General features: G+C 34.1%; 14 protein-coding genes and 2 long non-coding RNA genes across 21 annotated transcripts; 7 read left to right on the plus strand and 9 right to left on the minus strand.

The window, feature by feature from the left end:
- Positions 1-479: 479 nt before the first annotated feature.
- Positions 480-2,797, minus strand: LOC108201775 (uncharacterized). Its single transcript, XR_010287498.1, has 3 exons — positions 1,570-2,797; positions 1,236-1,480; positions 480-997 (listed from the first exon to the last, which is right to left on the minus strand). It is a non-coding gene; the product is annotated as an uncharacterized LOC108201775 (long non-coding RNA).
- Positions 2,798-3,107: 310 nt separating this feature from the next.
- Positions 3,108-3,464, minus strand: LOC108201731 (TMV resistance protein N-like). Its single transcript, XM_017370016.1, has one exon. The coding sequence runs from the start codon at positions 3,462-3,464 to the stop codon at positions 3,108-3,110; it is 357 nt and encodes a 118-aa protein (XP_017225505.1).
- A 1,569-nt stretch (positions 3,465-5,033) lies between these two features.
- LOC108201732 (disease resistance protein RUN1-like) lies at positions 5,034-10,435 on the minus strand. The gene is made up of 5 exons (XM_017370017.2): positions 10,060-10,435; positions 9,901-9,997; positions 7,899-9,048; positions 7,321-7,602; positions 5,034-6,214 (listed from the first exon to the last, which is right to left on the minus strand). The coding sequence occupies exons 1-5, from the start codon at positions 10,433-10,435 to the stop codon at positions 5,186-5,188; spliced, it is 2,934 nt and encodes a 977-aa protein (XP_017225506.1). The 3' UTR covers positions 5,034-5,185.
- Positions 10,436-16,279: 5,844 nt separating this feature from the next.
- On the minus strand, positions 16,280-22,056 carry LOC108201733 (disease resistance protein RPV1-like; the record flags this gene model as incomplete). The annotated part of the gene is made up of 3 exons (XM_064085512.1): positions 16,280-17,431; positions 19,845-20,949; positions 21,530-22,056. Coding segments are annotated over 3 exons (2,646 nt in total), but the record flags the coding sequence as incomplete, so codon positions are not given.
- A 1,664-nt stretch (positions 22,057-23,720) lies between these two features.
- LOC108201734 (putative F-box protein At3g52320) lies at positions 23,721-26,109 on the minus strand. The gene is made up of 3 exons (XM_017370020.2): positions 24,585-26,109; positions 24,256-24,500; positions 23,721-24,010 (listed from the first exon to the last, which is right to left on the minus strand). The coding sequence occupies exons 1-3, from the start codon at positions 25,909-25,911 to the stop codon at positions 23,996-23,998; spliced, it is 1,587 nt and encodes a 528-aa protein (XP_017225509.1). The 5' UTR covers positions 25,912-26,109; the 3' UTR covers positions 23,721-23,995.
- A 2,757-nt stretch (positions 26,110-28,866) lies between these two features.
- Positions 28,867-33,764, plus strand: LOC108201764 (protein NSP-INTERACTING KINASE 3). 2 transcript variants are annotated; one of them, XM_017370053.2, is made up of 12 exons: positions 28,867-29,006; positions 29,141-29,474; positions 30,208-30,340; positions 30,477-30,548; positions 30,694-30,837; positions 30,944-31,015; positions 31,147-31,206; positions 31,301-31,389; positions 31,473-31,622; positions 31,887-32,228; positions 32,650-33,041; positions 33,229-33,764. In XM_017370053.2, exons 2-12 carry the CDS (start codon positions 29,351-29,353, stop codon positions 33,544-33,546), a joined length of 1,896 nt encoding a protein of 631 aa, XP_017225542.1. In that variant the 5' UTR covers positions 28,867-29,006; positions 29,141-29,350; the 3' UTR covers positions 33,547-33,764. The 2 variants fall into 2 exon arrangements, with proteins under 2 accessions (XP_017225542.1, XP_063940838.1); XM_064084768.1 differs by lacking the exon at positions 28,867-29,006 and having other exon boundaries at positions 29,205-29,474; positions 31,902-32,228.
- Positions 33,765-34,616: 852 nt separating this feature from the next.
- Positions 34,617-35,688, plus strand: LOC108202294 (agamous-like MADS-box protein AGL62). The gene has a single exon (XM_017370683.2). The coding sequence runs from the start codon at positions 34,621-34,623 to the stop codon at positions 35,455-35,457; it is 837 nt and encodes a 278-aa protein (XP_017226172.2). The 5' UTR covers positions 34,617-34,620; the 3' UTR covers positions 35,458-35,688.
- Positions 35,689-36,501: 813 nt separating this feature from the next.
- On the plus strand, positions 36,502-40,660 carry LOC108203142 (protein trichome birefringence-like 2). Its single transcript, XM_064084054.1, has 5 exons — positions 36,502-37,448; positions 38,043-38,250; positions 38,330-38,520; positions 38,741-38,899; positions 39,525-40,660. The coding sequence occupies exons 1-5, from the start codon at positions 36,634-36,636 to the stop codon at positions 39,856-39,858; spliced, it is 1,707 nt and encodes a 568-aa protein (XP_063940124.1). The 5' UTR covers positions 36,502-36,633; the 3' UTR covers positions 39,859-40,660.
- Positions 36,934-39,527, minus strand: LOC135149143 (uncharacterized). Its single transcript, XR_010287283.1, has 2 exons — positions 39,070-39,527; positions 36,934-38,966 (listed from the first exon to the last, which is right to left on the minus strand). It is a non-coding gene; the product is annotated as an uncharacterized LOC135149143 (long non-coding RNA).
- Positions 40,661-47,783: 7,123 nt separating the features above from the next.
- On the plus strand, positions 47,784-55,938 carry LOC108200407 (homeobox protein knotted-1-like 6). Its single transcript, XM_017368539.2, has 5 exons — positions 47,784-48,255; positions 48,342-48,464; positions 48,552-48,663; positions 55,197-55,435; positions 55,523-55,938. The coding sequence occupies exons 1-5, from the start codon at positions 47,968-47,970 to the stop codon at positions 55,682-55,684; spliced, it is 924 nt and encodes a 307-aa protein (XP_017224028.1). The 5' UTR covers positions 47,784-47,967; the 3' UTR covers positions 55,685-55,938.
- Positions 55,939-55,996: 58 nt separating this feature from the next.
- Positions 55,997-58,324, minus strand: LOC108200406 (high affinity nitrate transporter 2.5). The gene is made up of 2 exons (XM_017368537.2): positions 56,876-58,324; positions 55,997-56,614 (listed from the first exon to the last, which is right to left on the minus strand). The coding sequence occupies exons 1-2, from the start codon at positions 58,024-58,026 to the stop codon at positions 56,236-56,238; spliced, it is 1,530 nt and encodes a 509-aa protein (XP_017224026.1). The 5' UTR covers positions 58,027-58,324; the 3' UTR covers positions 55,997-56,235.
- Positions 58,325-60,503: 2,179 nt separating this feature from the next.
- Positions 60,504-64,380, minus strand: LOC108200519 (uncharacterized). Of its 4 annotated transcripts, none has more exons than XM_017368696.2 (6): positions 64,179-64,380; positions 63,145-63,285; positions 62,634-62,958; positions 62,371-62,537; positions 61,819-62,095; positions 60,504-61,305 (listed from the first exon to the last, which is right to left on the minus strand). In XM_017368696.2, the coding sequence occupies exons 2-6, from the start codon at positions 63,247-63,249 to the stop codon at positions 61,274-61,276; spliced, it is 906 nt and encodes a 301-aa protein (XP_017224185.1). In that variant the 5' UTR covers positions 63,250-63,285; positions 64,179-64,380; the 3' UTR covers positions 60,504-61,273. The 4 variants fall into 4 exon arrangements, with proteins under 4 accessions (XP_017224185.1, XP_017224186.1, XP_063941018.1 ...); XM_017368697.2 differs by having other exon boundaries at positions 60,504-61,235; positions 64,179-64,379; XM_064084948.1 differs by lacking the exon at positions 60,504-61,305 and adding an exon at positions 61,327-61,471.
- A 5,673-nt stretch (positions 64,381-70,053) lies between these two features.
- LOC108202487 (alpha-glucan water dikinase, chloroplastic) lies at positions 70,054-83,238 on the plus strand. 2 transcript variants are annotated; one of them, XM_017370896.2, is made up of 34 exons: positions 70,089-70,229; positions 70,349-70,656; positions 71,481-71,522; positions 71,603-71,712; positions 71,802-71,880; positions 72,038-72,129; positions 72,204-72,357; positions 72,777-73,001; positions 73,143-73,481; positions 73,567-73,674; positions 73,757-73,855; positions 73,984-74,121; positions 74,264-74,352; positions 75,723-75,857; positions 76,157-76,319; positions 76,414-76,503; positions 76,581-76,766; positions 77,084-77,146; positions 77,235-77,297; positions 77,377-77,436; positions 77,537-77,689; positions 78,042-78,125; positions 78,730-78,906; positions 78,999-79,105; positions 79,200-79,413; positions 79,522-79,625; positions 79,838-79,970; positions 80,091-80,216; positions 80,475-80,585; positions 80,900-80,998; positions 81,419-81,592; positions 81,952-82,044; positions 82,186-82,301; positions 82,636-83,238. In XM_017370896.2, exons 2-34 carry the CDS (start codon positions 70,411-70,413, stop codon positions 82,838-82,840), a joined length of 4,377 nt encoding a protein of 1,458 aa, XP_017226385.1. In that variant the 5' UTR covers positions 70,089-70,229; positions 70,349-70,410; the 3' UTR covers positions 82,841-83,238. The 2 variants fall into 2 exon arrangements, with proteins under 2 accessions (XP_017226386.1, XP_017226385.1); XM_017370897.2 differs by lacking the exon at positions 72,777-73,001 and having other exon boundaries at positions 70,054-70,229.
- On the minus strand, positions 83,126-84,113 carry LOC108202489 (uncharacterized). The gene is made up of 2 exons (XM_017370899.2): positions 83,789-84,113; positions 83,126-83,693 (listed from the first exon to the last, which is right to left on the minus strand). Exons 1-2 carry the CDS (start codon positions 83,995-83,997, stop codon positions 83,261-83,263), a joined length of 642 nt encoding a protein of 213 aa, XP_017226388.1. The 5' UTR covers positions 83,998-84,113; the 3' UTR covers positions 83,126-83,260.
- Positions 84,114-89,994: 5,881 nt separating this feature from the next.
- On the plus strand, positions 89,995-92,875 carry LOC108202030 (protein neprosin). Its single transcript, XM_017370394.2, has 7 exons — positions 89,995-90,410; positions 90,501-90,587; positions 90,660-90,872; positions 91,091-91,255; positions 91,432-91,485; positions 91,577-91,723; positions 92,328-92,875. The coding sequence occupies exons 1-7, from the start codon at positions 90,114-90,116 to the stop codon at positions 92,703-92,705; spliced, it is 1,341 nt and encodes a 446-aa protein (XP_017225883.1). The 5' UTR covers positions 89,995-90,113; the 3' UTR covers positions 92,706-92,875.
- A 7,993-nt stretch (positions 92,876-100,868) lies between these two features.
- On the plus strand, positions 100,869-102,500 carry LOC108202242 (uncharacterized). The gene is made up of 4 exons (XM_017370634.2): positions 100,869-101,160; positions 101,241-101,453; positions 101,553-101,600; positions 102,204-102,500. Exons 1-4 carry the CDS (start codon positions 100,969-100,971, stop codon positions 102,312-102,314), a joined length of 564 nt encoding a protein of 187 aa, XP_017226123.1. The 5' UTR covers positions 100,869-100,968; the 3' UTR covers positions 102,315-102,500.
- Positions 102,501-112,529: the final 10,029 nt, after the last annotated feature.

The following is a 112,529-nucleotide window of genomic DNA, read 5'->3' on the forward strand; positions in this document are numbered from 1 at the left end:
TGCTTATAACTTTTATTTCACTTTTTAACTTTAAAACTTGCTTATAATTTCTACTTCACTTTTTTTATCTTAAGCAAGAAGCATTTATTTTAAACTCAATTAAACGGCCCCAATGACCAAGAAATGTAAAGATAGTTGTGAAATCTATTAATATTTCATACAATATATAAATAAGTATATCGGTATGGCGAAGAAAAATAGTTGGCTTAGTTTATTTTTATATTATAAATTTCATTATTTTTGACAAGTTTGGAATATAAATGATTTGATTGGATATCTCAAATAATAAAATTTAAATAAATGATTGGTACAAAGAAGTAGTATATTTTAGCTATTTGCAAGTATTAATGATACAGGAGTTAATAAAAATTTACCATGTAACCAAAAATTGATAGTCAGTGTTACTCTGGATTCGAGATTCGAGAATGCAAAATGTAAAAGCCAAAGACAGGATTGCAAGACTGTGTGAAAATGGAGAGAAACATGATTACATGCAACGAAATACACAATTTATAAATGTTATTCATACAATCACACAAAATTTCAATGAATATACAAACGAAGAACATAAAAAGAATGGATGATGTTGCTTACAGGAGTGATAAGGGTTGTAATAAGGATGATGATGATCAGGCTATGTCAAAGATAATCAAAAGACCACCAGCAGAGTTCAGGATTTGGTCATGTATCTCCTCGCTCGGGATGTGAAAGTCCGAACATGTTCCAATATCGCTAATAATGATAGTCCCATGCACAAAAATCGTCGCTAATCAAAATTTTCCACGTAAGTAAAAATTAGTTGTTGGGCTGACACTGATAATAAAACACACAATGTCGTTAGAAATAGGACTACTAAACTCCACTTAATCATACACAACAGAGACAACATTGTCATTAATTCATCTTCAGGCTCTTCCTTCTTTGCTGCCTACTTCGCAGGAACCTGATCACCAAATGAAGCAACCGAAACCACAGAACAAGCATGCTTGGACGGATCCTAGAAAGCGAGATCAGAGTTAGTAATTATTCCCAGCTAGGAAAAACAGAGCAAAATATTGACAAACCGCAATATGAAAGGTGATAGAATACTTTGATGCAGTTTTGAGGAAGACAGGTCTAGTTCGTGTAATTGCATAGCCATTCTGGCAAAAAGAGAGTCCGCGGAGCAATACATTGGAGACATTTTAAATAAGTAGTGTTCATGTACTAGTACTTTCTATTCGACTATTACTGACCTTCAAAAACTCCTTAACTTTCTCAGCCTGCTTGTAGGTGTAGTCTGTTGCCAGAGACAAAGCCAAGACATTTTTATAGGCGTTGCTGAACATGCACGGTGCTGCAGCGATACTAGGGTATGAAATGGAAAGGGACAAAGAAGCAAGATTTGATAATCCACTAGAAAATTTCACTGCCATATTGTCTTCAGTGAGCTCAAGCATCTCTTGACCGTGGACAGAGCCATTGTCGTATAATGACTTCACTGTCAGAGCAGAGCCATTTACAAGTTCAGTGAGGATGAATTCTCAGAAGTGCTAAATGAATTCTTAGAAGTGCTAAATGAAGACTTACTTTTTTTCTCTCGACTCTTTTGCTTCCTTCCATAATGCACATTAAGGGGGATTGGGAACCTCTTAGCAATGGCATCTGCAATGTAAAAATTAATTATAGCATATGATTTATATCAACCGAACATAAAAATTTCAGTGAAAACATATCCTTTTCCAGCTTCTTTCACAAATATAATGTAAACCGTCAAGTTACAGGGCTCCACATGATAAACTCGCATCTCTCTCCTGTTGCTCTTCAGATACTTCTCTTTCCTCCCCGCAAATTACTCATTACTTAGTTTTAAGTGCTTGTTAGCATATTTTCACATCCCATCCCATCTCCCCGTACTTCACTCTCGCATTTTTCAATTTACTTAAAGTCGAGTCGAACAAACTAATACATCTGACCTTTATCATCTAACATCAGTGGCCTCCCTCCTCTCCTCCTCTCATCTAGGGTTTGTGCATTTTCAAGTAAATCAAGGGGCTTCCACTGGTTTTCTCCGGTGGAAAGCCCCAACCCCTTCATTTTTTCTTTATTCTCGTTAATTTCCTTTCAATAAAACCCAATCTTTTGGGTGTTTGTGTGTCTCTCCTCTTGGAGTGTGTGTCTTGTCTCTCCTTTTGGAGTGTTTTGTTATGTTTTTGTCTGGTTGTGATTGGGTTCATTTGGTGTTGGATCTATTGAAAACGAGTTTATTGATATTTTTGGTGATCTGCAAAGACTGTATTGATTCTGAGACGGTGGTGATTATTGCAAGAGCTCACCTTTCACAATCAAAGATTGTTCATTCTTCACGGGGTTACACTTTCGGCATGTCTATAGCTGGTATCCGGCATGTAGATAGCTGGGGTGCCTTCGGCATGTCTATAGCTGGTGTCCGGCATGTAGATAGCTGTGGTGCCGTTTCTCCAATCTCAATTCATACGATTGTTGTTTTTGAACATTGGGCTAACAATGGGTTTTACGTGATACGGTCAATTGCGATGGTACTATTTCCAGAGATGTTGGTGCAGTTTGGATCATTTGGGATGTCTTTGATTTCGTTTTTAGTTTCAAGAATTTTTAAATTCTATGTGTTAAACGATCAGGAAACAAATCATCTAATTGTTTTTAGTATGTTATTTGTTTTACCACCTGGTTGTATCGGCAGTTGGGGATTTGTCTCGGCTGTATTATATTCAAGTTAATGAAATCTTCTTGCATTTGTCAAAAAAAAAAAAAAGTGCTTGTTAGCATGATCATGAATTTCAACAAAGTAATTGGCAACTCTAAAGGTACTTGTGGCTATACTTCAATGAAAAACCAGATATCTAAAATACCCTACAAGAAGTACAATAAGTACTGTGACTACAACCCCTATGTTATGTAAAATATAATAGGTTGATTTAAGACCGTAAAACAAATTTTATATTTCAAATCTTTGTAAAAAAAAACATGAAATAGACTCTTAAATCATGTAAACAGGAGTCAAAATGATTTGATGGACTTTAATGTAATAGCTTTGACATTACATAAACAAAAATTCAGTATCCATAACTAAATCTGATACACAAAAATTACCTGTTCCTTTCACAAACATGCTCTCCGGAAACATTAGTGGCTTCTTTCAGTGCAGCACGCCAGTTGTCCACTTGCTGCATTTGATCCTTGTAGTACCCTTCTTGATGAACTTCAAAAGCTTTTTTTAAACCATTGGTTACATGACGCACAACAGATGGATCAATTTTGTAGAACACAGGAAGAATCAACCTGTGTTCTGTTTTTTTGAATCTGACGATATCTACCAGCTCATTAAGGCACCAGGGAGAAGAAGCATAATTTTTGGAGAAGACGACAATGTAAATCTTGGATTGTTCTATAGCCTCTCTCAAATGCATCTGAGATATCATCTCCCATCCGTAGCTTATAATCATCTTTAAATGTTTGAATATAATGATTAATGATGATGTAGTGCAGCGTACAAATGACCAGTAAAATCAGGCCCTGTATGCGGACCAGAATAGCTTAAGAAAACGTCCCAGGTAAGACCTTAATCCGGAGCAGACCTGGACACTGGAGTTGGAGAACCTATGGAAGCCATTGTAAGAAAATAAGAAGGTGAAGATCGGAGATATCAGGTAAGAAAATAAGAAAGGATTTTTTTAAAAATACCCAATTATAAAGATTAAATTGGGTAAGATACTCTACTTATTTCTACAAAAAAGTATAGGATAATTATATTATAATATTTACTGCTGTTTTCTTGTGCTCAGTACACAATGTCCTAACTTTTGACATGCCAACAACCAACTCTGTAAATGTTGAAAATTTTATGCTGGAACTGCATAAAATTTTATGCTGGAACTGCGTAAAATTTTATGCTGGAACCAACTCTGTAAATGACAGAATGGATATCATCGAGGGCTTTGGTACAAGTGGAAAGGTTAATGAAGCAATGAAAATCTTTCATTCAATTGCATTATGCTTTCATTGTTGATCTCTTGGGTTGATTTGGAATGCTCAAAGAGGTATTGACTATTATTCTTAAACTGGTCAGTTTTGCATATAGCAGACAACAGTGGGTACTGCTTTCAGCTTCTCGAGTTCATAGAATCCATTTTTACTGTTCAGGATGGTTATGTTACAAGGCTGGCCACTCGCCAGGCTGTTTATCTCTCCCCTTCTGCTCTTCTGGTACTTCACTTTCCTTCACGCAAATTACTCATAACTTCGTTTTAAGTGCTTGTTTGCATGATCATGAATCCCAACAAAGTAATTTGTAGCTCTAAGGTACTTGTGGCCATACTGAAACGAAAAACCAGATATCTAAAATACCCTACGGGAAGTACCGTGATTAGCACAAGTTAATATAGCCATGACAAGCTCACGTCTTCAAACCTGACATTCCCGCCGGCGATGATGACGAACCGGCCGACGACCGCCACGATCGGATCGTCACTAACGTAAAATAAGATTTTAACCTTAAAAATCAGATTACATTCTTTTTTCTTGCTATTTTTATGTTTTTAAATTAATGAAATTCATAAGAATATTCATAAATTTTATATACTTTTATGAAATAAGTATCCAAAAAATTTCACCCCCTCAATATCCTCGGAAACCTGGCTCCATCCCCGGTGGTCATGGCCCCCTTTGACCTCTACTGTGCTACGCCTCTGAGAATGTCACTCCATATTAAACCACTTGTGATGCTGTGAATCAAATAAGTGGCTTCAATTGAAATGATAGATGTTGCTTTGTATAAGCAGAGGATCGTACCTCAGAATTTGTTTGACGTAAACAAGCTTTTCTTCTTGATTCAAAATTATATAATGTAGCTCATCCAACTTGTCAAATACATTTCCATCCCAAGATGAATTTTGATAACATTCTCGAATCCAGAACAAGCCTGTTGGTAGAATTTATCATAAAAAACAGTTAAAACAACAAAAAACATATTCAAGGTTACGCTGGCCAAAGAAAAATATTTAAGCTCCACTATATTTAAAAATTAAATGAACTAAATCAACTGCTTTAACAGAAATTGATTTACAAATTAAATTCAAGGATAAATCAAGTAATTGATTTAGTGCACAATGTACAGAGTGCAGAAGTCTTCTGCACTCTGTAAATCAATTGCTTTAACAGAAGTGCATTAATATAAATTTTGAATCACTTCTAGACCACTAAAACTTGTAAGCTTCAGTATCTCCAATTGTTTAAGAGTCATAGATGGCCAACCATATGCACCTAGCCTTTTCAGATTAGGAGGAAGTTCTTCAATGGACAAGAGTTGCGTACATCCGTCAACCTCAAGACGTTCCAGGTTTGTTAGCTGACTGATACCGAGTGGCAGCGCGGTGAAATCATTACAAGAAAGATCCAGCGTCTTTAATGATATTGGAATTTGGTTTGATTCCAATTTTAACATTGTAGTACCGCATAAATCTAGCTCTCTTAAGCTTGTAATCTTCCGCATCTGACCTGGCAGTTCTTGAAGCTTTTCACAAAAGCGAAGAGTCAAGATTTCCAGTGATCTCAGATTGCATATTGCGTCTGGAAGAATTTCGAGGTTGGGGTTTGTATTTAATATCAGTTCAACAAGGTTACCAAGATTTCCTATCGAACCCGGTAAATCAGAAACACTTGTTTCCCTCATACGTAGCACTCTCAGGGATGTAATATCACCCAAATCTTCAGGCAATGCTTTCAGATTGTTGCATTCAGAAACATCCAGAACTTTCAATGATCTTAGCTTGCAAATGTTGTCCGGAAGAGTTATAAGTTCTGAGTTACGTGATGCCTTCAACTCAACAAGGTTACGGAGCAAATGGATCGAATGTGGTAAGTTTTTAAGACCTGCATTACGTATGTAGAGGTTTTCCAAGGATTCAATGTTCACCAATTCTTCAGGCAATTTTTCCAAACTTGTACAGTCCCAAAGAAAAAGATGCTTCAGTGCTTTCAGGTTGCCAATAGTTTCGGGAAGACTTGCTAGCTTCGAGCAACTCCCTAAATCTAGGGAAACAAGCCCTGCCAAACTTCCAATTGATCTGTGTATCTGCTTCAAGTTTTTGCAATTTGCAAAATTTAAATCTACCAAAGATGGCAACATGTTGAAATCTGGAGTCGTCTCTAAATAGTAAGAATATTTCATATTCAGAATCTTTAACTTCTGGAAAACCTGTAAAGTCGATGAATGAAGGTTTCAACTGTAACCATAAACATGAAACTCGAGCGTGCTGAATGGATCAAGTAACCCATATAATTTACTTTTAAATTTTTTTACCAAAAAAAATAAAAAATTTGGTATGAAAATTTTGTTTATAAAAAGCTTTAAAAAGTAAATTAGAGAATAGACGGTGTAGAAAGTTAACTAACTCATCTAATTTAATTTTAAGATGGAGGAAGCATTTTTAAACTATTCATGAAATTATAATTTATAAATTTTATCTCCAAAGAAGACAAAACATTAGCTTTCCAAAATTGTAATGCCAAGAATTTTTAATTTCCAGTCAAATTTTAGTGAAATGAAAATTCAATTTATATGATTAAATTTTTACTCTTTCAATACCCTTAATAAAAATTTTGTTAACCGAAATGAGAAATATATTTGTAATTTATATTTTATATTATTGTTGTTATTATCAGATTATTTTAGATAATCTAATGTCGTACCGAAAATCATCTAGTTTTTGTCATTTACTCATTAATGTATAGAATATTAGTTAAAATTTAACAAAATCATATAGAGTTTATAATAAGATATTAATTTATAATATTAAAACTTTAAGTAGATCCACCGTTGAGTTTTCTTCTTATTATTATTTATGGCGGAACACTATCTAAACTGTTATATCTAATCTCCTTTGATATGCATAATATTAGTTTTTAAAACGATAAAAAAGAAGTTTTAATCATCAATTAGAATTTATTTTATTTGTTAAGAAAAGATTGCATGACACAATAAATTTAAGACACAAGAGTAAAAGTTAGTAAAATGCAATCTCCAATTTAATATAAACTAATGTTATCAAAGAAATGAGGATTTTTTGGGTTCCAGAAATGCTATTAAGGAGGACTACTACTTAATCCCAACTGTATAAAATGATTTACAATAAAAACTTGATATATTAATAATTAATAAATTAATAAGTTGCAATTATTTTTGCCAGTCAAAAAATATTATAATAAATTTGTATTTATATAAATTATTAATCTATAAATATTTTAGTGTATAACACTCGAAGATTATATGAAAACTAAAATAAATATCATTGCATCACGTACCATAGGGAGCTTCATAGTTATCAACATGTTGTGTGTCAGTTCAAGTATTCCAAGATTTGTGGGTTTGAAATCATGCGGAAAATGTCGTAAAGGACACAGCTCCCAAGATAGCCACCTTAGATCTTTAATTGTCTTGTCAAAGCTGACGGTTGGATTTTTGGAACCAGATAGATGAAGAAATCTTATATTTTTCATCTTTTTGAATGTTTCCGTTGTTAGTTGGATTCCTTTGTGGCAAACCCGATCATCATAAATACCTTCAAGTGCCTCCATTTCTACACACTATGTTAATGTCGGGAAAACAAATGTTAATATAATCCATTTTCAAATATATGCGATTTTTATTTTTGACACACATGTCTATGTGTTTTGATGTATTGTTAAAATTATTAATTTTAAATTTTCTTTTTTTCCAAAATTATAATATTAATTATATATTTTCATTTAAAAAAGAAAATTTTAAAAATAATAATTTTAACTATACCTGTAAAAGAACTATGTGACTTATATATAATTAAATCTAAAATACTAAGAAAGAGTAGGGTAATGAACCACATGCATGCATATATTAAAATTACCTCGGTCAACACGCGCTCTATATCTCTATCCCGCCAGAGCCTGCTATGTTTTGCTGGATTACCTGGAGACTTGTTCTGTGCAACTTTCCTTCCCATCTCCCTAAGAAGATCATGCATATGCAACACATTTTTATCATCAATTGTTAGTAAACATCTTCCTTTCAAATTGTTGATTTTCACATATACCCTGGGATAATAAGTCTCCAATATTTCAAAGACCCTTTCTATCTGCCACCCAATGAAAAAACAAGCAATGTCAAGGAACATTTTCTTCAACTGAGTGCCATCAATAGCATCATAGCTAATTACAAGTCTATCCTGAATTTCTTCATTGGGAGTTTCTTTCAGATCTTCAATGTATTCTATCCACTCGTCAGCCTCGTATTTTGTACGCACAACCGAGCCATAAATCTGCAGAGCCAATGGAAGCCCGTCAGCTAGTGACAGGATGTCGTTGGACAATTTCTTTAGAGTGTCAGAATCAAATTGAAATGGAAGACCATCATCGAAAATGTCGTTAGACAATTCCATAAGAGTGTCGTCTGGCTCAGAACGAAATCCAAATGCATGTTGTTGAAAAAGTTTGAGCGACTCAATTGGATCCAACTTATTTACCATGTGTTGATGTTCAGGTTTTACCTCAAAATATTTCAGTATATCTTTCTGCCTTGTAGTTATGATGACAACACTCCCATGAGCAAACGACTTTACTCCCAAAAATTTAAGCGGATCAGAGTGGTTTAAATCATCGATAACAACTAGAATCTTTAGGTCTTTTAATCTAGTTTCTATTAACTTTTTTCCATCGGCAACATCATTAACATCCTTTTCATTTTGAACAAGAACATCATTAAGAAGTTGCTGCTGTAAACACTTCTTGCCTTCATTTGTCCTTGAATTTTCCATTACATCCGCCAGGAAGCAACTGCCTTTGAAACCTAGGTGTATTTTATCAAACACAGCTTTGGCAAGAGTTGTTTTGCCAACTCCACCAATACCATATATACCAATTTTAGTGGCACCACTGTTCAACAATTCTTCTATGCTCTTAATACTACCATCCAAGCCTACAGTTTCCTCATTAAAACTCTTGGGTTTTGTCCTTGGTAATATTTCAGCAACAATTTTTTCGATAACATCAGGTTCCTCTCTGCAATGAATTCTTTCTTATATCAAATGGAATCTCCTAAATAAATATTTTTTTTATTATTAATTAATACTATTTGCTGAAGTTGATGAAAATCTAGAACTTGGACATGTTTATAACAAAATAAAATAAAATCTGAACTATGGGGCCGTTTGGGCAAGCTTAAAAGAAGTGACTTCTTAATTAAACTAGAGAAGTGGAGCAGAAGTGAGAAGTAAATAAGTTAATAAAGTGTTTGGAAAAGAAGCAGAAGCTGTGAGAAAGAAGCTAGCATTCTCAGCTTCTTAAAAGTGCTTCTACTTTTTTACACAAACGGGTCAAGAGAAGCAGAAGCCAAAAGCAGCTTCTGCTTCCCTTAAACAAACAGCCCCTATATTTGTCGTATAAAGGATGTTCACAAAATATTTATATATAGTTAAATATTTATAAGAATTATTTATATTACAATTAATAATACAGAATATAAAATCATTAGTCTCAGTAATGAAGATAAATAGTGTACTAATTACAGAATTTTAATAGTAATCCGGTAGAGACAACTATTTTTAAATCAATTTAAAGATTATTAGAAATTATTTTGAGATGATCTCTTGTGAAAACAAAACTTAAGTTTTTATCTATAATATAATTGATGATGTACAATAATATACATTACAGACAAAGATACAGGGTAAAAGAAAATGGGACCGAACTTGTTTCTTATAAAAACTTTCATTTGGAGTCATATTTACTACATTGATCAAGTATAATATGGGGAAAAATAGTTGATTCTTGAAAATTTAAACTAGAAATATTTGGTATAAAGTTGATCTTGAAACATTTTTCTCTAAATGTAAATTAAAACAGAGCTGGTACCTGTTTTTTTCGCATATATGATTTCCTGAAACGTTAGCTGCTGCATTCAGTGCATCGAGCCAGCTTTTCACTCTCTGCTCTTCATTCTTGTAATACCCTTCAGCATGACATTGAAGAGCTTTATCATATATACTCCTTTTTTTTCTTCTTTTCCTAAACCAACATGTCGCACAATAGATGGATCAATATGGTAAAACACAGGAATAATCAACCTCTCCTCTTTTTCATGAAAACTGACAATATCTACCAGCTCGTCCAGGCACCAGGGAGAAGAAGCATAATCTTCGGAGAAGACAACAATGTAAATCTTGGATGCTTTTATTGCTTTTCTCAATGCCTCTGGGATAACTTCTCCCTGGCGTAGCTTATAATCATCCTTATATGTTTTAATTCGGTGACGATCTAGTGCAGCGTATAAATGAGCCGTAAATTTTGGCCCGGTTTCAGGACCGCGGTAGCTCAAGAAAACGTCCCAAGTAAGAGCTGAATTCAGAGCAGAAGAGGATACTGGAGTTGGAGAACTTTGTGAAGCCATTTTTTCAGACTGCAGATCGAAGATATCAGATTAGAAAATTAAAAATGATTGTAAACATTATTAGGGAGGAAGATGGTTAGATACTTAGATAGGCTTAAAGTTTTAATAAACTAATCGCTTGAATGGATCCAAAAAAGTCCACTAATACTGACAATCTGGACAGTTCAACAACTCTATTAATATATTAACAATGATTTATCTAGGTGGGCTTTGGTATGTTTGTATGCTCTGGGTTCTGTCAATCGTTTAATATATAGCTCTGTTTAGAGAGAGCTCAGATGTTGCTTATTCTATGTTTGGATTTTACAAACTAGAGATTAAAAGGGATACAAGAGAACATAAAATAGCATTAATTTTGTTCTGGATAATCCTGAAGTATTAATTTTGTCAAAGGCTACACTCGTTTTGATTGATTGATCGATTGGTTAGTTTTGATATTTTGTACTGATATTATTATGGGTAGTCATGGACTCATGGTTTCAGGATCGAAGAGCCAAAAGCTTCAAATCCAAATTCCACGAAAGTACATGCCTACGAAAAGCATAAAAAATTGATATATGATGTCACTCTTGAGATTATTTCTGATAGGTTCGGTAAATTTGTTATCAGTACTGTCATTTCGTGTACTCTGTCTTCTTCAATTTAGTTCTCTCTTTGTTCAGCGATCTCTAATTCGAATACAATTTATATATACCAACTATGTTACCCGGACTCTTCATTTTGTATCGAGTACCCGTGTCGGACATGGGTATGGAGTCTATGGACACTCCGACACTTATTTTAAGCCATAAACATGTAAGATTTTCAAATTATTGCCGAGTCTGACACTCCGACATGTATCCATGTTGGACACTTTTACCCGAGTCCGGGTAACTTAGTATACCAAAATACCCCCAATATCAATTGTAGTCTCTCTCTCTCTCTCTTCTTCAATGTATCGAATCCCCAATTGGCCAGTTCCCCCAATTTTTATCAAACCAAAATTGACACACAAACAACTAGTTACATAGATATACACAGTGACATAGATACACGCATAGATACAAACATATAGCTACAAACACACAGTCGATACAAAACTGAATGGAGTTTTGTTTACCTCGAACGTTTGATTCGCTTAGGAGTTGAGAATGGAGTGATCGGCTGATGGAGCTAAGAGAATGAGAGTTGACTCAGCTGAGAGTCTTCATAGTTGAATGTGAATCACTGCTTAGAGCATCAAATTTGCTCAACCTGGAATACATTTTGCTTCAATGGTAGTATGTTATTAATATTTTAAATTATTAAAATAGAATATATCATCTGTAGAGGTTCGACAAATTTAGTCATCCATAGGAGGTTGGCTAAATTTATAGACAATAACTGAGTATGGTTGGAGCTATTAAGTATGTTAACTCAACTTTTAGCAGGGTTATTGATGGTTGGAGATGCTCTTAGTGTCTCTCGGCGTGCGGGTCAGTAAAAAAAACGCGTCCCTCCCGAGTAAAATAAGAATGATAAAGTAAGAAATGTAAAGATAGTACTAATAATATTTTATACGATATATAAATAAGTATAGTGACACGGTTGTTTAAAAAAAAGTATAATGGTACGATGAAAGAAAACAACGGGTTAGTTGATTTTTATATTATAAAGTTTTATTATTTTTGAAAAGTTTTGAAATGTAAATGATTTGATGGGACATTTCAAATAATAAAATGTAAATAAATGATCGGTAGAAAAAAGTATATTACTTTTGACTGGGATAAATTTTTATGTATGCTTGGATCCGTCATTATTAATGATATTGGAGTTAATAAAATTCACATCTAATCAGACATTGATTGTTTTTACGTGATAAATCATAAAACAACAGACTTATATAGATTCGAGAATGCAAAATGTAAAAGCCAAAAACAGGATTGCAAGACTGTGTGAATATGAAGAGAAACATGAATACATGCAACGAAATACACAATTTAATAAATTTATTCATCTTTTTTCAAGCTAGTTGAGGGGCTTCCATCGGTTCCGGTGGAAAGCCCCAATCCCTTTATTTTCTTTCATCTTCGTTGATTTTTCTTTCAATAAAACCATACTTTTTGGGTGTTTGTGTGTCTCTCCTCTTGGAGTGTGTTTGGTTTGTCTCTCCTTTTGGAGTGTTTGTTATGTTTATGTTTAGTTATGTTTGGATTCGTCCGATGTTGGATTTATGGAGAATGATTTTATTGATGTTTTTTGGGATCTGAAAAGCCCGCGTCAAATATTAGCCGGCGGTAAATATGGCAAGAGCTCACCTTTCACAACCACTGATTGTTCGTCTGTTTGGGGTTTATACTTTCGGCATGTCTATAGTTGGTATCTGGCATGTAAATAGCTGGGGTGCTACTTGTTGCTGCTTTCTTTCTGTGATGTTGGTGCAATTTGGATCGTTTGGAGGATCTTTGATTTCATTTTTAGCTTTAAGAATTTTTAAATTCTATGTGTCAAACGATCAGGAAACAAATCAGCTAATTCTTTTTAGCATGATATTTGTTTTCCAACCTGGTTGTGTGGTCAGTTGGGGGTTTGTCCCGATTGTATTATGTTCTGATTAATGAAATTGTTTTTCTTTGTGTCAAAAAAAATAAAATTATTCATGCAATGACACAACGTTTCAATGAATATACAGACAAAGAACAGAAGAAGTATAGATGATGTTGCTTTCAGGAGTGATAAAGGTTGTAATAAGGACGATGAATTTCCACATAAGTAAAAATTAGTTGTTGGGCGGACACCGATAATAAAACACACAATGTCGTTAGAAATAGGACTACTAAACTCCACTTAATCATAGATACCACACCATCTTGTTAAGTTAATTACTGGTATAAAAATCACCATCTTGTAAATGATTTAATAAGACATTTCAAATAATAAAATGAAAATAAATGATTGGTACACAGGTGTATATTTCGTTTGATTGGGATAAATTTTTATGTATGTTTGGATCCGTCATGATTAATGATATTGGAGTTAATAAAATTCATCATCTAACCAAAAATTGATTTTTTTCCATGATAAATCATAAAAAAAATACTTACTATACATTCGAGAATGCAAAATGTAAAAGCTAAAAACAGGATTGCAAGACTGTGTGAATATGAAGAGAAACATGAATACATGCGACGAAATACACAATTTAATAAATTTATTCATGCAATCACACAACGTTTCAATGAATATACAAACAAAGAACAGAAGAAGAATATATGATGTTGCTTTCAGGAGTGATAAAGGTTGTAATAAGGACGATGAATTTTCCACATAAGTAAAAATTAGTTGTTGGGCGGACACTGATAATAAAACACACAATGTCGTTGGAAATAGGACTACTAAACTCCACTTAATCATACACAACAGAGACAACATTGTCATTAATTCATCTTCAGGCTCTTCCTTCTTTGCTGCCTACTTCGCAAGAGGCTGATCACCAAATGAAGAAACCGAAACCACAGAGCAAGCATACTGAGACGGATCCTAGAAAGCGAGATCACAGTTAATAATTATTCCCAGCTAGGATAAACAGAGCAAAATATTGACAAACCGCAATATTAAAGGTTGTAGAATATCTTGATGCAGTTTCAAGGAAGACAGGTCTAATTTGTGTAATTGCATAGCCATTCTGGCAAAAAGAGTCCGCGGAGCAATATATTGGAGACATTTTAAATGAGTAGTGTTCATGTTATTACTGACCTTCAAAAACTCCTTAACTTTCTCAGCCTGCTTGTAGGTGTAGTCTGTTGCCAGAGACAAAGCCAGGACATTTTTATAGGCGTTGTTGAACATGCACGGTGCTGCAGCAATACTCGGGTATGAAATGGAAAGGGAGAAAGAAGCAAGATTTGATAATCCACTCGCAAATTTCACTGCAATATCGTCTTCAGTGAGCTCAAGCATCTCTGGACCGTGGACAGAGCCATTGTCGTCTAACGACTTCACTGTCAGAGCCATTACAAGGTCAGTGAGAATGAATTGTCAGAAGTGCTAAATGAATTCTTAGAAGTGCTAAATGAAGACTTACTTTTTTTCTTTGTACTCTTCTGCTTCTTTCCATAATGCACATTAACAGGGATTGGGAACGTCTTGGCAATAGCATTCGGCAATGTAAACACGATGATGGCTCTCCACACAATCAGAATTTATGATGCAAAGAAAGTCCGGATAATCTTCAGGAGATCTATATCGCGTGACCTCCAGAGACTTTAAGTCATACAAAAAGAAATTGGTTACCTGCTCTCGGTATTCCAGAAAGACAGTCGTCCGTACCAAATATTTACCATTATTCAAGAAACCTACAGGAATTGAAAAACCAACTTCCTGCAATTTTATGACAAGCCTCTTCTCCCAGCGCAATTCAGATGAGAACTCGTCTTTAACTAAATTCCACATGTCAAGAAATCCAGAACCATCTTCACATCCGAGAACAGCTACTGATTCTCCAAATGCTTCCATAGCAAATTGAGTACGATACCTAATGAATTCTTCCGGACACCTGAACTGCTGAATAGTCTCATTATTGACATCAAAACAGACTGCCAGTGGCGCGATTGATTGAGGTCCGTACCTACACGTATCTGTTATCATATATGCAATACCATCTACAAACTTGGTAGGTTCAGGCACAACACAAAAATCAACAATTTCATCTTCATAGTGAGAATTAGTATGAATGATGTTCCAAGAATTAGTACTCAAGCTGTAAACAAAAACGTCGAAAATAATACCAATTGTCGAAACGACTATCACCTTATAGTCATGATCATAATGTCCAAAGCTCACACCACCCGTCCTCATTAGCCAATCGTACTCGGCCCTAAACAGAAATGCATTAATCTCCAAGCACTTCTAGACCACTAAAACTTGTAAGCTTCAGTATCTCCAATTGTTTAAGAGTCTTTTAGATGGACAACGATATGCATATAGCGTTTCCAGATTAGGAGGAAGTTCTTCAATGGACAGGAGTTGACTACATCCGTCAACCTCAAGACATTCCAGGTTTGTTAGCCGACTGATACTGAGTGGCAGCGCGGTGAAAGCATTTTTAGAAAGATCCAGCGTCTTTAATGATATTGAAATTTGGGTTGATTCCACTTTTAACATTGTAGTCTCGCTTAAATTTAGCTCTCTTAAGCTTGTAATCTTCCACATCTGGCCTGGCAATTCTTTAAGCTGTTCACAACCGCCAAGACTTAAGATTTCCAATGATATCAGATTGCATATTGTGTCTGGAAGAGTTTCGAGGTTGGGGTTACCATCTAATAACAGTTCAACAAGGTAAAATCTAAACAAGCTATCAATAAAGATGCAAATGTTATATGAAGTAACATAATATGAAATCTGAGATCATTGGAAATCTTAAGTCTTGGCGCTATATTTAAAAATTATATGAAGTAAAATAACTTTTCATGTATAATTTAACTTAAGATCTAATCCTAATCTAACAGAAATGCATGAATCTAAACCTCGAATCTCTTCTAGATCACTACAACTTGTAAGATTCAGTATCCCCAATTGTTTCGAAGTGGCTCGGAAATTTTACATAGATGAAAAAATATGTGCATACGGCTCTTTCAGATTTGGAGGAAGTTCAGACAAGAGTTCACTATATTCTTAAGAAATTCCACTGATAATAAGTGGCAGCACAGTTAAAACATTGTAAGAAAGATCCACCGTCTTTGATGATAATGAAATTGGCTTGATTTCACTTTAAGCTTCGACAATTTAGGATTATAAAAATTTTAAATGATCTCAGATTGTATGTAGTGTCCGAAAGAGTTTCAAGATTGGTGTCATCACTTAATATCAGCATTTCAAGATTTCAAATTTTATCGAAATGATAGATGTTGATTTGTATAAGCAGAGGACTGAACCCAAAAAATTGTAAATCAATTGCTTTACAATTGATTTAGTGCACAAGTCTTCTGCACTGTAAATCAATTGCTTTAACAGAAGTGCAGTAATCTAAACAATCACTTCTAGACCACTAAAAGTTTTAAGCTTCAGTAGCTCCAATTGTTCAAGAGTCATAGATGGACAACCACTTGCATATAGCCTTTTCAGATTAGGAGGAAGCTCTTCAATGGACAAGAGTTGACTACATCCTTCAACCTGAAGACATTCCAGGTTCGTTAGCCGACTGATACCGAGTGGCAGCGTGGTGAAAGCTTTATAAGAAAGATCCAGCTTCTTTAATGATATTGGAATTTGGTTTGCCTCCACTTTCAACATTGTAGTATTTCTTATACATAACTCTCTTAAGCTTGTAATCTTCCACATCTGACCTGGCAATTCTTTAAGCTTTTCACAACTGCCAATAGTTAAGATTTCCAGTGATCTCAGATTGCATATTGTGTCTGCAAGAGTTTCGAGGTTGGGGTTCCTACCTAATATCAGTTCAACAAGGTTACTAAGATTTCCTATCGAACCCGGTAAATCAGAAACACTTGTTTCCTTCATACGTAGCACTCTTAGGGATGTAATATCACCCAAATCTTCGGGCAATGCTTTCAGATTTTTGCATGCAGAAACAATCAGATATTGCAATGATCTTAGCTTGCAAATGTTGTCCGGAAGAGTTATAAGTTCCGAGTTATATGGTACATCCAACTCAATAAGGTTACCGAGCAAATGGATTGAATGTGGTAAGCTTTTAAGACCTGACATACCTATGTTGAGGTTTTCTAAGGATTCAGGCAGATTTTCAGGCAATTTTCCCAAACTTGCAGACCCAAAAAGATTAAGATGCTTCAGTGCTTTCAAGTTGCCTATAGTTTTGGGAAGACTTGCTAGCATCCAACAACCCCCTAAATTTAGGGAAACAAGCCCTGCCAACCTTCCAATTGATCTGTGTATCTTCTTCAAGCTTCTGCAATATGCAAAATTTAAATCTACCAAAGATGGGAACATGTTGAAATCTGGAGTCGTCATTAAATCTGAAGAATATTCCATATTCAGAATCTTTAACTTCTGGAAAACCTGTAAATGTCAGTGAATGAAAGCTTCAACTTTAACCAAAAACTTGAATATACTCGAGCTTGCTGAACTGATCTAGTAACTATATAATTTATTTTTGATTTCTTTTTACAAATAAAAAATTAGTATGAAATTTTTATTTATTAAAATAATTAAAAAGTAAATTACGGAAATATGCGGTGTACAAAGTAACTAACTCATCTAATTTAGGACGGAGGTATTCAGAAGGGAGGAAGTAATCTCTAAACTATCCATCAGAATTATATTTTATTAACCTTATCCCTAAAATAAGACAAAATATTAGCTTTCCAAAATTGTAAGAAGAAGAATTTTTAATTTCCAGTCAAAAGTTTAGTGAAAAGAAAATTCAATTTATATGAACAAATTTTTGCTCCTACAATTCCCATGGAAGAATTAATGATTATAAATTAAAGATATTATTTTTTTTGTATGATTAAAAGATTATATCATACATAACAAGTAAAAATCCTAGATGCTGCGTATAAGTTAGAACTAACTTAACTCGGAATCTGAAATCTTTGAGAAATTGAAAATACTAATTTTGTTTTTTTTACTTTTAAAACTTGGATTTACAAAAAAGTACATAATCATTTTAGAAAATAATTTATAATAATTTTCTTATTATATTAGTAGTTTTTATATCAAATTAGTTATAAATATCAACAAATCTATCTAAAGTCTAAACATAAATTAAAAGTTACTTTCATATAATGTATTTTTTGAGAGAACTTTCATGTAATGTATTAATTATTAGTCGTCACACCTCTTTTAAATTAAACCAAGGTAACTCTTGTAAAAATTATATAAATTATATAACTATAAACATAAAAAATATATCTAATCTACTTCTATATGTATAATATTAGTTTTTTTTAATAATAAAAAAGAAGTTTTAATTATCAATTAAAATCTATTTTATTTGTTAAGAAAAGATTGCATGACATAAGACACAAGAGTAGTCAAAAATCAGTAAAATATAATCTCCAATCAAATGTGGAGTAACAAATGCTATCAAGGGAAATGAGGAAATTTTGTGTATCGGGAATGCAATTAAAGAGGATTATTACTTGATCACAAGTCTATAAAATGATCTACAATAAGTTAATAATTTGTAATTATGCTGTCAGTCAAAAGATATTGTAACTAATTTTGTCCGTCAATAAATTATTAATTTATAGAAATTTTAATGCATAACACTCGAATATTATATGAAAAGTAAAATAAATATCATCACGTACCATGTTGAGCTCCATAGTTCTCATCCTGCTGTATCTAAGTTCAAGTATTCCAAGATTTGTGGGTTTGAAATCAGGCGGAAAATATTCTAAAGGACACCGCTTCCCAGATAGCCACCTTAGATCTTTGAATGTATTGTCAAAGCTTCCGATTGGATTTTGGAAATCAATTAGGTGAAGAAATCTTAAATTTTTCATCTTTTTGAATATTTCCGTCGTTAATTGGAGTCCCTCTGGTTCACGATATATTCCTCGGTGTAATTCCAAGTCTATTTCTGATTCCTTATTGTAGTAAATACCTTCAACTGCCTCCATTTCTACACACTATATGTAACTATGCCTTAGAATAAGTGTTAATATACTCCATTAAAATACATGCGATTTTTGTTTTTGACACACATTTTAAGTGCTTTGATTATATAGTTAAAATCATTATTTAAAAAATAAAATCAAATTATAATACTAATCATATATTTTCAATAAAAAAAGGAAAATTTTAAAAATAATGATTTTAACTATACGTTAAAAAGAACTATGTGACTTATTCTTCAAATGGGAGGAAGTATTTTATTAGAAAATCTAAAATAAAAGAAAAAGGAGAGTAATGAACCATATATATATATATATATATATATATATATATATATATATATATATAGGCCATTGCTCAAAACAGAACACTGTTAAAAAAAGAACAACACAGAACACTTTAGAATCAAATATGGAATCTTATCTAAAACTTGAATTAAATTCAAATTTTAAGCTGAACAACGTTTTATTATGAATGATAATAGTATCAACCATGTTTAATAATAAATATTTATTAAAAATAACATGATTCTATGTAAAATAATCGTGCAAAAAATATATTTATATGATTCTATTCTGGATTCTGTTCTAGATTCTGTTCTAGATTCTATAATATTTCATATCAGTAATATGGATGAGTTTGGATTTAAGATTTCATATATTAAGTTTAATTAGTGTTTAGCTATGTAGTTATAACCTTAACAAATAATTATTTGTGAAAAATGAAATGTTATGACAGTGTTCTGTGTTGTTCTTTTTTTAAAGTGTTCTGTGTGGAGTGCAACCCTATATATATATATATATATATATGTATGTATGTATGTATGTATGTATGTATACATTGAAATTACCTTGTTCTCCTCTGTCAACACACGATCTATATCTCTAGACAGCCAAAGCCTGCTATACTTTTCAGGATTACCCGGAGAGTTGTTACGTGCAACTTGCATTCCCATATCCCGAAGAAGATCATGCATATGCAACACATTTTTATCATCGATTGTTAGTAAACATTTTCCCTTCAAATTGTTGATCTTCACCTTTACATAGGAATAGTAAGTCTCCAATATTTGAAACACCTTTTCTATGCCCCACCCAATGAAAAAACAAGCAATGTCAAGAAACATTTTCTGAAGATCACCATTTATAGCTTGAAAGCTAATTAGAAGGCTGTCCTCAATTTCTCTGTTAGGAGTTTCTTTCAATCTTTCAATGAATTCTTCCCATTCTTCAACCTCGTACTTCGTATGCAAAAGCGAGCCAAAAACCTTCAGAGCCAATGGAAGCCCATCAGCTAATAACGTAATGTCTTTAGACAATTTCATCAAAGCGCCATCTGGATTAGAACCAAATCGAAATGCATGTTGTTGAAAAAGTATGAGCGACTCTTCACAGCCCAACTTATCTACCATGTATCGATGTTCAGTTTTTACCTCAAAATATTTCAGCATATCTTCCTCCCTTGTAGTTATGATGACAACACTCCCATGACCAAACGACTTTACTCCAAATGATTCAAGCTGATCAGAGTGGTTTAAATCATCGATAACAACCAGAATTTTTTGGTCTGCTAATTTAGTTTCTATCAACTTTATTCCGCTGGCAACATCTTTAACATCCTTTTCATTTTGAAAAAGAACATCATTAAGAAGTTGCTGCTGTAAAGATTTCATTCCTTCATCTGTGCCTGAATTTGCCGTTACGTTGGCTAGGAAGCAACTGCCTTTGAAGTCGAAATATATTTTGTCAAACACAGCTCGGGCAAGAGTTGTTTTCCCAACTCCACCCATACCATGTATACCAATTTTAGTGACACCTGTTGAGCGTCCGCTGCTCAACATTGCTACTATGCTCTCAATACGAAGCTCTAAGCCCACAGTTTTCTCATCAAAACTCTTGGGATTTATCCTCGGTGAAATTTCAGCAACAATTATTTCTATAACATCAGGTTCCTCTCTGCAATACAATTTCCTTTAGTATCAATATAATCTCCTAAAAAAATCTATGGCGCTTTCATGCTTTTATTTTTGTCAATAGTGTTTGTTGAAGGTGAAGAAAATTTGAGACTTGGACAAAATATTTGTTTTATTAAAGGATGTTTATAATTTTTCTTATTTAATGTTAAATATACTAATAAAAATTATTTTGTGGCTTGTCAAACAAAAGAATTTGGACTCTCATTTCGTTTGATTTCTTAAACATTAAAATGCTAATATTAACTTGAGAATATGAAATGATAAATCATGTATTTATAATTCATAATTTAAAATGAATTATCTGTTTCCAAACACAATCTCATATTATCAAATTTTAGTAATAATCCCAGAGAGACAGCAATTTTTGAAATTATTATATTTCCTTTATTAGTTTAGAGATCACCAGAAATTACTTTTGAGGTCTTCTAATGTAACAGTAGCTTTGACATTAGAGAGCTATTTATAATTATATTTGATATACAATAAGATATGTTTTAAACAGATGAAAGAGATAAAGGGTACAAAAAAGGATCAAACTTGTTTAGTTTGTAAAAAATTACCTGTTTTTTTCGCATATATGATTTCCTGATATGTTTGCTGCTACTTTCAGTGCATAGAGCCAGCTTTTCACTCTCAGCTCTTCATTCTTGTAATACCCTTTAGCATGACGTTGAAGAGCTTTATCATATATACTACTTTCTTTTTCTTCTTTTTCTATACCAACGTGTCGCACAACAGATGGATCAATATGGTAAAACACAGGAATAATCAACCTCTCCTCTTTTTCGTGAAAACTGACAATATCTACCAGCTCGTCCAGGCACCAGGGAGAAGAAGCATAATCTTTGGAGAAGACAACAATGTAAATCTTGGATGCTTTTATTGCTTTTTTCAATGCCTCTGTGATAACTTCTCCCTGGCGTAGCTTATAATCATCCTTATATGTTTTGATTCTGTGACGATCTAGTGCTGCGTATAAATGAGCGGTAAAATTTGGCCCGGTATCAGGACCGCGGTAGCTCAAGAAAACGCCCAAGTAAGAGCTGAAGAGGATAGTAGAGTCGGAGAACTTCGTGAAGCCATTTTTTCAGACTGCAGATCAAAGACATCAGACGAGGAAATTAGAAATGATTGTAAACATTATTAGGGGGTGAAGATGATTAGATAGGCTAAAAGTTTTGAAAAACTAATCGCTTGCATGGATCCAAAAAAGTCCACTAATACTGACAATCAGGACAGTTCAACAACTCTATTAATATATTAACAATGATTTATCTTGGTGGGCTTTGGTTTGTCTGTATGTTCTGTCAATGGTTTAATATATAGCTCTGTTTAGAGAGAGCTCAGATGTTGCTTCTTCTATGTTTGGATTTTACAAACTAGGAGGCCAAAGGAATACAAGAGAACATAAAATAGCAAATGAAAGAGAACCAATTAGTGAAAGAGAGTGGTTCAGAAGTCATGCTCTCCTGCTACTCGGTCCGTCTCATTTCTTTACGGGATTTTTTTAAGTAAAAACCTATAAAGAAATGATATATGATGTCACTCTTGAGATTATTTCTGAGTAGTCAGTAAATTTATTATCTCAGTCCTGTCATTTCCGTGTACTCTGTCTTCTTCAATTTAGTTCTCTCTTCGTTCAGAAACCTCTAATTTGAATACAATTCATATATACCAAAATACCCCCAATACAAACTGTAGTTTCTCTCTCTTGTTCAATGTATCGAATCCCCAATTGGCCAGTTCCCCCAATTTTTATCAAACCAAAATTGACACACAACTAGTAACATAGATATACACAGGGACATAGATACACGCATAGATACAAACATATAGCTACAAAGACACAGTCGATACAAAACTGAATGGAGTTTTGTTTACCTGGAATGTTTGATTCGCTTAGGAGTTGAGAATGGAGTGATCGGCTGATGGAGCTGAGAGAATGAGAGTTGACTCAGCTCAGAGTCCTGTGAATCACTACTCAGTATCAGCATTGAATCTGAATACATAATTAGTAGAGTGATTAGGTTAGGGTTATGCGAGTTTTTTTGGCGTGCTTAGCATGTACTCATGGGCACAAACGAGATCGAAATAAGAATGATAAAGTAAGAAATGTAAAGATAGTTGTCAAATCTATTAATATTTTATACGATTATACGATATACAAATAAGTATAGTGGTACGGTTGTTTCAAAGAAAAGTTTTCAAATAATAAAATGAAAATAAATGATTGGTAGAAAGGAGTATATTTCATTTGACAGGGATAGATTTTCATGTATGCTTAGATCCGTCATTATTCTGAATTCTGAATAAAATTTATCTACCCAGAAATTAGTTGTTTTTTCATGATAAATCATAAAACAACAGACTTATTCTGAATTCGAGATTCGAGAATTCAAAATGTAAAAGCCAAAAACAGGATTGATAAATCATAAAACAACAGACTTACACTGGATTCGAGATTCGAGAATCCAAAATGTGAAAGCCAAAAACAGGATTGAAAGACTGTGGGAAATGGAAAGAAACATGATTACATGCAACGAAATACACAATTTAATAAATCTTATTCAAACAATCACACAACATTTCAGTGAATATACAAACAAAGAACAGAAGAAGGATAGATGATGTTGCCTTCAGGAGTGATAAAGGTTGTAATAAGGACGATGATGATCAGGCTATATCAGAGATAGTCAAAGACCACCAGCAGAGTCCAGGACTTGGTCACATGGTATCTCCTCGCTTGGCATGTGAAAACTGAATTTTTATTGACTTTAATCGCATTAATAATGATGGTCAATCTGCGCACAAAATTCTCCACTAAATAAAAAATAATTGATGGACAGACACTAAAAAGACACCGATTAATCACGCATTCTCTTTCGAAATAGGACTACTAAACTCCACTTAATCATACATAACAGAGACAACATTGTTATTAATTCATCTTCAGGCTCTTCCTTCTTTGCTGCCTACTTCGCAGGAGGCTGATCACCAAATGAAGCAACCGAAACCACAGAGCAAGCCTACTTGGACAGATCCTAGAAAGCGAGATCATAGTTAATAATTGATCCCAGCTGGGATAAACAAAGCAAAATATTGACAAACCACAATATGAAGAGTTAATAGAATATCTTGATGCAGTTCCGTGGAAGACAGGCCTAATTCGTGTAATTGCATAGCCATTCTGGCAAAAAGAGTCCGCGGAGCAATAAATTGGAGGCATTTTAAACACGAAGTGTTCATATTCTACTATACTTGTACTTTCTATTAGACTATTACTGACCTTCAAAAACTCCTCAACTTTCTCAGCCTGCTTGTAGGTGTAGTCTGTTGCCAGAGACAAAGCCAAGACATTTTTATAGGCGTTGCTGAACATGCACGATGCTGCAGCAATACTCGGGTATGAAATAGAAAGGGACAGAGAAGCAAGATTTGATAATCCACTCGCAAATTTCACTGCAATATAGTCTTCAGTGAGCTCAAGCATCTCTGGACCGTGGACAGAGCCATTGTCGTATAACGACTTCACTGTCAGAGCCATTTACAAGGTCAGTGAGAATGAATTCTCAGAAGTGCTAAATGAATTCTTAGAAATGCTAAATGAAGACTTACTTTTTTTCTTTCGACTCTTTTGCTTCCTTCCATAATGCACATTAACAGGGATTGGTAACGTCTTGGCAATAGCATTCTGCAATGTAAACACCATGGAACTGCAGGAAGACTCGGTCTCCTTGTGAACAAAAGGATTCACGCTGTCCTCATCGAGTAAAAGAAGGCTCTCCTCACAATTAGAATTTATGATGCAAAGATAATCCGGATAATCTTCAGGAGACTTATATCGCGTAACCTCCAGAGACTCCAAGTCATACAAAAAGAAATTTGTCACCTGCTCTCGGTATTCCAGAAAGACAATCGTCCGTACCAAATATTTACCACTACACAATAAACCTACAGGAACTGAAAAACCAACTTCCTGCAATTTTATAACAAGCCTCTTCTCCCAGCGCGATTCAGATGAGAACTCGTCTTTAACTAGATTCCACATGTCAAGAAATCCAGAACCATCATCACATCCGAGAACAGCTACTGATTCTCCGAATGCTTCCATAGCAAATTGAGTACGATATTTGATAAATTCTTCCGGACACCTGAACTGCTGAATAGTCTCATTTCTGACATCAAAACAGACAGCCAGTGGCACGATTGATTGAGGTCCGGGTCCGTACCTAAACGTATCTGTTATCATATATGCAATACCATCTACAAACTTGGTAGGTTCAGGCACAACGCAAAAATCAACAATTTCATCTTCATAGTGATAATTAGTATGAATGATGTTCCAAGAATTAGTACTCAAGCTGTAAACAAAAACGTCGAAAATATTACCAATTGTGGAAATGACTATGACCTTATAGTCATGATCATAATGTCCAAAGCTCACACCGCCCTTCCTCATTAGCCAATCGTATTCGTCAGAAATTCTGAGCTCTGGAAGCTTCTTAGCCTTTCTACAAATCGGGTTCCAGAGATGTAAATTATCTCCAACGCGATAGCCAGAATTAAATTCTCTGAGATTATTATCCGATACACCGTTTCTAGAAATACATAACAGCCCGTCACAAAATCCGTGGATCTTGAGTTGGCATCCTTCGAAAATGTTGATATTTTTCTCGAATAATTCGGGAGTGTAACGGTGTTTTGAATGATTCGTACTATCAAGAAGCGGCTCCCAATTGGTGAGTAATGTGCATGATCTCGAATCTTGATGTAGCACATATTTGTTTGCAGAGGAGGTTTTTTGGTAAGTGAGATGCGTGTTAGCCAAGGAAGTAGAGTGAATAACTTGATACCATGTTTTGGAGACACAAGTGCATTGTACAAGAGACCTGACTTCTAGTCTGCAGAAGATATCTATCAGTAGATGTGTCGGCAGATACATTTCTGTATCGACGTTGTCAGATGGTATCTCTCTCGATCCGCTTTCTCAAAAAAATATGTAGATGGTATCTCCCTCGGTCCGCTCTGTGGAAGAATATTACATTTCTGTTTCAGAGAGCATTGTTGTATTTTTCTTGTTTGTGGAAGAACTCTGGTGTTCAAAGGGATCTGGGCTTTTCTTTGAATGTCAGACTCTGAAGTAGTTGACTTATATTTGATTATTCGAATGGATTGTTGGGGTGGACTTGGTTTTTTTATGTAATGGCCAGCTGCAAGATAGATTTGACTTTAAAGTTCGAGTTTAAAATTAAGATAGTGCTCGGCCTGGCCAATTTCAGTTTAGTTTTTTTTTTACTAACATGGCTTATAGGTTATAGCTTTATAATTTGAGTATCTGTTCTAAAATATTATTCAGAGTCGAGTTAGGACCTGGACTAACAGAAAACGAGCCCTTAACCAATAAGTTATCCAATCGTACTAAATAACGAGTTTTCTTGACAACAATCATGATTTTGTATATTTTTTTGTTAAGGATAAAGAGGGCTGGAGGTTATGAAGAGTAATGTATCGACAGCCTAGCCTATTCGAATGGATATATATTTTAATAAATTCAATTTTGTAAGATAAAAGAGTTTCTAAAATCAATGTCTGAGAATTTTTTTGTTTATGCAAGTGGGATGACATTTTGAAATAACTTGACCATAATATTTATAAAGACAACTTTCATCTTATATTAAATCATGTCTTGAATTTAGGATCATCAATTTTATTTTTTGAAACAAATGTGTTGATCTAATAATAGAAAGTCATACGGCATCTACATCAATGATCGAGTCGAACAAACTGAAAATTGTAATCGCCTAGTTAAACGATATTTTGAAGATAAAGTATATACAAATACAAATACCCGTTTCATGCATCGAATCACCGGTACTCTCTTCATCATGCCCTAATAGAGCTATCGTTTGAGCTATCGATCAGAACTGCGATTTCATGCAAACTTTCATCATCAAATCAAGACACCCGCTTACAATGAAGAAGCGAAAAACAAAACTCTCACGAGGGAGAGAAAACAATCTTAGATCTGGAGCGGAACCACAAAAACAAGAGAAATCAGACTGAAAATCCACCCGATTGAAACAGATAGGAAAGACAACGAAATCTCCGATGGTTTTAGATCTAAGAATCTTCCCGAGAATAGATCTGGAACGAAAACCAAAAAAACAAGAGAAATCGGATTGAAAACCCACCCACTTGGAAGAGAAACAACGAAATCTCCGATGATTTTCGATCTAAGTTTTCCGAGAATAAGTATTATTCGAAAACTATAAAAAAACAAAGTAATTAGCTGATTTGGGACTTTCCACCGGTGAAAACCGATGGAAACCCGAGACGGTTACGACAAGAGAGAGACTAGACTCTAGAGAGAATTAGGGTTGGATCATCATTTTTATTATTTTTGAATTGAGGATCATCAAAATTGAAATCATATATTTATAACTTAAATGAATGTTTATAAATGCAAAGCCTTTTTTCCCCTTTTAAGTGACAAATTAACATTTCACATCCGACAAATTAACATTTCACATCTGCCTAGAGATTGGGCTACTAATAGTTGGGCCACAGTCCTTGCTTATATTTTCCTTTGCAATTTGATGTAGCCCAGTTAAAAGTTTAGAAACTTTTCCAATCCACTATTAATTTAATGTTACGAAATCCTACAAGATTTATTAATAACTGTCGAATCAACTCGTGAATTTTAAAAAATCTTCATTAATTACCTCACAATTCCGAAATAAGAAAGCTTACAAAATTAGTACAGTATGACACATTGGTGAGGTATAATTGGACCGATAGTAATAAATTGCGAGAACCAAAAATAAATACCAACAAAAATTCAAAACAATCTTATGTATGCTGTGCAGATGTATATGCCGACTCTCACACAAAACGTGCATATCGCCCGCTGCGAAATACAGTTTTGTGATGAGAAAAAGACAGACAAGCAGAGATTGAGACAAGCCAAGCACGTGACCTGTCAAACCTTTTGCTTTTGCTTTTTGGTCATGCCTTTCTTCTCCCCTGCTACCCCATCTTTTCACTTCGGTCACTCATCTTGACATGGATTTTTTTTTTTTCGATTTTGAATTGTAATATCTATTATTAGGAAGTATTCTAAGAAATATTTTCATTTTTTAAATCTGATCGACAATATATGATTGATTCTATTCATTGGCAACGGCTTTTAAGTCAGCTTCTGAGTTTATAAGTTAGAAACACTTATTTCGTACCGTTTGTGTAAAAAGTTAAGAAGCACTTATAAAAAGCTAGGAATGCTTGCTTTTGTTTCAGGATTTTTACTTATTATCAAACACTTTAATCACTTATAAGCCTTAAATTGCTTTTAACTTCTATTTCACTTATTTATTTTAAGCAAGAAGCACTTATTTTAAATTTACCGAAACAGCCCCATAGATCAATCAACTAGAATTAGTCATACGTGTGACAAGTCATTAGAAAAAAATTGAGCTACACGACATTATTCTTTATTATTTACGTGAAATATACATGATAATATTGATTTTGTACGAACAATAATAATTACTATTTATTTCGATCATTACAATGAATAATCAATGTTCAACTGTATTAAATTCAGTTTCTTGTTAAGTGATTGTTCCTGACATTAAATTTCTTATTTATTATTATTTAATATCTACTTTATAAAAAGTTAAATCTTTAATTTCCTAATTTATTATCGAGAAAATATTTCTCATCGTATTTATTATTTGCGATAAATATATACAACAGCATTTTAGCAAGTACACAACACATGCAATAATTATCATCTACTTGCTCCTAGAATTCCAAAACCCAATAATTTTAAACTGTCATCTTACAGTGTTGTGTCAAGCTTTGGCTGTTTCTCTGCATGACCTGTTTGTGTTTTGTACGTACACACAAAAAGATTTGTATAATCTTGAACTAGCACTGTTGAGTATCAAGACAACAGTACATATAATCATGCTCACAAAACACTGAGCTAGTTAGCTAGGCAGTAGGTATTCACAGATCTCGAGGCACCCAGAATTTCAGGTTTAGTATTAATTGTTTTACATAAGTGGGGATATATGTTTCTTTCAAAAAAATTCTCTTTTTGTTTGTTCTTGAAATGCTGCTAAAAAAGTTTGATGGGGTCCTTGAATTATTTGTATAATATTTTTTGGCAGTTGAGTTTGTAGTGGAGAGATAGAAGAGTTAAAAGGGTTGGTTTTGATTGTGGAAGTGGTGGGTGATGATTTTTGGAGGTATTTGTTGTTGGGAAGTGAGGTGATGTTGTTTGGATAAGGGGATAGAAAGGTGGTGGTTTTTTTATGTGAGTTTTGGTACTGGTTTGTTTTGATTGTTGATCATTGTGGTAGAAGGGTGTGTGATGGATCATGATTGAAGATCAAGAGAGTGAGGTTTTTGGGGAGAGAATGGAGGTTTTGGGGGGATTCTTGATTTTGATGTTGTTGCAAGGCTGTTTTGCATCTCTTTCTCCTTCTGGAGTGAACTATGAAGGTTCTCTCTCTCTCTCTCTCGCTCTCTCTCTCCCCCTCCCTCCTCTCTCTCTCCCAGTCTATCTCTCTCTCCCTCCTCTCTCTCTCTCTCGGTCTCTCCCCCCTCTCCCTCCTTTTTATTCTATACTTACGTGTCCACCTATGTTGCATTAATCAATAGATTTGAATATTTGTGTATTGATTATCTGAGTGAATATTTGTGTTAGTGTATCTTTGTTCATATTGATTATTTAGGTGGTGAATATTTGGGGTTTATTGTTGTTTACTTGTTTGTTCAAAGTTCAACTTCTGCTTTTGCCAAAAAAAAAAGTTCACCTACATATTTTCTCACTATTTCCAATCCTTACCATGTTTGTACAGTTCTTTCTAATACTTATGTTATGTCCCTGTCTGAAAGAAATTTTGGGCATATTACATATACACGATACATTGATCGATGCTCCCAAGCATATATACCTGGTAATTGGTAGGTCTTGCGTCTTTGAAGGTTTCAGAATGAGGCTTTTCTGGTTAAAACTCCAGTTTCAGAAAGTTTCAGATATATTGGCATTATATAGTTGAAACATAAAGATTACATATTAAGCGGCCACGGTTTTAGCTGTGAATTTCTTGATTCTAATATTACCATTCGATTATATCTTCCTTGTTTGAAATTTATGCTCATATCTGTGTGTTGCCATCTACGGTATTATTATTAGTTTCTTTGCTAAGTTTGTGTTGTCATATAAATGCAGTTGTAGCCTTGATGGCCATAAAAAATGACTTAATTGATCCTCACAATATGCTGGAGAATTGGGATATTACGTTTGTGGATCCATGCAGTTGGAGAATGATTACCTGCACTCCTGATGGCTATGTTTCTGTTCTGTGAGTTGCTTAACCTCATTGCTGTTTGTAGCTTTTCTTACATCTTTCACTTTTGATGATAACTGGAAAATCTTAGAAACTTTGATGATTTAGCTGTTAGTAATCTTACCATATATTCTTGTTCTTCTTTTATTAGAGGACTACCTAGCCAGAATTTGTCGGGGACCTTATCTCCAGGGATCGGTAACCTCACTAACCTGCAATATGTGTAAGTTTACAGCAAGTAATTTATAATTTCTCTCTGTTGTCTCGTTCTACATTGTTTTGCTTGCACCAAAATTTATTTAAACTTTCAGTTTCTACTGAAATATGTTTTAACGGATATTAAAACTGACTATTTTTTACATATATAGGTTAATGCAAAATAATGCCATTTCTGGCTCTATTCCTGCTGCTATTGGAAAATTGGAGAAGCTGCAAACACTTGATCTCTCCTCCAACAAGCTACATGGTGAAATCCCTAGTTCGTTTGGTGACCTTAAGAACCTGAATTATTTGTGAGTTGCAAAACTTTTCCCTAAGTGTCAATAATTCATGTATAAAAGAGAAGCAATGGAGTATTTTAAAATTGACTCCAAATAACTTTTCTTTTGAGCAAGCCAGGCGACTAAACAACAATAGTCTTACTGGAAAGATACCTGATTCTCTGTCGGGACTCGGCGCTCTTACTCTCGTGTAAGTCTATTTGTCTAATTCCTTTAACTTGTATTAATTCAGTTGCATAAGAAACCTGAGGGAGTATCTAAGTGATATAATTTTCCTTGGACACATTTATTGATTACTATTGCACATGCCAATGTTTGCAGGGATATGTCTTTCAACAATTTCAGTGCTCCTGTGCCAAAATTACCTGCAAGAACTTTCAGGCTAGGGTTCTCTCTTTTCATTCTTTCAAACAGCAATCTCTTTAATTAGTTGCCTAATCTTTAGATGTTAAGGTCTTGTTACGCTTATTTTTAGGATTACCGGCAATCCTTTAATTTGTCCCGAAGGAGCTGAAAACAATTGTTCTGTTATATATCAGAAGCTTCCGTCCTTCCCCCCAGATGGTAAGAAGAATCACAAATTTACATTAATTATTTTCTATTGTTTCTGTTTACACTAAAATAAGAATACTTTATTCCTTCACTAGATCAAATTGAATCCGGGAGAAAAGACCACCACCACATAGCTATTGCAATGGGTACAAGTTTTGGTGCTGCTCTTCTAATCATTATAATCATAGGGTCCCTGGTATGGTGGCGATATAGGCACAATAAGCAGATTTTTTTTGATGTTCACGGTCAGTCCCTAATCCTCTTGTACTTGTACTTTTATAAAATGTAATTTTTTTTGTATGAAGTTCAGTGAAGATAATTGCTTACTAATCCTATAACTATTTTACATCCTATATATGCAATAAACATGTGCTAAACTTCAGCAACACGGAAATAAATCACATCATCTGTCAAAAGTTAAGATGCGTTATATTTTACCAAAACAGAGGGAATAATATACTATTCAGTAGATATTTTTGTATTTTTAGCAAGGATTTTTTATTTGGCAGATCAATATGATCCAGATGTATGTTTGGGACATTTGAGGAGGTATACCTTCAAGGAACTTCGAACTGCCACCGATCATTTCAACTCGAAGAATATTTTGGGGAGAGGAGGATTTGGCATCGTTTATAAAGGTTGCTTAAATGATGGGACTACTGTAGCTGTCAAAAGGTTGAAGGAGTATAATACCTTGGGGGGTGAAATACAATTCCAGACAGAAGTAGAACTGATAAGCTTGGCCCTTCATCGGAATCTTCTCCGCCTCTTGGGGTTCTGCACGACAGAAAGTGAACGAATTCTTGTTTATCCATACATGGTAAATGGGAGCGTGGCATCTAGACTAAGAGGTCAGTGTGAAAATCATTGTTAGTCTTATAATATGCAAGTTCATGTAACATTATCCTCTCTGCCCTTCAATCTGGCAATTAGACTCTCAGTGACCAGTTACAACTGTTTCGTAGACATACAAAGTTTTGACTATAAAATGTGAATGCATTGTCATTATCTCATAATTCCTGTAAAAGGGGTTGAGGTTAGTACTGCAGAGCTAGATCACTTTGTTAGAAGTTATATTCTTGCTTTTATTTTCAGGTGGTATAGAGTCGTGTCACCAAGCACAAACTCCAAAACCTACATTGTTAAATATATAAAATGATTGAAAAGCAGCTCCAGCAACTCTATGCTAATTTTTAATAAATTAGAATATGCCGATAACAAATACTACATGTCTCTGGTTATCCATTATATGACATCTAGGTTTATTTCCAGATCATGTCCTTGGCAGGCCAATCTTAGATTGGTCAAGGCGAAAGCAGATAGCTTTAGGTACGGCAAGGGGATTATTTTATCTCCACGAGCACTGTGACCCAGGAATCATCCATCGTGATGTGAAGGCAGCCAACATCCTGTTGGATGAAGACTTTGAGGCAGTTGTTGGTGATTTTGGGTTGGCAAAGCTATTGGATCATCGTGAATCTCATGTGTCCACGGCTGTCCGTGGTACTGTTGGCCACATTGCTCCGGAGTATCTTTCAACTGGTCAGTCATCAGATAAAACTGACGTCTTTGGTTTTGGCATCTTGCTTCTTGAGTTGATCACAGGTCAAAAAGCTTTGGACTTTGGCCGGGCAGCTAGTCAGAAAGTTGTGATGCTTGATTGGGTATAATTCTTCATCTTGAGCTTATGTAACTTCTGTTTGTAACTTGTAAGCAATAATTTTAGTAGTATCAAATTGATGCTGTATCGCCTCTTAATAGCTTGGTTCTTTACCTCGTTCACTATATCAACCTGCCAGAAACCGTAAATTATCAGAACAGAGCCGTAATTTGATCTCTTCTTACTTGCAGGTGAAGAAGCTGCGTCAAGATGGAAAGCTAGACCTAATTGTAGATAAAGAGTTAAAGAAAGATTATGACAAGATCGAGTTGGAAGAGATTGTGCAGGTAGCTCTTTTATGCACACAATTCAACCCTTCGAACCGTCCCAAAATGTCAGAAGTATTAAGAATGCTGGAAGGCGACGGTTTAGCTGAAAAATGGGAGGCCTCTCAGAGAGATGAAACACCAAGTTGCAGGACATCAGAAACCACTCCTGAAAGATACTCAGATTTCATCGAAGAATCTTCCCTCGTGGTCGAGGCCATGGAGCTTTCAGGTCCTCGATGACAGATACACAATTTCTTGTACTTCAATTCAGTTATATGTAGTATGTTGGTAAAACCATTGAGCTGAGAAACAGGCATTTGGTGTTATAGGCTTATAGCTGACTAGCCAGTGCTCATAGAAGTAGAAATTTCGAGATCGAAAGCCAATGTGTATAAGCATTTGAGTTTATTGCGCATGAATGGTGCATTTGAGTCATTGAGTGATCAATATTTGTAGAATTATGTTTTGCATTATGATAATAGACCTTCACTATCAATCGGTCGAGTTCGAGAAATTAAAATGGGATGATCTAGCTGATCTAGCTGGTACAAGTCTTGATGTACATTTTTATAATCAAAATGGAATTGATGGTTACTCAAAAAAATAAAATAAAATGGAATTGATCTAGCTGGACAACGAAAGCGAAAGCTGTATCTTTATAATCGAAAGCGAAAGCTGTTTTTTTTAATTCATTATCAAATGATTGTATTTTTATAATCGATTATGAAAGCTGTTTTTTTTATAATCAACAAAGTTGAAAGCTATTGTTTGATAATCAAATTAAAGTGGATTTTTTTTTTTATAATCAAACGAGTTCAAAACTACTATTTTATAATCAAATTAAAATCGGATTTTTTATAATCCAAGATGTTGAAAGCTATTAATTTATAATCAAATTAAAATAGGATTTAACTGAATAGCGAAAGTTGTAATGTACGATATTCAACTTTTTTTATAATAGAAAATATGATGTATGATTTCTTTTTATAATCAAATTAAAATATGAAAGATAATGTGATATATGATTTTCATCATCAAATTAAAACAGGCATGATCTAGCACAGTAGAATTGTCATGCACAATTTTAATAATTGGACCGAGATTAAGCTAATATAATTTTCGATTATATAATATAAATTACTCAAATATTATCCCAAACAGACTTTTTAATCTAAATAATTTTTTAACTTTACAACTGAGAATATTATTTTTTTTTTTTGAAAGAAAAACAGAGAAAATTATTACTTGCTATATATATGCTTGCTTTAGGCTCTTAATCTTGTCCTAAAATTGTGGCGTTCCCATAATTATTACATGCACATTACGTATATAAACCATAAGTCCATAACCATAAACCCTCTTCTTGTCTCAAAACCCTCCACCAATTCAACAACCATGGAGCCAAAGAAAACAAGGGGTCGTCAAAGAATCGAGATCAAGAAGCTCCAAGGTAACCAGCAGCAAGTCACTTTTTCGAAACGTCGAAAAGGCCTGTTCAACAAGGCCAGTGAACTCTGTGTTGTAACCAATGCTGAGGTGGCCGTTCTTGCTCAGTCTGTTGGAGGCCGTGTGTTTGCTTTTGGCCACCCGAGTGTCGATCGTGTCGTCGAGGCTTATCTTGGGAACAATGTGGTGGATTGGGGTGAAGTGGGGGAGGACTTAAGGTCAAATTATGAGGAGTGGAATAAGAAGTACTTGGAGATTGTTGAGGAGACTAAAGTTGAGAAGGCGAAAGTGAGTATAGTGGAGGAAAGTAGTCGCAGGTTTTGGTGGGAGAATTGTTTTGAGGATTTGGAGGTTGATGAGCTTGAGATTTTTATTGATTCGATGGAGAAGTTAAAGACTAATTTGATGGTGAAAGGTGAGGAATTGAAGATTAATGAGATTGCCAATGCTGATGATCCTCAGTCACTTGATGATCAAGTAGTGGTGCCTAATTCAGATCAGTTTGTTTCGTATAATGTGGGATTTGCTAATGGAGATTTGATGATGCCTGCTGTTAATTATGGTTCCAGTGGGCTTAATAAGTATGGCTTCGTGAACGATGGATTGGTTCTTGATGATAATGGTGGTGATAATTTGCAGGATTTAAGTGATTTTGGTACTTTTGGGGTTCCTAATACTAGTGATCTCTATTTTAGCCAGGATTAGATTCGAAGTGAAAGCAAGGGCTTTCTTTTTCTTGACTTAATTAGTTACTAATTGTGAGTAATTAGCAGGATATTGGAAATAATTAGTAAGTTTGAAGTGGTTCCTGAAGATTTCTGGGGTGGGAGACTAGATCTTCAAGAATTTCGGGATAAATTTGTATATGTACTTGAATACGGTGTTAATTATTGTTTAATAACATTGTCACATCTGTTCAAGTTTGAGTTACTGATGTTCTGGTTTTTCGTTAATTGTTTTTTTGTTCATAGTTATTATTTGTCTGTGATTGTGTTCATTATGATTGTATCGTATCGTCACAATGATCCTGTACAACCGCTTAAGAATTGTTGCAAGGCTCTTCTGCATCTCTTTCTCCCTGTGGAGTAAACTATGAAGGTTGGAGAATCGGAATATTACATTTGTTGATCCTTGCAGCTGGAGAAGGGTTGCCTGCTCTTCCGATGGCTACTGCTCTGTGAGTTGCTTAACCTTATAATCTTTAACTTACATAGATCTGAGAAATTTAATGGAAAATTCTGAAAAAATTTGGGAATTCAGTTGTTAGTCATCTTCCGGTATATGCTTGTACCTCTTTTAATAGAAAAAAAATGAGTTGTTAGTCATCTTACGGATTTAGTTGATGATTGTGTAAATGATCCTTGACCATCAGTGACCAAGGACCGAACCCCATATATTAATGAGTCTTAAGAGATCGAGAGCTCAAGCAAATTAAAACCCGGATGAGCTAGCAGAATGCTGAAAGTGTCATGTATGTTTTCTAAATTGTGCAAATGAGCATTACTAACTAGCAGATCCTGTTGTCTGAGCATATTAGAAATCTTGATGGTGTATATAATTTGTCTTAAATAATCATAAAATTAAACATGCCTTCAAGTAATTTCTCAACAACATTATGACAATATTTTATAGCTAAAAATTTCACATAGTTACATAATAACTGTGACATCATTATTACATCAAAATTTATAACACATGTTACTGAATGTTTGAACTGATCCAATCTAAGAGCTTTGACTTTACATGGTTTATATCAATACCAACAGAAACACAACTAGCAAGCATCACACAGGGTGCATATACACACACATACAAACTTTACTGTGTGTACTTTATGCTCATCATTAAGATTCTTTGTCTGTGCTGAAGAGGGTATGCTAAATGGTCATTTGGTTAAGAGCTGGAGCTGAAAAAAGCTGGAGTTATATGTCAGTTTGCTTACTCTGCATCTCTCAAAAGAGGGTACTTTCTGGATTTGTAGTTTCACTTGTCTTTCTTACTGTGTTTCTGTTTGATCTTTCATTCAAGACTCCTTTTTTAAATCCAATTTTTCGAGGATTTAACAGTTTAAGTTCAAATTCTAGTTACTTTAGTAATACTACTGATGCTAAATTGACCAATTCTTGGGATTTTTCTGGAATATCCAAAAATGAGACTTTTGTTAGTGATAGTGGAAATGGAGGTGATTTTGAGGATGCCCCTTTGAGAAATTTGTCTAATTTGGTTAAAGTTGGAAGCTTTGTCGCGGATAGAAATGTAACTGTTAAGGAAAGTAATGTGGGAAAATTGGAGGATAAGGGTAATGCAAGTTTAGTTGATGATACTGTTGGTTACCGAGACGGTTTGAGTTTTGGTAATGGGACAAGTTTGGTAAGTGGTGATGATAAGATTGGTGATTTGTCGGATAATGGAGAGAATGGTGCACTGCTACCTAGTTCTGAGGTGAAGCTTCCTGTAATTTCTTCGGAAAAAGTTAATGGTAGGTCAAAACAATCCCAAATTCCAGAAGTGCAGAAAGGTTCACTGGAAAAATGTGATATTTTTGATGGAAGGTGGGTTAGAGACAATACAAAGCCATATTATCCTGTAGGTACTTGCCCTCACATTGATACAGTTTTTGATTGTTACCTCAATAAGCGACCGGACAGTGAGTTTGTGAAATGGAGATGGCAGCCAAACGATTGTGATATCCCAAGGTACTACTAGTCTCAATTCCCTGAATAGATTTGAATCCCCCCTGTTTATGTGTTTTTACTATACAAGCTATCCTAACAAATACCGTATATATGTAGAGTTAAGACTCAATAAGATAATATCCATTGGTAGTGTTAAAGAGGCAATATCCATTGGTAGTGTGTCAAAAGAGATTAAGACGTAGATCCTTTGCCTCACTATAGCTGTTAAAGGCTTAAAGAAACTTGGTGAAGAGCTCATTACTTTGATGTAGTACTCAGTTTCGTTTGTTGTTTTCTGAAGGTTGTAAAAGTTTGGAGGTGGGAGCATTAGGGAAGATGAACTAATTCTAGAGCAGGTAGATAATTTTAACTCACTGTGAACTATGTTGCAGAACTAGTGTGACTAGTGTCCGATGCTGTAGTAAATACCCTAATTTCTGTTGATCTGTACCCGGGACTTTGCAATGTCTTTGTATTGCAAGATAGTTAGCTTTCGTATTATACAAATTGATTGACATTGTAGCAACTTGTGCTCAAAATTGTAATTATTTAACTTAGCATAGTACTACAAAATAGCTATCAATATTTCTTTGTTTTCTGCTGTCGTTATTGCAGTTTAAATGCAACCGACTTTTTGGAAAGACTCAGAGGTAAAAAACTGGTATTTGTTGGAGACTCGCTGAATAGGAATATGTGGGAGTCCCTTGTCTGCATACTTCAACATAGTGTGAAGGACAAGCAACGAATTCATGAGAAACAGGCTCAGGAGACATCAGGAGGAAAGGGGTTCAGAAGTCAAGGATTTCATGCATTCAGATTTGAGGCAAGCATAAACATTTGACATTTATCTAAAGCAATTTACTTATTTATCTTACCAGTATTGCTTCTGGCTCTCTTTGTAGGACTATGATTGCACTGTGGAATTTGTAACATCTCGATTCCTTGTCAGAGAGTCATCTTTCGAGGCAAAGAATGGTTCTTTGGAGACGCTAAGACTGGATCTAATGGATCAGAGCGCTTCAAAATATTACAATGCTGATTACCTGATTTTCAATACAGGTCATTGGTGGTCGCATGATAAAACCTCTAAGAGGTTAATGCATTTCCTTCATATTTTCCTCAGTTTTTCGTAATTTTCCAGCCATATTATTACATACCACTGTGCCACACACCTGTGAACCAGAAATTTGAAAGTATGGTCAAGCGGAGACTAAGCAGTCTTTATATAAATTCATACAGAGCAAAGGACTTGATAATAGGAAGTATCAGTGTAAAATCTGTGACTAATTTTTTCTTTTTTATTGATATAACAGACTAAACTATTACCAGGAAGGTAATATTGTACACACAAGACTTAAGGTACATGATGCTTACAGGAGGGCACTCAGGACTTGGGCTAGATGGGTTGATGAAAACGTCGATAGGAAGAAAACTCAGGTTATCTTCCGGGGATACTCAGCCACCCACTTCAGGTATAAGCGTATAACTGTTTCCTTCTGCCTTGCATCTGGTAACATCTATTAATCCTTGTGTTCTTATCTAATAAAAAAAACTTGTTTTTTATATATCTTTATGTCATATGATGCATAAATAGTATTTGTAAAGCAAACAATTCCGCTTGCCTAATTCACTTAATAATCACCTGTTAATTTGAAAAGCCTGTTTCATATGAGTTTTCTTGACGGTTCTTTGTGTGATGCTTGGCAACCTTGTTATAAACTAGATTGTATCCGTGGAAGACCCGACTTTCTGCCATCTTTAATCTTCTCTGTTGTAGTCAGAGCACACTAGGTTAGTAAAAAAGAGATGCCTGTCTGTGGTCTCCAGCAGACTGTAACAATTTTAACTCGTTTTTCTTGCTTTGTTAGTGCAATGGATACTTTTATATTGATCTGTCATAAAGTTTGTTGGATCCTAGTCATGATCCTCTGCTGTATAGCCATTGAAAATTTTACTGATCCTTCTTTTTTTAGTGCTTTAGGCTAACTCTTCAGAAAATAATACAAGTAAACTGTTAAATAGTCATCCTATGTGTTTCCTTGTCCAAAATCTGTTATGGTTTTCGCGTCCTTAATTGTTTAATTTGATGCATTGCAGAGGAGGCCATTGGAATACAGGAGGTCAGTGTCATCAAGAAACTGAACCAAGTACCAACGACATTCACCTAATTAAATATCGTTCAAAGATGAGAGCTCTGGAGCGTGTGATCCAAGACATGAAAACACCGGTGATATATCTAAACATTACTAAGCTCACGGACTACAGAAAAGATGCACATCCTTCAATTTACAGATCAGAACAAACTGCTGGGCATTCTGCAATGCATCTCGAGGATTGCAGTCATTGGTGTTTGCCTGGAGTACCAGATACTTGGAATGAGTTGTTATATGCTTCTCTCTTGAAAACTGGAACCGGATCATGGAAAGCCTAGGCTGAGATCTTGTCAAAGTTCTGCAGAATGTGAAAGGTTTGAACTTCATGTATCCTGGTGCTTATTTTTTTCTTTACTCAGTTTCTCAATTACAAACATTCATATATGATCCTATATTCAATCTCTCACTCTTTTGACAACCAGTCCATCTAAAATCTTAAGGTCAGGCACGAGAACTCTGATACCATGTTGAGAACCCATCCATCTAAAACCTTAAGGTGTTAGAGGAACGCCCCAAATGGATCTTATGCTATATTTCAACACATTCTTTAAACAAATAGTAACACTTTCTGCACTTCTCATTTGCTCAGAATTAGTATATATAAAGTTCAATCATGATTGATTCATCATAAATTTAGAATTACAGAATACAAAGCAGTACATCAAGACTCTTGCATTTCGAAACCTTAGCAAACAACTTTTATTCATACACATACATTTTCCTCACAGAAAACCAGATAGTTATTACATTACCACAACATAAGCTGATACAGATCCAAACACTAGCCATAAAGAAAACTCGAAGAATCGAGTTCATTGCCTTTCTGTGACTTGCCAGTTTGCCACACATTAGCCAAAGCCCTCAGACTCATTGATAGAACTTCTCAGAAGCTTCATCTTCAAATTCTGCAGTGCATGCCCAAGCTTTCTAGTGTTTTGCAGACCATGCAGATGGCTAAAGCATGCACAAACTATCTAAATTTGGAGCATGACTCCAAATTGCCATGTTTTTCTCAATCCATTGAAAGATTAGTGAACTTAATCCAAGAAACTGGATAATTATGTATATGTAACCTTTCAATGGTTGGAAAAACTAGTGGAGAGACTAAGTTACAACCCTGGGGCCTTTAAATAGCTGATCAACAAGAAAGAGCTGTAATATTGAATAATTGTATCATTATCCAAAACATACTTTTACTGTTTACTTTATTTTAAAAATTATATGACTAAGCCTGATTGGATTGTCCTCCATTACTCTAAGCGGTGAGTTTATCTTCCGTTATTCCCGAATATTATACTCCCTCCCATTTAATTTAATTGTATACGTTTCTTTTCAACTGCTCGACACGCATTTCAATGCTCTTATAAAATATAATTACGTAACTTATTTTTGAGATTTTCTTTTTCTGAATAAAAATATAACATCCAAACTTTAATTCAGAAAAAGAAAATTTTAAAAATAAATTACACAACTACACTTTACAGGAACATTAAAGTCCGTGCCGCGTCCGCGTCCCCCAATATATACAACTCAGGGGGACGGAGGGAGTAGTTGTTAGTGTTAAATAACATTCTAGTTTCTGACTTTTAGATGAATATCCAGCCATATACTTATTTTTAACTAAAATAGGTGTGCTTTCATCATGAAATTACATGTCAAGAGGGTAATAAGGTTATTTAGCCCTAAAATCCATCCATATTTTAATAAAATCTCATTGGTCCATGCTTTTGAGTTTAGATTATTACTGTCGTCTCATTGGTCAATGCTTTTGAATTTGGTTTATTGATGTCGTTTGTTTAATTATTACTCCTTCTGTCCCTTTAATTATTTTTTTTTATCTTTTTAACTCTTTAACACGTATTGTAAGATGCATATAAAAGATAGATTAACTGTCTGTTCTTAGAATTTTGTTTTTCTGAAAATATATAAAAATTTAAATATTATTTTTTTATTTAGAAAGTGATAAACAATTTTTCAAATTATATTCTATAAAAATCATTTTCAATATATACAATTGAAGGGAGGACATAATATATTTTTTTATCGCTGGCGGTGTATACTCTATAGTGTTTCCACTAACTCATGCTCATCCAAAACTGCTTTTTAAACTCCTCATAGTCATATCCATCTAATTTCCCACTTATCCGGTGCTTGGGCCGTGGCAACTTCTTATTGGGTGAAGCTAGTGACGCATGTAAAATACGTGCCACGCGTTTTTGGACGTGTCAACTTACGGAAAAAGGACTTATTTTGACTTATTTTTAAGAAAAAATATTTGGTGGTTAACATTAAACTAGTTGAGAAGCCGCGCGATTGCGGCGCCCTATAAAAATTATATTAATGATTCAATATTAATATTTGTAAAATAAAATAATTTTGTGGCTGTTTATAAAAAATATATTAATGTTTCAAAATTAATAATTGTAGGATAAATTTAATTTATATTATAAAAATCTTGATGTAATACCAATACTAATATATAAAATTGCAAAATTGAACTATAATTCATGGAGAAAAAATGAAAATAAATTTATACACGTAATTAACAATTTAAAGTATGACGAATCTTAATTTTATTTGTTTTTTTAAAAAGTAATCATGTTCTTACATTGTCACCTTCTTCCAATTTTTTTTGAATTGATTGTGCACAAAAACATCTAACTTAAATCTATGAGATAACGGTCTATAACTACCCTTGCTTGTAACAACTTATATTTTTTAATACTGTATAAACAACCTCTACTTAAAAGTTGCTTGAACGGAGCAAACAGATAATGCATGAATAATAGATGATCCAAAACCCAACAATCTATATGGGTATTTATAGATGAAGAGAAACTTGTGTGCTACTCTTTCCCATAATTAAATAATCCGAAACAAAATCAGATTAAAATTTTCAAACTACTATGTATTCCATAAATAGTTTGAAACAAAATCAAATTCTAAAACTTGCTTCTAATATATCCGAAACTAAACAAGATAGTTCTAATTTTTGATATTTTTCATCCAAAAATTTCAGAAAATTAGAAAAATAGAATGAAGCAATGTGAGAGGCAAAATCTTGATGTAATAAGCTTCACCATCAAAAATCGAGCAAGAGATTTATATTATAAAAATCTTGGGGAATTGATAAATAAGCTCCCCGTTTTACTATTTAAGCTCTAATTCCATGTTTTATACCACAATTACCCATACTTTTTACCCATGTTTCATCCATATAATAGGTGATTATGCTATTTGGGTAAAGAAAAAAATTAAAATGGAGCTTAAATAGTAAAATTTGGAGCTTATTTATCAATTCCCAAAATCTTGATGTAATACCAATACTAATATATAAAATTGTAAAATTAGACTATAATTCATGGAGAAAAAATGAAAATAAATTTATACACGTAATTAACAATTTAAAGTATGACGAATCTTAATTTTATTTGTTTTTTTAAAAAGTAATCATGTTCTTACATTGTCACCTTCTTCCAATTTTTTTGAATTGATTGTGCACAAAAACATCTAACTTAAATATGTGAGATAACGGCCTATAACTACCCTTATTTGTAACAACTTATATTTTTTAATACTGTATAAACAACCTCTACTTAAAAGTTGCTTGAACGGAGCAAACAGAAAATGCATGAATAATAGATGATCCAAAACCCAACAATCTATAGGGGTATTTATAGATGAAGAGAAACTTATGTGCTACTCTTTCCCATAATTAAATAATCTAAAACAAAATCAGATTAAAACTTTCAAACTATTATATTCCAAAAATAATTTGAAACAAAATCAAATTCTAAAACTTGCTTCTAATATATCCGAAACTAAAGAAGATAGTTCTAATTTTTGATATTTTTCATCCAAAAATTTCAGAAAATTAAAAAAATAGAACGGAGCAATGTGAGAGGCGCCACCTACACGCCCCTCGCTTCTCCATTAAAAATCGAGCAAGAGAACTATCACGTAAATAATTTGTCTTTCCCATTATTAAATATAATCTGAAACAAAATCAGATTAAAACTTTCAAGCTACTATATTCCATAAATAATTTGAAACAAAATCAAATTCTGAAACTTGCTTTTAATATACCCGAAACTAAAAAAAATAGTTCTAATTTTTGATATTTTTCACTTAAAAATTCCACAAAATTAGAAAAATAGAACGGAGCGATGTGAGAGGTGCCACCTACCGCTCGCTATAAAGGTATATTGATTTCTCTTTCGGCCAATAACAGGCCCAATGGGTCATTGATGAATAGTTTACTTACATGCGGGCCTCAACGAACACGGCAGTGTCACATGAGCTGGGTGTAAGCGTATAAATTACACAGTTATATGAAAAATGCTTGGGGGACCGTACAAAATTTTGTAACATGTGATGAGTATTAATTGAAATAATATTGTTTATTTTTTTCTCAAAAAAAAATAAAAATATTTTTTATTTTAAAAATTCGACTACATATAAATATTTTGATAATAATTACGAGAATAGTGATCATTTCGTGTCGTATACCGTTCGGTACACGACACGAACAATACATGACACGAATTGTCAGCTCTAATCTATACACCCGTCTTGGTGTCTCACCCTCGGACCGTCCCCGGCAATCCGAGTATTAATTATTTAGTTGATGTTTTTTTCTTATTCTTTTTTTGTTTATGTTGGACTATATATTCTCTGAAGCGAATCGTCCCATGCAATATATATTTCCAGCTTTACCTGTCAAACTCAGCCAAATCAATCAATCAAAGCCCAGTGTTGTCAACTATGGATTACATATCACGTAAGTGTATATATATACACTTCTCTGCATGCATACAAAAGAAACTATACCCATGCTATACAACAGTTTCTAGTACAACTGTGAATTCAAAAATCTCCTCCCACCAGTAATCATTGTTCGAACAAGATAAAAATTATATGACGAGACATTTTTGTAATTTTGATGAATGCAATGACTGGTGATGTTGTCACTACGGGATTCTACTCTGAAATCTAGACATATTATAGCCGAATGGGTGTAACAGTCCAACAGTAAATGGAACTTGTTGGTTTAAAAAAGTGTTTATTGTTAAAGGAAAAAAAATAGATTAAAATTGAGAAGTAAGGAAAAACTTATACATTGTTATACAAATAGGTTAGGAAAAATAGAAACAACTTCTCTTCAAATGTTTCTGCTAGTTCCTAAACACCACGAATATATCATGCACCGAGCTTTCTTTTAACAGGAGATCATATTATATTCTTAACATATATTTTTATTTGAGAGTCTCATTTGAATCATAGTGTATTCTTGCATGTATCTTACTCGAGAATCTAATTTGAATCGTAATGTATTCTATATACACCGATTTGGGACTGCACATATTTTTTTATTGATTTGAATTTCAATAACATATAAAATAAGTTGCTAGGAGGGAATTATCAGTAATAACTAGGGGAGAGCACGGTGCGGATCGGTGCGGTTTTAGGGTAAAACCGCAACCGAAACCGCAAGTGTTCGGTTTTTAAAATTGAAAACCGCAACCGCAACCGAACCGCCGGATCGGTTTCGGTTTCAAAAAACACCGGTTCGGTTTCAAACAGTTCGGTTTCGGTTTTAAAACCGCAATAAATAAAAATAAGAAACATACTTCCAAATTAAAATAGTAGATAATTTATGTTGATTCGATATATACTTTAAATTTAATAATGAACCACATTATTATATTATCGGATTTAAACAAGATTAGATTACAAATGAAACTTATATATTATGTGGGGATCATGATTGAAGTAGATTAGCGGACTCAGTTGTAGTGATACTAAAATAAAGTACTCGGTGGAAGAACTCGTCCGGATAAAACAATTTTAACAAAACAATGTCAGCACATTTCAACCCCACTTCCCAGTAATCTCTCTTGTCTTCATTTTACTTTCTTCATTACATTTACATATTATATATAAATTATGTGTAATATACACATATATATATAAATATAAATAATATTTATTTTAATAATCGGTTCGGTTCGGTTCGGGTTTTTGCGGTTCGGTTTTGGTCTAAAACCGGAACCGCAACCGTTATAATCGATTCGGTTTTTAAATTTTCAGTTTCGGATCGGTTCGGTTTTAGACGGTTCGGTTTTGATCGGTTTTCACCGATTTCGGTTACGGTTTCGGTTTCAATTCGGTTTCTTGCTCACCCCTAGTAATAACATTGGTACACTGGTCCAAGCATGAAGAATTTGGTGCCTTTTGAAAATTAATAAAAAAACAATTTATATGTCATAAGTTTTAACAAGAATTTACACAAAACTTGATTTTATATCCTCGCTGGTCTATAAAATTTGGTATTCTATAGTTTTATCCCAAATTTTTTAGGGAAATCTACAAAACTACCTACCTTTTCTTTAATTATTTACAAAAATACTACCTTCCAGAATTCTTTTTAAAAATACCTTTTCATAAAATCTTTTTTTCAAAAATACTGTTTGCAACTTTTGCAACCTCATCTGCAACTCCAGGCGGCGCCAGCCGTGTTGCAACCTCTTTTGCAACTTCATATGCAACCAAATTCCTGATTTCAAGTTCCAGTTTTCAAATGTCGTTTTCGACCTCATTTTCGGAATCGATATATATATATATATATATATATATATATATATATATATATATATCGATTCCGAAAATGAGGTCGAAAACGACATTTGAAAACTAAAACTTGAAATCAGGATTTGTAATTGCATATATGGTTGCATATGGTTGTATTCAGTTGCATATGGTTGCATTCAGTTGATTCTATTGTAATCTAATGGCCCCGCCAGGGGCACACCATACATCTGTTGTTACTTACAGTTTTCAGTTGCATTTAGTTGCAACTGAGGTTGCAAATGAAGTTGCAACTGCAGTTGCAAATGAAGTTGCAACTGCAGTTGCAACTTCATTTGCAACCTCATTTGCAACTTTTGCAACCTCATTTGCAACTTTTGCAACTTACAGTTTTCAGTTGAACTAGTTGCAATTGCAGTTGCAACTGTTGCAACTTTCCATTTTTATTTGCAACTTTTGCAACCTCATTTGCAACTTTTGCAACCTCATTTCCATTTTTATTTGCAACTTTTGCAACCTCATTTGCAACTTTTACGGCTGCGCCGCCCAAGGTTGCAAATGAGGTTGCAAATCGTATTTTTGAAAAAAAAAAATTTATGAAAAGGTATTTTTAAAAACAATGAAAAAGATGGTAGTATTTTTAAAAAAATAATTTTACAGATGGGTATTTTTAAAAAGATCCCAATTTTTTATCATTCGACTTCTAATGCGGGCCTAGTGGTTATGGTTGTGGGATGGAACACGCTCATTTCAATAGAACAAGATAATATGCAGAAAAGCTCCCTAACCATACGATACGATCGACATGAGAAACCCACAATGCACTTCGTCCGACAGCGACATCCCCTTGTCACTTAAATTCAGTGTCGTTAAAAATAGAAATCAGACTTAATTGATTAATGCATGAAATAAAAATTAATTAAAGATTAATTAAATTGATTAAAGATTATTCAGATAATTACCTGAATAATAAAGATTTTAATTAATTCAATGAGTTATCGAGCAGAAATTAATAATCGATTAATCAATATATAGAACAATATTAAAATCTAATGCTGAAAATAGTAATATCTTCTACACACTGGCCTTGTTTCTTTACACCTTTCCTTTTCGTGTATTATTATTCTTTTTTGACGCCCTGAACAGCAAACGTAGCTTTACTGTCTGATTCACAAAGGGATGGAGATAGACTTTAAACTTTTATTCTTCTAAGAAGATATGATTTACAGGGCGGTTTGGTTCAGCTTAAAATAAATGATTTTTGCTTAAAATAAAAAAGTGAAATAGAAGTCAAAACCAAGTTAAGACTTATAAGTGATTACATTGTTTAGGAAAGAAGTAGAAATCATGAAACAAAAGTTAGTAATCCTAGTTTTTTTTAAGCACTTCTTGACTTTTTACACAAACGGTACAAATAAGTGTTTCTAACTTATAAACTCAGAAACTGGCTTAATATCTGTGGCCAAACACCACCTATAATTCATTCCTATTTTCGATTATATGCATTGTGTATTTCGGGTTATTTTTCTGTTTAAAAATAAAATAAATTCTAGTGGAGATAAAAAATGTCAATAAAGAAAAAAGAAGCAAGACGAATAATAAAACTAGACTGAACATGTCTTTGTCTTCAACTCTTGTAATATCATATTCCCATGGCTCAAAAGCAGCCTTAAGCTTCACTATCCTTTCTCATTTGTTCTTCAATTCCCCAACACCACACCCATCAAAATCCCATACGTAATAAATCTACGTGTCCTCGGAAATTATTCATTCGACGAGATTATTCATTTATCGTAAACATGGACGGAATGCATGATCATAATTCGACCGAGTCGAATTTTATCATGGTACCTGATAATTATCCGATGATGACGATGATGGTACCGCCGGAGTACGAGAGGTTCCCGGCTCACGGATCCGATGAGCTGATGTCAGCAATGAGTACTTCTAGCCGCCGTGATCGTGTTAATAATAATTTTAATAATTATATTATTAATTCGTGTCAGCCAAGTAGCTTAGTGAAAGCTAAGATTGCTTCGCATCCTTATTATCCTAGGCTTCTTCAAGCTTACATCGATTGCCAAAAGGTCTTGAGTCTTTTCTCGTCCTCTCGTAAGCTCGATATTCATTTGACTAGATTATTCATTTATCGAGATTATTTATTTATTTCCAGGTGGGAGCGCCGCCGGAAATAACGTGTTTATTAGATGAAATTCAGCGGGAAAATGAGGTTTATGATAAAATTGATGCGGTGTCTACCTGCGTGGGAGCCGATCCGGAGCTCGATGAATTTATGGTTTTTTTCTGGCTTTTAAATTTTAAATTTGGTGATTTTTTGTGAATTTTCAGCCTAGTTTTTGCTTATTGAGTTGTTTTTGATCAGGAAACTTACTGTAGTATTTTGGTAAAGTACAAGTCGGATCTCTCCCGGCCTTTCGATGAAGCAACAAGCTTCCTGAGTAAGATTGAAGCACAGCTCGGTGATCTCTGCAAAGGTTAGTAGTGATTCTGTTTCGTAACTTTTTAGCTTCCGCTCTTTCTAACGGTTACTCCCTCCGTCTCAAATTACTTATCCATCTAGATTTTCACACATATATATGTTAATGCAATTGAACATAAGTTTAAAAGTCAAAGTGAACATGTAATTTGGGACGGAGGAAGTAATTTTAAACCATCGCTATGCTTAATTTTTACATATAATTTCTAGCTTCAGTGATTTTATAGTTGTTTGTCCATGGTTTTCCGTAGAACAAAAACAAAACTGAAAGGTGTTCTTTATTTGTTCTTTTGTTGCGTCTTATTCGCACAAAATAACATCAATTTCTGGATCCATTGTGTAAGAATTAGTTCTTAGTTCGACAATTTCCGGATTAGTTAGAAAAATTATCCGCTAGGCACACGATAAATAGCGTTGTAAGAACATCGAATTAGTTGCAATTATTATTTGATAGGCACGAGACAGCAAAACGAGCACATGAGAGCGAACATGCTTAGTAAATGGTATGCACTGTAGATGTCTTCTATCTTTAAACCAACTAGTCCCCAACTCTCCATCTTGATCATATGTTTCTTCTTTCTAGTCAGAAGGAAATTCCTTTCACACTAATTTCTTGAACAAGTGATGCATGTAACAGTAGTGAACCTAGCTTCTACAGAAACCCTAGAACTGATCAATGGGGCCTATTTGATTAAATCTAGGTTGTGTTTTTTTAGTATAACACCATTTGGCAGAAATACATGCTTCTCTTTGTTTGTAAGTAACAACCTTAAGCAAAGTCATGAGAGTCTGCAGCTTAATAATGGAGCTTGAAATAGTAGTAGTACAATATATCTGGTCTAGGTTTACTCTCATTTCTACTGACAAACATAGTGACTATATTTATATATTATCTCTTACTTTTCTTCTCTATTTTTGCACTTTGTTTGGTTCATGGGAGAACCAAACTTGGAAGCAAACCTCCTCATTATGATTAGACATTTCACAGTGATGAATAGTTTTATATGATTTTTTATTTTTATCATGGAAGGAACGTTGAGGCTATGATTTTATGGTTTTTTTTTACATTGAAATAATCAGACAAACCATCATGGTCACAGTTGCTGCTCTTTTAGATACTGCACCTCCTTGGCTCTTTGTCATCTGTAAATTTGAGGAAAACTTGTGTCAAAATGAATGTCTGTATATGCATAATCAGACTATGCTAGCTAGAATTATATTATTGGCATCTCTTCATCAGTCTTAGTTATACTTATACCAGTGAAAACATGACAAGGATTCTGAAATAGTCGAGTCTAAAAGAATTAATGCAAACTTCTGAACGTCAAGTGTAGCTTAATACTCCATGTCATTCCTGCTGACTTAAACTTTTTAATATAAAATTTTAAAGTTCAGCCAGAACCTATGGCCTAGGTTTGCCCCTTGATTCCGTCTCTGCCCACTTATTATCTTTCACACCCTTGAATTTATGTTCCAAATTAAAGTTGGTGACTTACATTAAAAGGGTCAAGACATATAATAGTATGGGTATATATTTCGACGTTATCAATTTGTGATTCATTTGGTTAAGTTGTGGTTTATGTGAATAACTATAATGGTAATTAGATGGCATTTTGGCATAATAATTTGTCGATTAACAAAGATCTTATTAGTGAGGTCCAGGCTATAGGCAGAATTCTTGCTGGGCTTAAAATATACTACTAGTAGCAAACAGTACACTAGATCTCTGCTGTTCTACAGACAAAGATAAGGTAAAATAAGTAGTAGATGATTAAATCTCTTCTTTTCCCAAGAAAGACTAAAAGACTAATCAATTTTTGGATGGCCCTTGTGTGAGTTTTCCATTCAGCCTGTAACAGTGTGATCCACATAAACTTACCACACTAAACTTCTCAGAGTCAAATCATCAAGGCTAAAGATTGAATGACCCGATTATACAAGGGCTTATTTTCAGTTGAATAGAAGTGATCACAAGTGATCTCCAGCTTTTTCCCTTTCTTATTTGACATAATTTAACATTTTTACGATTCACTGTATTCATATTGCATTATTGTCTAAGCTCAAGTGATAAACAGATTAGTACTAAATAGTTCATGGCTCTTATACATCTCATGACCAATTGACACAGATGTCGATCTTGGTATATTTTGATACTTATGTGATAGTAATTATGTAGCTCTGCGAGTCTCCTACCAGTTTGTATTAGGGAGAAAGGATTCAAGGAAGATGTAAAAGAAGTAAAACACTATTCCTACTTTTTCAAAACTAGTAGTCCGGTTTTGATTTTTCACACTTATATTAAGGTGTATATTTATTGATTAATTATTTTTCAATCTATTTTTATAATTCCAAATTTACTGTGAATTTTAATTTAGAAAAAGAATAACTTGTGCAGTTATCAGATCAATGCCCATATATGCTCAAAAATCAAACTCGACGACTATTTTGAAACAGATCGAGTAAATTTTATTTGCATGCGCGCACTTGGTGCTCCTGAGTTTGTTCTAGAATTGGGATGAAGTTAGGAAGATACGCATGAAATGAAAGAGATTAAAAGAATACTCACTAGTGATAATAAGAAAAATACTTATATTGCAAGTCTGTTACTCCGTATTAGTTTCATAATTTATTTTTATTCGGGAGAGCACCTTAATGAAGACTCGGAGCATTTTTTAGTTGATCTGCAAATATGGAAATTCTGGTGCGGCAGTCAAAGCTGCCCTACTTTGTAGATACTTACCTAGACGAATTTCAATTCTATAATCAGAAACGACCATCTGTCCACCATTAAAACACCAAAATTTTCAAAATTATCTTTAGGCATCCACTTCCTGGTTACACATACACTTTGGCATAAGAATCTCATATATCTGTAGTCACGTGAAAGTGTTGATCACAAGCTCAAGAGCTTCTGTACTTGCAATAGATAAATACTTATATGGAACAAAGCTGTTTTCCTTTGTTCTAATCAATCTTTTCATGCTAAAGTTTCTCACAAAAGTCTCATTCCATGGCTGGCAACATAATAGTTAAGCTGTGCAAGTACAAATGAGATCTGATTTTTAACTTTGTTGGGTTTTATTTTATTAAGTTTTTGATTTGAATCCCTAGTTGGATTAGTTTATTCAGCTTTGTCAGGTTATAAGAGCTGTAATTGTTTCCATTAGTGATAAGTCAGAATCATTAGGCTCGAAAAGTACTGTTAGTTTATCTAATTGGAGTGATTATGGTTCTTGGTTAAGGGCTGGCAACTAATATTGTTTTTTTTGGTTAGAAGTACAAATTAGCTTTTCAACGTGTTGCATGTAATCTCTGTGATGGCCTCGTGTGCTTTTTTTTAGTTGCAATATTTTTTATTATGGTTTCTTAAGAAGAATATTCATAGACAAGATGACAGAGATCCACCTAGGTATGTAATGAGAATTTAATCATGTGGGAAGAGAGATGAATGTTGCTCAAGCACGATCGCTTATGACAAGTGATTGTCTACAACCATCTTTGAGAGTTTTTCCCGCTTAATTACACAAAAATCCTAGAATGAGTGATAAAGAATCGAGTGAAATCCTGCTCAAAGATGGTTGCGTCAATCGTTTAACAGGAGCAAACTCAATGCTTAAATGAAGAAGTTGGTTGAGCTGGCTAAATACGACTGTTTTTGTGAAACCTCTGATATATTCTCTGCAGTCTGTCCCTGCAGACTCCCAGTTATGCAGTTCATTCATTTGTCTACGCATTGATGCATGCTCTATATATACTTGTGCACCAGTACTAGCCTGCCTTTTTATAACGTTCTCTGGTTTGCATTTCCTGCTTCGGAGTTAAACATACTTGGTGTATTCGATTCATTACAATTTAGATTTTTCACCTTGTTACATGGTCTTCTGGTGTCAATCTAGTGCATAAATGGTTGATTTTATGCATAGAAACCAATCTTGCACAAGTAGAAGTGAGTGTTTCCAAATATGTACGACTAACCCTGGTGCTAGGTTCTGAAAAATACTGTGTTTCAATTTACCAGTACAACATTACTCATGCCTCCGCCCCTAGTCAAAATCGACTCATAATATTCTAATTTATCGTTACGGTACTAATATTGTTTTTATATTATCCGTCTAAGTAAGTTATAATAAAAATCGATCACTCGTTAGAATCAACTCATAATATTCTAATCCAACACAACCGTTTATTTATATCATTTATCAAGCACACTAACAAAAAATTAGCTCATGAGATCCTAATTTATGGAGTCCTGACAAGTCTACGTTAAGTCCTATTCTAAGTAGGTTAACATACAATTTGGGTCACGAGATCCTAATTTACGTAGTTCAGAAGTCTGTCATCTAAGTCATTTACCGAATATCATGACCTAATTTAGGTAGTCCAGCTAGTAATTTGTACATTTAACTTATCTACGGAGTATATATATATATACCTTAATTTACGTAATCTAGTAATCAGTGCATCTAAGTCTATCTTACGAGTAAGCTAAATGAACGTAGCCGTGCATGTTGGACTAAACAAGCACTAGACACTAGTACAATAATTGAAGTTGATAAGGGTTTTGGGACGGAGTGAGCGCTCGTGTGTGCGAGCCAAACAAGAAACACAAGGATATGATAGGGCCGGGCTCACTCTTTTTGTGATCGGAAACGGCCCCGAAGAGATCGGGTGGCCACTTTCACATGGACTCCCGCATTTCTCGCTGCGGTTTCTGCCTTTTTGTGCATGTAGCCATTAAGTGTTGGTTCAGTTTACACACACTCACTGCTAGGCTTATCTATCGCTTTCTGAATGGGATTCAGACACTGTGGGTTGTGGCTGTCAATTCCTTTAAGACTTTTTGTCGAGTCGTTGGGCTTCTTTTTCTGCCCCCGCGTATTAAACGTGTCTCCCTCGCCCCATGTTACTTTGCTTCCGGCCCCGCCTCCTTTAACTAGGGTTTCCGGAATCCGAGCTTTTGTTTTTCGTGAAAAACGGAAATCAGACTTACAACTGTTTGGCCAAACTTAAAAGAAGTGACTTTTTCAACTGAAAAATAAATAAGTTAATAAAGTGTTTGGAAAAGAAGCAGAAGTTGTGAGAGTGAATTTAGCATTCTTAACTTCTTAAAAGTGCTTCTATTTCTTTACACAAATAGGTCAAGAAAAGTAGAAGCCAGAAGCAGCTTCTGCTTCCGGTTGCCAAACAGGTCCAATAGGTGGAATAAGAATTAATTAAAATTAGTTAGATTGATAGATGATTAATTGAATAATGAAGATTTAATCAGTTTAACGAGTTACGGAACATGAACTAATCGATAATTAATCATGATCATTCATCAATTTTGGAATAATGAACGTAAGTTAATATTATTTAATTTTCTATTAATTATAAATTACATATATTTGTTTTTTTAACTAATAACTGTAATTGTGCGTTTAAGAGGTCGAAATATATGTACCATACCATACCAACTCACTCAGTATATCCCGTTTGGACGGGATCTGAAAAGGGTAAAATGTAGTAGTCATGCCTCTAAGGTTGAAATATATGTATTAGGATCAAATAGGAAGGCTTTTATTAAATAGGAATATTATATATTTTTATATTTCATAATAGAACTGATAAATAATAATATAAAATATATTTTATTTTTGATAAGATTCGGGCTCACGTTAATAAATAAAGGGTGGCAAGTGCTCGTGGCAGCCATGTTGGTGAATGGTGAGAGTGAAGAGATCATGTGTAGTTATTACCACGGCCACACTGATGGGCCGTACCTTGTGCTTTCGCTGTTTAGTCAGTCACTAGGATTTGGATCACAGAGGGATGGCCCAACCTATTAGGCCTTTAGAATATACCCATATACACCCACACAAATCCAGACTCTTTCTACCAAACATTTACTCACTAGCCCACCACCAATTTAATGCACAATTTAACACTCATGACTCGAACCAATTTGTACACTGCTCACTTTTCAGTGTTTTGATTTTTGAATGTTACCGTAACATGTATGTTCATTCCGGAACACGAGAGGGATACAGTCAGACCAAGATATATGTTACTCCCTCCGTCGCCCTCATTTGTTTACATTGGGGGACGGAGCTCGACACTTTAAAATGCTCGAGCAGTGTAAAAAAAGGTAAATAAATGAGAGGGACAGAGGGAGTATTATATTATTTATTTCATAAAATATTTTTAATTTTTGATAATTTAATGTTTTCTCAGGACTTCTATAAGATTTTATTTTGTTGTAATTTTCTTAAATACATTTATGAAAAAAAATTAATGTGTTCATTCCAGTGAAGAGCTTCTTGTCTCGGTCATTACATTGTTCAATCTTTGATTCTTTGGGTTATGTTCGGTTTCACAAATTTAAATTTTCTATCGCACATGCCTTCACTGAGACTCGTACCAAGAAAACTCGTTTATCTGTTAGTTTAAGCTTTTGCAGCATTTCAAATTCAAATGTGCATGTTTTTTTTTTCTTCTAATTTTTGCATCTTCTTAAGTTACAATCAAAAGGTCTAACTAGATATTTTTTAGCAGATGAAGGTGGTGGATCATCAGACGAAGAATTCAGTGGAGGCGAGATAGATGTACAAGACGTGCAGACCAGAACCGAAGACAGAGAACTGAAAGACAGGCTTCTGCACAAGTTTGGCAGTCACATAAGTAAACTGAAGATGGAATTCTCAAAGAAGAAGCAGAAAGGGAAGCTACCGAAGGAGGCAAGGGACATGTTACTCGACTGGTGGAAAGTGCATTACAAATGGCCTTACCCAACTGTACGTGTTTTCAATAAGTTTATAATTTTGCAGATACTTGGTTTAATTTATCAGGGTTTTTTTAAGTGTGATTTTTTTCTCATCCAGGAAGCTGACAAAAATTTCTTGGCCGAATCGACGGGTTTAGACCAGAAGCAAATTAACAACTGGTTTATAAATCAAAGGAAGCGTCACTGGAAACCATCAGAAGAAATGCAATTAGCTGTTATGGATAGTATATCTGGACAATTTTATCCTACTGATGACTGATCATGGATGATGTTGATGAATTTTACGGTAATCTAATGAATACTGGTAATTAGTCCATGCTTTCTGTAAATTCTACATTGTTACCTTTACTGGCAGAACTAGTGTCGTGTTTCTCTAATTCAAGACCTGACAATGTCCGTCTCTAGCTGCTCATACTTCTTTATGTTAAACATGTATCTAAATGAACTATATTCCAAAAGTTCAATGGAGTCCGTTAAATGGAGTACTAATAGGAGAACTAACAATATGTTTTGCTCGTGTTTTGCAATATTTAGTTAGCAGAACATATAGTCTCCGTTTAAGGGTCTCCACTGAACTGAATCCTGAATTTTATATAAGCGTTGTTCCCATAGTAGATGATACTTACACGATTGCTATATCACCAATGATTTGCTATTCATTTATGGTTTTATGCTCAACAGTGACTGAATGGCTAACCAATAGAATCCCCTGTGTGAAAATAACAAAGTTTGTAACGCTGAACTGAGATGATGTTCTCCCCGCGTCTTCTACAACATTTTACCTAACAATTAAGTGTATATTTTAACAAATTACCCAGGCAGAGTTGATTCTGGAGTTCCCTTTGGAGGCGAGGGAGCAGAATTCACCCTCTTACCTCTTTCACCTTTGCTGTTATGTGCAAATTTTAGGCTTGCTTTGTGATAGCCTTTTTCTTGTTCCTCTTCAGTCCATTCAGACATGTAGTAGTTCTCTTCTGTAATTCCTTTAGATGATGCACCCCAAAACAGACCTCCCCATTGTGGAAAATATATAAGCAGAATGGGAAGAGTGCAGCAGATTATCATGATTCCCATGAGAGTTATACCTGTCTCGGTTTTGAATCTTGATCCTCTGAAGAAGATTACTTGTGTCAAAACCGCCCCTGCACTCCCACCTCCTCCAATCAACCCTGATATCACGCCAAGCGACCTGTTAAGAGATATAGTACCAGTTATTAGTTTCTTCATCAAGGTGAATAACTAAAGTGTTGTGCAATTCTTTTTCTCAGATCTAGGGAACGGGTATATGCTAAGTGACCAATTCTCCCAAACCTCAAGGTGTTGGGAGGAGGGTTTACTAGGATCGTATTATATTCTAGCAGTATATCATGGAGTGCTTATTCATATCTGTTTTAAGTTCCTAAAATTAGATGGAGTGTAAATATTTATGCGTGTTTCTGAAAGAAGATACCTTCTTGAAACGAAAGGAACTACTCCATATGTAAGACCGCATGAAGCTTGGACAAACACAGAGAATATAATCATCACAGTAACGGATGCAGTTAAAGATCCCAGTCTTCCCAAGAGAACGCAGAAGAGGCCTCCAAGAATCTGCACAACAAACAGGGTCCAAAGCCGACCTCTCATTCCAAACCTTGCTGCCATGACATCTGAGATATAGCCTCCTAATGGCCTTGAAAATATGTTTGCTAACCCGAAGCTTGCTGCAATGATTCCTGCAGTGTGAAGATTCACTTGGAATCTGTCGTAAAAATACTGTGCAATTATGTTGTCCACAGTTAGTTCTACCCCGAAACAATAACCATAAGTTAGTGCTAAGATCCATCCTCTATAATTTGTGACTGCCTGGTAGAACACCTTTGAGAATTTATCTTTGTGCTTATCTCCAGATCTCTCAAGCCGCGAGAAGTTCCCATCAGGCAAGTCTTGTCCTAAGAAAAAGACCGCGTATGCTGCCAAGGTCTGGAATAAAGCTGGAATGAAGAAAGCAATTCTCCATGCTGTAAACTTAGTTGCACCTATCCCATGAATAATTGAAAACACATAAGGCATTATGATCTGAGTCGCCCCGCCACCAAGGTTCCCCCAACCTCCAGTTAGGCCATTAGCAGTGCCAACGACAGTAGCAGAAAACATTGAGCTCATCCAGTACTGAGTTGACACAAAAGTGGCAATTGAAAAACCAATCAGAAAACGGACAACTATAAACGAGGCTGCAGAGTTCGCTATAGCACAGCAGTAAACTGCTGGTGTCGTGAGGAGCATCAGTGAGGCAGAGGCCACACGCGGTCCAAACAAGTCACATAGCGTTCCCATCATGATCCTTGCAAACACTGCTCCCGACACAGCTGCAATCCCTGCATTACCTATGTCTGTTGATGTCAAGTTGAGGTTATCGCGAATAACAGGTATAAGGGGTGGAGCAGCAAAGGTTGACACAAAACAAGCAAAGAACGAGACATAAGACAGATGAAATGCTCTCATATGAGGAGCTGCAACAGAGTGGATTTTCAGCTTGGTGGCCTTATGCTCCGAATCCACAGGTATCGAAAAAGGCCTGTTGTTTCCTCCTCTTTCGGGTTCTGACTGAGCTTCCTCCATCTCAACTCTACCAATTCTGTCTGCTCAGCTCAAATTCTTAGTCCTGCTAAGAATTTTTTGAGTGACTTAAAAATTGCAGACAGTCTGTGGTGATTATGTACCGAAATTCGCAAGAAAGTGACAGGGGAAAGCAGACTAGCTATTTATATGGACACTGTGAATTGGAGGATCGGATGCTGATTCTTGGCCTTTGTATCAGATAAAAGAGCATTTGAAAAGTATAAAGCTTCAAATGGCTGCAGAGTCTTGAGACTTCTTGTAGCTCAACATGCAGGAATTAACATGTGGTTTGAATGTCAAGAATTCATCAGGAGGTGATTTCTTATGACAATTTGTTTCTGTCCTGGTCGATATAAACTCGAGCTCGAGCTCAATCCCGAAAATTTTCATTTTATTTCGTGTTTCTTTTTTGTAAATTTTCCGCTAAATTTTTTTGGCGTACATTCATTATATCTGAAATCGAAATCTTGTTTATAATTTTTCATTCTAATCTCGTCTCATTCAATTTGTTCTGTCCAAAGAGAATATTACTTTCTAAATTCTATTGGCCAGTGGTTAGATGGTTGAATTTAAGGAAAAAGATCCTGTGAAATGCCAAAACCTCAGTTCAATTATTTGACTTTGGAGATAGTGTGCCCAGTGTTTATACTAGGTGCATGTTCTTGACTTTGGCAATATCTTTCATATTCTAATATTATTTTATATATTTTATTTCTTATTTTCTCACAATTTCGCTTTCCCTACATAGATTAGCCAGAAATTTGGGTTCTTAATTGCCTAATTACCGATTGGTGTTACATTAAACTTAATAGGACTCAGATTAAAAATTTTGCCGATTTTTAAGAATAAAATATATTTAAATTTAAAAAATAATGAATTTGTCAGTTTAGTCGAAATATCACCCTTAATTAGTCTTCTAGCTTGTAAGCAAGTTGATGCCGAATAATAAATGACATCCTTTTCATAATTTGGCAATTTGCGAACATTACAAAACCTGAGTGTGATAACTATGATACACTCATACACAGTTGGTTTATTTTCATCGAATCAAACATATTCAGTATTATCAAATATTTCAGAATCTAAAACTAAAATAACAATTTTGCTTGTAATATTTTTAGCCATGCAAATTAATTTCAGTTTCAAAACTTCTCAGAGCTTCTGAGTTCTGATAGCTGAATTGTTAAGATAAATGTTTATACATAAATCATAAATCATAAATCACCGATTTGATGTTAAGTTATCAGTTCTTCTAAATCGACAAAAGTCAGGCACTTTGTACCGTTTAAAATTGGACTTCAGAGTTGATAGGTTGCTAGCATCCAACTGGGGACATTTGGGTCACCATCGCCGGTCTGAACCCTGTACCTCTTTGGCTGGTTTTTTAATACCAAGTCAACTATGAATATTCAAAGCAAACTGGAATCTTTAAAATGATCCCGTTTCAGCTTATTACTGTAATAATTTCGTCCCATCATAATTATTTATATCGATAACGAGTATCTGTCATTACTGATAGTATAAGTTCTGATTTGTTTGAGCGGGTTGGGTTCGACCTTGACTCATCTCGAAAATTTATTAAAACATACTCACTTGTAAGGTTGGGAGTCATGTAAATGGATTTATATGTTTGATAGATACATCGCAATTATGCGATGTTTAGAAATGAAACACAGGAAAGTATAATGAAAGTATATCTGCAAGAAGACCGGAACACCTTAGTTTATCAAGATAATTATCTTTATCTTATAAAATTAAGGATAATTAATTAAGCTGCAAACGCACTAGCTCATCTGTTGCTCTTAGAGCAAATTAGTTTGAAGAATATGTGAACAATCTTATCCGGATTAAGAAGCAACTTGCAGAATATGTAGCTCAGAGCCTCAGACTCTTGTATTATATATTTTATTATATATGTTTACATAATTTGTTGCTCAAAAAAAAAAAATGTTTACATAATTTGCTAACGTTACATTTTAATTAAATTTAAAAATTAGGTATAGGTGTTGATTTGTTAGTAACAAGTCGAGTGGCACGAAAATATAACATAACAAAAAATGATAGGTTTAGAAGCACTTCATCGGTTTTAACCTCTGTCTTTTTATGATGTTCGGTTTTGTCCTGTTTCGTTGTAGCGTGTAGTCTATCAATTTAGTTATATGTCGGATGTTGATTAAAAAGTTGTACTGCATATGGTATAAAAAAACATGGCTTGTCGGACATATGCAGCAACAACATTCATGACCGGCTGTAATGAGAAACTCCAGGTTCACCTCACAAAATTCGCAAATCTAGCAAAACCAATGCTTTCATTGTTGGCTGAAAATTGAAGTGACAACCTTCTATTTTTGGTTAAAAGAAACGAAGATATCAGTTGAAATACATCTCCCCTATAATTTAGCTCCATTTTTTCAAACAAAATTAAATGCAGCAAATTTTTGGGTTCTGACAACTGATTATAGTTAAGGCAATCTTCATACGAAACAAAAAAAACAACTGATTATATGATCAAGCACCATTATAAATCTCTACGTTTCCTTGCAAAAGACTGTGAAGCAGGAAAAAATCAATCTAGAAAAGAAGTTACCAGAAATTTTATTTGGGAGCCAGAATAATGGCTTCTAAAGGGTATTCAAATTTATCAGTGGCTGTGATCATTGTCCTTGGTCTTTTCGCAAGCGGTGTAAATTCTCAAGGCCCTAGCAGTTCTGAAGCCCCCAGTAGTTCTGAAGGCGAAGCCCCCAGGAGTTCTGAAGCCCCTGGTAGTTCTGAAGGCGGCCCTGTAAATGAATTCTGCCACACTGCTGATCACAAGGACTTCTGCACAAAGATGGTTCGAGGAGCAACTACTTTACAAGATGCTACGAGAAATGTAGTTGAGTCAACTTTGGATATAGCTATAGAGTTGCAGAAGATGTATCCACTGCTTGAGCCAGCAGTTAAAGATCTTCCTCCCAAGACCAAGAAAAGCGTGCTTGACACGTGTCGTCAAAATTTTGAAACAACTGTGGATGACTTGAAGGATTGCCTGGGATTTGTCGAGAAGAACGACAAAGGAAGCCTTAATGTACATTTATCTGCAGCGACTTCGTCTGATTGTTCTGACGCATTTGAAGGCTCTGCTGAAATGCCTAAGCCTATTAAGGATAAACTCGATTTGATGTACCAGGCAGCAGATAACTGCTTGGCTGTATCCGAGCAGATTTAAGCTTAATATGCACAACACATTTCTGTCAGACTGCATGCCTCATCGAATTATAATCACACAAGTACTATTATCTGCGTATAGTTCAGGGATTAAATTCATTTAAATCTCTGTGCAAACTTACAAATACGTCTCATCATATCATCTGTGGTGTATTGTTGGCACATTATAGAAATGCAATAGAAGTTTCCATCCATATTCCCGTTCAAGTTTCATCCATATGTTCGTACAGAGAAGTCACTATGTTGGTGGTTTAACGAGAAGTCATGACACTGTGTATTAGAACTTCAATAGTGCATTCATATTGTGTGTGTGTGTGTGTGTGGTGGTGGTGGTTGGGGGGGGGGGGGGGATTAATTATTGATTTTCGTTAAAGCAAAGCAATTACAGAAAGCTTAATTAGAAATCCTAGTTCTAATACGGAAAACTGTAAATTTATGTTGAACTTATATTATGAACACGAATATAACAACAAATTAAAGATGTAAAAGTGTCTAAATTGTTTTAATGTATTCCAATTAAATGTGAAATCAATGAGAACACAACACTATCAAGTAACAGAAAAGTTACAGTTCAGGATTGCTTACTATCATCTGTCTCAAAGTTGGAGTGGCGGATAGATACAAGGACAATTGACAGAGCTGATAAAATTGCAGACACAAAAGTGAGAAACGATACGGTTGAGGCATGTTTCTTGTTTCCAGAAGGTACTTCCCAAACAATACTATCATCGATGACTTTAGCAGTGCTATCAGTTGACATAAAAATGCAGCTTTGACTACTAGACTTCCCTTTTATGCTGCAGCGCGTAAATAGATCAGGAAGGCCAAATTCAGTTCTTGAATATCCACGGTCTCCAAGAGGCTACACAAAGAATAAACTAAAAATTAAGTTTCCGAATTCTTTTTGGGAATAACACCAGGTCACCAATATATAAGTTTCGAACATGTATTTAACAGGGGAGTTATTTATTCATTTATTTTGGGGGTTGGGGGGGGGGGGGGGGGGGGGGGGGGGGAGAACTTGTATATGCAGCAGACAAGTAATAGATTTACAGAGGAACTAATCAATATTATCATTACAACTCCATTCAAAATTCATCATTTTCTTATATCATGTACAAATTCATTCTACATTACCGGATAGCGTGCATGTATTGGAAGTTCAATTTTCGTTTCCATCCCATGTTTGCTTCCTGTTAATGCATTCGACCCAATATCCATGTGAATCTCAACTAGGGACCGATTTGACTGAATTGACGGTAACTCTAAATTCGTATCCCCAAACGCAGATGCTTTCATATAAACTGTGCAAAATGAATGGTTTAAATGCAAAAACCAGTATGAAACATAATTTTATAATTACGGTCAATATGTTGCTTTAAAAGTTTGATGATAATTACCACCGCGGTATAGAAGATCTTGTAGCTCAAATGGATCTGCAAAGACTCCAGAGGGCAGTTTCTCAATGATAATGGCCTCACAATAGTGATCAGGTAAGTTAGAAACTGATTCTTGGTATATTTCAAATTGGATTGATGTAGATAGACGACGGTGAGAACCTTCACCAATAAGACGACGGTGTAAAATAGACAGCTTTGGTGCAGAATTGATTTTGTTTTGAAACACTTCACATAAGCCAAGTGGAACTTCATGTGCTAGGAAATCTTGAAAATATGAATCATGCAGACTTCCGTATTTTTCAAAGTATGGCTCTGAAATATATCCCTGAAAGGAAGAAGCACTTAAGAATAAGAAGAACCAATTGCCAAATGCAAGCATAGTTGAATACTAGAAATTTCAGTACAAAGATACAACATTGAACCAAACTAGCTGCAACAGGTCAATGTATTTGAACACACATGTACATACTGTCCATAAACACCAGGGGTAAAAACAATATTATAGACTCACCTCTGCAAAATTAGGAATGCGCTTGCAAGAGCCAAACTTAAAAAGAAAAAACAACATGGTCCCAAATACCAGACATATCCGCACTTTGAGAAGTAGAAGTTCCATAATGTAACTGCAACTGGAAGATTATGGAGATCTATACTGAAAAGAAATTGATTTTGAAACAAAATTAGACAATTATGCTATTATTATATATCTGAATATAAACTACCATCACTTTGCATTAGAAAAACTATAAGGGAACCACCATTGTTTTCCCGTGCAAAATAACTTCAAGTTCTTCCAGATAAGTATGTATCCTTCATATAATTTAATAGCTTTATTTCCTTTAACTTAAGCTAGATATAATGCAAACTACTCGTACGCAAACCATAATGCTAATCACCTCATACACAAACTATATCACTAATTCAAATTTAATACTTATACCTCTAGGCTCTAGCTCCACTTTAGATATCCAAACACTCATTAAGTTCTCAAATTACATACTAACTTCAAGAGGGCTAATTATTTATACAGCAAAGTATATGTGGATCCTATTAGCTAAGGTTTTGGAAATCACTCACTCCCTTTACATATTTGTCATAATTATACAAACATTTCACATCATAACAGTACCATAATATAGGATCATATTCGAATGAGAATTCGAATGAGAATCGAAAACCTGTGAGAACCAAATACTTACTTTGACCATAGTTCTCATTTGTGTCCGGCCTCGATGTAACCAGGTGGATAATAGTAATTATATACTGAATTTAATATCTCAACCAAAACACTTAAAAACAAACAACCAGATAAATATTCCGATAATAAATCATCCAGGCTGTCTAACTGATAATCCGTATAACAACTATGCAAAATATGAAGGAAAAAAAATCATAAGAATTAACTATTGTAGCAGAAATCAATCTTACATTTAGCTAAATTTAGAATAAGGAAGCACGAATCACTAAAAGTTTCTAATCTAAACATACAAACAAATATATATACATATTTTGGGAGAGATGCACAAATGAGAGAGAGAGTCCTACCTTTGGAGAGATTATCTGCGGGAGAGAGCGGAGAGAAGCGAGGCGCGTGTGCGAGAGATAGAAGCGAGAGAGATGAGAAATTCTGATTTTTCTGAGAATGAGCCGGTGCATGTGGACGGTTCGGCACAGCACAACTCGGCACGAATTGTGAAGAAATTGATCAAATCCTGGTGGAATCGGGTCGAACAGAATTGACGTAGCACACAGATGAACACGAGCAGGTTCGGGAATCATAAACCGGCCCGATGTTCCAAACCGACCCGGTCCGGCACGTGAATTACACCTCATCCCAATTTTTCCTGCAATTTTCTTTACAAACTATATAAATTTTGTATTTTTAATTATAATGTAACAACTTTTATATTTGTTTGCAGGATGAATGAGTGCTATGCTGAGAAACAGACGTAAATACGCCTTTATTTTATGTTTTTTTTAAGTTAACTAGTGAAAAAAGCCGCGCTTCGCGGCGGCGTTATGAATTTTTTATAAATTTAGACAAAAAATTGTTTTAGCTACTTTCCCGTCAAACATAATACTAATAAAAAAATATTATTATTTAGGTAAAAATTAATTTGGGCCGCCCTCCCCTTAAACACAATACTAATAAATAAATTTTTTATAAAGTTTGATACGAAATACTATTATAATTCCAAAAAAGTTATTTTCAGTCGTGTTCTCGTTAAACATATCTTCAATATATATCTTATCGAAAAAAAATTGTTTTAGCTACTTTCCCGTCAAACATAATACTAATAAAAAAATATTATTATTTAGGTAAAAATTAATTTGGGCCGCCCTCCCCTTAAACACAATACTAATAAATAAATTTTTTATAAAGTTTGATACGAAATACTATTATAATTCCAAAAAAGTTATTTTCAGTCGTGTTCTCGTTAAACATATCTTCAATATATATCTTATCGAAAATAAGAATTGTATATATTACTTTACATATCTTAAATATAAATTGTATTTTATCTATTATTATTAGTTTGAATAAATATAATCCTATTTGTTTTGGATTACTAAATAAGAAAAGAATTGTATCATCTTTAGAATTCAATAAGAAATACTATTGTATCATCTTTAGAGTTCAATAAGAAATACCAAATAAGAAAAGAACTGTATCATCTTTAGAATTAAATAAGAAAAGAATTGTATTACTATTTTAGCCACTTTCCCGTCAAAAATAATACTATTAGAAAAATTATTATTATTTAGATAAAAATTAGTATGGGCCGCCTCCCGTGCCCGTCAAATACAATACTAATCGAGAATCATTTTACATTATCATAAAATCAATATATGATTCCTATTTTTTATATCCTATTTTTCTTTATTTATTATTTTTATTTTATGATTTCTATTTATCAGTTAAAAATATTATTCGTTTATGGTTCTATTTTTTTTTTGCTATTAGTTTTTTTTATGATTATTATCTTTACAATCTTTTATTTCTATTCAGAAATTTAAGAAAATCCGCGATCTGAGGGGAAATTGAAAGAGATAATTAATGAAAATGATGAAATTAGACGCATGGAGGTTGTTAATTACATGTTCGTACCTCGCTTCGACATCTTGATCGATCCGTTATCTCTCTCGGAATCTCTCCCTGAGGCGCCGTTGATGAGGGGAGGAGGGGTTTATATGGAGATCGGGCTTGTCTAGGTTTTAAGTGAATATTACTTCGTCAATAAAACGACATCGTCAGGTTCACTTGTTCACTTTCTTGGGAGGGAATTTGGTCGCCGCCGGTGCTCAATAAATAAATTAAATTATAAATTTTTTTATTTGAAATTTAAGAAAATTATTAGAATAAATTGGAAATATAAATAGTATTTATTCTATGATTGTTAGTTTGAATAAATATAATCCTATTAATTCCTTTTGGGATACGTAAATAAGAAAAAAACTGAATTATAAATAAATATTCGATAGAGATGAGAAGATTGCAATCACTACTTTTTGAAAAAAAATTACAAAAAAAATTATAAATTTATAACTTTTGAGAATAAGAATCGTACTCTTTTTAATAATTTTTATATTAATATATAATTAACAATAAGAATTGTATCACCCTTATGATTCCTGAATTGGAAAAAGAATTGTATTACATTTGGAACTCAATAAGAAAAGAATTGTATGACCTTTAGAATTCTTAAACATGATTTTTTGAATTATAACTATATTTTTCTCCGAAATTTAAGAAAAATCAGACGACTGAATCGAGCTATTCTAGAGACGCCGGTATTCTCCTTTATATATATATATTGATGGTTGAACTAACTTCATAATGGCAACCATCTTTTTAAAAGACGAAGACGAATATCAGTCATTTTTCTGCTAATTTTAAAATTCAATTGCATTTTTATAAATCAATATAAACTATAGTAGTACAAAATATGACCTTTAGAACCTGCGAAGTCACCTCACTAACTGCACTACTCAAAGATAAAAATGTGGACATCTCCAACCTTTCACTTGTAGTTCTGAACTGTAGTTCTGAACCGTGATAATCTGCCGCCATTGCAATTTTATTGCTTAATAGAAATTTACCACAACATATCGTACTAATTTGTAAAGCCTACAATACAAATTTAATTATTAAAAATAATATAACATCTAGAAAGTTTGACCAAATAGGCTCCATACCACATGGAGTCACCAGCTTTCTTATGCAATTGCTTATAAATTAGGGAAGTATCTCTTTCCGATTCGATTACACTCTTCCCGGTCATGTTCAATATACATGATACGTGATATTTATATATGAGTAATTTTAATATATTCCAAATTTTATATCAAATAATATAATTATGGGTGTAATTCGGGTCGAGTGAGTCGGGTTTCGAGCCGGGCGTAATTCGAGCCGAAGTTAATCGAGCCGAGCCGAGCCGACTCGTTTAACTATTCGAGCCTAAATCCTTGCCCGAACTCGACTCGTTTAATTTCACGAGTCGAGTATAGCCGGCTCATTTAGCTAAATGAGCCGGTTTTAGAGAGTCGGGCGAGCGGCTCGTTTAATTTTACAATTAATCGAGCCTAAAACTTTACCCGAACTCGGCTCGTTTAATTTCACGAGTCGAGTCGAGCCGACTTGTTTAATTAAACGAGCCGGAACCTTTGCCCGAGCTCGGTTCGTTTAATTAAACGAGACGAGTCGAGTCTAGTTAAACGAGTTCGAGCCGGGCGAGCTCGCGAGCCGCCCGACTCGAATTACAGCTCTAAATATAATAAATAAATAAACATTCTTAATTGAGTGATTCCAATACCATATACATGATCTCAGTGAAATCGATCAAACATTATTATAAGTCAAATTTCATATGTAACGTTTTTCAATATATTGCGGATAAATTCTTCATTACATGAACTCGGGGAAAGTGCTCGTCCATCACAAATAAATAGTTCACGTATCGAGTTCAATTATACTAAAAATTAATATTATTTTTTAATAAATAATATTTTTTAAGGGCATTATATACGTCGGATCGGACTGCCGACCACTTTTGCCGTAGTTTCCATGTACTATGCCTTGCGTTATATTCAAGTTTGTTTTTCTGGTTTCTACGAACAGACTTAAATCACCATCGCTTTAGCTAGTTTTAAACTCATAGACCATCTCTGAGGAACCTCACAGGCAGGCCACAGTAAAAGTGAAAAAGAAAAGTAAAAAAACAAAGAGGATCAGCTGAAAGCAACCAAAATATTTACAGAATCGCAGGCATGCTTGGCTTATGCATGAATTGTTAAATCGTGTTCAAAGAATTTCGAATGTTAAGTAAAGAATCTAGCCATCTAGGATTCTAGGTTCCCGATAAATAAAAAATGTTACTACTATGAGATAAAGTGTTCTCCGAAATCAGAACCGAGTTACTGTATTTCAATCAATGAAATAACGCTTTTCCTGCCTTCCCACGTCTAAATTTCAGAGTCCCATGCATCAATTATTTACACAAAAATAATGCAGTGTCACAATGGGCCTGAAATTCGGGATAAACAAATAATTAAGCTTAAATTTCCACTCATGTGATCCGTAGAAATTTAATAATACCTGGCCCCATGGCCCACGGTCTTTCTCAGGGTATAGTTTGTGAAAGGAAATTTATTTAGAATGATAATATGTAACTAAATTTTGTCCCGACAAAGTTGGTTTTAATTTATATTATATATGGGGCCATGTTCTACGAGAGAACCCTTTACTTTTGAACACACAACGATGGAAAAAAAATGTATATAGATTTGGAACCTTAATGTCTTATTAAATCATTGCGTGTGTTCAGAAGTAATTTCAAAATACAACGCATAAATTTTTTTCATGTGCAGTTCTATTGTCAGAAATAAGACAAGAGTTCTTTGGATAATGGTTCTCTCTTGAACATGATCCTTTAGAGATATTTATAATATCCATAAATAATAAATTAATAAAGAATTTCTTATTTCATCCGAAAATTGTTTTAATTTATCAAGCTCTAAGAGCAAGTCCAATAGGTTACTTATATGAGCTCCTAAGCTCACATTTAGGTAATGAACCAAAAAAAACCACTCCTACACTCTCCTAGTGAGCTCCTAAATCACTAGCACATGCTCCAATATGCTAGCCATTACCTATTTTTAAGTAAACACTAGCCATTACCTATATACTATTTATGAATAAAAAAATGATCTCTCTCCTTCTTTCTTTGTCTTTTTCCATCCATTCTCATTCTCTCTCCCAAATTTATTATTAAAATAATCTTAGGAGAACAAATATAGGGATTGCTGTTGGAGTTGACACTAAAAATAGATTACCTAAATCACTAAGACTCACTAGGATTCATTATTTTATATTATTAATAAGTAATGAGATAGTTAACTTATTGGACTTGCTCTAAATGTTCTTTAGCCAGACGTTTCTGTAATGTGACTGAAAAATTAAAGTAGTAATCAACCAAATCGCTTTTTCACGGACCAGTGCCAGATCGCTCTGTTTTGGTGCTTTGTGAAAAGTGTGTAGCTTCTTATAAGTTACTATCGTTCACATTACATATTTATGCTTTGCAGTGATAGTAAAATTATGATCACAAAGTGATTTCAAACAAGTCGACCGACGTCGACTAGACTATTGACTACTCCTAGTTACCTTTAGGAGATCCCTTGATCTTCTGATGAGAAATGTAATATGTCATAGTAACATAATATATCTGTCCCTCTCATTTTTTATATTTTTTTTCATTGTTCGACATGCATATTAAGACACATATAAAACATAGTTTCATAACTTTTGTTTTTCAAAATTTTCTTTTTTTTATAAAAGTTTAGATATTAAATTTTTATTCAAAAAAAAATTCAAAATAATTTATCAAACTATATTTTATGAGAGGATTATAATGCGTGCCGAGCCCCCATCCCCCAATGTAAACATTAAGGGGGACGGAGGGAGTACCAAATTTCGTCCAAAATTTTCGATATAATAGATCATGATTGATTTTAATTAAACGTTTTGAGGCAAGGTGACTGAGTGTAAGTGACCAATCAAATACTCCTACCCTCTCAGTCCCAAATTATGTGACCTTATTTGACTAGCACAGTATTTAAGAAATTTTAATTTGACTTAATGATAGTCAAGTAAATGAGATACTGGATATTAAAGTAAGTGTTTATACAGAAGCATTATTTTGAAAATTCCTGATTTAATTTTTGATTAATCCATAATATATTTATCAATCTATTAATTATATTCTAATTTTATTAAAATTTTTATTTAATTATTTTTTTTGATAAATTTTAAATCGATAAATCTGATCAGCTGAATTCTCGTTCCCGCAGCAATGCCCGGGGTACTCCAAGATCCAACACGTTTGATATAAAATGCAAATTACGTGAATTAGGCTTCATCTCGCGAAGATATTAATACACAGCACGTGAACTATCTCCCCTTCCCATGCCTCGAGATCGTACAAAAACCTGCCACGTGTACACTTCACTCATGATAAAGCCTTCACTTTCCTCCCCACGTATTTCCCGTTAATTATTTCTCACCATTTCAACACACACAGTAGCTTAAACAAGGTAATTAATTCACTAATTCAGCTTCATTAATTACATCTCATTTCAATTTTTATCTGCTAATTACGTGTTAATCAATTCTCATTAGTTTTGAATTTGTGCTTTGCTTTTGTTTTGTGTAGAGAATTTGAATTTGAATTTGAATTTGAAGTTGAAGTTGAAGCGTTGATTGTGATTATATATAATGAGCAATAGTATTGGATCGAATTTTGTTCACCAGAGATTACTTGAGCATCAGACTAGAATTGATACTTGTGTTTCTGGAGGGAATTATACTTTGTTTCGAGTTCAAGATAGTTTTCGAATACGAAAACTGCCTTTAACTGCCACATTTCGGGTGAATGTGGCGAGGAAGAGGTTGTCGATGAGTTCGAATCGCGGAGGGGGAGTTATGACAAGAGCTGTTTTGGCCACGGATTCGCCTTCGGAGGTACATTCTCCGTGATTGTTGAATTAATTATGTGTTTTTGAGTGTAGTTTTGTGGTTTTGTCTGTTGGAAGTAGTAGATATTGACTGGAATTGAATAATTAGTTTGAAATGGAAGGAGCTGTAGTGTTTTAGAAATGCGGCTTTTGTCATCAGAGTATGAGGCAGGATTCCTGCTTGTAATGTTAATATAGGGAGCTAAGATTCGGGAACTTGATACCACTGTTGTAAACAATTGGAACTTATCGGTGAGCTACCGGATAATCGGGGATTAATCGGGGATTAATCGGGACATTAATCGGATATATGAAAATAATATTAATAATATATAATTTACTAAACCTAATATATTAATTTTAGAAATATATGTTGTGATTAGTCGGATTTAAATAATCAAATTGGCAGAGAACCTTCTAGTGATTAATCGGACGACTCGGCGATTTTTAGAAACATGCTTGATATTCTTGTTAACGAGTTGTAAGGATTGAAATCTGTTTCTTTCTTTCTTTTTTTTTTTGGTAAAAATGATCAATTTCAGTTCAGATATGCACGGGGATGATCAAAATATATAATCATGTAGCTCCGGTATATGGATAGGATTACATAGTAGCGATTATGCCATTCTGTTTCTGTGCACATTTTTCTGCGACATTATCCTAAAGTTTCTTGTTTTTATTTTTAACTGAAGTTCATTGATATGAACCTTTTATTTCCAACTGTATTGAAGATTCGAGCGAATTCTATCTGCATATCAGTTCTTGTTTTAAGTGTTGGTATAATTTGGGAAGTGCTAATTAGACACCTTTTTTTCTTTGTGTCAATTACAGCTTGCAGAAAAATTCAATCTCGAAGGAAATACTGAATTGCAGGTATTGCAAATATTTTGCGAAGTATTGTTGTCTTTCCTTTCACTCGGAGCTGATAGCAGAGATGTCATACAATTTTTCAGGTTAATGTTAGGTCGCCTGGTCCAGGTTGTTTGTCACAGATAGAACTTCAGGTCACCAATAGTAGTGATAATCTAGTTTTTCACTGGGGTGGTATACAAGATAAGAATGGGTAAGTTAGATTCTAATTTAGGTTCCCGTTTAAATTAATTTTATATGTATACCATCTTTGATGCTTACCGTTCACTTTTTGTATATTAGGAAGTGGGTGCTTCCTTCTCGCCATCCAGATGGAACTAAAGTATATAAGAAAAGAGCTCTTAGAACTCCTTTTGTGAAAGTATGTTCTTAAGTTAGCTGTGCATTCAATTCTTCTCATCAGTTCTTCCACATAGCAAAATACAACTTTGGAAATGTTAAAAAGCCTGTATCATGCTGGAAAGTGGAAACTAAGATGTTAATATATTTACTATTATGCATTCATTGGTTCTCTGTAGTCTGGCTCCAATTCCTTTCTGAGACTAGAGATTGATGATCCAGCAATACAAGCTATAGAATTCCTCATATTTGACGAAGCGCAGAATAAGTGGTACGCATCAGTTATATTATTTCTAATAATTTTTAGCATCCACAGAGAAGACCTCATCCTGTACTTGTGGGCAGGTTCAAACATAAAGGAGATAACTTTCATATAAAACTGCCATCAGATGAGAAGCTGAGTCCGAATGTTTCAGTTCCTGAAGATCTTGTACAAATCCAAGCATATTTGAGATGGGAGAGGAATGGTAAACAAATGTATACCCCCGAGCAAGAGAAGGTAGAAATTGCTGCTCCTTTCTTATGATATCTTTATAGGCGATGTGTTTGAACTATTAGACTGCTTATATTTGTGCATACCTTATTTTGGCACCAACTACATTTGTTAATGAACTCCAATAAGAAAAAATATTACCGGGAGGCAAGGTCGTAATATGAAGTCAATTTGAAATCTGAGCTGAGCAGTCCTAGTCTTGATGTAAAGCTGGAAATTTGGGACTTGCAATGCCAAGAGTTTAAAGTTTTTATTCTTGTTAGAATGTGTTAGCTTTCATTCAGGCAGAATAAAATATCAAGCAAAAATTGACATTTACCATCTGACATCACATAGAAGCTGCTATGCTAATAATTTGACGTGTTTACTTATTTTATATTTGATATAAAATTAGTTAATTAAGCAATTAGTATCTACTATATTAGGAGGAATATGAGGCAGCTCGTACTGAGTTATTGGTGGAAGTTAGTAGAGGTACTCCCATACAAGACATTCGAGCAAGGCTAACAAATAAAAGTAATGTGAACGAAAGTAAGGGTCCACTTCTTTCTGAAAAGATAAGCCAAGTGCCTGATGATCTTGTGCAAACACAAGCATATATACGCTGGGAGAAAGCTGGAAAGCCTAACTTCTCCCCAGATCAGCAACTTGTAAATTTTAATTATTGTACTTGAGTATACTTGTTATGACACTCTTGTACATTGCACGTTTTGTTTAATAATAATGACTCGATACTCTTCGATGAGGTTATTTTTTTACTGAATTTGATTAGTGTGGTGTTGTATGAGCAGAAAGAATTTGAAGAGGCCAGGAAAGAATTACAAACTGAGCTAGAGAAGGGCATATCTATTGAAGCTATACGGAAAAAGATCACCAAGGGAGAGATAAAAACCAATGTTTCAAAGATTCCAGATACAAAGAGATACAATGCTGTTGGAAGGATCCAACGCAAGAAGAGGGATTTAATGCAGCTCCTCAACAAGTATACTCCAGGGACTATAAAGGAAACAATTCCAGCCAAACCACCAACTTTATCATCAATGGACCTTTTTGCTAAGGCGAAGGAAGAACAAAGTGGCGGTCCTGCTCTCAGGAAAAATGTTTACAAGCTTGCTAATAAGGAGCTTTTAGTAAGATATTATTGTTTTCATGTTCCTTCTGAGGATATCTAGTCTTGAGTGTTAGATTAATGTCGGGTCTTATTTCCACTTAAAGGTACTTGTAACAAAGCCTTCTGGTAAGACGAGAATTGACATCGCTACGGACTTCAAAGATCCGCTTACCCTTCATTGGGCTCTATCAGAAAACCCTGGAGAGTGGCTGGTATATACACCATAGACATGTCGTCTGCATAATATTAAGTCCTTTTGTGAGCAACTCATAGATATTTATGAATGTTTTACAGGCACCTCCTCCGAGCACATTGCCTGCTGGTTCAGTATTGTTGGATAAGGCTGTTGAAACACAATTTTCGAGTGGCTCTGCTGATGATTTAAAATACCAGGTATTTTGCATACTATGTTTTAACCTATAAGCCTAGATGAATTATTGTAGTGGTGCATGTAATAGTATTAGTAGTCGTAGTAGTGGTAGTAAACTGTAACTAAATAGAACTGATAACTTTCATCTCAGGTCCAGTCTATACAGATAGAAGTAGAAGAAAATTTTGCTGGGATGCCATTTGTTCTTTTGTCTGGTGCTAACTGGATAAAGAATAATGGTTCGGACTTTTATGTCAACTTCAGTAGTGGGCCCAAGCTGATCCATAAGGTTGCCTCCATTTTGTCTTTTAATAAATACACTTAATATAGGTTATTAAGGCATTTGTATCTGTTCGAAAGCAATGTTCATTTGTATCTGACATTTTGAGCATATACATATTTTGTTCTAATTTTTATAAAATCACTCAAAGGATGTTGGTGATGGCAAGGGGACAGCAAAATCCTTGTTGGATAAAATAGCAGGATTAGAAAGTGAGGCACAGAAGTCATTTATGCACCGGTTAGTTCTCCTGTAAAGAACATGTCACTATGTCAGTTAATCTGCTTGTTTCAGTTGTGTAGTTTACTTCCAATATGTTAATATTTCTCATATTTATGAAGAGTTAGGTTTGTGAGAGGGGTTTTCATTAGTTTCTTATGCTGTTTTGAATAACTTGTAGTTTTCCCCTACTTCCCATTTATGCATCCTAACGAATGTTTCTTTCAGAATAATTCATCCAGTCTACATTGTTCACCCAAGTTTATAGAACATATGCAATTTAAACCTTAGGCAGAAGTTCGTGTTTAATTCTTTCAAATTGACCATATCGAGAAAAATCACGGAAAGCATGGTCATTGCACACTACATCTGTTAAGCAAGGATTTCAAAATATTGTTTAGTTGCTTTACTGACCAACTATTGTGTTAAATCACAACCTGCATCCATCTAAAACTGAATTAGTATATATGTGTAAGTGGTAATTAAGAACTACACATGAAACAATTTTTTTCGGAATAGATCCTTTTAATTTGGCAAAAGTATTAAACTGTACAGTTATGAGTATGTCGATTAGGATAGCTGTGTAATCTTTATCCTAGGTTGACAAAAAACTGTCTCACCAGAAAGCCACATGCTTGTTCTGTGGGTCAGTGAGAAAAGAATTTTTTTGCATTCCACAAAATTTTGATTGATAATTACATATGACCATGTTTTGCATATATGTAGGTCGACGGCGACTAAAGTTTGTCAATCCAGTTTTCATATAGAGAACTTCAGTCTTTCTGGTCATTTTAGAATAACTTATCAGTTTCCACCTTATAATTTCTGGTCACTACATATATATATATATATATATATATATATATATATATATATATATATATATATATTGGCCTCTATCTTACAGCATGCCATGGTCTTGTCAATAAATACGGCCACATGACAAACTTTTTAGATAATATATCCCACATTCCCACTAGACTGGCTCATAATCATGTTTTGAGAACTAGAAAAATTTATGCCTGCTATTACATGATCCCCATTTTTATCTGATGCACATCGAATGTAAAAATTGTACATTCTGTCAACTGTTGAAAAGTTCTTGTTCTTTTTCCGATTCAAAGGCAGGGCTTACCTTTTTAGAGATGCCTCAGGTTAGATCCCCTCATTTACCTAAGCCATTCTGGTCTTAATTGGGTCATTAAGCTTACACAGCAACCTACTTCATTCTCATTATAATAACTAATATTAATGTTAATGGTAATAAGTGATATGTTCATTTTCTTTTTTGGTGTTTTCTCCCCTTAATTTAATTAGTTTAAATTTAGATGTTCTTGAAAAAACTTTTAACTTTCTTGTTTATATTGATAGTAGCTAGTTGTATTTTCCAGATTCAATATAGCTGCAGATCTAGTCCAGGAGGCCAAAGATGCCGGTGAACTGGGTCTTGCCGGAATTCTTGTGTGGATGAGGTTTATGGCAACAAGGCAGTTGATATGGAATAAAAACTACAATGTAAAGCCACGGTATAGCTCTTAAAGATAACACCTAAATGCAATTACATTTGTACAGATTCCTTGGATCCCTACAGCTTCTTGTTCCTTATCTGAGGACTTAGTAACTGACTTGGCCTATATTAAGTTATAGTTAATCTTCTATCTGGGCATCTTAACTGCAAAAGTTGTAGCTTTAACATCATCCTAATATATTGCTTGAACAAGTGGCGAGCTTTTAAAGGCATCACCCTACTTACAAATTATATTGGTGATGCAATTTCAGTAATCATTCTAGATTGACAAAGCATCTATTATCTTTGATGGTGCAGGGAAATAAGTAAAGCTCAAGATAGGCTTACAGACTTGCTTCAGAATGTATATAAAAGTCATCCGGAGTACCGTGAACTCTTGCGTATGATTATGTCAACTGTTGGCCGAGGAGGTGAAGGGGACGTAGGACAGAGAATACGGGATGAAATTCTTGTTATTCAGGTTAAATAAATGTCAATCCCTTTCTTCCATTCTGGCACACTTTTCTTTCATGTCCTAAAGTCATATAATAGTAAAAGGGCATCTTCAACTACAGAGAAATAATGATTGCAAGGGAGGAATGATGGAGGAATGGCACCAGAAGCTGCATAATAATACTAGTCCCGATGATGTTGTGATCTGCCAGGTATAGAAGTTACATTCTGAGTAGATTTTAAGATTTACTTTCTTGAATTTTCCCGCGAACACTTCTTCTTTCTGCAGGCACTACTCGATTACATAAAATGTGACTTTGACATCGATGTTTATTGGAGAACATTAAACGATAATGGGATAACAAAAGAACGACTACTTAGTTATGACCGAGCCATCCACTCTGAACCAAATTTCCGGAGAGATCAGAAAGATGGTCTTTTACGTGATCTAGGAAGCTACATGAGGACATTAAAGGTTCCATTCCATAAACTTATTATGTAGTTATTCGATGTTGCCTGTCACATGAATATTTTCCTTGACTAGCTTTGTCAATGACCTGATCATGAAAAAAATGGAAATTTTGAACTGCTATCCTTGCAGAGTATTTTATTGATCCATGCATTTTTTTGTAGCAATTTAAATCATAATCGGGTAAATGACGTTCCATGTGAAAGTAACTCACCTTCTCATTTCCTTCTATTTTAACTGACTGGGATACTGTAACAGAGGACATAAATATCCAACATATATTATACTCCATATAGTTGGCTTACTATATAATCAACCTGTAGGCAGTTCATTCAGGAGCGGATCTCGAGTCCGCAATCTCAAATTGTATGGGCTACAAATCTGAGGTATATATATACATGAACTGTATCATCTTAAATTGCACACTTATTTGATGAGTAAACTATATAAGTTTGTTGAATGAATCTTTTTCAGGGACAGGGGTTCATGGTTGGGGTAGAAATAAACCCTGTATCAGGCTTGCCATCTGGTTTTCCGGTAGGTCTCTCTGCTTCCTGATTACAACCTAAAGCTAGTACTTCTTACATGTTGCGTAATTGTGTATGCTACTATACAGGACTTGCTTCAGTTCATTCTTGCACACGTGGAAGATAAAAATGTAGAACCCCTTCTAGAGGTAATTAGAAATTTTCATTAATACTTCTGTTATTGTCAGTTCTTGCAATTTGGATTTTCAATGTTTTTCATTTTAAATTTATAAAAATGTTGTAATTAAGGGGTTATTGGAGGTCCGCGAGGAGCTTAGGCCACTGCTCTCTAATCCGAATGACAGACTAAAAGATCTTCTTTTCTTGGACATTGCCCTTGATTCTACTGTAAGGACAGCCATTGAAAGAGGCTATGAGGAACTGAATGGTGCTAAGCCAGAGGTAATTATCAGTCTAGTCATTTCATTTTTCTAGAACTGTTACAATATTCCCAATCAATTATTTTACATGATGGCTTACTTCTACACCATCAGCTAAAATTTCTCAACAGTCGACTCGAAGATGATTATTACAAGAAATACTATTCTTACTACATGTTTCACCACAAATACTATTCTTACTACGAATTTCACAACAATTTTTTTTTACTAAAGGTAGACAGTTCACATAGGTTGATTAAAGTGTGAATTGGTGTTGGGGCCATAAAATGTGACAAATAAGGTGGCGCATAAACTGTCTAATATGTGTAGCATTATTTTATCATTTTAAGTTTTATTGATTTCTTCCCCTGCAGAAAGTTATGTACTTCATCACATTGCTTCTTGAAAATCTGGCGCTTTCATCAGATAATAATGAAGATCTTATATTCTGCTTAAAGGTAAGTGATTAGTTTTGATAAAGTGATTATCCTTCTTGTTATACTTTATAGGCAGACTGATTTGAAATGTTTTAAGTTTTTGTTGTTCAGGCCTTAGAAAGTACATCAACAGTTTGACAAATATTTGAATGTTTGATGCTACGTTTATATACATATGACGGCATGTCAATCTTTTGTCAAGTTGTAAAGTGTGTGTAATTGCTGATCATTGTTGTAAATAGATTATTATTTCATTGAAAAGGGTACCTCTCATTTTCTTAATTTTACGAAGAATACCAAAAGTGGTGCTAAGTCATGGCACTACGTTCAAATCATGACAAGTTTAGCTTTCCTTGTTATATGTAATTGATTTACATGGATAGTTGACCTCAATTATCCTGAATGAATTCCTAATTTAAATTTAATCAAAGCGTGGCATATATATCATAATCAAAATACTTCTTAAAACTGAATGCTCTATTGTATCGCCTTATCTTACACATGTGTATCTATGATCAGTTATTACTAGTGTTTTGCGGGGGAACAAACAGGTTAGGAAGAATTTATGTGTAGTTTGTTACTGATAGTTCTGTAATATGTAAATTGATGTTGCTTTCTTTTGAAGGGATGGAATCAAGCAATAAGCATGTTGAGCTCCGGAGATGATCACTGGGCATTATATGCGAAATCAGTCCTTGATAGAACCCGACTTGCTCTTACAAGCAAGGCTGAGTGGTATCATCGCCAATTACAACCATCTGCCGAGTACCTTGGAGCACAGCTTGGAGTCGATGAGTGGGCTGTATGTGATACTTAATCAATGATCTGGGAATTGCATATAACTGAGTTAGCAAAAAAACGAATTGCATGTAACTGTGTAGTAAATGTATGCAGGTGGACATATTCACTGAAGAAATCATCCGTGCTGGATCTGCTGCTTCATTATCTGTTCTTCTTAATCGACTTGATCCCACTCTTCGCGAAACTGCTAATCTAGGAAGGTTGTTAAGCTTGAACTTATTCTTGGAAATTAATGTTTTAGTAATAATTATTTGATGACTGACTCTTAATTCCCCAAATTGGCAACTCCTTTAGTTGGCAGGTTATTAGCCCAGTTGAAGCAGTTGGGTACGTAGTTGTAGTAGATGAGTTGCTTTCTGTTCAAAATAAAACTTATGAAAAGCCAACCATTCTGGTGGCAAAATCTGTAAGAGGAGAGGAGGAGATTCCTGATGGCACTGTCGCGGTTCTTACACCTGACATGCCAGATGTCCTGTCTCATGTTTCTGTTAGAGCAAGAAATAGCAAGGTGGATATTAGATACAAACTTTTACCCTATATTTTCGTAGTCCCTGGTATTTAAAGGCACAACATTCACTGCATATATCTATTTATCTAACTAGTTTAACATTGGCAGGTCTGCTTTGCAACATGCTTTGATCCTAATATTTTGTCTGACCTTCAATCAAAAGAAGGAAAAATTCTGCATCTCCGACCAACATCTGCAGATATAGTTTATAGGTAAACTGTAGACAGACATTTCTATACTAATATCTGATCTCTGATCATATGTGGAATTGGTGACTTGACATATAATTAATCGCAAATTTACTCTTGCATCTGTATATGAGAAAGTCAGAAAGCTCATTTTATCAAGTCCATCATAATTGTATCAGAAGTATAATCTTGCTTATGTTTAGTTATGTTTTTTTTGGGTTTGTTTCTTTAATCAGCGAGGCAAAGGATGTCGATATTACGGGTTCAAATAACTCGGAAGAAGTTGGTCCTTCAGGGTCTATTACACTGACCAAAAAGCAGTTTGGTGGCAGATATGCCATATCATCCGAGGAGTTTACAAGTGAATTAGTAAGGCTTGGAATGTTATGTTATTAAAGTTTTTAAGTGCACTGCTAGCACTAAGTCATGGAACTGCCTTTTGTTGTTGAATATTGCTTTAACATGAGTGACTCTTTTTTATTTTTTTAGGTTGGAGCTAAATCACGTAATATTGGATATCTAAAAGGAAAAGTGCCATCTTGGGTTGGTATTCCGACTTCAGTTGCCCTACCTTTTGGCGTGTTCGAGAAAGTACTTTCAGATGATATAAACAAGGTTTTTTCATCTAAAGCTTATATCTTTATGCATTGTTTGCCCAAGTACACCTTTCTTTTCTTCCGCAGATAACATAGTTACAAACATATTTCACCTCAGAGCATGTGTTTTTGTCCTTTAACCTGTTTTGGTCCTTTGACTAAGTTCCCTTTTATCTAATGCTGTTCAAATTAGCTAGTACGTACATAAATTTTCTGTTATTTCTACTTCGCATCAGCTATCCAACTCTTATATTTGTGTTGCATACATAATCTTCAGGAAGTAGCAGAAAAGGTGAAAGTATTGCAAAACAAGTTAGAAGAAGAAGAGCTAAGTGTTCTCCAGGAGATTCGGCAGACAGTTTTAGCACTTCAAGCACCACCACAATTGGTAAGCTTCCATTATATGGAGAGGTTCTGGGGGTGTTTATTTTATTTTTATTTTTTTCACTTTGGTCAAATTGAATTTACCTCGGGATTTAATGCACCTTATCAAGGAATAGTTTTTTAAGTCTCTGGTGGTGGTGCATATAGTTTTCTGGGTGCATTGTGTTTGTGCTTCTTTATTTCTTGATTCCCTACAACTAGCTAGTAGCCGGATGATTAATGTCATGCCACATCTGGATCGAAGATTGTTAAAAAATGATGCTCTTAGTAGTAATTAGTCTTGGGTTAGTTTAGACCTTATGGATAGCACTATTTCAGGTACAAGAACTAAAATCTAAGATGCAAAGTTCTGGCATGCCTTGGCCTGGTGATGAAGGTGACCAGCGATGGGATCAAGCATGGATGGCTATCAAGAAGGTAATTTTTACATCGCTCTGGAAGTTCCACAGGACCTGCTGCTTGATGATACATTTTCTTCTTGATTTAAGCAATAAAACTAAATAGCTGCCTAGAGAACATTGCTCTTTTTTTGCTCATCACATATTTATCTGGTAAAAAATTTCTCTTCCCAGTCCATGAAATGAACATAGCTATAGTCTTGCACTGATCCATGGTGCATATTTGATTTCCCTATGGCTACTTTTTAAGCTACTTTTGTCTGGAAAAAGGAAAAAGAAATGATCTGAGGCTTCAACTGCAGTAAATTCAATGTACATGTGACAGTTTTTATAATTTATTCATGCTAGTGAACTTTTTTGTGTGTGTGTGATTGCGTAATCAGTTTCTCCTATTAACAAGTTCTGATATCACTAGCATACCATTTGTTTACATATCCAGGTTTGGGCATCAAAGTGGAATGAGAGAGCATACTTCAGCACAAAGAAAGTGAAGCTAGATCACAACTTTCTTTGTATGGCAGTCCTTGTTCAGGAAATAATAAATGCCGATTATGCATTCGTGATACACACTACAAATCCATCTTCAGGTGATCCATCAGAGATATACACAGAGGTAATCTTTTATTTACTTCTTTTGTGGTACCCTGAGCGACTCTTCGATTTTGCTATAAAAAGTAGTAAGTACAACTAGGAAAGTTATGCTTGTTTATCTTAAAAATACATCTTCAAGTTTATATGCCAACGTGCAATGCTAGAGAATTAAAATCTGAAATAGTTTCCCCAATTTATATGTCAAATTAAGTATATCCCATCCTTTCCTCCTGAAAGCCATTTTAAACTACAAATCATGACTGACTTGTAAAGGTTTGTATTGATTAATTGGATTAAGGAATAGTAGTTAGGTCTAGCCCTCTTCAGATAGCAGACTTTAATTTAATAATCAGATGCAAACCTTTTTTTCAATTTTCACAGGTGGTGAAAGGTCTTGGAGAAACTCTTGTTGGAGCCTATCCAGGTCGTGCATTGAGTTTTGTGTGCAAGAAAGATGACCTAAACTCTCCTAAGGTAAATTTGGAGCATTCTTATCTACCTCATGTATGTAGTCACTCTGAGTTTCTGCTGGACGTCAGCATACCGCCGTTGTATATTTTAATATTCTTAAGTTCTGTGTAAATTCACATCCCTCCTTACTATTTAAAATTTCAGGTATTAGGCTACCCTAGCAAACCCATTGGCCTTTTTATTAGACGCTCCATTATCTTTCGATCTGATTCCAATGGTGAAGATCTAGAAGGGTATGCTGGTGCTGGCCTTTATGACAGGTACATTTTCAGTAACTCATTGTTGTTGCATGCAACATTATTGACCAGCGCAACGACAAATCTGTTTCACTTTTGTATACCAGTCTTTCGTTTTGGCTGTTGTCAATGTTCCTGATGTCCTAGTATTCTTGTTCTATAGTTGACTAGTTTTCTTATTCGTTCGCACTTGATGACACACCTGATTATTCTCTTAATTCAATTTTTTTTTGTACTATGATTTTGTTTAAGTCACGTTCATATTTCTTTTAATGGATTTTTATTTGCTGGTCAAATTCCATCCTTTTTGCAGTTAATGGATTTTTATTAGCTGATTTAAATTCCATCCTTTTTGCAGTGTGCCAATGGATGAAGAAGACAAAGTAGTTGTTGATTACTCGTCTGACCCTCTATTAATTGACTCCAACTTCCAGAAATCCATACTGTCTAGCATTGCTCGTGCTGGAAGTGCAATTGAAGAGCTCTATGGATCTCCTCAGGACATTGAAGGAGTGGTGAAAGATGGAAAAATTTATGTTGTCCAGACAAGACCGCAGATGTAAGCAAATATCTGGTTTTAAGATCCAAATATATTTCCTGAGGCAAGAAATTGGAGATCGTCTCTACCAAACAAGTTTCTACGGACATTCTAATTCTTAAAGTTTCAAAAGCACGACTGGACAACAGGAATTGCAGTGCAGTCCAGGAAATACCTTAAAATGTTGATAGAGTAGCACAAGGTTTCCATACAAAGTACAAATAAAACGAGCTCAAAGAATAAAGAGCTCTACACTGTAACATTATGAACAAATTTAGTTTACATGTACAAACTTCTACAGATAGTTTAATTTGGTTACTGTGTTGTGTGCTAGAATTGTCTGTTGTATATGCAACTCCATGAAAGTTGAGAATTCATGTCAAAATATAGTCATACGCAGAGTAATATGCCTATTGATCATCATATTTTCCTTTTCACTGATATTCTAATACAGAGGACATCCTTCAGCTGAAACATTCATCCACACTTCATTGATACGGCCAGAAAGATGAAACGAAGCATTATACTGTGCAACAGCGTAAGCACTCTTATCTTCGAAAACCACAATATTTTTGCTCTTTGCACTGCTTGAGAGTTTGTCCAAGCTACTGATAAGGCCAAGTTTCTCTTTATCAATGTTTCCATCTTTTGCAAACCCTGAAAATCTCCTCACTGCAATACAGTGGCTTCTCCACATCTCGACCTGCAGATTCAGTTCAGGACTAGGCTGTGGCACAGCTCCTACTTGTCGCGATAAGTAGAACTTCACATAATGGATAGAACTGTTAACTGCAGTCTGGCTGATGCTTGTTAATATAGGAGCAGTTTTCTTCAGCTGCGACGAGTTTGCATTAGCCCCATGAATGTACTGGTACAGCCTGAGACCAGTTAGATGCAAAAACAGTTAGCTAAGTATATTTAATTTGAATTCTGAGTACAGATCATGATCTGAGTAGGGTTTATGAGAAGTAACCTGTGGAAGCCATCTTCGGTAGACTCTTCGAAGGAATTCGAAGCTTGAACAAGAGCAGAAATCCATATGGATTCATTGTAGAGTCTGATCTCTACATCTGGTGCAGATAGTACAACTATATATTGGGGTGACTCTATGCCATAACTTGGTAAATTATGATACAAAAGGAGGAGAAAACTCAGATAATAATGTAGTGCATGTGTGTCCATTTGATGATATTTCTTGAGTCTGGCTAAGCCTTTGCAGCAAAGCCTCCCTTATATAATATTTATCAACATCAGCATGTTATTTTTTTGATAGTTTGAGAAGCAAATTAGCATGCAGAATCTGCAGTTACCGTATCAAATCTACTGCTCCAAATTAATAAGAAAAAATATCTGATCATGGCAGGCAAGTGTAAAGCCGATTCCGCACACAGAATTCAATTGTTTTAACATGAAAAGATCAGACAAGACATTATTTTATATAGAGCCAGAATGATTATGCAGACTGGAGTGGGAAGTTTGCGAGAACTGTATATGAGTGAAATGCTCCCTCATAAAAATTCAAATTGAATTTGGGCTGAAACTAAACGAGCTGTGCTCGACTTATTTAAATCATCCAAATTAAGGTGGTGTTTGGCAACAATTAATAAGCCAGGGTTTATAAGTTATAAATACTTATTTGTACCGTTTGTGTAAAAAGTCGTGCTTAAGAAAAGCTAGGATTACTAGCTTTTTTTTAACGACTTCTATTTTTTTTCCCAAACAGTTTAATCACTTATAAGTCTTAACTTGCTTCTGACTTCTACTTCACTTTTTTATTTTAAGCAAAAAACACTTATTTTAAACTCAGCCAAACGACCCCTAAATATATTCAAGCTATTGTAGAGAACAGGGAAGTCAAGTTAAATTTCGAACCGAAATCAATTTACCTAATTTTGAACTTGATATTGAGGGGATGTATTCGATTGAGATTTTAATGAATTGTTTTTTATCAAGTTAAATTTTGAACTGAAATCAAATTTATCAAACTAAGGAATTACCAAATTTCGAACTTGACATAACTTGACGTATATAACGAACTCGAGTCTGACAGTCTCGGAATACGGTGAAAACCATTTCACCATGCGCAATACAAGAATGAAGAATGGGAATGCCAAATCACACAAAGTTTAGGATACGATAAGATAAAATAATACTATTTCATAGCACTATTCAGATATAATGGTCACTTAAATCGTTGATTCGCTGTCTTCCTAGGCAAATGGAAATTTTGGTGGAAAGTTGAATATAAACTACGGAGTATTTTCAAATCTTTGGTTATTTAAAAGCAAGTGGCAATACCTGCAAAAAAAGAACAAGTAGGAGAAACAATACTAAATTATTATTTTATTTCTCAACTTAAATCAATATTAGTTCTCAACTTACTCTTTTGTGCAGGTAAAAGATTCTATAACAATACTAAATTATTATTTTATTTGTTTGTGAGTAAAAATGAATGACAATATTGCAAAGGTTTGGAAAAACAATAATTATGATGAGAAAACACATTTCAAGAAATATACGGACTGGGCCTTATTCATGTGGATCCATCTTTTAGATGGAGGCTGGTCCACTGAAAATGAATATTGGGTCTCATACCCATTAGCCTAATTCTCCAAGTAAATCCACTAAAGATGATTTACTTGAACCACTTGGACTTGGACTCGTAGTCACTCTTGCCTTCGTTCAAAAAATGATAATCTCTTCTAAAACAATTTTATTTCATAATATAAGTACTTTCATTTCTCAAGATAATTATATAATTTATTTATAAAAAAATATTTTTAATATACATATTTTTATTAAACATGACTATTATTTTGATATAAATGGAGATATGGTTGGTACAATAATACTCTAGTAATGAGTATTGCTATAGGTAAATGAAAACACATACTGTACATTGCTAGTGCAAAACATACTAATGATACTAGGATATGTTCAATTAAAAAAAGACCCTGAATGTAAAAAGTCCTAAGATGAGATCATTTTTTTATGGAATGATGTTATAACACCCCCTTATATATATATAGAGGGATAGGATCAAATAAAAACTTTTTTAAGTTACAAACTTACAAACTTTTTTTTATTCTCCCATCATGTTAATCCTTAGTTATATAAAGTATCCATGTTGAAAATTCTTCAAAAAACATCACAATTTTTAAAAATAACGCATAAATAAATCGCGTTTTCAACACATTTATAACTGGGGTTCAACATCGGGTGTTGAACACTAATTATCATTGTGTTGAATATATCTAAAAAGATGTTTAAACTATACCTCTAGGGTTTGGGTAGGGTCTAGAAACATAAATATTAGTTATAAAACATGTTTACCTTAATTCTTACATTTCAAAATTGGTTTACGTACTTCTCCACCACTATTTTAATCGATGTTCAACAAAATATGTTAAAAAAATGTTGAACTCAAGTTATATATGTGTTGAACAAAAAAAGTTTGTAAGTTTGTAAGTTTGTACCAGAACTCTCCCATATATATATATATATATATATATATATATATATATATATATATATATATATATATATATATAAACTCACGAGCAAGTAATTCTCTACTAAATATATGCCATTAACATACATATGCATAAGTATGCAGGGATATGGACCCTTAAATTAAATATCTAATAACTAATAAGTGGGCAAGTGCATGCAAAAGTAGTTTATACATTGCATATTAGGAAATTCACCTAAGAAGGAAAAGGAGTTATGACATTTGTAATTTTTGCAGTTTTGATGTAGAACATAATCATAACATATGCTCAATTATCAGATTCTTACCAAAACATGGACAATTTACTAAAGATGGTTGGTGCATGGTCACCAACATCATCCAATTTAATATATGGATTTTGAGTGGTTATGTAAACAAGAATATGTAGCACCCATGCCTCTTGGACACAATCATCACTCTTCCATGGCTGGATGCCTTTAGTATCCTCTTTTATTGTCTTTTACACTCTCTCCTTTTGCCATTCACTTTGCTGGTACAAAGTTTAAATCGTACATATTATTAAAGTGAACCAACACACCAGGTGGAACTACATATATATAATGGTCGTAATATAGATTTGAAAAAAAGAACTGATCAATTAATATGATATCAAAACCCAAAAATCGTCAAATATAGTATGAGAACTCAAATATCGGTATCGTTAGATTCAAGTTCGACTCCCATTTTCAAAATGGTCAAGGATGGTGCAATTCTTTGTCATGATTCTAATTAGACCCGGCCAAACGGGCGGGCCGTGCCGGTTCGGGCCGGTTCAAACGGGTTTCGAACCGTCACCGGTGGAACCGTAACCGGCACGTCAAGATTGGCGGTCCGGTCCGGTCCGGGCCGGGCTGGTGTAGAAGGTAACCGGAACCGTGTTATACGGGTTTGGTGGGTTTGACGGGTTATGCAGTTCACGCGGTTCGGGCGGTTCGCGGTTCGAACGGTTCAGCGAGGCGGTCTCTGACAGGCGGCAGTGGTACAACAGAAAGCAGTGGACACTGGACATTTAGTTTAAAATTAAAAAAGAAAATATATAATATCGAGTGTATTAAAATATAAACTTTTTTATTTCGTTTTAAAATATAAAATTTTATGTTTTTCTAATATAATATGTATACTGCGGAAAGTATAGATATTATATTTTCTTAGCATATCCAAATATATTATGTAATCAAATTTTCCCCTTTTTTAATCAATTTAATTAAATGAAATTTAAATTAAATGAAATTTAAATTAAAAATGGATGATAAAACTGGTAAAGAAAAAGATAGATAAAACTTGGAAAGAAACCGTGAACCGCGGTTCCACGGTTCGGTCACGGTTCAGTCAAACCTTTAAAACTGTAAATCAATTTCACAGTTAAAGACATGTACGTGTGCCAAACAAAATAATCACAAAAATATAAAATTTGATGTTTTTCTTTTTTTCAACTTTTTTATTTCGTTTTAAAATATAAAATAAAATATATAATATGGTGTGTATATAAAAATAACTTACTTAATTTTATTTCATTTTAATTTTTGAATTTCTGTAATTTTCTTTACAAAATAATTTAGCTAATTTTGTTTCGGTTAAGTAAATTATTTATTAGTTTACAATTTATTGATAATTAATTACATAATAACAAAATAAAATAATTTTATCCCGGCACTCAGCATATTAAAGTTATAAAATTTTCATCAAAATAATTAAAAATATACAATTATAAATTAATAAAATAATTAAATTACACGGTTTACGGTTCGGTCCGGGCGGTTACAGATTCGACGGTTTTACGGTTTAAACGAGACGGTTTAAACGAATTCTAACGGTTTCGGGCCGGTTACGGTTCGGTTTTATATTTGATAATTCGTATTCGGCCCGTGTTGAGTAACGATTCGGTCGGTTTTGAACCGGACCGTATTTAGACGGTTCCGGGGCGGTTAAAAACACGGTTCGGGCCGTGCCGGTTCAATCGGTTCGGCCCGTTTGGCCGGCTCTAATTCTAATATGTATCTTCTTTTCATGCATGCAAGTGGAAGGATGGTTTTTCTTTTGGAAACCCTACACTCATATATAACTACTCGTTCTTATTCTAACCTACTCAGATGCTTTGAGATCATGCTATTCTACTAAAGAATCTCCAACTTTCTTCAGCTAGCTAGTATATGGGAGCATCTTTGATAATTGATCTATGTTCTGCTTCACATCACTCGTTTTGTCTTCTATTCACCATTCGTGCGCTTTGTTTACTTGGTTTTTGCCTTGGATAGCGTTATTTGTGTCGAGATATATGAATGTATCGTTTGCTATTGTTGTTGCCCAACAGCTTTTTGAATAACAGATTTTAGCTCTGAATCTGATTCTAGGAAAAACATGCCCTTTTATATTTTTGCGGAACCGTCATAGATTTAATTATCAAATCTCATCGAAAACATTATTTTTTACATTATAACTCAAAATATGCAAATATAAAAAAAATACCAAATAATTTCTCATTTCTACAATACCACTATTTTTTTACCAACATTTTTTCTGAGCACAACAATTTGGAAGAGCATCCCACCTAGCTCCAAAGTAAATTGTTACTCTCACACACTGCCATGCATAATGACTTAAATATCCTAAGAAAATGGCAAACAACAATTAAAAAACATTTGAATTCTTTTTCTTTTTTTTGACAAGGAAAGCATTTGAATTGAAAACCACCAAATTAAGTAGGGTTACTGATTACAATCTTTGTTGTGCCCTAAAAAGCTTGCTTTTGGTTGTTTCTTGTAGGGTTAATTAGTTTTAAAACAACTTTAAAGCAAAAGTGAGAAAATAATTTTACAAAATTATTTCAAGTGTCAAATCACAATCCTTCTTTTAGTTTAAAAAGCTTAAAAATTGGTCAACGGGAATCTCGTTAGACCACGTTTGGTCAAACTTAATTATGTACCTTATGTGTGCCGGCCGACAAAAGCTCCAAACTGATAACAATATTACTACTAAACATAAGGATATAAAATTTTGAATTTAATTGGTTGGATTTTATTTGAAATTTAGATTATTTAAAATATTACTCTCTCCGTCTCAAATTCAATGTAATTTTCAGTTTTCGAGAAGTTAAATTAACAAATATTTGATTAAATTTAAAAAATATTTATTTGATTTACTTTTTTAGAAATATATATATATATATATATATATATATATATATATATATATATATATATATATATATATAAAACAGACTAAATGCATTTTTTATGATTTAATTTTTATGATTTTTTTAATTATATCTAAATTTCACTAAAAAACCTGCCGTTTGCATGGGTTTAAGCCATTTTCGACTTTAAGCTGAAAATCATCAGTTTGTGTAATAAGTCAGAAGTCGGTTTAAAGTTACAAATACGCCGGAAACTGACTTAAACATAAGCTAGTTTCGTATTTTTCCCTGTTGATTAATTTTTTTACACTTTTTTTTATAAAAATTACTCATACGACATAAGTTACCTATAAATAAATTTTCCTTTTATTATTATATATTTAATAACTCATAATTAAGTTATTAATAAGTCAAAATTATATTTAAACTATTAGCTTATGTCACATTAAGTCATAAGTCACAAACGAGCTTATAGTCAATTTGATTAGTAAAAAGTTGAAGAGAATATATATTTTGGAACAAAAGAGTAATATAAATTTGAGAATGAGGTTTTCAAATTTTGGAGGTTGGAGAAGGGAAAATGGCAAACATATTGAAGCAAGTCTTTTTTAACACTAGTTATTCCATGTTGTATGGAAATGGTTTTAAGTCGCTATGATCACCGAAGAAGACAACTTGAAAGGACACGAACACAGAACATTTAAATTACAAGAACCGATGCATGTACATTCATCAACCATGGTGTCTTCTTCAATCAATTGCAAGATCTTACCAGCCATGATTCTTGTTTTCTTTCTTCATACTAGTTCCTCTGTTTCTACAGTTTTTTATTCGAAACCTGATTTTCAACAGTCCAACCAAACATTTAGACTGATGAAAGAGTTGCACAAGTTGAAAATGATAAGAGCTCATCTTATTAAGATCAATAAGCCTTCTGTCAAGACAATACAGGCTTGTCTTTCTTGACTTCAGCACTGTAAATGTTCCGAATTTTATGACATTTTTTTTTTTACTTTTACTTACCCTTTTATGTGAATGCAGAGTCCAGATGGTGATTATATAGATTGTGTTCCATCGCATTTGCAACCAGCTTTTGATCACCCTCATTTGAAAGGGCAACAACCATTGGTAAATACCGCGAAAATTATACTGATAAATTCATTTGTTGTAGTGTAATAAGTAATTATATTGATTTTATAGGATCCACCAGAAAGACCAAAAGGCCGACATCTAGGAGAGATGCCATCGGAGAATTATCAGTTATGGAGTGTTTCTGGAGAATTTTGTCCAGAAGGAACTGTTCCAATCAGAAGAACAACTGAACAAGATGTTTTAAGAGCTAGTTCTGTCAGAAGATTTGGACGAAAATTTCAGAGGCCGGTTAGAAGAGATACTTCCAGCAGTGGCCATGAGGTTAGTATTACCAAACCAGTGTAAAATGCAGATAAAAGTATTAGTCGTAAAAAAATTGTTAGAATATAATGATCCTGATAAAAGGTTTTTTTATAACACCTTAAGATTTTATGAGAACTGATCACTTAAGACTCAATTTGACTCTTGTCGTTATATCACTTTAAGGTTTTAGGAAAATTGGTCACTGATGACAAATACTATATGAATTCGGGTTACAGCATGCAGTTGGGTATGTTAGTGGACAACAGTATTACGGAGCAAAGGCAAGCATAAATGTGTGGGCACCTCGAGTGGCTAGCCGATATGAATTCAGCTTATCTCAAATGTGGGTCATTTCTGGTTCATTTGGGAACGATCTTAACACCATTGAAGCTGGTTGGCAGGCAAGTTCACAGCTCCTTTCTTTTCATGTTAACTAATTACCTGAAAGAAATGGCACCAATGTAATCAATAAGCCTTTAAAGTAGCAATAACATCTCAACTACCATTTATTGATTTCAAGTAAGGAATTTGTAATGTAGCCATTGAAGCTAACTCATTTATTAATTGATTTCAACAGGTTAGCCCAGAATTGTATGGGGACAATTATCCTAGGTTCTTCACCTACTGGACTGTAAGTTAGTACTCCAATGTGTTGCTCTGTCTGTGATTTTCGGGTTTTGTCATAACATGGTAACTGGTTCATAATTCAATATTGGTCGCAGACAGATGCATATCAGACTACAGGATGCTACAACTTACTGTGTTCGGGGTTTGTACAAACTAACAATAGGATAGCCATGGGAGCTGCAATTTCTCCAAGATCATCTTACCATGGTGGCCAATTTGATATTAGCATTCTAGTATGGAAGGTAAAAGTAGCTAGCATTTTGACTTCTATTCTTATATAATTTTTTTTAGTCTAATGGATACACCTCTTCTCGTGATAACAAGAAACCGGCCATAAAGTCTCAGTAGGCCTGGAATCAACCTACTTATTTTCATAATTAAGGAAATATATCCATCATTCAGGTGTGTATAGAACAAGATGTCAGAACCTGCAGGTAGCACAATTCTTCTGCCATAAACTACGTCCAGTGCATTTTATAAGCCCCTCCCTCTCTTTACTTATTTTCACGAGTTTTGACTCTAAATTTTTGAAACAAATCTGATAAATTATACATCTTACTTTTTTATTAACAGAATATAATTTTAACTATCGAGTCAAAAGTTCTTAAAAATACATGAAGAAAGTCCAATAACATAATATAATGGATTAAAGAGAATACCGTCTGGCTTGTGTCAAATATAGGCTGTTGAAGATAATAATTTTCAAGGGTTTGACTAATTTCTAGTCCTTTTATTCTTGACAGATGCCAGGTCAGTCGAAAATAGCTTTGTTTGACAGAATTCTGTCAAAATTTTACCCGCTTTGTTTGTACTGTCTGCACAAAATAATTTGATTAATTTCTGCAGGATCCGAAGCACGGAAACTGGTGGCTAGAGTTCGGATCTGGAACACTGGTTGGATACTGGCCAGCATTCTTGTTTACTCACCTGAGAACTCATGCAACCATGGTACAATACGGAGGAGAAGTTGTCAACACCAGAAGCTCTGGTTATCACACTCCAACACAAATGGGGAGTGGACATTTTGCTTGGGAAGGCTTCGGTAAAGCTTCTTATTTCAGAAATTTACAAGTTGTGGATTGGGGTAACAACTTGATTCCGCTACCAAACCTCAGAGTTTTAGCTGATCATCCCGATTGTTATGATATACGAGGTGGGATTAATCGTGTTTGGGGTAATTATTTTTACTACGGAGGGCCTGGAAGGAATTCGCGATGTCCCTGACAAGATAGTCTTGGATTATTTTTCGTCATATGATTTTAGTTTTATCTTTTTAGGCAGGGATGGTAAATTGTTGGTCCTTATTCATTTCATTCATTCTAACATAAATAAGGTCGCAAACATGCGAAAAGGTCATACCTGTGAAGAATATGAAGTTCGCACTTTTAATGCTCTGATTAATCTCAAAATACTATGCACATTCTGCAGCTCATCTACTGACAATCTTGTAATAAAGATTTAGCACTTGGCTGTTGTTCCAAGAAGCCTAATGGCTACTTCATTAATTTGAATATCTGAGATTTTATGGTTCAGAGCTTCTATATGTGATGCACTCAGATGCAGCCTCGCAGACTGCGAGAATACCAGTGCTAGTGTTGGAAGTTCTGGATCATCATCTGTTAATGTTTCATCAACTAGGCCCAAATTGACGAGTTTCTGGTAAGAATAAAACCGACCGTATATATGGTCGGTTTTAACCCTTAAACCCGACCAAATAGTCTAAACCGACCACGTTAAAACCGATCAACATGTACGGTCGGTTTTAAGCCTTAAACCGACCGATTCGTGGCTTAACCGACCGTTTTAGGCGGTCGGTTTTGTCCTGTTTTTTTTTAGTGACGTGAGAGGGATATAAAGTTAGAATATCCAATAGTAAGAGGCTTGGGAGGCGACAAAAAACAAATTTGTGCGGGCTAGAATAATATCATTGATCCAACAAGTGATATCAGGTGAGGTTGTTATTGTGTGATGTGAGAAGCTCTCGAAAACCGTGATCGGAGGTCTTGGATAGCATGTGTCGAAAATCATCCTCACATTGAGATGGTAGGACGGCGTGCCCCGAATTGTAATAAGAGTATTGACTTCCTATTCATCCGGGAATAGATAATTTTGAGTTTAAAAAATTACATATATAACTCGTATTTTCTGAAGTGAAGAGTTAGAATTAAAAAGAATTATGTGATGGTTCATATTTGTTTTTGATATAATATAATATAATTAATAAGAATCATGGTCTATCTTTAATTTTTAATATTTGTTTAAAGGAAAAAGGAATCAGTAATGTAAGATCGACAAAAAAGTATAATATTAGTATTAGTATAGATGTGTAATTACTAGTTAAAAATTCGTTCGTTTAGAAATATAATCAAATTAGAACAAGAACGAGTATATAAACCCTTTGTTCCCCTTATTCTGGCTCTACTATAAACCCTAGCATCGCATTAACACCTCTTTTACGTCTTAACATTCACGCATGGATCGTCTTCCTCAAGAGATTTTTCTTGAAATTCTTTTACTACTACCGGTCAAATCTCTCCTCCGTTCCAAATTAGTATGCAAGTCATGGAGATTTCTTATCTCAAACCCTGATTTTGTGAAACAACACGTGGCGAGAACAACAAACAACCCTAATAATCATGACTTGTTCATCGCTTACGATGAATTTAATCATTTTTTTTCTGTCATCGACGTAAATTCCATCGACAGGGCTATAAGATTGAACCCCCCTATCAAATTCAGTTATGTTGTTGGATCATGTAACGGCTTGCTTTGCCTTGCTGACAGAGCTAACGAACTATATCTTTGGAACCCCGTTACGAGACAAGTGAAAAACATGCCCGGATACAAGTACTCCGTTAGAGAAAACTCTAATGATTATAGAATTGCTTTCGGGTTTGGTTTTGATCATGCGAGTAGTGACTACAAGGCCGTGAGGATTGTACAGAAATTCGATGATATTGAACTTGTGAATCGAGTTGAGGTGTATTCACTGAATGAGAATTGTTGGAAGGAAATCAATGTGGAGTTAGATATCGGATATGTTGATGGGCGCCGTTGTAGTTTGAATGGATCGATTTATTGGTCAGCACAGAAGAGACCTCATGACTTTAGGCAGCTTGTGCTGCTTTCCTTTAATGTGCAAAGTCTGATTTTTTGCACGATTCAGTTGCCTGATGATTTGTCGGCTCGGTTGTATTCACACCGGAGAAGGTACTATGAGATTGGCCTTTTTCAGTATAAGGAATATGTTGCCCTTTGCTACAGATTTGATCGAGGAGGATGCTTGATTTATACAGTGCTTGATGGGAATTGTTGGTGTACGAATATGACTGTTAAACGTTTAGATTATTTAGCTGGATGTTTGAAGACCGGTGAACTCATTGGATTGAGAGATCATTGTTTTGAAGAAGAGGGACAACGATCGGGACGACGAATCTGCTATGGCAATGTTGTAGTCTTATATGACTCGGTGAATGATGTGGTGAAATATATTCAACCCATACCGAATGGACGTAGAAAACTATACCATTATACCGAGAGTGTGTTAGATCTGAATTAACCAAGCAACAGTTGGCTGTATTCTCGTGACTACGTCACATGATCTTATATTATTCAACTCCTTCTGAACAAACCAATAGTAATTTGCAAACACTTCTGCTCTTCTCTCGAGCAGAAGCTCCTCAACTCCGTGCACAGCAGAAACATAACATGTCTGTTCTGTATTTCTTATCTATTTTAATGGATTACTCTCCTCAGGTTGGAATAGGATATGAACAACTTAACGAGCGAACAGATCAATATTATTGCTTTGAAAGGAGAAAAACGTAAACCACAAAGTTTCCCACAAACATTTGGCATCCACTAGCAACTCGATCCGCCATTGTTCTTCATTTCATGAATAACTCTCTGGATTCCAGAATTTTCAATGTTAGAAAACAAGTGCCCAAATCCAAACATTAAATTGTTACTTGTCCGATTTTTTAAGATATGCTCGAAAATATATACATTTTTCGGCGTATAAGTTAGCGAAGACAAACTGATTGAGTGAATTTAAGTAAAAAGAAATTAAGAGGGGTTTATTAATTAATTAATGTTGTCAGTTATATCTATACTATACCATAATAAGACAACATTACTAAAATTTGTAGTCTAATTATATCTTTTTGTTTGGTATTCTACCGCACCGCCAAAACACAATACGTGGATATCTATTACTCCTACATTGTTAAATATTTTAAAATACTAAAAACACTCATAACAATACTTTATCATATAATATTTTATAGAAAATTTATAACGATGTTAAAAATAAAATTACAAATATCCAATTTTAAATATTTTTTAACAAGAACTTTCTTATAATTTTTTTTAACACTAACGTGTTCTATTTCAATACAAACATTAACCATTACGTAACCCTTTCTAACTCTAATTTGTTACACGATAAATATCTTTTTCCATACATATGAAAATATACGAAATATGAAAAATCTGATTAAAAATTAATTGAATAATAAATTATCACATATAATAACAGAAAAATATTTATAAATAGACAATAAATTGTAAAAGCTAAATTTTTGTCAGAAGTATAATCAATTGATTAATATAATATAACTCGTTAATAATAAAATATCAATAAAATAATATTAAATGTTAAATAATTATTACGAATTATATACCCGCCGAAGCACTGGTTAAAGGCGTATAATCAAATTAGAACAAGAACGAGGATATAAACCTCTTTTCCCTTGTCTTCCTGAAGAGATTTTTCTTGAAATTCTTTTACTACTACCCGTCAAATCTCTCCTCCGTTCCAAATTAGTATGCAAATCATGGAGATCTCGCATCTCAAACCCTGGTTTCGTAAAACGGCACGTGGCGAGAACAACAAACAGCCCTAATAATAATGACTTATTCATCGCTTACGATGAATTTTATCACTCTCTCTGTCATCGACGTAACCATCGACAGGTCAATAAGATTGAACCACCCTATCGACGAATTGAGTCATGTTGTTGGATCATGTAACGGCTTGCTTTGCCTTGCTGACAAAGCCAACGAACTATATCTTTGGAACCCTGTTACTAGACAAATAAAAGACATGAATGGATACAAGTACACCGTTGTGAAGAACTCTGATGATGATATTAGCGTTGCTTTCGGGTTTGGTTTTGATCCTGCGAGCAGTGACTACAAGGCAGTGAGGATTGTACAGAAATTCGATGATAATGAACTTGTGAATCGAGTTGAGGTGTATTCGCTGAATGAGGATTGTTGGAAGGAAATCAATGTGGAGTTAGAGATCGGACTTGTTGATGAGCCCCTTTGTCGTGAAGTAACTGGTGTGAACGGATCGATTTATTGGTTTGCCCGGAAGAGACCTCATGACTTTGGGCTTGTGGTGCTTTCCTTTCATATGCACAGTCTGAACTTTTGCACGATTCAGTTGCCTGATGATCTCTCTCTGTCGCCTTTTTATCGCTGGTACGATCATGAGATTGGCATTTTGCAGTTTAAGGAATATGTTGCCCTTTGCTGCCAGTTTAGAGGAGGATGTGTGATTTATACGCTGTTGGATGGCAATTGTTGGTGTAAGAATATATATGACTGTTAAATGTTTAGATTATTTAGTCGGATGTTTGAAGACCGGTGAACTCATTGGATGGAAATTATATCATCGTTATGAAGATGAGGGACGAATCTGCTATGGCAATGCTGTAGTCTTATATGACTCGGTGAATGATGTGGTGAAATCCATTCAACCAATATTACAGAATGGACGTAGAATACTGTACCATTATACCGAGAGTCTGTAATCTGTTAGATCTGAATTGACTTGCAAACACTTGTGCTCTTCTCTCGAGCAGAAGCTCCTGAACTACAGCCTTATTGCTCATGTCTTAAAGATTTATTTCATATTACTTTCTGTGCACAGTAGAAACATGAACTGGTCATACTGCATACTGCATATTTCTTCTGTATTTATTATCTCTTTTAATGGTGCTTTTTAACTGTTGTCGCTTTTTTGAAAGTAGCATTCTTCAGGCCGGGGAACTCTACTCTTCTTTACAGATGATGATTTCTTTAAGAAAACCCTTTTCCGCTTTTAACCTGCAGCTTTAGTTCCTTAGAGCATCTCCGGCAGCTTCACTATATAGTGTCCTGAGCTATTAATATAAGGAATATGACATAAAACACAACTCCAGCAGAGTCCTAGCCATCCCTTAAAAAGTTAGGATGCCCATTTCATTCCTCATTTTTAAGGAATGGTTCCACATTCCTCGTACTATTTTGAAGAATAAAATATTCAATTCTCTCCTTTTCCCCTCTCTTTCCCTCCTTTCTCTCTCCTACTTGCAAGTTGAATATAATATTATAATAATAATAGGGAATAGAAATAGGGAATGTTGTTGGAGTTCCCATTCAATAAAATGTAGTAATCCCTTAAAAATGAATATTTTATTATATATTTAGCGAACATTTTAGGTATCTGCTGGAGATGCTATTAGAGCATCTCCAAGAGCCTCCTTGTTGGCTCCTAAATATAATATAAAAAATGTGGCTCCTAGTAATTTAGAACAAAGTTAAGAGCGTAAACTCCAACAATACTCTCTACATCTTTTCTCTATTTCATATTTTATTCATATATTGGGCTCCACTACAACAAAAAAAAGAGTGAAAGATGGAGGTAAATTGGATGGAAAGTTTTTTTAATCGTAAAAAATTAAGTTAGGAGCCATGTGGTGGCTCTTAACTTTGAGGAGAGAGGAGAGAGAAACAAGAGGCTCTTAAAATTTAAGAGCCACTTAAAAGTCTCTTGGAGCAACATTTTTCCTCTCCCTCCTCAAATCTCAAGTTAAGAGCCTAAATGAAAAGGCTTTTGGAGATGCTCTTAGAGCAACTCCAAGGGGCTCTCTAAACAAGCTCCTAAGTCTAAAATTTAGGAGCAAATCAAAATTTAGTGCTCCAATGGGCTCCTAGATGCTCTTTAAAAATTTAGGAGCCTACTCTCTCTCCTTTCTTTTAAAGAGCATCTAGTAGCTCTTAACTCAATATTATATTAATTTTTCCTTCAATCTTCTCTTTTTTTAGTTAACTTTTTCTTCTCATTTATATAAAATAATATAAAATTTGAATAAAGAGCCAAGTATGAAGAGTAGCATTGGAGTTCTCATGTTTTTTAGGGTATTAACTTACTAGGAGCCACATTTTATATTATTGTTTAAGGAATGATTTAGGAGTAGCATTGGAGATGCTCTTAGGGCCTTTTTGGATAGGAAAATGCTTGGTGCACAAGCTAAGAGCCTAAATGAAGAGGCTTTTGGAGATGCTCTTAGGGCCTTTTTGGATAGGAAAATGCTTGGTGCACATAACTGTGTACAAAAACATGTACATAATGACATGTGGTGGATTTTAATTGGATGGCCTCCCTGCATTTACACCGACCATCCCAATTAAAATTCACCACATCACTTGCCACATTATTATGTACAAAAATTCTGTACACAATTATGTGCACCTAGCACTTACTCTTTTGGATAATGTTTGCATTATTATTCATCTTGTTGGAGCTGCTAATATCAGGTAATATAAAATTTCCATCCTGAAAAGACTCATCAGCTTGTTCAACCTATAGCAAACATCTCATTGAACTCTTGTATCCGTTGTAAATATTAAACAGGTAACTTGTCAATAAATGTACATATTATTTGTGGAAAGTTGGTGCATAATCAACTGGAATTTCAAGAAATAAAAACTCGAGCTTCAATTCCTTCTTAGTTTGGAGGACGGTTTTTGTGATTTTCGCAATTGTGGCGATGGTATTCCCATTTTTCAACCAATTTGTTGGTGCCTTTACCTTCTGTTCTATGACTTTTATTTCCCAGTAGAGATGTATCTCTCCCAAAGAAAAGTTAAAAGATTTTCCAGATCATGGAATGGCCTGCAGATATTGAGTTTCTGCATATTTTAGTGAAGATATTGTGAACCTAACAAGATATTTCAACCAGTGGTCTGTAAAAATGTATTCATGTATAAAAAGTTTAATTATAAATTTTAGTTGATTTGAATTTTAACACGTGTTTTATAAATATAAAATAAATTTTTGCGTATTAGTTTTAGAGTTTTAGTTTTCCTAAAAGAAAAACTAAATTTCATTAAGAAAACAATTTGTAAACACATCTATTTTTTCAATAATGTAAATTACGTGTAAAAGAATTAAAACAGTTATTATTTCAACAAAAAATCTCTTATTTTTGATGACTTTTCCGGGACCCAATTCACTCGAACTTCTTTTGAGTTTACCCATGTCAAATTTCAACTATAACAATCACTGGCAAATTTTTAATTTTTACAAAAATACGTTTCTTTAATTTTTATTTACAAAAAGATGATTTTAAAAAAAATTACATAAAAACACGATGTTTCTGCAACTCCATACAGTCTAGATCGGGTATGCGATTAATTCTAGAATATAATAAAATCACAATTTTTTGAAAAAATGAACTTTTAAGTTATTTCTCTAAAATAAACTTTTATTGAAACATTCCACATCTCTAAAATTATTCCTAAAATAAATTAATTAAGAAATATGATTAAACTTGTACCGCAGTACCTCGTGTGAGAGACCGCTTCACTTAATTGGGCGTGTACATACCACAATCTGCTAGAGTGTTAGGAATGGCATGAGCAGTGGAAGAGGGCCTGGGCCGAAGGAGAAGATAAACTTTTTTCTATCAAATAATATATATTAAATTTTAGTTAGAAGTATGCGTGTTCCATACTATTACTAAGAAAATCATAATTATATATTGATAATTTAAATTCATGAAATTTTGAATGTTTTTTTGGCATATCTAGTACGAATGGGGTACCAAAAAAAATGATAACTAAAAATAGGGGTTAATAATTAACTACAAATTATACCTCTATTTATCGATTATAGTTTAGTATGGATATATTTATCAACTCATAATAAAATTATGTAATCCTAAATTGTATTTTATTTTATAATGATAAATTTATTACATTACCAATGACTACATAGATATAGACATGGAGCAATGATTTTGTTAACATTCCAATAATCATTTAAACATATCTTAAGTATCAGGAAAATTTGACACAATATTTAAAAATAAGCATAAAATTAAAATCCATAAACTTTTATAAACTTAAAGAGGTCAATAGAATTCCTAACATAAAATAAAATATTTGATTTAAAATATTGTTAGGTGATTAATTTTAAAATTTTATTTAAATAAAATTTCTTAATAATTGTAGAAATACATACATATAAATATAAATAAAATAAATTTGATTCTTGTATCAAATTCAGCCAAAAGTGAGTTATGGGTTTAGGTTTCTTACAAGAGCTAGAATATGGTCCAAGCCCAAGGTGGTATGCCCTAACATATAAAACATCTAACCTAAAGCCGCTCCCTTACCTCTCCCCTTTAGATCTGAAACTACCACAAGCAATAGGATGTCAAACCTAAATTCCGCTGTTGTTGATGATGAACATAAGCGTGTTGTTGTTGGTGATGATGAGTATTTTCAAGATGATATCGTTGTATATCCATACCTACATGGCACATCATATCCCTTTGACGAATACGACTATGATCATCTCGTTGATTTCTCCAAGAGATCGATCGAAAAGTATAATAAGGATGAGGTGTGTATGCATATCTCGTTGATATTGTTATTCATTCATTGTTAGATTATAATATGACTAATAATGGTTGTTGCATGCAGGGGAGAAAATTTGAGTTTGTGGAACTTATGCAGGGTCTTTTGTTCAGTACCTATGGTTGTGACAATGTCACAGCACATTTCAAAGCAAGTGAACCTGATAATTGCAAGATTATGACCTTTAAAGCGTATATTACCTGTCGCTGGGATGACGATTCTTCTCCTTCTTTAGAGGATTCTTCTCCTCGTTGGGTTTCACCCTTGCCCGACAACGAGGTTGGTTAGGTTTTTTTATAGATTTCATATCCTACCCTGGATATAAGTTACACAATTTTTCTCACAAGCCATTCTTATTCTTTTTCTTGTAAATAACAGGCACAAGATGTGGAGAAGAGGCTCCAGGGAATTCAAGAAAAAATCTTGGTAATTCTTATGTTAACAATGCTGCTGATTTATATTATTGCAATTGAGACCATCGTATCAGCAATCTTTTTTTTTTTTTTAAATCTTTCTTTAATCTGCAGACATGTTCCCCCAAATCTCATATAATAATATGGTCTCAACAATGATAATAAGAAAAGTGTTAGTGAATAGTATATCTGTAAGCGTAGTTTCTAGTCATAGCCTTAGAAATTTTCACCCTGCTGTTAATTTTCTTTTTCTTTTCACCTCCTGTATTCAGTCAACCCCTGTTTACTCCCTAATTTCATCTTCACTTAATTTTGTGTCTGAGGAGTGGTTTGTAAAATCTTTAGTATTGGTTATTTTTTAGGTTGTTTTTTTCTTGCATATTTTGTGGTTAGTAGTTTTAGGTAGGTGCTGAAAGAAATTTTGGACAAAATGGGAATTACGTAGTAATTGCATTACGGCAGCGCAAACTTTTTAATATTCTCGCAGCTTTAAATTCTTAAGACGCTATCACAATTTGTCATTTAACTGCTATTTTTTATTCTTAAGACGCTATGACTATTTGTCATTTAACTGCTATTGTTCCATAATCTCATTGTTTCATGTTCATGTTTCCAGAGCTCTTTACTCGACCGAATGGGTGATGATGAAATGGACGACGATGAAATGGACGACGGAATAAACTTCGAATCGGAGGAATGGAACACATTTGCCAAGCTCCATACTTAACTGCTACTGTTCCAATATTCTCATAGTTTCTATGTTGTTTCATGGAATGACTCCACTTTCGATACTCGTCAATGTGTTTAGTTGTTTTCATGTTGGGCTTGTAATTTCAATCTACTTCGTGTTTCTACTACTACATTTGATACTATTAACTAGACATTTGGTCAATCGTTTATTGTTTATTTTACATTTCTTTAGCTTCCAATTGGTATTGCAGTATTCCATGGAAAATTTGATTAAAAGATACTCAATATTTGGTTAGTAATATTCTGGTTCTTGGCCTGGTGGTTAGAGTTTTTTTAACTTCTCTGGTCCATTGGCTCTCATCCTCTTTATCACTGTGAACTGACCTGTTTTTCCTCATTTGAGCTTTTTTGGGATATATGGACAGTTGTAGTTCCCTAGTTCTTGTGTCTCAGTTTTGTTCATGTAAAAGATGAGAGCCATTTTAGTGTGTTTTAGAATATTAATATAATTACAGTGTTTAGTTAACAGTGCTGGTTATTCTGGACTTCTGGTGATGTTGCATTGTGTTGTATAAGTGGCCTATTAATTAACTTAGGCATCTAGATTTGAGCTGATTATGCCTATCATCATTTCTCCATTTCGACCGGCTTTCTTCCTGGAAACCTAAATAGGAGACAATAAAACGCTGGCGCAATCCCTCCACAAAGAATCACTAAAAAAGAGATCCACCAAGATGAGTGTTCATGCTATATATTCTCAAAAAACCTTGATACTTTAGATTGGAATTTCCTTTTTGGCTTGCTGTGTAGAATACGCAGAAATGAATCATGGTAATCAGAAGTTTAGAACCATCATCAATCTTATACAAATCCAAGAAGCAGCAATGTTATAAAGGAAACTTGTAGCCTTTAATGGCCTTTGAGCTACTCCAAAGTGAGAGTGAACATAACATAGAATGCAATATATAAGGATACCTCTTAAATATTTATTCATAGATATTGACTGTTAATATAGTTAATTCGATAATGTGCTGAGACGATTATTGCGTTGAAGCAACTGAATTTTGCTCAATTACGCAAAGATAAGCTTAGTTTCGCTAGACAGGCGAATTAGTATTATTCCGTGCTTTTATAAGATTTTTTCAGTGTTTTTATTTTATGTACATTTGATTCGTGGGGTCTTTATCGAAACAACTTCTTCTCTTTGGGGTAGAGTAAGGTTTGCGCGTGTCACACACTTGACGCTCCCTATTCCCTACTTACGAGTGGGATTCAGGGTGTATGTGGTTGGCTGCAGAGTCTGTACTGCCAGAGCAAAAGAAGGGTATGGCTTCAAAGGAGTTTAAGCTTGCTATGGTAGCTCATAAGAGGCGTTGAAAAGCAAGGAAGCAAGGAGAAGGTTCTTTCTCACTCTTTAGTTTTTTTTTTCCTCCAAGTATAAGTGTTTTTTTGCTGAATTTTTACACAAATGTCATCTTGCTAGCTCTGCTTTCTGTTTTTTAGAAACTATTCTCTCCTTTTTGGAAGTAACTGTTAAATTTTATCAAGAATAAAGCATGACACCACAGTTTTACTGTAGCTTGATGTCAACTGCAACTCTAATAAAGGATAAGGACCTCCTTTTTTAGAGTTTTACTTGAACCTAGTATGTATGGTTCTATTTCAGGTTAGACCCAAACAGGACATGCTGAGACGAAGCTTATATATGTACAGAATGATTTTAACAGAGTTGACTTTGATTGGAGAGAAGCGTTTAAAAGAGATTTTCGTCTAATAGATGGATAAGTTCTATTTTTGTTTTCATGCGTATCACAGCGAGGGCCACACTTAGCACAAGGCAACTTGAAAGAGGCGTCGCATTACTAAAGTGAAGTGAAGCCCTTTTTTGCCTTCTCATTATTATTTTTAATAAGTTTGGAGCCATTTCAATTGTCAAAATCCAATGGCTGTTTTAATAACTCTCTCATTCTTCCTCCTTTTTCAAATATGATTACTTCTTTTCAGTGAATGGTAGCCTCTCTCTCCCAAAATTTTGTTGATAATGTATCCTGATAGAAATATATGGGTAAAAGAGGACTACAATATTATACTTTAATTTGAATACTTTTTAGCAGGAAATCATTATTATTTTTTGTTAATTGTTTATCTTGAATTTTTTTATTCGGTTTATATTCATTCTGTCTTTATAAAAATACTATTTTAGATCTGATTTTATAGCTATGCTTATAATCTTTATATGTTTTGGTTATGTCCGTTTCCGATCTTTATTCGGTTTATGTTCACTCTGTTTTTATATGTTTACGATATCAGTACTATAATGTGGCTTAATGACCAATGTACTAATAAATATTGTAGACACAATTTTGCAAATCACCTAATAAAACATTTGTGGGTATGGAAGAGAAGAGAGAGATCGAGTGGCTTGGAGAAAACTCGTTCTACGACCTAGAAAGCAAAAGAAAATAGATCATTTATAAAAACAGTCAAGAAAATATAATATATCAATTACAAGGCAGTCTGTGTGCAGTTTTTTGTTTGTGCATTGTATCAGATACTTGGTGAGCAGCATAGAGGCAAAAAAGGGAGACCAATACAAACCTTAAATTTCCAAGTATGAAGGGCTGCTATAGCTGACTTGTTTCTGGTCACAAAATTTAAAACATGAGAGTATTCTTGTATTCTTTACAATTACTCCCTCAAAGAAATGAGAGTGATATCCCAAAATAGTAATTGTAAAGAAATGAGAGGGACAGAAAGAGTATTCTTGTATACGAACTTTGAGGTGCTATAAAATTTGTTAATCTGATATCCCCTTTCTTTGTTTCGAAATATGACATAAGTTTTTCATTTAAACTTTGGTCAACTGAATGTCTCTGTATCCCCGAATAAGATGACCCTTGTATAAGGTTTTTCCAGATTGTCAAATTGGTAATTGTGGGCTCTCTAAAAGGTGTTGATATGTGGATGTCATCTTCAGACAGAGATTGTGAGGGCATTCTGTTACAGCATAAGAGGAGAGCTTACCGCTGAAAAACTAGACAAACAAGTATAACTTTATTTACTATTCTTCATCGTCATAATTATCTTAATATATTACTACTGCTATATAATATTCTTGTTCACAGTGGAGGATCCAGCTCCGAAAGTAATGGAGGTCGTATATAATATTTTGTAATGATGATTAATTGGAATAAACACAAGAAAAAAATATTCATATTATATAATTTTTTACCGTTGCACAACATAGATAAGTCATTTCCACTATGATTGTTAAGTTCATATTATATAATATTCATATTATATAATCACTCCATGACTGTTAAGTTCTTACATTACAAGTAAATACTGTTATTGAAAAATATGAATTTAAGATAGAAACTAGGAAATTGGAGCATATTGTGAAGAATGTTAGTGCATTTGAAGAGATAAGAAAATATAGAGTACCTAGGCTCTTTTCAAATGAATATTGAAATTTTTAAATATGGGTTGAATCTTGAAATTGTGGTCTGTAGTGTTGATTGTGGTCTTACATTCTGTTCTATGCTGCTTTGCAAGGGATGTAAGCATTGTGCAAAGAGGTTTGCAGGCTATAAGGGGTTGTATATAGCATTAATCTTGGCTACAAAGGCTATTCGATCAGCTATTACTGATTGTGACTTCCGGTAACCGTCAAGAATTTGATGTTGGAATTCGAAATTCCCATGATATTAATTGGGGAATCAATGGAAATGAGAGTATTAATTTAAAATTATTTACTTCTGTTGTGGGGTTAAGCGGCGTATAGAGAAAGAATTGGATTGACGAAGACAAAGAGTGGATCGAAATTTGGTAAGATTAGTTTATGCTTTTTATATACTAAGTGATATCTAAGTGCTAGTTTCTTTAAGTTTTATGTTGGACAAAGTTAGAAGATGATAAAAGATAACTAATCAATCTTCCACCCAATTTAAAATTCAATATGCTAATTGATTACACTCCAATGAGTATCTTTTAATATTTTTCGGTATGAGCAAGACTCGAACCGAAATATCCAGGAAACTGGAACAAGTATATATTCCAATACTTTTCGGGATAAATAAGAGTCAAAACTCACGTATTTCCGGAACGAGTATTTTTAGATGCCTATAATTTTTTTGTGTGTGAAGTACTATTATAATGAACTGAATTTTTTTTGTAAGACTTAATGAACTGAAATTTGATTAAATTATATTAGTTGATAATTATATTTTGTCTTAGAAATGTAGTTTTTATATTGTAAATCGGTAGTATGAACAACATCCGTAAATGTTTTTGATGTTAATATGTGATGAATTATTTTCCTATTAATTTTACATCACATTTTTCATATTTGATATTCTTTATTTAAGAAAAAATATATGATTTAATTTATCTAGTATCGGCTTAATATTTGTCTAGGAGTTGATAATGTTGGAGTTAAAAAAATTTAGATGATGATTCGTGTTTAGAGTTAATTAAAAGAGTTATATGAGCACGGTTACATAGCAAGTGCTTAAAAGAGCTTATCGTCTGTGGTTGCAGGTCCTGACTCACTCGGGAATATCTTAGTATACTCATTTGTAAGGCTATAAGTATATTTGCCAAAAAAAAATAAAAGTTTACATAATGGTTGGTATCTATTTCAGAACACATTATAATTAAACAGAGTCATTTTGGTATGTATCTCATTATTTGTATTAATTTTAAGAAAAAGGAAAATTGATTAATTCAGGATTAATAAAAAACATAGTATAAATAGTATATATGTGTTTGACTAATCAAATAAAAACAAGGTTTATCATTTGAGACGGACCATATAAACCGTGTTCCCCTTGTTTTGGCTCTAACATAAACCCTAGCACTGTATTAACACCCCTTTTACGACGACTTGACATTCACCCATGGATAATCTTCCCCAAGATATTTTTCTCGAAATTCTTTTACTACTACCTGTCAAATCTCTCCTCCGTTGAAAATCAGTATGCAAATCATGGAGATCCCGCACCTCAAACCCTGATTTCGTAAAACAGCACGTGGCGAGAACAAGAAACAACCCCAATAATCACGACTTATTCATCGCTTACGATGAATTTTATCACTTTTTTTCTGTCATCGACGTAACCATCGACAGGTCTATAAGATTGAACCGCCCTATCGACGAATTGAGTCATGTTGTTGGATCATGTAACGGCTTGCTTTGCCTTGCTGACAAAGCCAACAAACTATATCTTTGGAACCCCGTTACTAGACAAGTGAAAAACATGCCTGGATACAAGTACACCGTTGATAAAAACTCTGATGTTGATAGCGTTGCTTTCGGGTTTGGTTTTGATCATGCGACCAGTGACTACAAGGCTGTGAGGATTGTACAGAAAATCACTGAAGGAGAATTGTTGGAAGGAAATCAATGTGGAGTTAGATATCGGACCTTTTCATAAGCCCCATCGTGAAGTAAGTACTGTGACTGTGAATGGATCGATTTATTGGTTAGCACAAAAGAGCCTTGCTGACTTTGGGCTTGTGGTGCTTTCCTTTGATGTGCATAGCCTGAAATTTTGCACGATTCAGTTGCCTGATGATGATCTCTCTTTGTTGCCTTTCTATCGGTGGGGAAATTACAATATTGAGGTTGGCCTTTTGCAGTTTAAGGAGTATGTTGCCCTTAGCTATAGGCTTAATCAAGGAGGATGCATGATTTACACATTGCTTGATGGCAGTTATTGGTGTAAGAAAATGACTGTTAAATGTTTAGATTATATAGTCGGATGTTTGAAGACCGGTGAACTCATTGGATGGAAATATCCTTGTGATAATCGGCGAATCTGGTATCAACGGGATGCATTCTTATATGACTCGGTGAATGATGTGGCAAAATACATTCAACAGATATCAAATGGATGGAGAAAAACACTGTACCATTATACCGAAAGTATTTTAGATCTGAATTAACCCGTGACTACACATGATCTTATATTAGTCAACATTCCTTGACAATTGTACGACTGAACGAATAGACAGTAATTCACAAACACTTCTGCTCTTCTCTCGAGCAGAAGCTCCTTAACTACAGGCTACAGCCTCATTGCTCATGTCCTACAATTATTATTCATGGATTATATTTTCAAATTTATTTCATATTGCTTTTTGTTCTGTATTTTTTATCCCGTTTAATGGTATATATACTCTCGTCGGGTTTTGAATAGGCTATGAATTAGTATAAACAACTTAACCAAATTCTACTTTAATCATTTATTGTTGCAAGGAACTGATGCTGACAAACCTTGAAACCACTTCTCTTCACTAATTTTTCTTAAGGAATTCCAGTTGAGCCTTCGTATGCTGAATACAAATCGACGCTAAATTACTACAAGTCTACATCTAGTCGAATCTGCAGCACCTCTATCCGCCATTGTTCTTCGTTCATGAATATCTCTCTCGAGTACTCCAGAATTTTCAGTGACAGAATCCAAACATTAACTTGTTACTTGTCTGATGATAAATTGTTCTTTTCGAAATAACAAGACAACTACACAGTCTTAAGGTATACTCGAAAACGTATACTTCCTCTGTCCCCATGATTTTATGGCCGTTGTTTACCTTAGAAACGGGACTTCACATGTATTTCAAGACTACTTTATAATATAATTTCATAAATTATATGTACCATAAAATACGTGGTATAAATGTAAAAGAAAACTGTTAACAGGAGTACATATTTCTACGTACGAATTACTGAAGACAACCATGTCTATACTCTATACTGATAACTGATTAGTGGATTTAAGTAAAACAGATCCATTTTCTTTTCTTTTGGTTTCGGCAATGTTGCAGTACCAAAAAACATGGGCCTTAGTTTTGTCCGACATGGGCCTTAGTTTTGTCCGGCCCATTGGATTTGAACGAAATCATCAATAGGCCATCATATCCAGAAAGCTCAAAAGAAACACACAGGTAACTAATTAAACACAAAATCCAAAATACATACATACAACGATAGTAATAATTTAACAGTATAAAAAATAAATCACAATTTAAACAAAAATGAGGAGATCGAAGCTCCTGCTCATCTATAACCCAGGTTCACCAGTATTAAAATCTTGTCAAACAAGTATATATAATAAATTAATCAAAATTTTATGAAAAATGGTAGATACCCAAATTTTGTCCTCAAATGCTGAATTGTCAATATATATATATTGTAATTTTCTTAATAATAATATGGGAACCGCGTGCATAAATACGCATCTTCAAATTAAAATTTGCCAGGGATTTACCGCATCATTTGATAAATATTTGAGAAATTTATCTAGAATACCTAACACGGCTCAAATTTTATATATTTTTAATCAAGTATCCGACTCGGGTATGGTTCTAAAATCCGGAATGGTAGCAGGAAGCAGCTAGATGGATAAACAACCTGGTGTTATGCATCATCTGTTTCCATTTGGATGAAAATGGGTTTGTTAGGTTGGTGGGAAGTTAACTAGTTAAGGGTCAAAATCATACGAAGTTTACACTCCATCAAATTGTCATTCACAAGATTACAACTATGCATGCTATAAGCATTTCCCAACAGACAAGACTAGCTAGCCTGCCTTGGAATTTTATCTCGAAAATTTTCGGGGTTTTCCAAGTGTGCTTTAAATATGTAGAATCAATAATTTATAACGGAGGCTGAGATTGTGATCAACCACCAGCATGTGCTTGTCACCTAACAACACTTATTAACAATGGCATGCGAATGGAAGGGGAAATTAATTGATACATTAATCTATTATTCAGCTTTTTGTCTAGATTTTTAAATTAAATTCTTCGTTCATGTTATTTAGTTTTTGAATTTTTTAATTCGGATTCTTCCGTCATAAAATTCTAACAAATATCGGAATCTACAAAATTATGTGATTGGTATAATTCTTTTTTAACTGTCTATTGTAAATGTCAATATATAGGAAAATAAAAAATATAAACAAATGTATGATGTTAGCACACATAACTACATCATATAAACATGAAACTCTATGAATATTGTCTTGAATGGATAAAATTGAATGACCTCTTTAATAAAACATAAAAATTACAAATAATATTATTATAAAATACTATATCATAACAAACATCTATATTGAATGAGATATAATCAGTATTTTAAAAAAAAAATCTATTAATTTTTTAAAATTATATTATCGATCTATTGATTATATTCTGCTTACATTCTTTTTTGACTAATATAACTTATAGTCTTACTATTTAGGACTGGGCTGACAGAGGATATATAAACTCCTAACCATTTCTGTTATCCAATCGTACGCATATTTTGATTATATTACAAGTTGGTTGATTAATTCCGATTTCAGATTTTTACGATTACAAGTCAATCGGATTACTGATTTTCACAGTTACGAATAGGGCAATGCTAGAGACCCCAAATTTTCTCCCCAAAATTTGTTACCAAATGACGTGGCTAACAAGGGGCGAAATTTGATTGGGTGATTGATGAATCTGCAGGGGTGCCTCATTATTATGGGAATGAGTGCAACCAATGAGATTTCGCCACGTCATTTGAGAAAAAATTTTGGGATAAATATTTGGGGTCCCTAGTATTTTCCTTACAAATATAACAAGCAAACGACAAACAAATTCGATGAAATCAATATAAATTATGACGTGAGATGGTGTTTAAAGGTAGGCGGTGGGAGTTGCCATGCCAGAGGAACATGGGTGGATCCAATTTCATAACTCCTAACTACTTACACATCCTCTTTTATTAAACACTGAAAATGATTAGATGGACAATCATTAAAACATTATCATCATTTATACATACATTTATGTATGTGTAAGAGTATGGACAGCATGGATATATATAATTGAGGAAATGGTCATAATTTCTTTTAAATGTTCAAACTTCTTTGAAGAAAATGTCTTTCATATCTAAAAGTACTTCAAATTTTAGGAAAATGCTAGAGACCCCAAAAAATTGTTCCAAATAATTTTCCCTAATGATGTGTCCAAATCTAATTGGCTGGATTCACTCTCATAATAATAAGACCCCCTGCAGATTCATCAATCACCCAATCATAACTAGCCACTTGTTTGCCACATCATTTGGTAAAGATTTTTGGGAATTTTTTTTGAGGTCTATAGCATTGCCCCAAATTTTATTCTAATTTTAACCCAGAATCTCGGACATCATAAATAAACTCTTAACCACCGGAGTTATCTACAAATTATTTTTTATTCATTTACAAGCAAAATACATTTTTACCTTCTATACATATTAAATGATTTTATGTTAATGAACCTAATTAGTACAGACAATATGGGAAATAACTCCGCTTAATTCTTGCAATTAAGTGGAGATTCTTCTTAAAAGGGACAGTAATTTTGGTAATTGACTGCAAATTGCGAAAGGAAGAGAAATGGAGCGGATAAAAAAGTGGGACCACGGAGTGTTTGACTGGATAAGGCAAGGAAGAATCTTGACACCTTAGATCCAGCTCACTCCACTTGGACCATATAGAAAGCCCTGGAAGCACCCAGCTGTTATGTGAAAGTCTAATTCACCCTCAACTAATTCTCAATTTGTAAGTTGTTAGTTGTCGATCGACATCTTAAAAAACGAAAGTCAGACTTAATCGAGAGTTAAAGAATAAAAACTAATCGGATTGATAAAGAAATGATAAGATAATTAATTAGATAATCAAAAATTTAATCAATTAGACAAATTATGATACAAAGATTATGTAATTAATCACAACTTTTTGTCATATTTATTGCCAACGTTTCTTGAGAGTTTTTGAATATCATTTCACCTAAAATAGTAAGCGATCTGTTTCTTTCATTTTGAAATTGAATTGTGTGGAAAGTTAAAGTAATAAGTTATTATTCTTTTCTTGTCAGGGAAATAATAAGTTATTTTGATCAAATAAATATATGGAATATAATGGTTGGTATCTAAAATATACTACAGAATCATTTCATGCTAGGACAATGAGTGCTTAGTCGAGGTCAATCATTTTTTAGTTTAATAATCTATTAATTTGTAATCCAAGGTTTTAGTTATATTTTTTGGTTTGGTACTCTCCTTTTGATACTATAAGTCTACAAATGTGGAGTTTATTAGTATTATAAACAGTTTCAAATACTAAAAACACTCATAACAATACATTATCATATAATATTTCATTAAAAAAATTATAATGATGTTATAAATAAAATTATAAATATATAATTTTGAATATCTTTTTCTAACAAG

The sequence above is a fragment of the Daucus carota genome, chromosome 9 (genome assembly GCF_001625215.2).
Source record: "Daucus carota subsp. sativus chromosome 9, DH1 v3.0, whole genome shotgun sequence".
Classification (NCBI taxonomy): Eukaryota; Viridiplantae; Streptophyta; class Magnoliopsida; order Apiales; family Apiaceae; genus Daucus; species Daucus carota.

Coding starts and splice junctions, on each gene's coding strand:
- LOC108201731 (XM_017370016.1), bottom strand. CDS start 3,464: ATGATTATAAGCTACGGATGGGAGATGATATCTCAGATGCATTTGAGA.
- LOC108201732 (XM_017370017.2), bottom strand. CDS start 10,435: ATGGCTTCACAAAGTTCTCCAACTCCAGTATCCTCTTCTGCTCTGAAT. Junction 9,998..10,059: donor ATCTATTGTGCGACATGTTG/GTTTAGGAAAAG, acceptor GTCATGCTGAAG/GGTATTACAAGAATGAAGAG. Junction 6,215..7,320: donor TAACTATGAAGCTCCCTATG/GTACGTGATGCA, acceptor TCGACTTTACAG/GTTTTCCAGAAGTTAAAGAT.
- LOC108201734 (XM_017370020.2), bottom strand. CDS start 25,911: ATGTATCTGCCGACACATCTACTGATAGATATCTTCTGCAGACTAGAA. Junction 24,501..24,584: donor AAAGAGTCGAAAGAAAAAAA/GTAAGTCTTCAT, acceptor TGGCTCTGACAG/TGAAGTCGTTATACGACAAT.
- LOC108201764 (XM_017370053.2), top strand. CDS start 29,351: ATGATTGAAGATCAAGAGAGTGAGGTTTTTGGGGAGAGAATGGAGGTT. Junction 31,207..31,300: donor TTACCTGCAAGAACTTTCAG/GCTAGGGTTCTC, acceptor GCTTATTTTTAG/GATTACCGGCAATCCTTTAA. Junction 31,390..31,472: donor TCCGTCCTTCCCCCCAGATG/GTAAGAAGAATC, acceptor TTCCTTCACTAG/ATCAAATTGAATCCGGGAGA.
- LOC108202294 (XM_017370683.2), top strand. CDS start 34,621: ATGCACATTACGTATATAAACCATAAGTCCATAACCATAAACCCTCTT.
- LOC108203142 (XM_064084054.1), top strand. CDS start 36,634: ATGGTCATTTGGTTAAGAGCTGGAGCTGAAAAAAGCTGGAGTTATATG. Junction 37,449..38,042: donor AACGATTGTGATATCCCAAG/GTACTACTAGTC, acceptor TCGTTATTGCAG/TTTAAATGCAACCGACTTTT. Junction 38,900..39,524: donor TACTCAGCCACCCACTTCAG/GTATAAGCGTAT, acceptor GATGCATTGCAG/AGGAGGCCATTGGAATACAG.
- LOC108200407 (XM_017368539.2), top strand. CDS start 47,968: ATGGACGGAATGCATGATCATAATTCGACCGAGTCGAATTTTATCATG. Junction 48,664..55,196: donor GCTCGGTGATCTCTGCAAAG/GTTAGTAGTGAT, acceptor ATTTTTTAGCAG/ATGAAGGTGGTGGATCATCA. Junction 55,436..55,522: donor ACAAATGGCCTTACCCAACT/GTACGTGTTTTC, acceptor TTTCTCATCCAG/GAAGCTGACAAAAATTTCTT.
- LOC108200406 (XM_017368537.2), bottom strand. CDS start 58,026: ATGGAGGAAGCTCAGTCAGAACCCGAAAGAGGAGGAAACAACAGGCCT. Junction 56,615..56,875: donor GTTCCTTTCGTTTCAAGAAG/GTATCTTCTTTC, acceptor ATCTCTTAACAG/GTCGCTTGGCGTGATATCAG.
- LOC108200519 (XM_064084948.1), bottom strand. CDS start 63,249: ATGGAACTTCTACTTCTCAAAGTGCGGATATGTCTGGTATTTGGGACC. Junction 62,959..63,144: donor GCATTCCTAATTTTGCAGAG/GTGAGTCTATAA, acceptor TCTTCCTTTCAG/GGATATATTTCAGAGCCATA. Junction 62,096..62,370: donor CAATACATGCACGCTATCCG/GTAATGTAGAAT, acceptor TTCTTTGTGTAG/CCTCTTGGAGACCGTGGATA.
- LOC108202487 (XM_017370896.2), top strand. CDS start 70,411: ATGAGCAATAGTATTGGATCGAATTTTGTTCACCAGAGATTACTTGAG. Junction 77,298..77,376: donor GCTTGCCATCTGGTTTTCCG/GTAGGTCTCTCT, acceptor GCTACTATACAG/GACTTGCTTCAGTTCATTCT. Junction 79,106..79,199: donor GAAACTGCTAATCTAGGAAG/GTTGTTAAGCTT, acceptor CAACTCCTTTAG/TTGGCAGGTTATTAGCCCAG.
- LOC108202489 (XM_017370899.2), bottom strand. CDS start 83,997: ATGGACACACATGCACTACATTATTATCTGAGTTTTCTCCTCCTTTTG. Junction 83,694..83,788: donor ACCGAAGATGGCTTCCACAG/GTTACTTCTCAT, acceptor AACTGGTCTCAG/GCTGTACCAGTACATTCATG.
- LOC108202030 (XM_017370394.2), top strand. CDS start 90,114: ATGATCACCGAAGAAGACAACTTGAAAGGACACGAACACAGAACATTT. Junction 90,588..90,659: donor TGAAAGGGCAACAACCATTG/GTAAATACCGCG, acceptor TTGATTTTATAG/GATCCACCAGAAAGACCAAA. Junction 91,256..91,431: donor CCATTGAAGCTGGTTGGCAG/GCAAGTTCACAG, acceptor TGATTTCAACAG/GTTAGCCCAGAATTGTATGG.
- LOC108202242 (XM_017370634.2), top strand. CDS start 100,969: ATGTCAAACCTAAATTCCGCTGTTGTTGATGATGAACATAAGCGTGTT. Junction 101,454..101,552: donor CACCCTTGCCCGACAACGAG/GTTGGTTAGGTT, acceptor TGTAAATAACAG/GCACAAGATGTGGAGAAGAG. Junction 101,601..102,203: donor GAATTCAAGAAAAAATCTTG/GTAATTCTTATG, acceptor TCATGTTTCCAG/AGCTCTTTACTCGACCGAAT.